Genomic DNA, 144,179 nt, shown 5'->3' with positions numbered 1-144,179 from the left:
ATAATCAATTCCTCCGCGGAGACATTGACCAGCAGCAATTGCCTCCACAAAGTACACAGGGAGCTGAGATGGTGGATTCCAGTGGGGACGAATTGATAATCTGTGAGGAGGGGGATGTACACGGTGATATATCGGAGGGTGAAGATGAGGTGGACATCTTGCCTCTGTAGAGCCAGTTTGTGCAAGGAGAGATTAATTGCTTCTTTTTTGGGGGGGGTCCAAACCAACCCGTCATATCAGTCACAGTCGTGTGGCAGACCCTGTCACTGAAATGATGGGTTGGTTAAAGTGTGCATGTCCTGTTTTGTTTATACAACATAAGGGTGGGTGGGAGGGCCCAAGGACAATTCCATCTTGCACCTCTTTTTTCTTTTCTTTTTCTTTGCATCATGTGCTGATTGGGGAGGGTTTTTTTGGAAGGGACATCCTGCGTGACACTGCAGTGCCACTCCTAGATGGGCCCGGTGTTTGTGTCGGCCACTAGGGTCGCTAATCTTACTCACACAGTCAGCTACCTCATTGCGCCTCTTTTTTTCTTTGCGTCATGTGCTGTTTGGGGAGGGTTTTTTGGAAGGGACATCCTGCGTGACACTGCAGTGCCACTCCTAGATGGGCCCGGTGTTTGTGTCGGCCACTAGGGTCGCTAATCTTACTCACACAGCTACCTCATTGCGCCTCTTTTTTTCTTTGCGTCATGTGCTGTTTGGGGAGGGTTTTTTGGAAGGGACATCCTGCGTGACACTGCAGTGCCACTCCTAGATGGGCCCGGTGTTTGTGTCGGCCACTAGGGTCGCTAATCTTACTCACACAGCTACCTCATTGCGCCTCTTTTTTTCTTTGCGTCATGTGCTGTTTGGGGAGGGTTTTTTGGAAGGGACATCCTGCGTGACACTGCAGTGCCACTCCTAGATGGGCCCGGTGTTTGTGTCGGCCACTAGGGTCGCTAATCTTACTCACACAGCTACCTCATTGCGCCTCTTTTTTTCTTTGCGTCATGTGCTGTTTGGGGAGGGTTTTTTGGAAGGGCCATCCTGCGTGACACTGCAGTGCCACTCCTAGATGGGCCCGGTGTTTGTGTCGGCCACTAGGGTCGCTAATCTTACTCACACAGCTACCTCATTGCGCCTCTTTTTTTCTTTGCGTCATGTGCTGTTTGGGGAGGGTTTTTTGGAAGGGCCATCCTGTGTGACACTGCAGTGCCACTCCTAGATGGGCCCGGTGTTTGTGTCGGCCACTAGGGTCGCTAATCTTACTCACACAGCTACCTCATTGCGCCTCTTTTTTTCTTTGCGTCATGTGCTGTTTGGGGAGGGTTTTTTGGAAGGGCCATCCTGCGTGACACTGCAGTGCCACTCCTAGATGGGCCCGGTGTTTGTGTCGGCCACTAGGGTCGCTAATCTTACTCACACAGCTACCTCATTGCGCCTCTTTTTTTCTTTGCGTCATGTGCTGTTTGGGGAGGGTTTTTTGGAAGGGACATCCTGCGTGACACTGCAGTGCCACTCCTAGATGGGCCCGGTGTTTGTGTCGGCCACTAGGGTCGCTTATCTTACTCACACAGCGACCTCGGTGCAAATTTTAGGACTAAAAATAATATTGTGAGGTGTGAGGTATTCAGAATAGACTGAAAATGAGTGTAAATTATGGTTTTTGAGGTTAATAATACTTTGGGATCAAAATGACCCCCAAATTCTATGATTTAAGCTGTTTTTTAGTGTTTTTTGAAAAAAACACCCGAATCCAAAACACACCCGAATCCGACAAAAAAAATTCGGTGAGGTTTTGCCAAAACGCGTTCGAACCCAAAACACGGCCGCGGAACCGAACCCAAAACCAAAACACAAAACCCGAAAAATTTCAGGCGCTCATCTCTATTATATACAGGGGTGTAGCTACCATAGGTGCAGGGAGTGCAGCTGCTATGGAGCCAGAGCTGAGAGGGGCCACCTTCCCTGTCACAGTTACATGTGTTATATACAGGGTGTAGCTACCACAGGTGCAGAGAGTGCAGCTGCTATGGGGACAGAGCTGAGAGGGGCCACCTTCCCTGTCACAGTTACATGTGTTATATACAGGGTGTAGCTACCATAGGTGCAGGGAGTGTAGCTGCTATGGGGCCCAGAGCTGAGAGGGACCACCTTCCCTGTCACAGTTACATGTGTTATATACAGGGTGTAGCTACCATAGGTGCAGGGAGTGTAGCTGCTATGGGGCCCAGAGCTGAGAGGGACCACCTTCCCTGTCACAGTTACATGTGTTATATACAGGGTGTAGCTACCATAGGTGCAGGGAGTGCAGCTGCTATGGGGACAGAGCTGAGAGGGGCCACCTTCCCTGTCACAGTTACATGTGTTATATACAGCATGTAGCTACCATAGGTGCAGGGAGTGCAGCTGCTATGGGGCCCAGAGCTGAGAGGTGACACCTTCCCTGTCACAGTTACATGTGTAATATACAGGGGTGTAGCTACCATAGGTGCAGGGAGTGCAGCTGCTATGGGGCCCAGAGCTGAGAGGTGACACCTTCCCTGTCACAGTTACATGTGTTATATACAGGGGTGTAGCTACCATAGGTGCAGGGAGTGTAGCTGCTATGGGGCCCAGAGCTGAGAGGGACCACCTTCCCTGTCACAGTTACATGTGTTATATACAGGGTGTAGCTACCATAGGTGCAGGGAGTGTAGCTGCTATGGGGCCCAGAGCTGAGAGGGACCACCTTCCCTGTCACAGTTACATGTGTTATATACAGGGTGTAGCTACCATAGGTGCAGGGAGTGTAGCTGCTATGGGGCCCAGAGCTGAGAGGGACCACCTTCCCTGTCACAGTTACATGTGTTATATACAGGGTGTAGCTACCATAGGTGCAGGGAGTGTAGCTGCTATGGGGCCCAGAGCTGAGAGAAACCACCTTCCCTGTCACAGTTACATGTGTTATATACAGGGGTGTAGCTACCATAGGTGCAGGGAGTGCAGCTGCTATGGGGCGCAGAGCTGAGAGGGGCCACCTTCCCTGTCACAGTTACATGTGTTATATACAGGGGTGTAGCTACCATAGGTGCAGGGAGTGCAGCTGCTATGGGGCCCAGAGCTGAGAGGAGCCACCTTCCCTGTCACAGTTACATGTGTTATATACAGGGTGTAGCTACCATAGGTGCAGGCAGTGCAGCTGCTATGGGGCCCAGAGCTGAGAGGGGCCCACCTTCCCTGTCACAGTTACATGTGTTATATAAAGGGTATAGCTACCATAGGTGCAGGGAGTGCAGCTGCTATGGGGCACAGAGCTGATAGGGCCCACCTTCCCTGTCACAGTTACATGTGTTATATACAGGGTGTAGCTACCATAGGTGCAGGGAGTGCAGCTGCTATGGGGCCCAGAGCTGAGAGGTGACACCTTCCCTGTCACAGTTACATGTGTTATATACAGGGGTGTAGCTACCATAGGTGCAGGGAGTGCAGCTGCTATGGGGCCCAGAGCTGAGAGGAGCCACCATCCCTGTCACCAGGGCCAGATTAACAATGGGGCAGATGGAGCTGCAGCTCCAAGCCCCCATTGAAAATAGACCCAGAGAGTTCCCTACAGTGCGGCCAATGCTGACAGGAAAAAATATATTTCCTGTCATCACACACAGCAGCGCACATACCTCCGGCTGCCCATTCACCCCCCCACGGCACTAAACCTGGCTTTCCTTGCAGTATTGATGTGAGGCTCCGCCCCCATTCAGCCCGAGGCTTCGCCCCCTGCCAATCCAAAATGCATGCTTATACTTACCCTCCCCGCTGCAGCTTCCCAACAGGAAAAAGCTTCATGAAAGAGGGTAAGAGTCTGGGGAGGGGCTGTTGTCTTTTGGGAGAGCTGTCTTTTAGGTGACTTGCAAGCCACACCAGGCCCTGAGGTCTCCTCCTCTGTAAGTGGTGTCAATATCAGTAAGTTTTGTGTGTTGTGTGTGTGCATGTGTATGTGTCAGTTTTGTGGTGTGTGTGTGTCAGTAAGTAGTGTCTGTCAGTTACTGGTGTCTGTCAGTAAGTTTTGTGTTGTGTGTGTCAGTAAGTAGTATGTTGTGTGTGTCAGTAAGTAGTGTATGTCAGTAAGTGGTGTCTGTCGGTAAGTTTTGTGTTGTGTGTGTCAGTAAGTAGTATATGTCAGTAAGTGGTGTCTGTGTCAGTAAGTTTTGTGTTGTGCCGTGTGTGTCAGTATGTAGTATCTGTCAATAAGTGGTGTCTGTATCAGTACGTTTTGTGTGGTATGTGTGTCAGTAAGTTTTGCATTGTGTGTCAGTAAGTAGTGTCTGTCTGTAAGTTGTGTCTGTGTCAGTAAGTATTGTGTTGTATCTGTGTGTGGTTGTGCGTGTGTGCCAGTAAGTAATGTCTATCAGTAAGTGGTGACTGCGTCAGTAAGCTTGTGTTGTGTGTGTCAGTTAGTAGTGTCTGTCAGTAAGTGGTGTGGTAAAGAATGAGCGTTTATGTTTTAATGTGGCACCTGTGAAAAAAAGTTAGTTATTAAAAACAAATGTTTACAGCCCTTTATATGAGCCCTTTGGCGGTGTAGTACACAGACTTGTCCGGAACTTATACCTAACTGTCCCTACCTTACTAATGGCCACGGGATGACTCAGCCTGGTGTAGAAGCAGCTGTCCGTGGCTTGCTGGTATAATCGTGTCTCTCACTACTGCTGCGTCCAGCGGGGGAGACGTGGTGGATAAGCGGTAACACAAAGGATCTATACAAACTAACGTCCAGCGGATCCAGCGATTGCCGAGTGACGTCATCTGCTCAACTTCCCTGCAGCACGTCTCCCCCGCTGGACGCAGCGGTAGTGAAACGCGATTATACCAGCAAGCCACGGACAGCCGCTTCTACACCAGGCTGAGGAATCCCGTGGTGTCACAACTGAGGGCCTGAGTTGACGGGAGGCAACCTCAGTTGTAGGGGCTGAGATGTAACGGAACCTGGGAGGTTGTATCAGACCCCTAGACATGTAAGTAACATGTAGAATAACTGCCCGAAGGCGTGACCACGACAACCAGGATAAAAGTCAATGATGTTTATTATGACAAACTCCGTAACACAGCAGAAAATAAGAAAACATAAAAGTCAGCAGGGCAATAATACAGTTCCTGGGTACTACAGGGTGGCAAGGGCCACAGGCACTGGTAGTGTGAGACAGTTCTAATAATCTTCTAGTTGGAAAGTCCTTACCAGGCCTGACTGTAGCAATGGAGAGAACCCAGGATCGTACCAGCTGGTGTTCCAGGAAAGGCTGGGCTGCTGAAGGTAAAACGGCTGCTGTGGATACTGGCTGGAACCAGACTGTTGTTGGTACGGAGTGGATACTGGCTGGAACCAGTTAAATAATAAACGAACTTGAGAGCGATGAAATAATAATACCGGTGGAGAGTGGTAAACTGCAGAAAGGACACCGGCCCTTTAAGGGAAGCTGTACACTGCTGGAAGCTGGGCTGGAAGCAGGTGATTGACTTGAGAGCGATGAAATAATAATACCGGTGGAGAGTGGTAAACTGCAGAAAGGACACCGGCCCTTTAAGAGAAGTTGTACACTGCTGGAAGCTCGGCTGGAAGCAGGTGATTGCTGTAGCTGGAAACAGGTGAGTCCAGAATGGATCGGAGAGTCAGGCTACACCGCAGATGGAATGCTGGTGCGGGTCTCTATAGCAGAAGTCTGGAGACAGGAGCTGGAACCTGGAAGACAACCACAGGAGAGAGACAAACTGGAACTAGGTTAGACAACCAAAGCACTGACGCCTTCCTTGTTCAGGCACAGCTTACTTATACCTGCAGCAAGGAAGGGGTTGGCTAGGCAATTATGCAAATCAACAATACAGACAGCAGATTGGTGGAAATGATCAGATGACAAAAACCAAGATGGCTGCGCCCATGCAGACACTTGGAGGGAAGTTTGGTTTGTAATCCATGTGAGAATTGAAACAGTAATGGCGACGCCGGCCACAGGAGACAGGAGACGCCAGACTGACAAGCGCACATTTAACCACGCGGGCACAGCGGAGGCCGCGGCTGATGAAATCACCACTCTGACATTCTGCATGTGGAAACTCAGAAACAGCGGGATCCGGTCCTGGAATGCTGAGCCAGCCTTAGGAGGCATCTGAAGGGTAAGTAATGGCGTCCAGATACCCGGATCGTGACAGCACCCCCCCCTTTAGGAGTGGCCCCAGGACACTTCTTAGGCTTTAAAGGAAACTTTGCGTGGAAATTTCGGACCAAGGCAGGAGCATGGACGTCTGAGGCATTGGTCCAAGAGCGTTCTTCAGGACCATAGCCCTTCCAGTCAATGAGGTATTGTAACTGACCGTAACGGAAACGTGAGTCCAAAATCTTGGCCACCTCGTACTCGACTCCCCGTTGAGTCTGAACTTTGGGAGCTGGAGGAAGTGCGGAATGAAACCGATTCAGGATCAGCGGTTTCAACAAAGAAACATGAAATGTCCTGGGTATTTTCAAGAAGGATGGTAACTGTAACCTGTAGGCAACAGGATTGATGACTTGTTCAATCTTGAAGGGTCCGATGTAGCGAGGTGCAAATTTCATGCTGGGAACTCTCAACCTCAAATTCTTCGTGGACAACCACACACGATCACCCACCTTGAGAGCAGGAACCGCTCTACGCTTCCTATCGGCAAACTTTTTATACCTGAATGAGGCTTTAAGCAGGGCTGCGCGGACGTTCTTCCAGTTATTTGAAAACTGACGCAAGGTGACATCCACTGCTGGAACAGAAGTTGCGGGAAGTGGTTGGAATTCTGGGACTTTAGGGTGGAATCCATAATTAATGAAGAATGGTGTAGAAGAAGATGAGGAATGGTATTGATTGTTGTGGCTGAACTCGGCCCAAGGAAGGAGTTGAACCCAGTCATCTTGAGAGGAAGACACATATATACGGAGGAAGGCCTCCAAGTCCTGATTCACCCTCTCGGTTTGACCATTGGTCTGAGGATGGTAAGCCGTGGAAAACTTTAACTTGACTTGGAGGGCTTGACACAAACTTCGCCAAAATTTGGCTACAAATTGTACTCCACGATCCGAGATGATCTCTTCAGGAAGACCGTGAAGTCGGAAGATCTCTTGTATAAACACTTGAGCCAACTTGGAAGCTGACGGAAGACCGGTGAGAGGGATGAAATGTGCCATCTTGGTGAACCGGTCAACTACCACCCAGATGGTATTAAACTTGTTGCAGATAGGTAGATCGGAAACAAAGTCCATCGACAAATGGGTCCATGGTCGACGGGGAACAGATAATGGAACCAGTTGCCCCGCAGGCGACTGGCGGGAGACTTTGTGTTGGGCACACTTTGGGCAGGAGGCAATAAATTCCATAACGTCCTTTTTCAGAGTTGGCCACCAGTAGGACCTAGAAATAAATTCAAGGGTTTTCTGAATGCCTGTATGTCCAGCAAAACGGGAAGCATGGGCCCAATGCATGAGCTTCTTCCTTAGAACTGGCTTAACAAAACTTTTCCCTGGTGGAGGCGTAGAGTCCATCCCTACCGTGGAGAATGCCAACGGATTAATAATAGGATGCTTGTCTGCAGACTCGGACTCATTTTCTTGCTCCCATGAGCGGGAAAGGGCATCGGCCTTACGATTCTGAGAACCCGGACAGAACTGGAGTTTAAAGTCAAATCTGGAAAAGAAAAGTGCCCATCTGGCCTGACGAGGGTTGAGACATTGTGCGCCTTTGAGATATAAAAGATTTTTGTGGTCGGTAAGTATGGTGATTGAGTGGGAAGCTCCCTCCAACAGGTATCTCCACTCCTCCAGAGCGAGCTTGATGGCTAGCAACTCCTGATCGCCAATGGCATAGTTGCGCTCAGCTGGGGAGAACTTCCGGGAGAAGAAACTGCAAGGATGTAGATGTCCATCTTTGGCCTTCTGGGATAACACTGCTCCTACTCCAACGGAGGAGGCATCTACCTCTAAGATAAAAGGAGAGTCGGTGTCGGGCTGTTTCAGAACTGGTGCAGAGATGAACCGTTGCTTCAGAAGGTGAAAGGCCTGTGTAGCTTCCTCGGACCACTTGGACGGATTAGCACCTTTCTTGGTTAATGCAGTGATAGGCGCCACAATGGTGGAAAAGTCTCGTATAAATTTTCTATAATAATTGGCGAACCCTAAGAACCTCTGGACCCCTTTGAGGCTTAAGGGTATAGGCCAATTCTGGATTGCTTGGAGTTTCTCAGGTTCCATCTCTAGTCCGGAACCGGACACAATGTAACCTAGAAACGGAATGGTTTTAACTTCAAACACACACTTCTCCAATTTACAATAGAGGTGATTGACACGGAGACGGGAAAGAACCTCTTTTACCCAGAAACGATGATCTTCGAGATTATTAGCAAAGATGAGGATGTCGTCTAGATAAACCACGACATGGCGGTACAAGATGTCCCTGAAGATCTCATTCACGAAGTGCTGGAAGACTGCTGGAGCGTTGCTCAATCCGAAGGGCATGACGAGGTACTCATAATGTCCGTCACGGGTGTTAAAGGCGGTCTTCCACTCGTCACCCTCACGGATTCGGATGAGATTGTAGGCACCCCTCAAGTCCAGCTTTGTGAAAATGGTTGCACCACTAACTCTATCAAAGAGCTCAGTAATCAGGGGTAAAGGGTATCGGTTCTTGACGGTAATGTCGTTCAGACCCCTGTAGTCGATGCACGGACGCAGACCACCGTCTTTCTTCTTAACGAAGAAGAAGCCTGCGCCGGCTGGAGAAGAAGATGGTCGGATGAAACCCTTCGCCAGGTTCTCTTTGATGTACTCTTCCATGGAGTGTGTCTCGGGCAGAGACAACGGATAAGTTCGGCCTCGCGGTGGAACCTTCCCTGGAATGAGGTCGATTGGGCAGTCCCATTCTCTATGAGGAGGAAGGATATCAGCAGAGGCTTTACTGAACACATCCGTGAAGTCTTGATATGGAGGAGGCGGAACATCAGTTGACCTGGGGAAGGAAGAACAAACAGGAAGAACTTTGGCTAAACAAGTCTCAGCACAGGAGGGACCCCATGCCAGTATTTGCGTAGTCGTCCAGTCAATTGATGGGTTGTGGAGACGGAGCCATGGAAGGCCTAAAACCACTGGATGTGTGGCTCTTGGAATCACTAAAAAAGAAATATACTCAGAATGAAGAACTCCCACTCTCAGACGAACTGGAAGAGTCCTTAAGGAAATGACTGCGTCAAAAATCTTGCTGCCATCCACGGCAGTCAAAGAGATGGACGAGGACAGTCTCTCGGTGGGTAGGGACCACCGTTTAACATAAGCTTCGGTTATGAAATTCCCAGCTGCTCCGGAATCAAGGAGGGCAATGACGTTCCTGTAACGTTGAGCAATTTGGAGCGACACTGGGAGGTTACAGTCATGAGGAGATGGAGAGGAGATCATCACTCCTAGCCGGCCCTCTCCTTGGCGAACTAGGATCTGGAGTCCCGGACGTTTGGGACAGGCATTGATAGTGTGCGACGGAGCTGCACAGTAGAGACAGAGAGACTCAGAGAGACGTTTTCGGCGCTCAGCAGGAGATAGACGGGAACGACTAATTTGCATAGGCTCATCCTTGGATGGAGATGGTTGACGAGAAGGAGGAGCAGAAGATTTAGGAGTAGATGATCTTCCTCGCTCGGTTGCTCTCTCTCTAAAACGTAGATCAACCTTCGTGCAAAGAGAAATTAGCTCATTCAACTTAGAGGGCAAGTCTCTGGTAGCTAACTCATCCTTGATGCGTTCTGATAAGCCATGCCAGAATGCAGCATACAGGGCCTCGTCGTTCCATGCCAGTTCGGATGCCAGGATTTTAAACTGTATAAGATACTGTCCCACGGTACGTGTTCCCTGGCGTAAACGAAGAATCTCAGATGAAGCAGATGTTATCCGGCCTGGCTCGTCGAAGATGCGCCTGAATGTAGCTACAAAGTCAGTATAGGAGGATAGCAGGGGATCAGACTTCTCCCATAAAGGTGATGCCCAGTCAAGGGCTGAGCCACTGAGAAGGGAGATGATATAGGCAATTTTGGTACGGTCACTGAAGAAATTGCCAGGTAGAAGCTCAAAGTGGATTTCACATTGATTGAGAAATCCCCTGCAGAACCTTGGAGATCCATCAAATTTTGCTGGCGTTGGAAGATGAAGATGTGGACTGGAAATGGGTAAGGTGGGTGGGGTTACAGCTGGTGTCACTGTAGTGGACGCACCGGACGTGCCAGGTCCACGGAGGGTCGTTTGAATCCCATCCAGCCGTGTGGAGAGATCCTGGAGACAGCGGATGATGTGGCCCTGTGCAGCCTCCTGATGTTCAAGTCGGGCTGCCAGTTCTTGCATCGGCCTGGCCGCTTGATCCTGGTCTCCGGCTGGATTCATTAGGTCAGTGCTTACTGTCACAACTGAGGGCCTGAGTTGACGGGAGGCAACCTCAGTTGTAGGGGCTGAGATGTAACGGAACCTGGGAGGTTGTATCAGACCCCTAGACATGTAAGTAACATGTAGAATAACTGCCCGAAGGCGTGACCACGACAACCAGGATAAAAGTCAATGATGTTTATTATGACAAACTCCGTAACACAGCAGAAAATAAGAAAACATAAAAGTCAGCAGGGCAATAATACAGTTCCTGGGTACTACAGGGTGGCAAGGGCCACAGGCACTGGTAGTGTGAGACAGTTCTAATAATCTTCTAGTTGGAAAGTCCTTACCAGGCCTGACTGTAGCAATGGAGAGAACCCAGGATCGTACCAGCTGGTGTTCCAGGAAAGGCTGGGCTGCTGAAGGTAAAACGGCTGCTGTGGATACTGGCTGGAACCAGACTGTTGTTGGTACGGAGTGGATACTGGCTGGAACCAGTTAAATAATAAACGAACTTGAGAGCGATGAAATAATAATACCGGTGGAGAGTGGTAAACTGCAGAAAGGACACCGGCCCTTTAAGGGAAGCTGTACACTGCTGGAAGCTGGGCTGGAAGCAGGTGATTGACTTGAGAGCGATGAAATAATAATACCGGTGGAGAGTGGTAAACTGCAGAAAGGACACCGGCCCTTTAAGAGAAGTTGTACACTGCTGGAAGCTCGGCTGGAAGCAGGTGATTGCTGTAGCTGGAAACAGGTGAGTCCAGAATGGATCGGAGAGTCAGGCTACACCGCAGATGGAATGCTGGTGCGGGTCTCTATAGCAGAAGTCTGGAGACAGGAGCTGGAACCTGGAAGACAACCACAGGAGAGAGACAAACTGGAACTAGGTTAGACAACCAAAGCACTGACGCCTTCCTTGTTCAGGCACAGCTTACTTATACCTGCAGCAAGGAAGGGGTTGGCTAGGCAATTATGCAAATCAACAATACAGACAGCAGATTGGTGGAAATGATCAGATGACAAAAACCAAGATGGCTGCGCCCATGCAGACACTTGGAGGGAAGTTTGGTTTGTAATCCATGTGAGAATTGAAACAGTAATGGCGACGCCGGCCACAGGAGACAGGAGACGCCAGACTGACAAGCGCACATTTAACCACGCGGGCACAGCGGAGGCCGCGGCTGATGAAATCACCACTCTGACATTCTGCATGTGGAAACTCAGAAACAGCGGGATCCGGTCCTGGAATGCTGAGCCAGCCTTAGGAGGCATCTGAAGGGTAAGTAATGGCGTCCAGATACCCGGATCGTGACACGTGGCCATCAGTAAGGTAGGGACAGTTAGGTCTAAGTTCCGGACAAGTCTGTGTACTACACCGCCAAAGGGCTTATATAAATGGCTGTAAACATTTGTTACTAATAAGTTAACTAACTTTTTTTCACAGGTGCCACATTAAAACATAAGCGCTCATTCTTTACCACACATTTATTATTATAATTTGAGCTGCTATATATCGTTAGCGCAGAAAACATTTATATATAAATTGTCAGTAAGTGATGTCTGAGGCATTTAGTTTATCTGTGTTAGTAAGCGGTATATGTATCAGTAAGTTGTATCTGTGTCAGTAAGGGTTGTGTGTTAGTAAGTATGTATGTACCAATAAGTGTTATCTGTTAGTAAGTAGTGTCTGTGTCAGTAAGGGGTGTCTCAGTAAGTGGTCTGTGTCAGTAAGTTGTATCTATGTCAGTAAGGCGTCTGCCAGTAAGTTTGTATGTTCCAATAAGTGGCATCTGTGTCAGTAAGTGGCGTCTTTGTCAGTAAGGGTTATCTGTGTTAGCAAGTGGTATCTGTCAGTAAATGTGTTTGTATCAGTAAGGAGTGTCTGTGTATGTAAGTGTGTGTGTCAGTAAGTTTATATCAGTGTGTTTGTGTCAGTAAGTGTGTCTGTCAGTAAGGGGTGTCTATGTCAGTAAGAGGTCTCTGTGTCCGTAAGGGCTATCTGTGTCCATTAGAGATGTCTGTATAGGTAAGTGGTATCTGTCAGTAAGGGGTGTCCGTGTCCAGAGCTGCGTCAGGGGTTGGGGGGAACTGCTGGACAGGAGTACCTGTCCTGGATAGAAAGTGGGGCTCCCTCTGGCTCTTACAGTAAGGGGCTGACACTGTACTTAAGCTCTGGCCCGGCCGCGCAAAGCTTATCTTCCAGCTTAGATATGGCCCGGTAACCAGCCAACCTGGCAGCCCACCATTTGTGGGCCAGGAGAGTGCTCGGCAGCCAGCATCTTTTCACTGGTGAGAACCTTTATATTAATGTTGCTGCCGAGAGGGGTATGTGTGTGTGTGTGTGTGTGTGTGTGTGTGTGTGTGTGTGTGTGTGTGTGTGTGTGTGTGTGTGTGTGTGTGAGAGGGGGGTGAAACAGAAGGAAATGTGAGTGTGAGTGTCGTGGTCACTGAGAGACAGAGGGGAATATTTTTTTTGGGGGGGTCACTGAGAGACAGGGGAATGTGGGGAGGGGATCCGGTCTTTAGGTCGACAGTAAGTAGGTCGACAATGTTTTGGTCGACCACTATTGGTCGACAATAAGTAGGTCAACAGGGTTTCTATGTCGACGGGGTCTTTAGGTCGACATGTTCTAGGTCGACGGGTCAAAAGGTCGACATGAGTTTTTTTTGTTTTTTGTTTTAAACTTTTTCATACTTTATGATCCATGTGGACTACAATTGGGAATAGTAACCTAGCCCAAAGCATGCGAGGGGACACGGTGAACTAATTGGGGTTCCCGGTCACTGTACGGAGAAAACGACACCAAAAAACCAACAAAAAATCATGTCGACCTTTTGACCTGTCGAGCTAAAGACCCTGTCGACCTAGCATCCCTGTCGACCAATAGTGGTCGACCTACTTACTGTCGACCTTACATACCGCACCCGTGGTGAGGTGGGTCACAGAGACAGGAAAATGTGTGGGTGTCACTGACACAGATAGGAATGTGGGGGCAGTATTTGAGAGACAGAGGGGAATGTGGCGAGGGGGTTCACTGAAAGACAGGTCAATGTGGCCATGTCACTGAGGCAGAGGGTAATGTGTGGAGGGGGTGTAACTGAGAGACAGAGGGGAATGTGGTGAGGGGTGTCACTGAGAGAAAGGTCAATGTGGCCATGTCACTGAGGCAGAGGGTAATGTGTGGAGGGGGTGTAACTGAGAGACAGAGGGGAATGTGGTGAGGATTGTCACTGAGAGACAGGTCAATGTGGCCATGTCACTGAGGCAGAGGGTAATGTGTGGAGGGGGTGTAACTGAGAGACAGAGGGGAATGTGGTGAGGGTTGTCACTGAGAGAAAGGTCAATGTGGCCATGTCACTGAGGCAGAGGGTAATGTGTGGAGGGGGTGTAACTGAGAGACAGAGGGGAATGTGGTGAGGGTTGTCACTGAGAGACAGGTCAATGTGGCCATGTCACTGAGGCAGAGGGTAATGTGTGGAGGGGGTGTAACTGAGAGACAGGGGGGGAATGTGGCGAGGGGGGTCACTGAGAGACAGGTCAATGTGGCCATGTCACTGAGGCAGAGGGTAATGTGTGGAGGGGGTGTAACTGAGAGACAGAGGGGAATGTGGCGAGGGGGGTCACTGAGAGACAGGTCAATGTGGCCATGTCACTGAGGCAGAGGGTAATGTGTGGAGGGGGTGTAACTGAGAGACAGAGGGGAATGTGGCGAGGGGGGTCACTGAGAGACAGGTCAATGTGGCCATGTCACTGAGGCAGAGGGTAATGTGTGGAGGGGGTGTAACTGAGAGACAGGGGGGGAATGTGGCGAGGGGGGTCACTGAGAGACAGGTCAATGTGGCCATGTCACTGAGGCAGAGGGTAATGTGTGGAGGGGGTGTAACTGAGAGACAGAGGGGAATGTGGCGAGGGGGGTCACTGAGAGACAGGTCAATGTGGCCATGTCACTGAGGCAGAGGGTAATGTGTGGAGGGGGTGTAACTGAGAGACAGAGGGGAATGTGGCGAGGGGGGTCACTGAGAGACAGGTCAATGTGGCCATGTCACTGAGGCAGAGGGTAATGTGTGGAGGGGGTGTAACTGAGAGACAGTGGGGAATGTGGCAAGGGGGTCACTGAGAGACAGGTCAATGTGGCCATGTCACTGAGGCAGGGGGTAATGTGTGGAGGGGGTGTAACTGAGAGACAGGGGGGAATGTGGCGAGGGGGTCACTGAGAGACAGGTCAATGTGGCCATGTCACTGAGGCAGAGGGCAATGTGTGGTGGGGGTGTAACTGAGAGACAGAGGGGAATGTGGCGAGGGGGGTCACTGAGGCAGTGGGTAATGTGTGGAGGGGGTGTAACTGAGAGACAGAGGGAAATATGGTTATGGGGGTAGCATATGCATGTGTGAGGCTATGTGGGTCGAGGGAGTCGGGGGGGGGGGGGGGGGGTTACCTATTTTTTTCAGTCCCAGGCCCCACAATTCCTGATGACAGCCCAGTCCCTGCCAGTAGGAGTGTTTGTGTCACTAAGTTGTATCTATTATTAAGTATGTATGTGCCAATAAGTGGTGTCTATGTCCGTAAGTGCCATATGTCAGTAAATGGTGTCTGTGTCAATAAATGTTTGTGTTAGTAAGGTATGTCAGTAAGAGGTGTCTGTGTCAGTAAGAGGTGTCTGTGTAGGTGTCAGTAAGTGGTAAGTATCAGTAAGTCTGTGTCAGTAGGTGGTGTGTGTGTCAGTTAGGTGTCTCAGTAAGTGTCTGTGTAAGTAAGTGAGTCTATATTTGTATTTGTGTCAGTAAGGGGTGTCTGTTGGTAAGCAGTGTCTGTCTGCAAGTGTGCCTGTGTCAGTAAGAGATGTCTGTCGGTAACTGGTGTCTCTGTCAATAGGTTTCTGTATCAGTAACTGTGTCCCATGAGCCCTCAGTTCACTGTTTGCTCTATTTTGCCCCTATCTCTGCTCCCTTTCCCTATCTCCTCTGTATTGCCCCCCTCTTTTCCAATCTTTCCACACCTGCTCTGTTTTGCCCCATCGTTTCTCCCCTTTCCACCTTCTTTGCATGTTGATACAGCTCTCTGTATCATATGGCGGTCACTGCGATGCTCCCTGTATTAAATGCTGGTCACGGAGATGCTCTCTGTATATATGGTGGTCACTGATGCTCTGTATTATATGGAGGTTACAAACTTTTTCTTGTTATAGCGCCACTATTAAGTGGTTGAAGGTAGGCATTAGCTTTGACCTCCATCGAGATAGCCACACCCATGGCACAGGCCACACCCCTATTGAGACCACACCCACACCACACTGGTCACACCCCCACATCACTAATCACACCACCGCAGCGCTTGTCACACCTCCTGCCGAGGCACATAATAGGCCCTTCCTATATTTCAGCTCCAGGTCCATGTGGACCTTAATCTGGCACTGCCTGTCACAGTTACATGTGTTATATACAGGGTGTAGCTACCATAGGTGCAGGGAGTGCAGCTGCTATGGGGCCCAGAGCTGACAGAGGCCACCTTCCCTGTCACAGTTACATGTGTTATATACAGGGTGTAGCTACCATAGGTGCAGGGAGTGCAGCTGCTATGGGGCCCAGAGCTGAGAGGGGCCCACCTTCCCTGTCACAGTTATATGTGTCATATACAAGGGCGTAGCTACCATAGGTGCAGGGAGTGCAGCTGCTATGGGGCCCAGAGCTGAGAGGGGCCACCATCCCTGTCACAGTTACATGTGTTATATACAGGGTGTAGCTCCCATAGGTGCAGGGAGTGCAGCTGCTATGGGGCCCAGAGCTGAGAGGGGCCACCTTCCCTGTCACAGTTACATGTGTTATATACAGGGTGTAGCTACCATAGGTGCAGGGAGTGCAGCTGCTATGGGGCCCAGAGCTGAGAGGGGCCACTTTCCCTGTCACAGTTACATGTGTTATATACAGGGGTGTAGCTACCATAGGTGCAGGGAGTGCAGCTGCTATGGGGACCAGAGCTAAGAGGGGCCACCTTCCCTGTCACAGTTACATGTGTTATATACAGGGTGTAGCTACCATAGGTGCAGGCAGGGCAGCTGCTATGGGGCCAGAGCTGAGAGGGGCCACCTTCCCTGACACAGTTACATGTGTTATATACAGGGTGTAGCTACCATAGGTGCAGGGAGTGCAGCTGCTATGGGGCCCAGAGCTGAGAGGTGCCACCTTCCCTGTCACAGTTACATGTGTTACATACAGGGTGTAGTTACCATAGCTGCAGAGAGTGCAGCTGCTATGGGGCCCAGAGCTGAGAGGGGCCACCATCCCTGTCACAGTTACATGTGTTATATACAGGGTGTAGCTACCATAGGTACAGGGAGTGCAGCTGCTATGGGGCCAGAGCTGAGAGGGGCCACCTTCCTGTCACAGTTACATGTGTTACATACAGGGTGTAGTTACCATAGCTGCAGAGAGTGCAGCTGCTATGGGGCCCAGAGCTGAGAGGGGCCACCATCCCTGTCACAGTTACATGTGTTATATACAGGGTGTAGCTACCATAGGTACAGGGAGTGCAGCTGCTATGGGGCCAGAGCTGAGAGGGGCCACCTTCCTGTCACAGTTACATGTGTTACATACAGGGTGTAGTTACCATAGCTGCAGAGAGTGCAGCTGCTATGGGGCCCAGAGCTGAGAGGGGCCACCATCCCTGTCACAGTTACATGTGTTATATACAGGGTGTAGCTACCATAGGTGCAGGGAGTGCAGCTGCTATGGGGCCAGAGCTGAGAGGGGCTACCTTCCCTGTCACAGTTACATGTGTTATATACAGGGTGTAGCTACCATAGGTGCAGGGAGAGCAGCTGCTATGGGGCCAGAGCTGAGAGGGGCCACCTTCCCTGTCAGTTACATGTGTTATATACAGGGTGTAGCTACCATAGGTGCAGGGAGAGAAGCTGCTATGGGGCCCAGAGCTGAGAGAGGCCACTTTCCCTGTCACAGGCCGTAGCTACCATAGGTGCAGAGAGTGCAGCTGCTATGGGGCCCAGAGCTGAGAGGAGCCACCTTCCCTGTCACAGTTACATGTGTTATATACAGGGTGTAGCTACCATAGGTGCAGGGAGTGCAGCTGCTATGGGGCCCAGAGCTGAGAGGGGCCACCTTTCCTGTCACAGTTACGTGTGTTACATACAGGGGTGTAGCTACCATAGGTGCTGGGAGTGCAGCTGCTATGGGGCCAGAGCTGAGAGGGGCCGCCTTCCTGTCACAGTTACATGTGTTATATACAGGGTGTAGTTACCATAGCTGCAAGGAGTGCAGCTGCTATGGGGCCCAGAGCTGAGAGGGGCCACCATCCCTGTCACAGTTGCATGTGTTATATACAGGGTGTAGCTACCATAGGTGCAGGGAGAGCAGCTGCTATGGGGCCAGAGCTGAGAGGGGCCACCTTCCCTGTCAGTTACATGTGTTATATACAGGGTGTAGCTACCATAGGTGCAGGGAGAGCAGCTGCTATGGGGCCCAGAGCTGAGAGGCCACTTTCCCTGTCACAGTTACATGTGTTATATACAGGCCGTAGCTACCATAGGTGCAGGGAGTGCAGCTGCTATGGGGCCCAGAGCTGAGAGGGGCACATCTTCTCTGTCAAAGTTACATGTGTTATATACATTTTTCGCCATCGGGTGGTACGTAGAGGACCTTTCAAACTTTTTCCTTGGGGCCTGCAATATATCTGGGTATGCCCCTGGACCTGCTCATTGTAGTGTGGTATAAAATGAACTGGAGGGCATTTTAATGTTATATAATATGAACCGGGGCACTGTAATGAGGCACAATATGAACGGGGAGCACTATATATCATAATGTGAGTTGGGGGTACTGTGCGGCATAATGTGTACTGGCAGCTCTGAAATGTGACATAGGGTGAACTTAAGCACTACTGCGATTCATAAAAGAAACTAGGGCACTATTATAGGGCATAATATTAACAACTGCTGCAGAGAAGTGTCTCTCTAGAAGCATTGGGACGGGGGCCAATGTTGCTATGGGGCCCACAAAGTTCTGGCTACTCCCCTGCGATGGAAGGGATGCCAGCGGTCAGAATACCAACAGCGGCATCCCGTTGTATTTAATGCCCTGATTGGTGGTACTGTGTAGGGAGTCAGTTTTATTGTTCTCCGTGTATTGTTATTTTTACCCCCCACCCGTCTATGGCACTACAGAACCCTTGTGGCGCCTCATAAGTAATGTTAGTAATAATTAGGGAGACCTTGCTGTGCTGCAAGTATACCGACGCGGTTACTAAACTTGCTACGTACTTTTATTGCATTTTTCATTATCCGCTGCAATAATAGGATTTTAATTATCTACCGGTAAATCCTTTTCTCGTAGTCCGTAGAGGATGCTGGGGTCCACATTAGTACCATGGGGTATAGACGGGTCCACTAGGAGCCATTGACACTTTAAGAGTATGAGAGTGTGGGCTGGCTCCTCCCTCTATGCCCCTCCTACCAGACCCAGTCTAGAAACTGTGCCCGAGGAGACGGACATCTTCGAGAGAAGGATTACACAGATAGTGGCGAGATTCACACCAGCTCACACAATAAGGCAAACCAAGCTAACTAGCTTGAACTCAGCAACGGCTGAACAAGATTACTTACCAAGTAACAAGACAGTACTTACCCAGAACTAAGCAGTACTGAACTAAATAACCACTGCAGGATAACGAAGCGCTGGGAGGGTGCCCAGCATCCCCTATGGACCACGAGAAAAGGATTTACCGGTAGGTAATTAAAAACGAGTTTTATGGTAAGAACTTACCTTTGTTAAAACTCTTTCTGCGAGGTACACTGGGCTCCATAAGGATTGGACAATGGGGTGTAGAATAGGATATTGATCCGAGGCACCAACAGGCTCAAAGCTTTGACTGTTCCCAGAATGCACAGCGCCGCCTCCTATATCACCCCGCCTCCCAGCACAGGAGCTCAGTTTTTAGTTAACCAGCCCAATGCAGTAGCAGGAAAAGAGACTACAAGAGTTAGTAGCCACATACATCACACTCTCACGACAAGAGAAGTGTCAGTGGCTAATGCCATACCAACCCAAAGAAGCTAAGTGCGTCAGGGTGGGCGCCTTTTGGAGCCCAGTGTACCTCGCAGAAAGAGTTTTAACAAAGGTAAGTTCTTACCATAAAACTCGTTTTCTGCTGCGGGGTACACTGGGCTCCACAAGGATTGGACAATGGGGATGTCCTAAAGCAGTTCCTTATGGAAGTGGACGCACTGTAGCGGGCACAAGAACCCGGCGTCCAAAGGAAGCATCCTGGGAAGCGGCAGTATCGAAGGCATAGAACCTTATGAACGTGTTCCCGGAAGACCACGTAGCCGCCTTGGACAATTGTTCAATGGTCGCACCACGTTGGGCCGCCCAAGAAGGTCCAACAGACCGAGTAGAATGGGCCTTAATGTGATCAGGAGCAGAGAGACCAGCCTTCACATAAGCATGTGCAATCACCATTCTAATCCATCTGGCCAGGGTCTGCTTGTGAGCAGGCCAGCCACGTTTGTGAAATCCAAACAAGACAAAGAGAGAATCAGATTTTCGGACAGAAGCAGTTCTCTTCACATAGATACGGAGAGCACGTACCACATCCAAAGACCGCTCTTTGGGAGACAAATCAGGAGAAACAAAGGCCGGAACCACAATCTCCTGATTAAGGTGAAACGAAGAAACCACCTTAGGTAAATATCCGGGACGAGTCCTAAGAACCGCCCGATCACGGTGAAAAATCAGATATGGGGGAACTACAAGACAAGGCACCCAGATTCGACACTCTTCTAGCAGAGGCAATAGCCAGCAAAAACACCACCTTAAGGGAAAGCCACTTAAGGTCAGCTGAACCAAGGGGTTCAAACGGAGGCTCCTGCAATGCCTCCAAAACCACGACAAGTCCCAAGGAGCCACAGGCGGGACATAGGGAGGTTGGATACGCAACACACCCTGAGTGAAAGTATGAACATCAGGCAAAGTCGCAATTTTTCTCTGAAACCACACCGACAAGGCAGAAATATGAACCTTTAGTGAGGCCAGACGCAGGCCCAACTCTAGGCCTTGCTGCAGAAAAGCCAAAAGCTTGGCTGTACTTAACTTGGAAGCGTCACGATTGTTAGATGCGCACCAAACAAAGTAGGAATGCCAGACCCTATGGTAAATCCGAGCAGAAGCCGGTTTCCGGGCCCGCAACATAGTTTTAATGACCTCTTCAGAAAAACCCTTAGCCCTTAAGACGGAAGCTTCAAGAGCCACGCCGTCAAAGACAGCCGGGTTAGGTCCTGGTAGACACAGGGGCCCTGAACGAGGAGGTCTGGGCGTTGTGGAAGTAGAATTGGACGCTCTGATGATAGGCCTTGCAGGTCTGAGAACCAGTGCCGTCTGGGCCACGCTGGAGCTATGAGAAGCAGATTTCCATTTTCTTGCTTGAACTTCCGAATTACCCTGGCAGGAGTGACACCGGGGGGAACACATACGGCAGCCGAAACCTCCACGGTACCGCCAGCGCATCCACGAATGCTGCTTGAGGATCCCTTGTCCTTGCTCCGAAGACCGGAACCTTGTGATTGTGTCGAGACGCCATCAGATCCACGTCTGGAAGGCCCCACTTTTCCACGAGGAGTTGAAACACTTCTGGATGGAGGCCCCACTCGCCGGCATGCACGTCCTGACGACTGAGAAAGTCCGCTTCCCAATTCAGGACTCCTGGAATGAATATTGCCGATATAGCCGGTAGATGGCGTTCCGCCCAACGTAGAATCCGTGAGACTTCCTTCATTGCCAAACGGCTTCGAGTGCCGCCTTGATGATTTATGTAAACCCCTGTGGTGGCGTTGTTCCGACTGTACTTGAACAGGACGGTTCTGAATTAATTGCTGGGCCAGGTTTAACGCATTGAAGACCGCCCGTAATTCCAGAATGTTGTTCGAGAGGAGAGATTCCTCCTTGGTCCAACGACCGTGAAGGGAGTGTTGCTCCAGCACCGCGCCCCAACCTCTTAGACTGGCATCTGTCGTCAACAGGACCCAGTTGGATATCCAGAAGGGACGACCCCTGCACAATTGTTGTTCCCGGAGCCACCAGTGTAGCGACAGACGGACCTCCGGAGTCAAAAAGATCATTTGAGATCTGATCCGGTGAGGCAGGCCGTCCCACTTGACTAGAATCAGCCTCTGGAGGGGGCGAGAATGGAATTGAGCATACTCCACCATGTCGAATGCTGATACCATTAGGCCCAGCACCTGCATCGCCGAATGTATCGACACTTGCGGACGAGAAAGGAAGCAACAAATCCTGTCCTGAATCTTCAGGACTTTCTCCTGAGACAAGAACAACCTCTGGTTGTGAGTGTCCAACAACGCTCCCAGGTGCACCATGCTCTGAGCAGGTACCAGGGAGGATTTCTTCCAGTTGATGAGCCACCCGTGGGCTTGTAGAAACCGGACCGTCATATCCAGATGACACAGGAGAAGATCTGGGGAATTTGCCAGGATTAACAAGTCGTCCAGATACGGCAGTATCCTGACCCCTTGACAGCGGAGTACCACCGTCTTCACCGCCATAACTTTGGTGAAGACTTGCGGAGCCATTGTTAAACCAAAAGGTAACGCCCGAAACTGGTAATGTAGGTTGCCAATAGCGAACCTCAGGTATTGTTGATGTGACACTGCTATAGGAATATGCAGGTAAGCATCCTGTATGTCCAGGGAGACCTTGTAGTCCCCAGGTTCCAAGGCCAGAACTATAGAGCGAAGGGTTTCCATACGGAACTTGGAGACCTTCACAAACCTGTTCAATGCCTTGAGGTTGAGAATGGGCTGAGAGGACCCATTCGGTTTCGGGACTAGAAACAGCGGAGAATAGTACCCCCGGCCCCTCTGAGCAAGAGGCACCTGTACGACGACTCCTGTATCCAGGAGGGTCTGTACCACCGAGTGTAGAGTTTTTGCCTTTGTCTGGTTCAAAGGGACGTCTGTCTGGCAAAATCAATGAGGGGGTTGGTTTTTGAAGGCTATGGCGTAACATCGAGTGACGACTTCCCGTACCCAGGCATCTGAAGTGGTCTTCAACCATTCCTGGGTATACCCTAGAAGCCGGCCCCCCCACCCTGTCATGCGGCAGGCTTATCGGTCTTGGCAGCTGGCTGACGGGCAGCCCAGGCTCTTTTGGGCTTCGGCTTACCAGGCTTGGAAGTGCGGACCTGCTTATGGTACGCCTGACCTTTTGCTTTACCTGAAGGACGAAAGGGGCGAAAGGATGTACCTTTAGCCTTCGACACAGAAGGAGCGGTATTAGGCAGACAGGCAGTTTTGGCAGTAGCCAAGTCAGCCACAATCTTATTTAAGTCCTCCCCAAACAGAATATCTCCCTTGAAAGGGAGTACTTCCAGGGTTTTTCTAGAGTCCAGATCCACAGACCAGGATCTCAGCCACAATATCCGGCGAGCCAGGACTGACGTAGTAGAGGCCTTGGCTGCTAGGATACCGGCATCAGAAGCCACCTCTTTAATATATCGAGAAGCTGTGACAATATATGACAAGCATTGTTTAGCATGGTCAGAAGAGATTTTAGCTTCTAACTCCAAGGCCCATGCTTCAATAGCCTCTGCAGCCCATGTAGCTGCAATAGTCGGCCTTTGTGCAGCACCCGTGAGGGTGTAAATCGCTTTCAGACAACCCTCCACACGTTTATCCGTAGGATCTTTTAGAGATGTGACGGATTTTGACACGTAGAGCTGAGGAAACCACCATCCTATCCACATGTGAGTCCACTGGAGGAGGAGTTTCCCAATTTTTAGACAGCTCTGGTGCGAGGGGATAGCGAGCCAGCATCTTCTTTTGAGGCACAAACTTCGTACCCGGGTTTTCCCAGGGTTCCTGACGTATATCCACTAGGTGGTCAGAGTGAGGTAAAACTTGCTTAACCACCTTCTGACGCCTGAACCTATCTGGTTTCTTAGGAGGGACGGATGGCTCGGGATCATCCGTAATCTGCAAAATTAACTTAATAGCCTCCACAAGATCAGGAACATCCACATGTGAACTACCCTCCCCATCAGCCGTATCTGAGTCAGAACCTGAGGGTACAGTATATGTGCCGTCTTCATCAGATGAGGTGTCAGTGACAGCAGTGGATTGTGAGGAGATAAGTGCTCGCTTTGAGGACCTCTTGGACTTAGGCGAGCGTTGGTCAGACTTTTTAGTAGTCAAGGACTGGTTCAACTTCTTTAATTGAGCAGATAAATCGTCCGCCCACGGCGGGTTAGCTGCAGGGGCCACATACGGTTGTACCGGCATTGGGGGTCCCATAGGGGGAGTTAGTTTATGAACTAGGGTATGCAGAAGCGTGGAAAAAGCGGCCCATGGTGGGTCAGTATGTGCCTCCGTTGCCACAGTCCCACTGGGGGGCAAGGAGCCCCCAGAACCAGAGCCCACAGCTGCTATATTCTCCTCATATGTCTCCGTGTCGTCAGCAACACCGGCAGTGTGTTCAACCCCAGAACCGTTACCCTCAGAAGCAGACATGATATAACTTGCAGTAGGAGGTTAACACAGTACAACTATCAGCAGCACTATACCTCTAAACCCAAACCCCTGTGCAGTGTAATCAGCACTAGCAGAGATAAAGGAGAGATATGGTGACTAAATCACAGAGAAAAATACGTAATACAGTATATCTTTGTGAAAATCCTATATTAGATAACACCTGACGCACCAATTCCCCTCAGGTTGTCACGATCCGGGTATCTGGACGCCATTTCTTACCCATCAGATGCCTCCTGATGTGTACATTCCTGTATCCTCTCCTGTCACTCTGGGACGCTGTCACAGTAAACGCCATATTACACCTGGCATGGCGTCTCCCGCGGCCTCCGCCGCCGTCCCTGAACTTCTGCATGCAGAGTGTCTGAGTGGCGATTACGTCAGCCGCGGCCTCCGCTGTGTCCGCGTGGTTGGATGTGCATCTGTCAGCCTGGCGCCTCCTGTCTCCGGTGGCCGGCGCCGCCATTACTGTTTTCATTACCACATGGATTACAAACCAAACTTCCCTCCAAGTGTCTGCATGGGCGCAGCCATCTTGGATTCTGTCAGCTGATCATTTCCACCAATCTGTTCTCAGTATTGATAATCTGCATAATTGCCTAGCCAATCCCTTCCTTGCTGCAGGTATAAATACACTGTGCCTGAGCAAGGAAGGCGTCAGTGCTTTGGTTGTCAAACCTAGTTCCTGTTTGTCTCTCTCCTGTGATTGTCTTCCAGGTTCCAGCTCCTGTCTCAAAACTTCCACCATAGAGACCCGCACCAGCATTCCACCTGCGGTGTAGCCTGACTCTCCAATCCATTGTGGATTCATCTGTTTCCAGCTACAACATTACCTGCTTCCAGCTCAGCTTCCAGCAGAGTACAGCTTCTCTTAAAGGGCCGGTGTCCTTTCTACACTTTACCACTCTCCACCGGTATTATTATTTCTCCGCTCTCAAGTTCTACATTTCAGTTCATATTTCATCGCTCCCAAGTTCATTTATTATTTAACTGGTTCCAGCCAGTATCCACTCCGTGCTAACAACAGTCTGGTTCCAGCCAGTATCCACAGCAGCCGTTTTATCTTCAGCAACCCAGCTTTTCCTGGAACACCAGCTGGCACAATCCTGGGTTATCTCCATTGCTACAGTCGGGCCTGGTAAGGACTTTCCATCTAGAAGATTATAAGAACTATCTCACACTACCAGTGCCCTGTGGCTTCTGCCATCCTGTAGTACCCAGGAACTGTATTTATTCTTTGCTGACTTTTACGTTTTCTTTTACTGCTGCTGTGTTGCGGAGTTGTCATAATAAACATCATTGACTTTTATCCAAGTTGTCGTGGTCACGCCTTCGGGCAGTTATTATTCATGTTACTTACATGTCCAGGGGTCTGATACAACCTCCCAGGTTCCGGTACATCTCAGCCCCTACAACTGAGGCTGCCTCCCGTCAGCTCAGGCCCTCAGTTGTGACACAGGTTATGGAATATAGGGATAGCGGGTTGAGTGAAAGACACGAAATGGACACCACTCAGCTATCAAATGCACACACAGAAAGTCACAGTTTGTACAACGCAGAGGTTATTACTGACAATAATACTGCACTGGACTAGCTTACACAGCTATATAACAATAGATATAACAGTACACAGTAAGAACTGGATGTATATCACAGGGTAATTGTACTATAAACCCCTGACTAAATGCACTCTTTCTTAACTATCACTGTCTAAAAAGGCAGGTAGAATACTTAAGTGTCATGTAAAGTCACAGTGCTGACAACCAGGCGGCTTTACATAGGAGGATTTGCCCAAGCAGTCCAAGGAACAGTGAGCTGAGGGATAATGGCGCCGCAGACACTGACAGGGAGTGAGGAAAAGACAGATATGCAGCTCCAGGGCGGGAACACTTGCTAGAAATGGCGCCCTGGGGCTGGGGGAGGGGCTTCAGGTCTAATCCTTATCCCCTCTGCTGGCAAAACCACTGGGTACTGTGGGCGGTACAAGAATTAGTTTAGAGAGAAAACCTGACCTGCGCCCATGTCCTGGTGATCTAGTGGGATTGCCTGTACTGCCACAGTGTCCACCGCCAGCGCGTGCGGCCCGCCTCCCACTAACCATGCTGGATCGCGATAAAGACCGGGTCCCGCAAGCGGGACCCACTTACCACGTCCCGAATCGCGGCCACGCGATCCTGGAGAGCCCCAGCCGTGTGTGTCTAAAGTGAAGAAAACCGGAGCCTCCGCTGTAGGTACCCGGCAACCAGGGCTCGGGAGTGTACAGCGCCGCTGGGGAGAGCTGGAGCTGCAGCAGTGAATGTTACAAGACATTTACCACCGCTGCTGCCCTTGAAGTTTTCACTTTTTACCTCATAAAAAGCTTTTCTCAGGGCTGCTTGGAGCAGCCCCTCTGTTAAGTGCCTGCTTACTGCAGCACCAACTTACAAAACTGAGCTCCTGTGCTGGGAGGCGGGGTGATATAGGAGGCGGCGCTGTTCATTCTGGGACCAGTCAAAGCTTTGAGCCTGTTGGTGCCTCGGATCAAGATCCTATTCTACACCCCATTGTCCAATCCTTGTGGAGCCCAGTGTACCCCGCAGCAGAAATCCTATTTTCTCTTACGTTCCAGAGGATGCTGGGGTCCACATTAGTACCATGGGGATGTACCAAAGCTCCCAGAACGGTAGGGAGAGCGCGGAGGCTCCTGCAGAACCAATTGACCAAACTTTAGGTCCTCAGAGGCCAAAGTATCGAACTTGTAGAACTTTGCAAACGTGTTCGACCCCGACCAGGTAGCTGCTCGGCAGAGTTGCAATGCCGAGACACCCCGGGCAGCCGCCCAGGAAGAACCCACCTTACAAGTAGAGTGGGCCTTAACAGACGTAGGACACGGCAAGCTTGCCGTAGAATACGCATGCTGGATAGTGAACCTGATCCAGCGAGAGATCGTCTGCTTAGAAGCAGGACACCCAATTTTCTTGGGATCATACAGGACAAACAGAGAGTCCGATTTTCTGTGACGAGCAGTCCTCCTCACATAGATTTTTAGAGCCCTTACAACACCTAAGGACTTTGCTGAAATTGAGGAGTCAGTCGCAACTGGCACCCCGATAGGTTGGTTGATATGAAATGCCGACACAACCTTCGGAAGAAACTGCTGATGTGTCCGAAGCTCAGCTCTATCTTCATGGAAGATCAAGTATGGGCTTTTACATGACAAAGCCCTCAACTCCGACACACGTCTAGCAGAAGCTAAGGCCAACAAAGTGACAGCCTTCCACCTGAGAAACTTGACCTAAACCTCCTGTAGAGGTTCAAACCAGTCCGACTGGAGGAACTGCAACACCACGTTAAGATCCCAGGGCGCCGCAGGCGGTACAAAGGGAGGTTGGATGTGCAAAACTCCCTTCAAAAAAGTCTGAACCTCAGGGAGGGCAGCCAACTGTTTCTGGCAGAAAATGGATAGAGCCGAAATCTGGACCTTTATGGATCCTAACCTCAGGCCCATATCCACACCTGCTTGCAGGAAGAGGAGAAAACATCCCAGTTGAAACTCCACCGTAGGAAACTTCTTGGACTCACACCAAGACACATATTTTTTCCAAATACGATGGTAATGTTTAGACGTTACTCCTTTTCTAGCCTGTATCAGGGTAGGAATGACCTTGTTCGGAATGCCCTTCCGAGCTAGTATCTGGCGTTCAACCTCCATGCCATCAAACATAGCCACGGTAAGTCTTGATAGGTGAATTGCCCCTGCTGCAGCAGGTCCTCCCGAAGAGGAAGAGGCCTCGGCTCTTCTAGCAGTAGATCCAGAAGATCCGCGTACCAAGCCCTTCTTGGCCAGTCCAGAGCAATGAGGACTGCCTGAACTCCTGTTCTCTTTATGAGTTTGAGAACCCTTGGAATGAGTGGAAGTGGAGAAAACACGTACACCAACTGGAACACCTACGGAGTCACTAGGGCACAGGTTCTCAAACTCGGTCCTCAGGACCCCACACAGTGCATGTTTTGCAGGTCTCCTCACAGAATCACAAGTGACATAATTAGCTCCACCTGTGGACCTTTTAAAATGTGTCAGTGAGTAATTAATACACCTGTGCACTTGCTGGGTTACCTGGAAAACATGCACTGTGTGGGGTCCTGAGGACCGAGTTTGAGAACCATTGCACTAGGGCGTCCACCACCACTGCTTGTGGGTCCCTCGACCTGGAACAATACCACCGAAGCTTCTTGTTGAGACGAGAGGCCATCATGTCGATTTGGAGTATGCCCCAAAGATCGGTTACCTCCTTGAACACCTCCGGATGGAGACCCCACTCCCCTGGATGGAGATCGTGTCTGCTGAGGAAGTCCACTTCCCAGTTGTCTACTCTCGGAATGAAGATTGCTGACAGCACCAACGCATGTTTTTCTGCCCAGAGGATGATTCTTGTTACCTTTGACATTGCTGCTCTGCTATTCGTTCCGCCTTGTCGGTTTATGTAAGCCGCTGTCGTTGCGTTGTCCGACTGTACTTGAACGGCCCATTTTCTCAGAAGATGGGCCGCTTGGAGAAGACCGTTGTATACGGCTCTAAGTTCCAGAATGTTTATCGGCAGGCCGGCTTCCAGACTTGACCACCTTCCTTGGAAGGTTTCCCCTTGAGTGACTGCTCCCCAGCCCCGGAGACTTGCATCCGTAGTTAGAAGGATCCAGTCCTGAATCCCGAACCTGCGGCCCTCCAGAAGGTGAGGTAATTGCAGCCACCAGAGGAGTGAAATCCTGGCCCTTGGCGACAGACGTATTCTCTGGTGCATGTGTAGATGGGATCCCGACCACTTGTCCAGGAGATCCAGTTGGAAGGACCGAGCGTGAAACCTCCCATACTGCGAGCCTCGTAAGAGGCCACCATCTACTCCAGAAGGCGAATGCACTGATGAACCGACACCCGGGCTGGCTTCAGGACATCCCCGACCATTGATTATATCACCAACACTTTTTCCTCTGGAAGAAACACCCTCTGCACCTCCGTGTCGAGGATCATTCCCAGAAAGGACAATCTCCTGGTTGGTTTCAAATGTGATTTTGGAATATTCAGGATCCAACCATGTTCCTTGAGAAGCTGGGTCGTGAGAGCTATTGAATGAAACAGGTTCTCCTTGGACGATGCCTTTATCAGCAGATCGTCCAGATACAGATTTATGTTCACCCCCTATCTGCGGAGGAGAACCATCATTTCCGCCATTACCTTGGTGAAAACCCTTGGTGCTGTGGAGAGGCCGAATGGTAGGGCCTGGAACTGAAAATGACAGGTACGCATCCTTGATATCCAGGGATACCAGGAATTCCCCCTCTTCCAGACCTGATATCACTGCCCTTAGAGACTCCATTTTGAACTTGAACTCCCTCAGAAAGGGGTTTAGTGATTTTAAGTTCAGAATGGGCCTGACCGAACCATACGGTTTCGGTACCACGAAAAGGTTTAAATAGTAACCTGTGTTTTGCATTTGAGGAGGGACTGGTACAATGACCTGTGCCTCCACCAACTTCTGGATGGCTTCCTGTAGGGTAGCTCTGTCTGCCAGCTAAGCTGGCAAGCCCGATGTGAAGAACCGATGAGGAGGGAGATCTTGAAATTCCAACCGGTACCCCTGGGACACAATATCTAGTACCCGGGGGTCCAGGCCGGACGACACCCAGACGTGACTGAAATGTCTGAGTCTCGCCCCCACCAGCCCTATCTCCAAGCTGCGCTGTCCACCGTAATGCGGGGGACTTTGGCGCACCTGAAGCAGGCTTCTGTTCTTGGGAACCTGCCGCAGCAGGTTTCTTGGATTTTGGTCGGCCCCCTCTAAAGAAGGTGTTGGCCGGTTTGGTCTTTCTTGGTTTAGAAACCCGAAAGGACTGAGATGCAGGTGAAGAAAAAGGTTTCTTCGTAGCCGGAGCTGCTGAGGGAAGAAAAGGGGACGCATCCAATGCTTCCCCAAAGAGAGCCTGACCTGTGTAGGGTAGGGTCTCCACACCTCACCTGGATTCCGCGTCGTCAGACCACTGGCGAGCCACAGTCCTCAACGAGCTGAGACGGACATGGAAGAAATTCCTGCAGCTATTGAACCCTGGTTCCTTCATGGATTCCACCATAAATCCTGCAGAATCCTGAATGTTACAGAGAAACAATTCAATGTCACTTTTATCTAACGTATCCAAATCCTCAAGTAACGTGCCTGACCACTTTACTATAGCTTTGGAAATCCATGCACAGGCAATAGTAGGACGTAGTATCGCCCCTGAAGCCGTGTATATGGATTTGAGCGTAGTATCAATCTTGCGATCAGCCGGCTCCTTTAAGGCAGTTGAACCAGGGACAGGTAAAACCACCTTTTTTGAGAGTCTGGTTACAGACGTATCCACTATGGGTGGGCTTTCCCATTTTTTTCTATCCTCCTCAGGGAAGGGAAAAGCAACCAGAACCCTCCTAGGGATCTGGAATGTTGTCTCTGGATTTTCCCATGCTTTTTCAAATATAGTATTTAATTCTTTGGACGCAGGGAAGGTTAGCGAGGCTTTCTTATGGTCAGTGAAGTAAGCCGCCTCAACCTGCTCAGGTGTTGTATCAGCAATATTCAACACATCTCTAATAGCCTCTATCATCAACTGCACCCCTTTAGCAAGAGATGCAGCCCCCCTGAGCACATCCCCATCACCGTCTGCAGTATCAGAATCGGTATCCGTGTTATCTTGCATAATCTGAACAAGAGCATGTTTGTGGGAACCTATAGAGGGGGGCCCTGAGGTAACAGAACCAGACCACACCGCCAGAGAGTTCTGTAAAACCTGAGTCGCAGATTCATTCTGAGCAACCCTAGCAGAAATCTGAGAAATCATAGTTTTGATAGAGGATAACCACTCCGGCTTCCTTGCTGGTATCTGCGCTACAACAGTGCAATCCTGATTACATGGAATGAAATCATCCTGAGCAGAGGCGTATCTAGCACGGGGCGAGCAGGGCACGTGCCCTGGGCGCCATGGCAGCCCCAACAGAGGGGGGCGCCACCGGCACGGCCCACTCGCCCCATGCGTCAGGGATTCCGCCGGCGCTACCCGCGGTGGTTTCCCTGTCTCCCCGGCTGCTGTGCCTGTCACAATAGACAGGCAGCGGCAGCGGCAGCCAGGAGCCTCCCCCTACTCCCCCCTGCAAAGTGTACGCGATCGCGACCGCGGAGGTGCGCGCATGCGCGTGCGCGACCTCGGGGGGCGCGCGGCCCCTGAACAGCAGTGAGTGCAGGTGAGCGCTCAGCGGGGTAATCTTCTTTATACTTCCCTGTCGGGACAGGGGGTGCGGGACATTTTGTGTGTGTGTGTTAAGTGTGTGTGTGGGACAGTGTTCTTGTGGGACAGTGTGTGTGTGTTAATTGTGTGTGTTAATTATGTGTGTGTGTGTGTGACAGTGTGAGTGTGTTAATTGTGTGTGTGGGACAGTTTGAGTGTGTGTAAATTGTGTGTGTGTGTGTGGGACAGTGTGAGTGTGTATTAATTGTGTGTGTGTGGGACAGTGTGCGTGTGTTAATTGTGTGTGTGTGGGACAGTGTGTGTGTGTGTGTTAATTGTGTGTGTGTGTGTGTGTGTGTGTGTGTGTGTGACAGTGTGAGTGTGTTAATTGTGTGTGTGGGACAGTTTTGAGTGCGTGTTAATTGTGCGTGTGTGTTAATTGTGTGTGTGTGTGGGACAGTGTGAGTGTGTTAATTGTGTGTGTGTGTGTGTGGGACAGTTTGAGTGTGTGTTAATTGTGTGTGTGTGGGACAGTTTGAGTGTGTGTTAATTGTGTGTGTGTGGGACAGTTTGAGTGTGTGTTAATTGTGTGTGTGTGGGACAGTGTGCGTGTGTATTAATTGTGTGTGTGTGGGACAGTGTGCGTGTGTGTTAATTGTGTGTGTGTGGGACAGTGTGCGTGTGTTAATTGTGTGTGTGTGTGTGTGTGTGTGTGTGTGTGTGGGACAGTGTGAGTGTGTTAATTGTGTGTGTGTGTGGGACAGTGCGTGTTTGTTAATTGTGTGTGTGGGACAGTGTGCGTGTGTGTTATTTGTGTGTGTGGGACAGTGTGCGTGCATGTGTGTTAATTGTGTGTGTGTGTGGGACAGTGTGCGTGTGTTAATTGTGTGTGTGTGTGTTAATTGTCCCGGCGGTTATTGGCGTCTGTAGTGTGCGCCCCGTCCTCCTCCGCTGCCGCTGACAGGAGCGGCGGTGTGCGGCTCTCCCCCTCCTCCGCCGGCTCCGTCCTCCCGTCGTGGCCCTGCAGTGTGTGCCGGTCTCCCCAGCAGCAGCAGCAGGTTAGTCTCTCTCTCCCCCCCCCCCCCCTCTCTCTCTCTCTCTCTCTCTCTCTCTCCTCCTGTGGATTGAAGTTTGTAAGTATCATTTTCATTTTTACAGGTACCCCTATTGAATTCTACTGGACAAGTGGACGTGACCGGCGTGGGATGTAGGTAAGTAATCTGTCTCTCATTTTTACAGGTACCCCTATTGGATTCTACTGGACAAGTGGACGTGACCGGCGTGGGATGTAGGTAAGTAATCTCTCTCTCATTTTTACAGGTACCCCTATTGGATTCTACTAGACAAGTGGACGTGACCGGCGTGGGATGTAGGTAAGTAATCTACAGGTACCCCTATTGGATTCTACTGGACAAGTGGACATGACCAGCGTGGGATGTAGGTAAGTAATCTGTCTCTCATTTTTACAGGTACCCCTATTGGATTCTACTGGACAAGTGGACGTGACCGGCGTGGGATATAGGTAAGTATGTGTGAGTGTGTCAGTGTGCTTTAATAAATTTTTACTGTCACGGTGTGTGAGTTGTGTTTTTATTTGGGTATTTTTTCTGTTGTAGAACTACAGGTACCGGCGGGTCCGTTATTTCCCTGCATGTTGGTACTTGAGGTTCTCCAAGTACCAGCAAGCGGGGGAGGCTTTCTGGGCCTTGTAGTTCCACAACAAAAAACAATATTCTTTTTTTACTTACATGGTTATCAGCCTCCCATCCACAGCCCACGGATGGGGGGGACAGCCTCGGGCTTCACCCCTGGCCCTTGGGTGCCTGGAGGGGGGGTGACCCCTTGATTTAAGGGGTCCCCACTCCTCCAGGGAACCCCGGCCAGTGGTGACTAGTTGGGGGGGTAATGCCACGGCCGCAGGGACCTACATAAATGTGTCCCCCGGCTGTGGCATTATGTCCCTGGCTAGTGGAGCCCGGTGCTGGTTTTAAAAATACGGGGGGACCCCTACATCTTTTGTCCCCCCGTATTTTTGGAACCAGGACCGGACTAAGAGCCCGATGCTGGTTGTCTAAATATGGGGAACCCCTGTCCAATTTTTTCCCAGTATTTAAACAACCAGGACCGGCTCAAAGAGCCCGAGGCTGGTTATACTTAGGAGGGGGACCTCACACAGTTTTTTTTTTACATTTTTAACCCATTCAGACCCTTCTCCATTAAGTTAATGGAAACCCTGGACAACAAAATTGCATTCATGTCCTCCTCCCACTCCCTTCCCAGTCCCAAACACTAATTATTAATTTTTTCTATAAAAATGTACAATATATCACAAGTATGATGAGCAGGCATGCAGCGGGCATTGGCGGCTTTGGACTGAGTTGCAAATTAGTGGCGGAGGGCTGGGTCAGTTGATGGTGGGCGAGTTTGTAAGCCATTGGTGGTGGCATCGGCTCAGAGGCAGTGGCGGGCATTGGCTCAGTGGCGGTAGGGGTCATCGGCAGGATTCGGCGGACATTATGGCTGTAGTGCCTCACCGCACGCCACTGACCTCACCGCATGCCACTGGTGTGTGGGACAGTGTGCATGTGTGTTAATTGTGTGTGTGGGACAGTGTGAGTGTGTGTTAATTGTGTGCGTGTGGAACAGTGTCAGTGTGTGTAAATTTTTGCAGTCCAGTGTGTGTGTGGGGGAGAGGAAAGTATGAGAATGTGTGTGTGTAGTCTGAGTGGGTGTGTGTAGGATTTGGGGGTGGCAAGTCTGTGTGTGTGTAATCAGTGTGTGTGGGATGTACTAATGGCCATTTACCGAAGACAGATATGTATTAAACCACGGGCACTGAGATGCCCTTCTCACTCACCATCCAGCTGGGTGGGCGAGCCGGGCGGGTGGAAAGCCAGCAGCAGGGGCAGCATGCCGGATATCAGCAGCCGAGGGTGGGGGCAGTAAGGCACGTGCGGAGCCCAAAGCCGGAGATCAGCAGCATGCTGACCGGCAATAAGCAGCTTCTGCTTCCGCGTTCAACATGCTGCTGATCTCCGGCTTTGGGCTACGCAGGGTTCGGGGGATGGGTGTCCTCTGCCGGTGTACTGCAGCTCCGGGGGTGCGGGCTCCGGAGGCTTTCAGCACTGTTGAATATCCAGCTGCCTCAAGTATGTACAGCCCGCACCCTCTGCTGCTGATATCCGGCATGCTGCTGCTGGCTGTCCCCCCGCCCGGCTCGGCCACACAGCTATATGGTGAGAAGGGCATCTCAGTTCCTGAGGTTTAACACATATGCCTCAGTAAATGGCATCTGCGGTAAACGATACTAATGCTTACCGTGGCAGTAACAGCGGGGAGGACGGCGCACATCGGGATCCTGCAGCATGAAACAAGAACCCCTTCGGAGCGCAGCAGACCACACTGAAAAGGGTGCATACCCGGTGCGGTGCTCTGCATCCCGGGTGGTGCCGAAGATGTGGAGTGTCGGAGGTGGCAGAAGCGCCGCAGCTTGGGGTGAGAAACCGCTGCAGCCCTTCCGCTGCTAAACTCTGCAATTAGTCTATTAAGGGGGTGGGCTCCCCTCATCATAGTGCCCCACAGGCCATGTTAATTCTGGGGGTAGGATCCCCTAACTCTATAATGGGAATTTTGGCTCATATCATGTGCTGTAACGTGAATTTTGGCTCATACCGTGTGCTATAATGTGAATTTCGGCTCATACTATGTGGGGTAATGTGAATTTTGACTCATTCCGTGTGCTGTAATGTGAATTTCGGCTCATACCGTGTGCTGTAATGTGAATTTCGGCTCATACCATGTGGGGTAATGTGAATTTTGGCTCATACCATGTGGAGTAATGTGAATTTTGGCTCATACCGTGTGCTCTAATGTGAATTTTGGCTCATACCGTGTGCTATAATGTGAATTTTGGCTCATACCATGTGGGGTAATGTGAATTTCGGCTCATACTGTGTGCTATAATGTGAATTTCGGCTCATGCCATGTGGGGCAATGTGAATTTCGGCTCATACTGTGGGGCAGATTTATTAAGCCTGGTGAAGTGATAAAGTGGAAGGTGATAACGCACCAACCAATCAGCTCCTAACTTCCATGTTACAGGCTGGGTTTGAAAAATGACAGTTAGGAGCTGACTGGCTGATGCGTTATCACCTTCCACTTTATCACTTCACCAGGCTTAATAAATCTGCCCCTGTGTGCTATAATGTGAATTTCGGCTCATACCGTGTGCTATAATGTCAAAGGGGCACCAGTACTAGATAGTATAAGGGGTCCTACTACACTGAAGGACACGCCCCTTTTGAGTGACCACGCCCCTTTTCCGGAGCGCGCGCGCCTTCGGCGTGCGCATAATTGCTATCTGCGCGCTTTCATTCCACCTTCAAAAATTAAACTTCGACCACTGCACCTACATACACATACATACACACCCTGACATCTTTATATGCAGTGACACCGGTGGCGTCTGCACATACTTTCCTTTTGTATTTTTTTTTTATTATCATTTTATTAATTTATTACTTTTATTAAAAAAAAATTCTTTTTATTTTTTTTGGGGGGGGGGGGGGGGGGGGCGCCATTATTGATCTTGCCCTGGGCTCCAAAAACCCTAGTTACGCCTCTGATCCTGAGAGGACATGTCCTCAGCTGCATATGACACAGAGTCCCTAGACATAGCTAACTGGAGACCCCAAACACTCCACACACACACACAGGGGAGGCTAGACAGAGTTCCCCCCTGAGAACGGCAAGAGAGACACAGAGATCAGAGCCAACCCACACACAGCGCTGTTATATATATAAGACACCCCTTATCAGCGCCTACTGTGTACTGTAATAGTTGCACAGATCTAATTCACCGCCTCTCCCCCTTCTACAACCCGCTGGTACTGCACAGGATAGCTGGAGTTGCTTGGAGGGACAGCTCTGTCAGGGTCGGTGTACAGGAACTGCAGGCAGGAAAATTGCGCTGAACGCTGCTGGGTCCGCTCTGAAGAGAAGCTCCGCCCCTAGAAAATGGCTCGTCTTCCCGCACAAATTCTTTATACTGGCCTGAGGACTCCGTCGCACGGCGGGGGATTCCGTCCCCTGTTGAGCGTCTGTGTATGGAGGATTGTGACGCTAGACTGGGGATCCAGTCTCCGGTTAGCGTCTGTGGCCAGTGTAGGGTATTAAGACGCTGGCTCAGGACGCGGCGATGCCTTTGCACTTCAAGAGTAGCTCCCGGCCAGCACAACTTTAGCGTGCTGGCCGGGAGCGACTCATCGCTCCCCGGCCTGCAGCGGCTGCGTGTGACATCCCGCAGCTGCTGCGGCCCGCCCCCCGTTCGGTCCGGCCACGCCTGCGTTGGCCGGACCAAACCCACGAAACGGCGGCCAAATGCCGCCGTTCCGCCCCCTCCCGCCCAGCGATCGACTCTGCCTGTCAATCAGGCAGAGGCGATCGTATCCCTGCTACGGCCTTCGGCCGTCTGGCATGCGCCGGCACACTATGGCGCCGGCGCAGTAGGGAACCGTTCGCTCTGCTGCGTTAGTGGCTCAGACCTCGCAGGGCGGACACTACTCCCCCCCCTTAGTCCCACGAAGCAGGGAGGCTGTTGCAGCAGCCTCCCTGTAAAATAATAGACTCTAAAATAAACTTTTACCAGAGAAGCTCTGTAGAGCTCCCCTAGCTGTGACCGGCTCCTCCGGCACATTTTCTAAACTGGGTCTGGTAGGAGGGGCATAGAGGGAGGAGCCAGCCCACACTATCAAACTCTTAAAGTGCCAATGGCTCCTGGTTGGCCCGTCTATACCCCCATGGTACTAATGTTGACCCCAGCATCCTCTAGGACGTAAGAAAAAAAATAAGAATTTACTTACCGATAATTCTATTTCTCGGAGTCCGTAGTGGATGCTGGGGTTCCTGAAAGGACCATGGGGAATAGCGGCTCCGCAGGAGACAGGGCACAAAAAGTAAAGCTTTAGGATCAGGTGGTGTGCACTGGCTCCTCCCCCTATGACCCTCCTCCAAGCCTCAGTTAGGATACTGTGCCCGGACGAGCGTACACAATAAGGAAGGATTTTGAATCCCGGGTAAGACTCATACCAGCCACACCAATCACACTGTACAACCTGTGATCTGAACCCAGTTAACAGTATGATAACAGCGGAGCCTCTGAAAAGATGGCTCACAACAATAATAACCCGATTTTTGTAACTATGTACAAGTATTGCAGATAATCCGCACTTGGGATGGGCGCCCAGCATCCACTACGGACTCCGAGAAATAGAATTATCGGTAAGTAAATTCTTATTTTCTCTATCGTCCTAGTGGATGCTGGGGTTCCTGAAAGGACCATGGGGATTATACCAAAGCTCCCAAACGGGCGGGAGAGTGCGGATGACTCTGCAGCACCGAATGAGAGAACTCCAGGTCCTCCTTAGCCAGGGTATCAAATTTGTAGGATTTTACAAACGTGTTTGCCCCTGACTAAGTAGCCGCTCGGCAAAGTTGTAAAGCCGAGACCCCTCGGGCAGCCGCCCAAGATGAGCCCACCTTCCTTGTGGAATGGGCATTTACATATTTTGGCTGTGGCAGGCCTGCCACAGAATGTGCAAGCTGAATTGTATTACACATCCAACTAGCAATAGTCTGCTTAGAAGCAAGAGCACCCAGTTTGTTGGGTGCATACAGGATAACAGCAAGTCAGTTTTCCTGACTCCAGCCGTCCTGGAACCTATATTTTCAGGGCCCTGACAACATCTAGCAACTTGGAGTCCTCCAAGTCCCTAGTAGGCGCAAGGCACCACAATAAGCTGGTTCAGGTGAAACACTGACACCACCTTAGGGAGAGAACTGGGGACGAGTCCGCAGCTCTGCCCTGTCCGAATGGACAAACAGATATGGGCTTTTTTGAGAAAAAAACCACCAATTTGACACTCGCCTGGCCCAGGCCAGGGCCAAGAGCATGGTCACTTTTCATGTGAGATGCTTCAAATCCACAGATTTGACTGGTTTTAAACCAATGTGATTTGAGGAATCCCAGAACTACGTTGAGATCCCACAGTGCCACTGGAGGCACAAAAAGGGGGTTGTATATGCAATACTCCCTTGACAAACTTCTGGACTTCAGGAACTGAAGCCAATTCTTTCTGGAAGAAAATCGACAGGGCCGAAATTTGAACCTTAATGGACCCCAATTTGAGGCCCATAGACACTCCTGTTTGCAGGAAATGCAGGAATCGACCGAGTTGAAATTTCTTCGTGGGGCCTTCCTGGCCTCACACCACGCAACATATTTTCGCCCCATGTGGTGATAATGTTGTGCGGTCACCTCCTTCCTGGCTTTGACCAGGGTAGGAATGACCTCTTCCGGAATGCCTTTTTCCCTTAGGATCCGGCGTTCCACCGCCATGCCGTCAAACGCAGCTGCGGTAAGTCTTGGAACAGACATGGTACTTGCTGAAGCAAGTCCCTTCTTAGCTGCAGAGGCCATAAGTCCTCTGTGAGCATCTCTTGAAGTTCCGGGTACCAAGTCCTTCTTGGCCAATCCGGAGCCATGAGTATAGTTCTTACTCCTCTACGTCTTATAATTCTCAGTACCTTAGGTATGAGAAGCAGAGGAGGGAACACATACACCGACTGGTACACCCACGGTGTTACCAGAACGTCCACAGCTATTGCCTGAGGGTCTCTTGACCTGGCGCAATACCTGTCCCGTTTTTTGTTCAGACGGGACGCCATCATGTCCACCTTTGGTATTTCCCAACGGTTCACAATCATGTGGAAAAACTTCCCGATGAAGTTTCCACTCTCCCGGGTGGAGGTCGTGCCTGCTGAGGAAGTCTGCTTCCCAGTTTCCATTCCCGGAATGAAACACTGCTGACAGTGCTATCACATGATTTTCCGCCCAGCGAAAAGTCCTTGCAGTTTTTGCCATTGCCCTCCTGCTTCTTGTGCCGCCCTGTCTGTTTACGTGGGCGACTGCCGTGATGTTTTTCCCACTGGATCAATACCGGCTGACCTTGAAGCAGAGGTCTTGCTAAGCTTAGAGCATTATAAAATTACCCTTAGCTCCAGTATATTTATGTGGAGAAAAGTCTCCAGACTTGATCACACTCCCTGGAAATTTTTTCCTTGTGTGACTGCTCCCCAGCCTCTCGGGCTGGCCTCCGTGGTCACCAGCATCCAATCCTGAATGCCGAATCTGCGGCCCTCTAGAAGATGAGCACTCTGTAACCACCACAGGAGAGACACCCTTGTCCTTGGATATAGGGTTATCCGCTGATGCATCTGAAGATGCGATCCGGACCATTTGTCCAGCAGATCCCACTGAAAAGTTCTTGCGTGAAATCTGCCGAATGGAATTGCTTCGTAGGAAGCCTCTTTTCCTGGTTTTAGGAGGTTCCTGACTAGCTCGGATAACTCCCTGGCTTTCTCTTCCGGGAGAAACACTTTTTTCTGGACTGTGTCCAGAATCATCCCTAGGCACAGCAGACGTGTCGTCGGGAACAGCTGCGATTTTGGAATATTTAGAATCCACCCGTGCTGTTGTAGCAGTATCCGAGATAGTGCTACTCCGACCTCCAACTGTTCCCTGGACTTTGCCCTTATCAGGAGATCGTCCAAGTAAGGGATAATTAAGACGCCTTTTCTTTGAAGAAGAATCATCATTTCGGCCATTACCTTGGTAAAGACCCGGGGTGCCGTGGACAATCCAAACGGCAGCGTCTGAAACTGATAGTGACAGTTCTGTACCACGAACCTGAAGTACCCTTAGTGAGAAGGGCAAATTTGGGACATGGAGGTAAGCATCCCTGATGTCCCGGGACACTATATAGTCCCCTTCTTCCTGGTTCGTTATCACTGCTCTGAGTGACTCCATCTTGATTTGAACCTTTGTAAGTGTTCAAATTTTTTTAGATTTAGAATAGGTCTCACCTAGCCTTCTGGCTTCAGTACCACAATATAGTGTGGAATAATACCCCTTTCCTTGTTGTAGGAGGGGTAATTTGATTATCACCTGCTGGGAATACAGCTTGTGAATTGTTTCCCATACTGCCTCCTTGTCGGAGGGAGACCTTGGTAAAGCAGACTTCAGGAGCCTGCGAGGGGGAAACGTCTCGACATTCCAATCTGTACCCCTGGGATACTACTTGTAGGATCCAGGGGTCCTGTACGGTCCCAGCGTCATGCTGAGAGCTTGGCAGAAGCGGTGGAAGGCTTCTGTTCCTGGGAATGGGCTGCCTGCTGCAGTCTTCTTCCCTTTCCTCTATCCCTGGGCAGATATGACTCTTATAGGGACGAAAGGACTGAGGCTGAAAAGACGGTGTCTTTTTCTGCAGAGATGTGACTTAGGGTAAAAACGGTGGATTTTCCAGCAGTTGCCGTGGCCACCAGGTCCGATGGACCGACCCCAAATAACTCCTCTTCCTTTATACGGCAATACACCTTTGTGCCGTTTGGAATCTGCATCACCTGACCACTGTCGTGTCCATAAACATCTTGTGGCAGATATGGACATCGCACTTACTCTTGATGCCAGAGTGCAAATATCCCTCTGTGCATCTCGTATATATAGAAATGCATCCTTTAAATGCTCTATAGTCAATAAAATACTGTCCCTGTCAAGGGTATCAATATTTTTAGTCAGGGAATCCGACCAAGCCACCCCAGCTCTGCACATCCAGGCTGAGGCGATCGCTGGTCGCAGTATAACACCAGTATGTGTGTATATACTTTTTATGATATTTTCCAGCCTCCTGTCAGCTGGCTCCTTGAGGACGGCCCTATCTATAGACGGTACCGCCACTTGTTTTGATAAGCGTGTGAGCGCCTTATCCACCCTAAGGGGTGTTTCCCAACGCGCCCTAACTTCTGTCGGGAAAGGGTATACCGCCAATAATTTTCTATCGGGGGGAACCCACGCATCATCACACACTTCCTTTAATTTATCTGATTCAGGAAAAACTACAGGTAGTTTTTTCACATCCCACATAATACCCTCTTTTGTGGTACTTGTAGTATCAGAAATATGTAACACCTCCTTCATTGCCCTTAACATGTAACGTGTGGCCCTAAAGGGAAATACGTTTGTTTCTTCACCGTCGACACTGAAATCAGTGTCCGTGTCTGTGTCTGTCGACCGACTGAGGTAAAAGGACGTTTTAACGCCCCTGACGGTGTTTGAGACGCCTGGACAGGTACTAATTTGTTTGCCAGCCGTCTCATGTCGCCAACCGACCTAGCAGCGTGTTGACATTATCACGTAATTCCATAAATAAGCCATCCATTCCGGTGTCGACTCCCTAGAGAGTGACATCACCATTACAGGCAATTTGCTCCGCCTCCTCACCAACATCGTCCTCATACATGTCGACACACACGTACCGACATATAGCACACACACACAGGGAATGCTCTGATAGAGGACAGGACCCCACTAGCCCCTTGGGGAGACAGAGGGAGAGTTTGCCAGCACACACCAAAGCGCTATATTTTACAGGGATAGCCTTATAATAAGTGCTCCCTTATAGCTGCTTTTATAAAATCACAATTTCGCCAAATTTTGCCCCCCCTCTCTTGATTTAACCCTGTTTCTGTAGTGCAGTGCAGGGGAGAGCCTGGGAGCCTTCCTGACCAGCGGAACTGTGTGAGGAAATGGCGCTGTGTGCTGAGGAGATAGGCCCCGCCCCCTTTTCGGCGGGCTCGTCTCCCGCTTAAAAATGGATTCTGGCAGGGGTTAAATATCTCCATATAGCCCCGGAGGCTATATGTGAGGTATTTTTTGCCAAAAAAAGGATTTTCATTGCTGCCCAGGGCGCCCCCCCCCCCCCCCCCAGCGCCCTGCACCCTCAGTGACTGCCGTGTGAAGTGTGCTGAGAGCAATGGCGCACAGCTGCAGTGCTGTGCGCTACCTTAAGAAGACTGAGGAGTCTTCTGCCGCCGATTCTGGACCTTCTTCTCTTTTCAGCATCTGCAAGGGGGCCGGCGGCGAGGCTCCGGTGACCATCCAGGCTGTACCTGTGATCGTCCCTCTGGAGCTAATGTCCAGTAGCCAAAGAAGCCAATCCATCCTGCACGCAGGTGAGTTCACTTCTTCTCCCCTAAGTCCCTCGATGCAGTGATCCTGTTGCCAGCAGGACTCACTGTAAAATAAAAAACCTAAGCTAAACTTTTCTAAGCAGCTCTTTAGGAGAGCCACCTAGATTGCACCCTTCTCGGCCGGGCACAAAAACCTAACTGGGGCTTGGAGGAGGGTCATAGGGGGAGGAGCCAGTGCACACCACCTGATCCTAAAGCTTTACTTTTTGTGCTCTGTCTCCTGCGGAGCCGCTATTCCCCATGGTCCTTTCAGGAACCCCAGCATCCACTAGGACGATAGAGAAAATATTAATTTTCAAAGAGCAAAGAATAGAGCTAGTGATAAAATTCAGGGGCGCTCAACATGTGGCCTTCCAGCTGTTTTGGAACTACATATCCCAGCATGCCCTGCCATAGTTTTGCTATTAGGGAATGCAAAAAACGGTGGCAGAGCATGCTGGGATGTGTAGTCCTAATAAGCTGAGGGGGCCACACGTTCAGCACCCCTGTAATGGGTATTATATAAGGCACTGCATTGTACAGTATAGTTGGTGGCTCCTGGAAACAGGGACAGAGCCTCACTGCCTCATAGTGACAGTGGAAATGAGGGACAGCTGGCAGGTATGGTGACATATTGGCGGTAGGTGAGAGGTAAGTAGTACTAGTTATGCCTGGTGGAGATCATATAACTAGTTGTGCCCTGACACGGGGCCTAGCTCAGCGCGTTCTACTGTTGCCATGGCGATGGGCGTGGTCACGTGATCACTCCCGGTGCTTATATGTGTATCTAGTCGCCATGGTGACGGTGTTTTCAGCGTCCAGGCTACGGAAGCCGCCTGAGGACAGACAGCAGCGGTCGCGAAGAGCGCTCCACAGCAAGCTGCAGCGGGCAGCCGGCGTCTCTCGCAGGTAGGGAGCAGCAGTCACGCCCGGGAGTCCCCGGCCGTGCCCTAGGTGTATTGGGCCGGAGTGGGCAGAGTATATAGGTTACAGTTGTGTGGTACTACAAATCACAGCATGCCCTCTAACAGTTCTTGCCTGGCGGGGTCATGCTGAGGCTTGTAGCTCCACAACAGGGCTAGAGCCAGAGGTTACCTGGGCTCAGTCATCTGGGAGCCTCATACATGGTGCAAGGGGGCTGACTGAATATGGTAGCGCTGTAGTGTTCCAGTGGTTATATTTTTTGGGATCCGGTCTCTAGGTCGACAGTAACTAGGTCAAGCACTATTGGTCGACAGTCTCTAGGTCGACAGGGTCTTTAGGTTGGCAGGTCAAAAGGTCGACGTGAGTTTAAATTTTTTTTTTGTTGAACTTTTTAATACTTAACTATTCACGTGGACTACGATTGGGAATAGTAACCTGCCCGAAGGACGAGCCATGCGAGGGGACACGGTGCACTAATTGGGGTTCCCGGTCACTGTATGAAGAAAACGTCACCAAAAAAACATTAAAAACTCATGTCGACCTTTTGACCTGTTGACCTAGACCATGTCGACCTACTTACTGTCGACCAATAGTGGTCGACCCAAACACGGTTGACCTAGACACTGTCAACCCTATGAACCACACCCAATCCATAGCACTGTGCCGCATTAACATCTTGCAGGGGTGGGCAATAAGAGGCCCTCTAGATGCTGTAGAACTACACATCCCAGCATGCCCTGCCACCAGTGGCGGAACTACCGCCAGTGCAAGCAGTGCCTTGCACTGGGGCCCGCCACTGTCCAGGGGCCCAAAGCCAGCGCGGCATATAATGAGTCAAACTGACTCATTACATGCCGCTGTCCGCCACCGGCCGAGGAGAGGAGCGCTGCGCCAGATCCAGACAGGGGCGGAAAGGGTGATTGCCCCCCCCAAACATGCCCCCGCATATTGGAGAAGCCGGCGCTGGGACCCGTTCCCATACAGTACTTCCGCCCTGCTCTCACAGTGGCCGCGATGATCATGATCTGCGGCAGCCAGCCGCAGGGAGCACTGACAGCCCGCTGCCACTGAAAGTCTGAAATTGGAAGGCGCAGCGCCGGGGGCAGAGTGTGTTAGCGTGGTGATCATGATCTGCGGCAGCTGCAGGCAGCCCGCTGACAGCCCGCCACCGCCGCTGAGAATCTGAACTTGAAAGACGCTGGGTCGGGGCCGGGCTGGGGCAGTGTGTCATCACTCACTGTCTTTTCCGTGACCGGCTCCCCTCCCCTGGCCCTTTCCGCGTGGAGACGTCACTGTGTGATGGGCACACCCTCATGGCGGCGCCACCGGTCATCATAATACAAGGTGCACGGGAAGGGGGGATAGAATAATTAATTGCTGGAGGCGGTATATCAGGATGTTACCCGGGTGGCATAAGGGACAGAGCTGTAGTGTGTATATGTATGTATATATATATATATATAATATTAATGTGTAAAAAGAGGGACGCTGTCTGCCGTAATGTGTAAAAAAGGGGACGCTGTCTGCCGTAATGTGTAATAAGGGGGACGCTGTCTGCCGTAATGTGTAATAAGGGGGACGCTGTCTGCCGTAATGTGTAAAAAGGGGACGTTGTCTGCCATAATGTGTAAAAAAGGGGGACTGGCTGCCGTAATGTTTAAAAAAGGGGGATGCTGTCTGCCGTAATGTGTAAAAAGGGGACGCTGTCTGCTGTAATGTGTAAAAGTGACTCTACCTGGTGTAGTGGTGCTACTGTGCGGCGTAATAATTTGAATTATGGAGACTACTGTGCACCGTTATTTGAATTGGTATTATTTTGTGGCCCCGCCCCTATATTTCTCTAACGTCCTAAGTGGATGCTGGGGACTCCGTAAGGACCATGGGGATTAGCGGCTCCGCAGGAGACTGGGCACAACTAAAGAAAGCTTTAGGACTACCTGGTGTGCACTGTCTCCTCCCACTAAGACCATCCTCCAGACCTCAGTTAGATTCTTGTGCCCGGCCGAGCTGGATGCACACTAGGGGCTCTCCTGAGCACCTAGAAAGAAAGTATATTTAGGTTTTTTATTTTCAGTGAAATCTGCTGGCAACAGACTCACTGCAGCGAGGGACTAAGGGGAGAAGAAGCGAACCTACCTAACAGGTGGTAGTTTGGGCTTCTTAGGCTACTGGACACCATTAGCTCCAGAGGGATCGACCGCAGGACCCGACCTTGGTGTTCGTTCCCGGAGCCGCGCCGCCGTTCCCCTTACAGAGCCAGAAGCACGAAGAAGGTCCGGAAAATCGGCGGCAGAAGACTTCGGTCTTCACCAAGGTAGCACACAGCACTGCAGCTGTGCGCCATTGCTCCTCATGTACACCTCACACTTCGGTCACTGATGGGTGCAGGGCGCTGGGGGGGGGGCGCCCTGAGGGCAATAAATAACACCTTGGCTGGCAAAATATACATCATATATAGTCCCAGAGGCTATATAGATGTAAAATTACCCCTGCCAGTATCACAGAAAAAGCGGGAGAAAGTCCGCCGAAAAGGGGGCGGGGCTTCTCCCTCAGCACACTGGCGCCATTTTCTCTTCACAGTGCAGCTGGAAGACAGCTCCCCAGGCTCTCCCCTGTAGTTTTCAGGCTCAAAGGGTTAAAAAGAGAGGGGGGGCACTAAATTTAGGCGCAATATATGTATACAAGCAGCTATTTGGGGAAAAATCACTCAGTTATAGTGTTAATCCCTGTATTATATAGCGCTCTGGTGTGTGCTGGCATACTCTCTCTCGGTCTCCCCAAAGGACTTTGTGGGGTCCTGTCCTCAGTCAGAGCATTCCCTGTGTGTGTGCGGTGTGTCGATACGGCTGTGTCGACATGTTGGATGAGGAAGGTTACGTGGAGGCGGAGCAGAGGCCGATAAATGGGATGTCGCCCCCTGTGGGGCCGACACCAGAGTGGATGGATAGGTGGAAGGTATTAACCGACAGTGTCAACTCCTTACATAAAAGGCTGGATGACGTAACAGCTGTGGGACAGCCGGCTTCTCAGCCCGCGTCTGCCCAGGCGTCTCAAAGGCCATCAGGGGCTCAAACAACGCCCGTTACCTCAGATGGCAGACACAGATGTCGACACGGAGTCTGACTCCAGTGTCAACGAGGTTGAGACATATACACAATCACTAGGAACATCCGTTACATGATCTCGGCAATGAAAAAATGTGTTACGCATTTTCTGACATGAACCCAAGTACCACATAAAAGGGGTTTTATTTTTGAGGAGAAAAAACAGCCAGTGTTTTGTTCCCCCATCAGATGAATGAATGAAGTGTGTAAAGAAGCGTGGTTTCCCCCGATAAGAAACTGGTTATTTCTAAAAAGTTACTGATGGCGTACCCTTTCCCGCCAGAGGATAGGTCACGTTGGGAGATATCCCTTAGGGTGGATAAGGCGCTCACACGTTTGTCAAAAGGTGGCACTGCCGTCTTAGGATACGGCCACCTTGAAGGAACCTGCTGATAAAAAGCAGGAGGCGATCCTGAAGTCTGTATTTACACACTCAGGTTATATACTGAAACCTGCAATTGCCTCAGCATAAATAGTGCTGCTGCAGCGTGGTCTGACACCCTGTCAGATAGTATTAATACGCTAAGACAGGGATAATATTTTGCTAACATTGAGCATATTTAAGACGTTGTCTTATATATAAAGGATGCACAGAGGGATATTTGCCGGCTGGCATCCAGAATTAATGCAATGTCCATTCTGCCAGGAGGGTAGTAGAAACCCGGCAGTGGACAGGTGATGCTGCATTTAAAAGGCACATGGAGATTCTGCCTTATAAGGGTGAGGAATTGTTTGGAGATGGTCTCTGGGACCTCGTATCCACAGCAACAGCTGGGAAGAAAAAATTTTACCTCAGGTTTCCTCACAAAAGCCTAAAGAAAGCACCGTATTTTCAGGTACAGTCCTTTCGGCTTCAGAAAAGCAAGCGGGTCAAAGGCGCTTCCTTTCTGCACAGAGACAAGGGAAGAAGGAAAAAGCTGCACCAGTCAGCCAGTTCCAGGAACAAATATCTTCCCTCGTTTCCTCTGAGTCCACTGCATGACGCTGGGGCTCCACAGGTGGAGACAGGTGCGGTGGGGGCGCGTCTCGAGAACTGCAGGGATCAGTGGGCTTGCCCACAGGTGGATCCTTAGGTTCTGCAAGTAGTATCACAGGGATACAGGCTGGAGTTCGAGACGACTCCCCCTCGCCGTTGCCTCACATCAGCCTTGCCTGCTGCCCTCGGAGAAAGGTAGTACTGGCGGCAATTCACAAGCTGTACTTCCAGCAGGTGAAATCAAGGTACCCCTCCTTCAACAAGGCCGGGGTTACTATTCCAAAATGTTGTGGTACCGAAACCAGACGGTTCGGTGAGACCCATTCTAAAATTGAAATCCTTGAACACTTATATACGAAGGTTCAAGTTCAAAATGGAATTGCTCAGGGCGATTATTGCAAGCCTGGAAAATTTCAGGGTATCACTGGACATCAAGGATACTTACCTGCATGTCCCTATTTACCCTCGTCACCAGGTGTACCTCAAATTTGTGGTACAGGATTGTCATTACCAATTCCAGACGTTGCCGTTGGTCTGTCCCCGGCACCGAGGGTATTTACCAAGGTAATGGCCGAAGTACTTATCCCGTACTTGGACGATCTCCTTATAAAGGCGAGGTCCAGGGAGCAGTTGTTCGTCGGAGTAGCACTATCTCGGGAAGTGCTACAACAGCACGGCTGGATTCTGAATATTCCAAAGTCACAGCTGGTTTCTACGACGCGTCTACTGTTCCTGGGTATGGTTCTGGACACAGAACAGGATAAAAAGGGTTTCTCCCGGAGGAGAAGTCCAAGGAGTTGGCGTCTCTAGACGGAGACCTCCTAATACAAATACAGATATCGGTGCATCTATGCACGCGAGCCTTGGGAAAGATGGTAGCTTCTTACGAAGAATTTCCATTCGCCAAGTTCCATGCAAGGATCTTCCAGTGGGATCTGTTGGACAAGTGGTCCGGGTCGCATTCTCAGATGCATCGGCAGATAACCCTGTCTCCAAGGGCCAGGGTGTCGCTGTGGTGGTGACTGCAGAGTGCTCATCTTCTAGGGGGCCGCAGATTCGGCATACAGGACTGGGTCCTGGTGACCACGGATGCCAGCCTTCAAGGCTGGGGGGCAGTCACACAGGGAAGAAACTTCCAAGGCCTATGGAAAAGTCAGGAGACTTCCCTACACATAAATGTCCTGGAACTATGGGCCATTTACAATGCCCTAAGTCAGGCTAGACCCCTGCTTCAACACCGGCCGGTGCTGATCCAGTCAGACAACATCACGGCGGTCGCTCATGTAAACCGACAGGGCGGCACAAGAAGCAGGATGGCGATGGCAGAAGCCACAAAGATTCTCCGATGGGCGGAAAATCATGTGTTAGCACTGTCAGCAGTGTTCATTCCCGGAGTGGACAACTGAGAAGCAGATTTTCTCAGCAGACACGACCTCCACCCGAGAGAGTGGGGACTTCATCCAGAAGTCTTCCAAATGATTGTACACCGTGGGGAAAGGCCACAGGTGGACAGGATGGCGTCCCGCCTCAACAAAAAGCTACAAAGATATTGCGCCAGGTCAAGGGACCCTCAGGCGATAGCTGTGGACGCTCTGGTAACACCGTGGGTGTACCAGTCGGTGTATGTGTTCCCTTCTCTGCCTCTCATAGCCAGGGTAATGAGAATAATAAGAAGGAGAGGAGTAAGAACTATACTCATTGTTCCGGGTGGCCAAGAAGAGCTTGGTACCCAGAACTCCAAGAAATGATCTCGGAGGACCCATGGCCTCTGCCGCTCAGACAGGACCTGCTGCAGCAGGGGGCCTGTCTGTTCCAAGACGTACCGCGGCTGCGTTTGACGGCATGGCGGTTGAACGCCGGATCCTGAAGGAAAAGGGCATTCCGGAGGAAGTTATCCCTACGCTATTTAAAGCTAGGAAAGAAGTGAACGCAAACCATTATTACCGCATATGGCGGAAATATGTTGCGTGCTGTGAGGCCAGTAAGGCCCCAAAGGAGGAATTTCAGCTAGGTCGCTTTCTGCACTTCCTACAAGTCAGAGGTGACTATGGGCCTAAAATTGGGTTCCATTAAGGTCCAGATTTCGGCTCTATCGATTTTCTTCCAAAATAGAACTGGCTTCACTGCCTGAAGTTCAGACTTTTGTTAAGGGAGTGCTGCATAGTCAGCCCCCGTTTGTGCCTCCAGTGGCACCGTGGGATCTCAACGTAGTGTTGGATTTCCTGAAGTCGCATTGAGTTGAGCCACTTAAATCCGTGGAGCTACAATACCTCACGTGGAAAGTGGTCATGCTGTGGGCCGTGGCGTCGGCCAGGCGTGTATCAGAATTGGAGGCTTTGTCATACAAATGCCCTTATCTGTATTTTATATGGATAAGGCGGAATTGAGGACTCGTTCCCAATTCCTTCCTAAGGTGGTATCAGTTTTTCATGTGAACCAACCTATTGTGGTGCCTGCGGCTACTTGGGACTTGGAGGATTCCAAGTTTCTGGACGTAGTCAGGGCCCTGAAAAGTATATGTTTCCAGGACGGCTGGAGTCAGGAAAACTGACTCGCTATTTATCCTGTATGCACCCAACAAGCTGGGTGCTCCTGCTTCTAAGCAGACTATTGCTCGCTGGATCTGTAGCACGATTCAACTTGCACATTCTGCGGCTGGAATGCCGCACCCTAAATCTGTGAAAGCCCATTCCACGAGGAAAGTGGGCTCTTCTTGGGCGGCTGCCCGAGGGGTCTCGGCTTTACAAATTTGCCGAGCTGTTACTTGGTCGGGTTAAAACACTCTTGCAAGAGTCTACAAGTTTGATACCCTGGCTGAGGAGGACCTAGAGTTTGCTCATTCGGTGCTGCAGAGTCATCCGCACTCTCCCGCCCGTTTGGGAGCTTTGGTATAATCCCCATGGTCCTTACGGAGTCCCCAGCATCCACTTAGGACGTTAGAGAAAATAAGATTTTACTCACCGGTAATTCTATTTCTCGTAGTCCGTAGTGGATGCTGGGCGCCCATCCCAAGTGCGGATTGTCTGCAATACTTGTATATAGTTATTGCCTAACTAAAGGGTTATTGTTGAGCCATCTGTTGAGAGGCTTAGTTATATTTCATACTGTTAACTGGGTATAATATCTAGAGATGAGCGCCGGAAATTTTTCGGGTTTTGTGTTTTGGTTTTGGGTTCGGTTCCGCGGCCGTGTTTTGGGTTCGACCGCGTTTTGGCAAAACCTCACCGAATTTTTTTTGTCTGATTCGGGTGTGTTTTGGATTCGGGTGTTTTTTTTAAAAAACACTAAAAAACAGCTTAAATCATAGAATTTGGGGGTCATTTTGATCCCAAAGTATTATTAACCTCAAAAACCATAATTTACACTCATTTTCAGTCTATTCTGAATACCTCACACCTCACAATATTATTTTTAGTCCTAAAATTTGCACCTAGGTCGCTGGATGACTAAGCTAAGCGACCCTAGTGGCCGACACAAACACCGGGCCCATCTAGGAGTGGCACTGCAGTGTCACGCAGGATGTCCCTTCCAAAAAACCCTCCCCAAACAGCACATGACGCAAAGAAAAAAAGAGGCGCAATGAGGTAGCTGTGTGAGTAAGATAAGCGACCCTAGTGGCCGACACAAACACCGGGCCCATCTAGGAGTGGCACTGCAGTGTCACGCAGGATGTCCCTTCCAAAAAACCCTCCCCAAACAGCACATGACGCAAAGAAAAAAAGAGGCGCAATGAGGTAGCTGTGTGAGTAAGATAAGCGACCCTAGTGGCCGACACAAACACCGGGCCCATCTAGGAGTGGCACTGCAGTGTCACGCAGGATGGCCCTTCCAAAAAACATTCCACAAACAGCACATGACGCAAAGAAAAATTAAAGAAAAAAGAGGTACAAGATGGAATTGTCCTTGGGCCCTCCCACCCACCCTTATGTTGTATAAACAGGACATGCACACTTTAACCAACCCATCATTTCAGTGACAGGGTCTGCCACACGACTGTGACTGAAATGACGGGTTGGTTTGGACCCCCACCAAAAAAGAAGCAATTAATCTCTCCTTGCACAAACTGGCTCTACAGAGGCAAGATGTCCACCTCATCATCATCCTCCGATATATCACCGTGTACATCCCCCTCCTCACAGATTATCAATTCGTCCCCACTGGAATCCACCATCTCAGCTCCCTGTGTACTTTGTGGAGGCAATTGCTGCTGGTCAATGTCTCCACGGAGGAATTGATTATAATTCATTTTAATGAACATCATCTTCTCCACATTTTCTGGATGTAACCTCGTACGCCGATTGCTGACAAGGTGAGCGGCGGCACTAAACACTCTTTCGAGGTACACACTTGTGGGAGGACAACTTAGGTAGAATAAAGCCAGTTTGTGCAAGGGCTTCCAAATTGCCTCTTTTTCCTGCCAGTATAAGTACGGACTGTGTGACGTGCCTACTTGGATGCGGTCACTCATATAATCCTCCACCATTCTTTCAATGTTGAGAGAATCATATGCAGTGACAGTAGACGACATGTCCGTAATCGTTGTCAGGTCCTTCAGTCCGGACCAGATGTCAGCATCAGCAGTCGCTCCAGACTGCCCTGCATCACCGCCAGCGGGTGGGCTCGGAATTCTGAGCCTTTTCCTCGCACCCCCAGTTGCGGGAGAATGTGAAGGAGGAGATGTTGACAGGTCGCGTTCCGCTTGACTTGACAATTTTCTCACCAGCAGGTCTTTCAACCCCAGCAGACTTGTGTCTGCCGGAAAGAGAGATCCAAGGTAGGCTTTAAATCTAGGATCGAGCACGGTGGCCAAAATGTAGTGCTCTGATTTCAACAGATTGACCACCCGTGAATCCTTGTTAAGCGAATTAAGGGCTCCATCCACAAGTCCCACATGCCTAGCGGAATCGCTCCGTGTTAGCTCCTCCTTCAATGTCTCCAGCTTCTTCTGCAAAAGCCTGATGAGGGGAATGACCTGACTCAGGCTGGCAGTGTCTGAACTGACTTCACGTGTGGCAAGTTCAAAGGGCATCAGAACCTTGCACAACGTTGAAATCATTCTCCACTGCGCTTGAGACAGGTGCATTCCACCTCCTATATCGTGCTCAATTGTATAGGCTTGAATGGCCTTTTGCTGCTCCTCCAACCTCTGAAGCATATAGAGGGTTGAATTCCACCTCGTTACCACTTCTTGCTTCAGATGATGGCAGGGCAGGTTCAGTAGTTTTTGGTGGTGCTCCAGTCTTCTGTACGTGGTGCCTGTACGCCGAAAGTGTCCCGCAATTCTTCTGGCCACCGACAGCATCTCTTGCACGCCCCTGTCGTTTTTTAAATAATTCTGCACCACCAAATTCAAGGTATGTGCAAAACATGGGACGTGCTGGAATTTGCCCATATTTAATGCACACACAATATTGCTGGCGTTGTCCGATGCCACAAATCCACAGGAGAGTCCAATTGGGGTAAGCCATTCCGCGATGATCTTCCTCAGTTGCCGTAAGATGTTTTCAGCTGTGTGCGTATTCTGGAAACCGGTGATACAAAGCGTAGCCTGCCTAGGAAAGAGTTGGCGTTTGCGAGATGCTGCTACTGGTGCCGCCGCTGCTGTTCTTGCGGCGGGAGTCCATACATCTACCCAGTGGGCTGTCACAGTCATATAGTCCTGACCCTGCCCTGCTCCACTTGTCCACATGTCCGTGGTTAAGTGGACATTGGGTACAGCTGCATTTTTTAGGAGACTGGTGACTCTTTTTCTGAGGTCTGTGTACATTTTCGGTATCGCCTGCCTAGAGAAATGGAACCTAGATGGTATTTGGTACCGGGGACACAGTACCTCCAACAAGTCTCTAGTTGGCTCTGCAGTAATGATGGATACCGGAACCACGTTTCTCACCACCCAGGATGCCAAGGCCTCAGTTATCCGCTTTGCAGTAGGATGACTGCTGTGATATTTCATCTTCCTCGCAAAGGACTGTTGGACAGTCAATTGCTTGGTGGAAGTAGTAAAAGTGGTCTTACGACTTCCCCTCTGGGATGACCATCGACTCCCAGCAGCAACAACAGCAGCGCCAGCAGCAGTAGGCGTTACACGCAAGGATGCATCGGAGGAATCCCAGGCAGGAGAGGAATCGTCAGAATTGCCAGTGACATGGCCTGCAGGACTATTGGCATTCCTGGGGAAGGAGGAAATTGACACTGAGGGAGTTGGTGGGGTGGTTTGCGTGAGCTTGGTTACAAGAGGAAGGGATTTACTGGTCAGTGGACTGCTTCCGCTGTCACCCAAAGTTTTTGAACTTGTCACTGACTTATTATGAATGCGCTGCAGGTGACGTATAAGGGAGGATGTTCCGAGGTGGTTAACGTCCTTACCCCTACTTATTACGGCTTGACACCTGTTGTCCGCATTTCTGTTGAAATACTTCCACACCGAAGAGCTGATTTTTTTGGTATTTTCACCAGGCATGTCAGTGGCCATATTCCTCCCACGGACAACAGGTGTCTCCCCGGGTGCCTGACTTAAACAAACCACCTCACCATCAGAATCCTCCTGGTCAATTTCCTCCCCAGCGCCAGCAACACCCATATCCTCCTCATCCTGGTGTACTTCAACACTGACATCTTCAATCTGACTATCAGGAACTGGACTGCGGGTGCTCCTTCCAGCACTTGCAGGGGGCGTGCAAATGGTGGAAGGCGCATGCTCTTCACGTCCAGTGTTGGGAAGGTCAGGCATCGCAACCGACACAATTGGAGTCGGACTCTCCTTGTGGATTTGGGATTTCGAAGAACGCACAGTTCTTTGCGGTGCTACTGCTTTTGCCAGCTTGAGTCTTTTCATTTTTCTAGCGAGAGGCTGAGTGCTTCCATCCTCATGTGAAGCTGAACCACTAGCCATGAACATAGGCCAGGGCCTCAGCCGTTCCTTGCCACTCCGTGTGGTAAATGGCATATTGGCAAGTTTACGCTTCTCCTCCGACAATTTTATTTTAGGTTTTGGAGTCCTTTTTTTACTGATATTTGGTGTTTTGGATTTGACATGCTCTGTACTATGATATTGGGCATCGGCCTTGGCAGACGACGTTGCTGGCATTTCATCGTCTCGGCCATGACTAGTGGCAGCAGCTTCAGCACGAGGTGGAAGTGGATCTTGATCTTTCCCTAATTTTGGAACCTCAACATTTTTGTTCTCCATATTTTAATAGGCACAACTAAAAGGCACCTCAGGTAAACAATGGAGATGGATGGATACTAGTATACTTATGGATGGACTGCCGAGTGCCGACACAGAGGTAGCTACAGCCGTGGACTAACGTACTGTGTCTGCTGCTAATATAGACTGGATGATAATGATATGAAATCAATATATATATGTATGTATATATAATATCACTAGTACTGCAGCCGGACAGGTAGATAATATATTTATTAGGTAATGATGACTGATGACGGACCTGCTGGACACTGTCAGCTCAGCAGCACCGCAGACTGCTACAGTAAGCTACTAATACTATAGTAGTATGTACAAAGAAGAAAGAGAAAAAAAAAACCACGGGTAGGTGGTATACAATTATGGATGGACTGCCGAGTGCCGACACAGAGGTAGCTACAGCCGTGGACTACCGTACTGTGTCTGCTGCTAATATAGACTGGATGATAATGATATGAAATCAATATATATATGTATGTATATATAATATCACTAGTACTGCAGCCGGACAGGTAAATAATATATTTATTAGGTAATGATGACTGATGACGGACCTGCTGGACACTGTCAGCTCAGCAGCACCGCAGACTGCTACAGTAAGCTACTATACTATAGTAGTATGTACAAAGAAGAAAGAAAAAAAAAAACCACGGGTAGGTGGTATACAATTATGGATGGACTGCCGAGTGCCGACACAGAGGTAGCTACAGCCGTGGACTAACGTACTGTGTCTGCTGCTAATATAGACTGGATGATTGATAATGAGATGAAATCAATATATATATATGTATGTATATATAATATCACTAGTACTGCAGCCGGACAGGTAGATAATATATTTATTAGGTAATGATGACTGATGACGGACCTGCTGGACACTGTCAGCTCAGCAGCACCGCAGACTGCTACAGTAAGCTACTATACTCTATAGTAGTATGTACAAAGAAGAAAGAAAAGAAAAAAAACACGGGTAGGTGGTATACAATTATGGATGGACTGCCGAGTGCCGACACAGAGGTAGCTACAGCCGTGGACTAACGTACTGTGTCTGCTGCTAATATAGAGTCTAGACTGGATGATAAATTATTGATAATGAGATGAAATCAATATAATATCACTAGTACTGCAGCCGGACAGGTACTATATATATATTTATTATGTAATGACTGATGACGGACCTGCTGGACACTGTCAGGTCAGTACAGCACCGCAGACTGCTACAGTAAGCTACTATAGTAGTATGTATAAAGAAGAATGAAAAAAAAAAAAACCACGGGTAGGTGGTATACAATATTATATATATATATATATATATATATATATATATATATATATATATATATATATATATATATATTAAACTGGTGGTGATTGATTATTAAACTGGTGGTCACTTCAGGTCACGTTGCAACTTGCAACTAGTACTCCGAGGCCTAAGCAGACAATCACAAAATATATTATTATACTGGTGGTCAGTGTGGTCACAACAATGGCAGTGTGGCACTGACTCTGGCAGCAAAAGTGTGCACTGTACGTTATATGTACTCCTGAGTCCTGCTCTCAGACTCTAACTGCTCCCCACTGTCAGTGTCTCCCCCACAAGTCAGATAATACACTTACAGTCACACTATCCATTATCTAATCTAGTATAAATATCACTTCAGCAAGTAGTATAGTAGTATACAGTATAGTAGTACCCCTCCTAATAATGCTCCCCAAAATACTGTGTCTCTCTCTTCTCTAAACGGAGAGGACGCCAGCCACGTCCTCTCCCTATGACTCTCAATGCACGTGTGAAAATGGCGGCGACGCGCGGCTCCTTATATAGAATCCGAGTCTCGCGATAGAATCCGAGCCTCGCGAGAATCCGACAGCGTGATGATGACGTTCGGGCGCGCTCGGGTTAGCCGAGCAAGGCGGGAAGATCCGAGCCTGCTCGGACCCGTGTAAAAAACCCGAAGTTCGGGCGGGTTCGGATTCAGAGGAACCGAACCCGCTCATCTCTAATAATATCACGAGTTATACGGTGTGATTGGTGTGGCTGGTATGAGTCTTACCCGGGATTCAAAATCCTTCCTTATTGTGTCAGCTCTTCCGGGCACAGTATCCTAACTGAGGTCTGGAGGAGGGTCATAGTGGGAGGAGCCAGTGCACACCAGGTAGTCCTAAAGCTTTCTTTAGTTGTGCCCAGTCTCCTGCGGAGCCGCTAATCCCCATGGTCCTTACGGAGTCCCCAGCATCCACTACGGACTACGAGAAATAGATTTACCGGTGAGTAAAATCTTATTTTTTTGCGCACGCCTAAGGCGCGCAGTGCCCCTGTTTTGCATATGGGGGGGGCTCCAATGCCGTCTCTTGCACACAGTGCTAAAATGTCTAGTTACGGCACTGTTGCTATAGGTATCCATTTCTCTGGCCCTGAGCAGGTCCCCCTCACCAGATTCTCTCCAGGGGTGAGGGGGTGGACTTGGGTGGTGGTGGGGGGCAAAGCATTTTGTCGCACCTTTGCCCACCGCTCCCTAGTTCCGCCACTGCCTGCCACAGTTTTGCTCTTTGGGCATGTTCCAACTGTGGCAGGGCATGCTGGGGTGTGTAGTCCAAAAGCTGCTGGAGGGCCACTTATTGGCCACCCATGAGGGATCATTCCAGTTGGGCAAGGTGGGGACGACGAATTGCGTCGACCACTGTCTCTGATCATACGCCAGTACTATCAGCTGCGCTGAACAATACGGCTTTTCCATGAAGCCATTAAAATGCAAAACTGTTTAAATAATAGAATTTATTAAAATAAGGTGAAACTATATAGGTTAAACAAGCAGCGTTAAAAAAAAAAAAAAAATTTCTCTCACGCCGCTCCTCACCTCCATGGGGGGAATTCAAGTGTTGTGCACGCTGGCGGCCACTAGATGGTGCTTGATGGAGCAATTCTATTGTTGCTCTGTTCGGGGGTGCGATCGCCTGCGCTGACATTACTGTTACTCTGTTCTGTCATTTTGAAGGTAACTAGTATGATATAAATGATATATTCTATATAATGATGTTTATAGATGTGTTGTAATAGTTTATTGAATTATGTATTTTTTTGGTATTTAATGAAATCTGGGCATGCTAGAGGTGGCTCACTGTGCGCACAATAATAGAAAATGGCCACGTTGAAGCGTTAAATCAGCTATTGTCACACTTAACCCCAATCCTCCATCATTAACCCCGGTATCACTCAAGATTAACCCTTCTGTTAACCATTATTGTGACCCCTCCCTCAGTAACCTGCTATTGTGTCACTGACATCAATAAGTAGGGTTGGCCATCGATGGCTAGCAAGCATTGATGGTTTGCTGCTGATGGTCGTTGGTTTTACCGGCATAGATGGTTTAGGTCCGATGTTCCTACGCCAGCTGTGGAGGAGGTCCGATGGTGACTTTGTTGATGTTTTGCTTTTCTTTACACCAAGTCACATGACCATGATGTCGGCCGGCTAGGAGAAGTGGCTTTAGTGTTCACTTTTCCAAGTCGTGGATTTTTTGTACGCAGGCCATTTTTGTTGCAAATCAAGTCGGGGCTACAGTGATTGCAGCATATGTGTGCACTTATTTGCAGGGAGAGCCGGATTGCGGGGCACTTAAGACAGGGGGAGCTAACATGACCCATTCCAGGAGGGACAAAATGCTCTCTACCTGGACTACCCTCTTAATATATGATTGGCGTCACCTGTGTTGAACTATTTACTTGATAAGAAAAGTATTTCAACACAGGCGATTGCAATCATAACTTAAGAGGGAAGTCCAGGTAAAGAGCATTATGTCCCTCCTGGAATGGGTCATGTTTGGAGGCACAGATTGTGTATACATACCTCCCAACTTGACCGTCTCCAGGAGAGACCGAATGCTCTGCTCCTGGACTTCCCTCCTAATTTACGATTGCTATCACCTGTGCTGAAACACCTTTCTTATCCATTAACCTGTTCAAAACAGGTGCCGGCAATCCTAAATTAAGAGAAAAGTCCAGAAGCAGAGCATTGTGTCCCTCCTGGAGAGGGTCATGTTGGGAGGTATGTGTATATTAATATAAACCAGTGGTGTATATTAGAGTTAAACTAATAGTTCAATACTGCCTGGGTACTGTTTATAGCTCTACCTAATTGAGAGGCAACTATATTTATAAAGTTTTCTTGTAGTGGAACAAAGACAACTTAACCTTAAAATACTCATAGAAAAATAAAATCTATAATTTTTCTTGTCACAGGCAAGAATAGCAGCATCCTCTGTACTACTTACACACTGGGACAGGACTCAGGAGGACTATGTGTGTATGTGTCTCCCTAGACCCGAATGCTCTCATTAGATAACAGGTTACACGGGACCCAGACTTCCTGGCGGAGAGGAGGAGAAGCTGGGATCCCTGTGTCACTTACAGTTCTCTCCCCCATTCTATTTCTCCTCTGGTCGGAAAGCTACATCGGTAGCTCATGAAAAGCAGTTCTACTGCTGCACAAGAGGGAGTCCTAATGATGTCAGTGTCCTCCAGTCAGGGGACCCTGACAGAGGGGGGCCTGGGGTACTGGATACCATGTGCGCCCCCCCCCCCCCCCCCCCCACACACACACACACACTTACTTTTAATCTGGCTATGCCATACACCTCTGTGCCCCATATGCAAAGCCTCATATTGCAATATACAGACCAATAGTTATGTACATAACTGGATAAAATAAGCAAATTAGTAGGAAATGAAAGGTGTCCTCAACAAGGTGTTATATACTGAGCAATATACACACATGGCTTGATTCATGTTTGTAGCTGGGCAAATCCATGCTGCACTGCAGGAGGGGGCGAAAAGTAACATGTGCAGTGAGAGGTTTGGGTGGGGCGTGTTCAAACTGAAATCTAAATTGCAGTGTAAACAATAAAGCTGTCTAACATTTGTGGGCTACATGCAAAGCAGACGGTATTTTCCCTGCACAGAAAAAATATAAATGTACAGTACTGTGTAACAGTTTTAGGCAGGTGTGGAAAAATGCTGCAACGTTAGAATGCTTTCAAAAACAGAAGTGTTAATAGTTTATTTTTGTTATTTAACAAAATGCAAAGTAAATAAACAGAAGTGAAATCTAAATCAAATCAATATTTGATGTGACCACCCTTTGCCTCCAAAACAGCATCAATTCTCCTAGGTACACTTGCACACGGTTTTTGAAGGAACTCGTGCAATACCATCAGGGAGGCATATGATTGGCTCCAAATATGTTCTGCAGCATGACAACGACCCCAAACATACAGCCAATGTCATTAAGAACTATCTTCAGCGTAAAGAAGAACAAGGAGTCCTGGAAGTGATGATATGGCCCCCACAGAGACCTGATATCATCATCGAGTCTGTCTGGGATTACATGAAGAGACAGAAGGATCTGAGCAAGCCTACATCCACAGAAGATCTGTGGTTAGTTCTCCAAGATGTTTGGAACAACCTCCCTGCCGAGTTCCTTCAAAAACTGTGTGCAAGTGTACCTAGAAGTACTGGTGCTGTTTTGAAGGCAAAAGGGTCGTCACACCAACTATTGATTTGGTTTAAATTACTGTTCGTTCACTTTGCATTTTAATTATTTAAAATAAACTATTAACCCTTCTATTTTTTTGAATGCATTCTTACTTTGCAGCATTTTTTCCTCACCTGCCTAACACTTTTGCACAGTAATGTATTTCCTCCACTTGCATGGCTACATGGTTTGTTCCAGGTACATACACACGTGCTTTTTCTGCCTTGCTTCCAAATCCGAATCAGGCCCTAAGTGCAGACGCTGAAACACTTCCATGTCCATTTTTCCAGGGGCGCTACGTTGTAGGGGGTATGGGATCTAGGAGGAGAGTCGCGAATTCAGTTATTGGGGAGATTAGTTATATTGTTAGCAAGCAGAGGCACTTTAAGAGAGGAGGGGGCCCGTCTGCAGGATCCAGTCTGGCCCAGAGTTTACTGCGCATGTGCAGGTCTCCTAGAACATGGCACCCGTGCCGCGCTCCCGAGGGACATCTCTATTGTGCATGCACGAATCATTGCAAATTGGCCATGGCGGCCATTTTACCAGTGATCTTTTCATCTCTGCAGTCAGCGCCAGGCCGACGGAGCAGTAAGTATAACTAAATGGGTACAGGGTGTGCTGTTTGTGGGCCCCCCTGCACCCGGAGGTCCGTGTGCATCTCACACCTTGCTCCCATTATAGATATGCCAGTGACTGTAAGCTCTCACGAGCAGGGCCCTCATATGTTTTTCCTTTCCTCACTAATGCCATCAGGTCACTGCCATCTCCAGCGACACCTAACCCTTGGGTTCCACCGCCCTGCTGCTTATTTGAGTACTATGGACCTCATTCAGTAAAGATTGCAAATTCTGCTTTTTAGCAGCATTTGCAATACTGGCATGGCCGCCCAGCATGCTAACCGTCGCCCCCCCCCCACCCACCCCCCTCTGCAACCACGCTGAAATTGCGGTCGCACCACAATTTCAGCGTGATCGCACAAATTGTTGATGCCCCCTGCCAGCAGTCTGGCTGAGACGGCAGGAGGGCCGCCGCCATCTTTGTGATCGGAGCAGCTGCGTGCAATTTCCCGCAGCCGCCCCAATCACTAGTGTTCACACTAGGCTGTTTTAGCAGGGCGCCGCGCCCTGCCGATGTTTGTTTGTTTGTTTTTTTTAAAGGCAAAATCCGCCCTGCCCCTTTTGCGGCGCCCTGCTAGTACAGCCGCCTGCTTCCTGCCCTCCCAGCGTGTAAAGATGCCGTGCGCATGGCATCCATACACGCTATGGGAGAGAGCTGGGGGAAGCCCAGCACCTCCGTCGGTGCTGGGCACGCCCCCAACAGTGACGTTGCCGGCCACAGATGCCCCTTATAGCAATGTCTGTGGGCCGCACCGCCTACTAAAATGACGTTTCCATGGCCACGCCCCCGTTTCGGGGGCACGCAAATATGCCCCGAAGTCCAGCTCCTAGAAGGAACACTAAATCACGCCCCTGTTGCCCCGCCACACCTCTGTTTCCCTGGCGCCGCCCCCGCAATGCTCTATCTCCGCCTAGATAACTGAGCGTTGCTGCCCCCTCCCTCCACACGAATGCCTCTGTCTGATTGACAAGCAGAGGCGTACACATTTACCGTGGGGCACCTACATCATCATTGTATTTTTTGCGGTTGGATCGTGAGTTGCGATCCAACCTGAATAAGCTCCTATGACCGCTGATACGGCACCGTTTATAAACCGTATCCATGTCCTGCAATGTTCTGCACTGTAAGTCACTTTCTCTTGTTTTGTTCATACTGTGTTAGTTTACTGTATGTACTTTTACTAGGGGTCTCGGGCCACTTGCCGGGGTGACCTGCGCTGGGGCTCCAGGACCAATACAGATTATTTATGGCAGGGACGGATTGTTAACTGAAAGTGGCCCTGGAAAAATTTGTAGAAGTGGCCTGACATGGGCAGAAGCGAATCCTGTCCCTCACCACACTGCTGACCCCATTGATGAGATAGAAACACCATTTACTGTATTTATTTTTTTCTTTTTTTCTTAATTCTTAAGAAACTTTTGGCCCTAGGGGTGCTGCTTGAAAACTTTTGATACTGTAGGGAGCCGCGATTCAAAAAGATTTGTGAACCACTGCTTCGGACTCATTGTATGTGTGTGTGTATATGTATATATGTGTGTGTGTATATGTATATATGTGTGTGTGTGTGTGTGTGTGTGTGTGTGTGTGTGTGTGTGTGTGTGTGTGTATATATATATATATATATATATATATATATATATATATATATATATATATCAAAAAATCAACCCTAATATCTTGCGCTATACCTCTAGTCTCAAACCAACAAGAAATACCCTCTGTCAGATAAGGTATTAAAAGTAGATTACAAATAGAAATGGATTCTCGTGGGAGCCAATATGCCTTTTGTATGACAATAATTAAAAGTTTTTATTGTACAGAAACAAACGATATTTATCCTAAGCGTTCGTTATTGACACAACCTTCTAAAAATTCATATAAAACAATATTACAATCTTATACATAAATTACAGTTGGATGTGAGGATTTTACAGCCAGGTGATCACAGTCAGAACTCGAAATGGATGTATCTCCAACCAGATGTCTGTGATAAGGACTTTGTTAACCAGACGTTGCAAAACCCAACGCGTTTCGTCCGTTAGGACTTCATCAGGGGTTTGGAATCTGGATAGTTACAAATGGAAATATATAAATCATATAGTCTTCATTAATAAGACATATTATTATCCAGAAAAAGAACAAACGGCTGCGCTGAATATCAGGAACGAAACATAATGTACAGAGAGCCAACGTAAAAAATAACAATGTTTATTAATAAAACATATAAAAAGATTAATTATCAAATAACCGGTGAATAATATATATAAATATATATAAGAACAATCACTAGATGTGAACTAGTGGTATATTGTAATAACTCAGCTTATTGGGGTGAAAAGTTCCGTGATTCACTTGTTAGATAGTTGATAAATACCAGGTGTGTTGGTAGGATCCTAATGAATTAAAAGTCCCTCAGTTGAAATTGATATTCAATACCTTTCCAAAATGGGCTGGTAAGAGCCGAGCGTCCTCGGCTTCAATGTCCTGCAATGCCCATATACGCTGTGCAGCGGAAAGGAATGGACCGTCTCTCTCACAACCCGGTCGTGGCGGCGTGTGCGCTGAAGCCGCTGATGTCGGATGCTGTAGACGGAGGGTGCAGCGGGGACCAAGGAACACCTGGAAGATTTCACCTGAGCTGAGTGTGGATAGTGGCGGGTCCTGACGCGTTTGAGAAAGTCACGTGAACGTGACGAAACGCGTCAGGACCCGCCACTATCCACACTCAGCTCAGGTGAAATCTTCCAGGTGTTCCTTGGTCCCCGCTGCACCCTCCGTCTACAGCATCCGACATCAGCGGCTTCAGCGCACACGCCGCCACGACCGGGTTGTGAGAGAGACGGTCCATTCCTTTCCGCTGCACAGCGTATATGGGCATTGCAGGACATTGAAGCCGAGGACGCTCGGCTCTTACCAGCCCATTTTGGAAAGGTATTGAATATCAATTTCAACTGAGGGACTTTTAATTCATTAGGATCCTACCAACACACCTGGTATTTATCAACTATCTAACAAGTGAATCACGGAACTTTTCACCCCAATAAGCTGAGTTATTACAATATACCACTAGTTCACATCTAGTGATTGTTCTTATATATATTTATATATATTATTCACCGGTTATTTGATAATTAATCTTTTTATATGTTTTATTAATAAACATTGTTATTTTTTACGTTGGCTCTCTGTACATTATGTTTCGTTCCTGATATTCAGCGCAGCCGTTTGTTCTTTTTCTATGCTATCACCACAATACTACACATAGTATTCCGGCAAGCGCAGACTATCGGGAACATAAAATTGTGATTATTTAATTCTATGAAACACGTATTGGTTTTCACTTTTTATTTTGATGATTAGGCGCTCGTTTGTTGCAGTTTTTTGTTTTGATATTATTATCCAGGTAAGTATTCCATTGAAATCTATTGTGGATTAACATACATACCAGTTCTTATAGTAGGAGTGATTACCATTGATTAGAAAGGTTTAGAATATCCAATGATTACATCCAATCACATATTCAATTCGATAAATATAATATCTGAAACATTATCGTTATAATAATCAATAAACATTATCCTTATACAAATGATAAAAGGAAGAGGGAGGGAGAGTCAAAAGAAGAGAAAAGGGAGGGAAAGTCGAAAGAATATTATGAATGTCAATATAAATCAAATAGCTCCGTATTTATCCACATAATCAACATCAATTCAACTGATGGAAATGATACAAAGGGCAGGGTCTACAAGTATCAGAAACCACCAATAGTTATAGAACACTCCAATTAAAGTCCACATAAAACTTCAAATTCACAATATACACACAATTATATCCACATTACAACTCATTGTACAATACATACCTAGATAGACTTCAAAAAAATATATATAAATTTGGTTGAAATTAGATGATGTTACGTTCCCTAAAAGGGATAAAGATAAAATAGTTTTTTGTCACTCAAATGATTGTTAATAGGAAATGTTCCTGTAACATCCTGTTTACCATTAAAATAACATAGATGCTACCAACAAATCAGAGAAGATATAACAACTTCCTCAATTGATTATAAGAAACCATGCTGATGTCAGTATTTAATGTAAGGTATTTAAGGTGATTCAAATAGAGGAACTTTTTTATCCAAAACTAATTAATAAATGATGTCTTTAATCTAACATGCAATGGGGAGTGGTATATTCAATCAATCATTAGAGAGCCAATTAAGTTCACAGCTGTAATTTATAACCAGCAAGAAGAACTTTTTAACATCTGAAATACTAATCTTAACATCATATGGTATTTAATATTTGCACTAAATTAGTCTGGTTCTTACCTATTTTCAATCAAGAATGGTGGAACCTTATAGTCTACCTCTGTTTATACATGTCACCAAACAGAGAACTTAGGAAAATTTCAAATCCTGAACGAAACTATTCCCTGTGGACAAGTAAATCTAAATCAGTATATTACAATCATACTAAAATTAAGTAGTTACTCTTAAATTAAGGAATCCATTCATCTAATAAATTTTCAAAAAGACCATCCAATAACTAAGTTCCAAATATACAATTATAATACTCAAACTTACTTTTTACAGGAACAAGTGCAACCTCACTGAATCCCAACTACAGAATGAGAGGCAATATAAGGACATCCCTTTATAGCTCCCTTGATATTACATCACTTCCTGCTGGCTGATTAATTGATTTATTATTAGTTAGTGATGTGTTAGGACCTCATAGTACTATGTGGAATGCCATTCTTACTGGTTACCTAACAGATCCCCTAAATGATGTCTTTAATCTAACATGCAATGGGGAGTGGTATATTCAATCAATCATTAGAGAGCCAATTAAGTTCACAGCTGTAATTAATAACCAGCAAGAAGAACTTTTTAACATCTGAAATACTTAACCTCATATGGTATTCAATGATTGCACTAAATTAGTCTGGTTTTTACCTATTTTCAATCAAGAATGGTGGAACCTTATAGTCTACCTCTGTTTATACATGTCACCAAAAAGAGGACTTAGGAAAAATTTCAAATCCTGAATGATACTATTCCCTGTGGACAAGTAAAACTAAATTAGTATATTACAATCATATTAAAATTAAGTAGTTACTCTTCAATTAAGGAATCCATTCATCTAATACATTTTCAAAAAGACCATCCAATAACTAAGTTCCAAAAATACCAATATAGTACTCAAACTTACTTTTTACAGGAACAAGTGCAACCTCATTGAATACCAACTACAGAATGAGAGGCAATATAGGGGCATCCCTTTATAGCTCCCTTGATATTACATCACTTCCTGCTGGCTGATTAATTAATTTATTATTAGTTAGTAATGTGTTAAGACCTCATGGTACTATGTGGAATGCCATTCTTACTGGTTAACTAACATCAATTCTGCTTCCTGACATTATAAAAAATAAGGGGGGACAAAATCTGAACGCTACATGCGTTCCACTCTCACGTGCGTGTCAACGCACCGCACTTACGGTTCCGGCGGAAGTACGCACCGCGTGCGTGTCACAGTCACGCACTTCCGGCGGATGTACATCACATGCGAGTCACGATCGCTGTTTGCGTACCATGGTCCCGTAGTTCGATGGAGATGTGTCAGCGGATGTTAAATTTTGTGGTTAGCTTTAGGGATTCTTTCTGTGATGAATAAAGATTAAACAAAAATTCTTTATAAGGTCTACTATTAAAGAGTTCTTTGGTCATTAAAGTCAAACTCTTTTTTCACAGTTAGAATTGTAACATTAATATTGAATTCTAAATAGTAATAAAGTGCTGTTATCTCATCAATTAAATAAAGGTATTAATAGTGCTATTTATTAAATAAGTGTTAATCAATATAAGTGACCAATTTGTGATAAATAATATTAATTATAAACTATTTGATAAAAAATATACTTAAAGTGACTTATTGCAATAATAACTAATAGTATTGATACGACATGTTTCAAATTTAAAGTTTAGTGTTTAATTGTCTGGTTCAAATTACACCGACAATATTAATATAACCAACATCAACATGATTTCCCATTTACAGAAAGATTCACCACATATTACATTTCATAAGAGTTATATATTGATAGACCATGAACATACTATATATACTTAAATCATCCCTAAGTTGTATATTCCTTTTATCAAACTTAAACTAAAAAAAACTATAAACATAGGGGGAGGGGGGGGGGGACTGTAAGATGGCCGGACTAATAGGAATGGTTAAATACTATTCACTTCTCTTTTATTATGAAGACTATTATAGGAAAGACACAATATCAATATCTTCGTTTAAGCCACCAGGAGTGAGAGTGTTCAAAGAGTAGATCCAAAATGTCTCCTGTTTGGATAAAGTTAGATCTCTACTTTTTCCTCTAGGATCTGATGGAATGTATTCAAGAATGGTAAAGGAGAAATTCTCCTTAGTCACAACTGAATTGTGTTTATCCATAAAGTGTCTGGGGAGACTATGGGACGTCAGTTTGTTTTTCACGTTCCTCATATGTTCTTGTACTCTGATTTTAATCATTCTCTTAGTTTTGCCTATATACGATAGGCCACAGCTGCAAGTGATCCGATAGATAACATATTCAGTGTTACAGTTCACAAGGTATCCTAATTTGTACCATTTCCCTGTTTCCATTTTAATATTAATGGATTTACGTTCCATAAATTTACAACAGATACACTTTGAACATGGATAACAACCCTTTGTAGGTATAATGGAGTCTGGACAGCTTCTGTGTTGTACTAAGTCAGATAGTCTACTTGGTGCTATTATACTTTTCAGATTGGTGGATTTCTGGAAGACCAGATTAGGTTTATTTGGAAGCGTAGGGCCCAAAATTGGGTCCTTCAAAAGTAAACCCCAATGGCGTTCCAGAATTTTTCTAATTGAATGATTTTCACGGTTAAATTGTGTAATAAAAGGTCTTAACTGTTGTCTTGCTGGTTCAATCTTATCCTTAGGAAGTAACATCTTATCTCTTTCTTGTAGAGATGCTTTTATTTTGGCCTTAGAGACCATATCAACAGTATAGCCCCTTTCTTCAAATCTCTTTTGTATGACTGCTGCCTGATCCCAGTAGTCTTCAATGCTGGTACAATTACGTCTTAAACGGAGAAATTGAGCGTATGGCACATTGTTTTTCCATGCTGGAAAATGACAACTAGTTTGCGGGATGTAACTATTGGTGTCCACTTCCTTAAAAAACGTTTTTGTACTAATCTTTTCACCTACTGTTCCCATTAAGGTGAGATCAAGATAGTCTATCTTCTGCGAATCAGTTTGATAGGTGAATTTTAAATTCAGATCGTTGATCTGAATGGAAGCCATAAAGTCATCAATACTAGCTCTATCTCCTTTCCATATGAAAAGAAGATCGTCTATGTATCTGCGATAGAAAACAATGTTTTCACAATATTCAGAACCATAAACAAATGTATCTTCCCATTCCTTCATAAAAAGGTTAGCGTACGATGGGGCAAACTTAGTCCCCATCGCTCTACCTTGTTTTTGTAAATAGAATTTGTTGTTAAATTCAAAAAAGTTGTGGTTTAGAATAAATGTTATGCCTTCCAGCAGAAATGACACATCCTTTTTGGATAATTCGGGATCATTAGATAGAACTGCTCTAATTGACTCTATACCCTTAGAATGCGGGATAGAAGAATATAGCGCTTGGACGTCCAGAGTGAGCCAATAATAATCCTTTATCCAAATAAAGGAATTTAGTTCCTGGAGGACACTTGTAGAATCTTTAAGGTATGAGTCCATTTTAGTTACATAAGGTTGAAGTCGAATATCAATATAGTGCGACAAATTAGAAGTTAGAGAATTCACTCCTGCCACTATAGGTCTTCCTGGTGGATTTGTATTACTTTTATGTATCTTTGGTATGTGATAAAAGTTCGGCACTATTGGATGTTTCACGTCCAAATAATCGAACTCATCCTTGCAGATCAAATTGTCCCTCAACGCTCTCATTAACAGACAGGTCAATTCCTCTTGGTAAGTTTTAGTAGGATTGCCAGGTAATTCAATATATGTATGCCCATCTAGTAGTATACTAGAAGCCTCATTCAAATAGGCTTCTCTTGTCTGAAGGACCAAAGCTCCTCCTTTATCGGCCCCTTTAATCACTATGCTCTTATCTTTTTTAAGGGACTTCAAGGCTCCTTTCTCTTGAGGGTTCAGATTATTTCCATATTTAGAACTTTTTGATTTCATTTTTCTAAAGTCCTCCTTTACAGACTCATAAAATATGTCCAAATTACTACTTTTAGATTCTACAGGGTAAAACTTAGAAGGTAATTTTACCAATGGAGGTTTCTCTTTATTGGAACTTTCAATTGGGGGATTTTTAAGAAAATGTCTATGGATGGTCAATTTCCGAATATACTTATTAAGGTCTATAAATAAATTAAATTTATTTACATGTGAATCCGGCGCAAATTTTAAACCCTTCTCTAATAAGGAGCTTTCCGCTGTTGATAACTGTCTCTTTGCGATATTGACAACCCCAGATGGGACTTCTCTTGATGGAACAGTGCTCTTCGTTTTTTTGGGCTTCTCTCTGCCCCCTCTACGTCCTCGTTTCCTCCATTGTGTCCTCTCTTCACACCCTGTGGAGAATCTAATCTTGTGTGAAGTTCCTCTTTTTGTTGTTGTATGCGGGGAAATCTGTGTCCTCGTCGTTCTTCTAAAAAATGGCCTCTCTGTTGCCTAACTGGAGTAGGGGATCTGTCAGTATTATATCTACCCCTATACGAATAGTTCCCTTGATCAGATCTATCACGAAAAGAAACCAATCGATTCCTTTGTCCACCCTGTTGTGAGGGGTATCTATTCCTATAGCCCCTCCATTCTTCTCTCCGATTGTGATGGGGGGATTGATAGTTCCTTCTGGATCTATTATAAGATTGTTGGCCTCCATAGTTCCCACGATACTGTCTATAGTCACCCTGGTATCTCTTATCATACCGTGAGTGATTCATCAATGGTGCCTGAGTTCTCTCTTCCATCCTCCCTTCATTAATGGGTAAATGATGTATCTGGCCAGATATGTAATCATTTCTATCTCGCAAAAATTTCTTCTGTTTACGTGATATAATTTCTTCTTCAGTACTATCTAGTTTGTGGTGCAGATCCACCACATCCCGTTTGAACTCCTCACTATCATCAAATTTATTGGCTTCTAATTCAATTTTCTTGATTTCTTCCTCAATACGACCTAATTCCCTCTTCCTTTCAGAAATAATCAAACCAATGAGTTTATTGGAACAATCATCTAAGATCGAATTCCAATTGGTGATAAAGCTTTCATTTCCTCCTCCTATCGTAGGGGTCTTATGTAGCCTTAGGCCTCTTGGGATCCTTCCTACTTCAAGATATTTCTCCAATGTAACTATATCATACCAATTATTAAGTTCTTTTACTGCTAACTTTTCTACCAGATTAAGGTAGCCATAATAATCATCCTCATCTGCTTGAAACACCTGTTCTTCCTCATCAAAAATATTTTTAGCTTTTAACTGTCTTTTTGATCTATCGCTAAAAATCGGCATTTTTGGTAAAAGCTGCAATCTTAGGGTTAACTGACAGAGACAATACTACAAAACAAAAAATCAACCCTAATATCTTGCGCTATACCTCTAGTCTCAAACCAACAAGAAATACCCTCTGTCAGATAAGGTATTAAAAGTAGATTACAAATAGAAATGGATTCTCGTGGGAGCCAATATGCCTTTTGTATGACAATAATTAAAAGTTTTTATTGTACAGAAACAAACGATATTTATCCTAAGCGTTCGTTATTGACACAACCTTCTAAAAATTCATATAAAACAATATTACAATCTTATACATAAATTACAGTTGGATGTGAGGATTTTACAGCCAGGTGATCACAGTCAGAACTCGAAATGGATGTATCTCCAACCAGATGTCTGTGATAAGGACTTTGTTAACCAGACGTTGCAAAACCCAACACGTTTCGTCCGTTAGGACTTCATCAGGGGTTTGGAATCTGGATAGTTACAAATGGAAATATATAAATCATATAGTCTTCATTAATAAGACATATTATTATCCAGGTAAGTATTCCATTGAAATCTATTGTGGATTAACATACATACCAGTTCTTATAGTAGGAGTGATTACCATTGATTAGAAAGGTTTAGAATATCCAATGATTACATCCAATCACATATTCAATTCGATAAATATAATATCTGAAACATTATCGTTATAATAATCAATAAACATTATCCTTATACAAATGATAAAAGGAAGAGGGAGGGAGAGTCAAAAGAAGAGAAAAGGGAGGGAAAGTCGAAAGAATATTATGAATGTCAATATAAATCAAATAGCTCCGTATTTATCCACATAATCAACATCAATTCAACTGATGGAAATGATACAAAGGGCAGGGTCTACAAGTATCAGAAACCACCAATAGTTATAGAACACTCCAATTAAAGTCCACATAAAACTTCAAATTCACAATATACACACAATTATATCCACATTACAACTCATTGTACAATACATACCTAGATAGACTTCAAAAAAATATATATAAATTTGGTTGAAATTAGATGATGTTACGTTCCCTAAAAGGGATAAAGATAAAATAGTTTTTTGTCACTCAAATGATTGTTAATAGGAAATGTTCCTGTAACATCCTGTTTACCATTAAAATAACATAGATGCTACCAACAAATCAGAGAAGATATAACAACTTCCTCAATTGATTATAAGAAACCATGCTGATGTCAGTATTTAAGGTGATTCAAATAGAAGAACTTTTTTATCCAAAACTAATTAATAAATGATGTCTTTAATCTAACATGCAATGGGGAGTGGTATATTCAATCAATCATTAGAGAGCCAATTAAGTTCACAGCTGTAATTTATAACCAGCAAGAAGAACTTTTTAACATCTGAAATACTAATCTTAACATCATATGGTATTTAATATTTGCACTAAATTAGTCTGGTTCTTACCTATTTTCAATCAAGAATGGTGGAACCTTATAGTCTACCTCTGTTTATACATGTCACCAAACAGAGAACTTAGGAAAATTTCAAATCCTGAACGAAACTATTCCCTGTGGACAAGTAAATCTAAATCAGTATATTACAATCATACTAAAATTAAGTAGTTACTCTTAAATTAAGGAATCCATTCATCTAATAAATTTTCAAAAAGACCATCCAATAACTAAGTTCCAAATATACAATTATAATACTCAAACTTACTTTTTACAGGAACAAGTGCAACCTCACTGAATCCCAACTACAGAATGAGAGGCAATATAAGGACATCCCTTTATAGCTCCCTTGATATTACATCACTTCCTGCTGGCTGATTAATTGATTTATTATTAGTTAGTGATGTGTTAGGACCTCATAGTACTATGTGGAATGCCATTCTTACTGGTTACCTAACAGATCCCCTAAATGATGTCTTTAATCTAACATGCAATGGGGAGTGGTATATTCAATCAATCATTAGAGAGCCAATTAAGTTCACAGCTGTAATTAATAACCAGCAAGAAGAACTTTTTAACATCTGAAATACTTAACCTCATATGGTATTCAATGATTGCACTAAATTAGTCTGGTTTTTACCTATTTTCAATCAAGAATGGTGGAACCTTATAGTCTACCTCTGTTTATACATGTCACCAAAAAGAGGACTTAGGAAAAATTTCAAATCCTGAATGATACTATTCCCTGTGGACAAGTAAAACTAAATTAGTATATTACAATCATATTAAAATTAAGTAGTTACTCTTCAATTAAGGAATCCATTCATCTAATACATTTTCAAAAAGACCATCCAATAACTAAGTTCCAAAAATACCAATATAGTACTCAAACTTACTTTTTACAGGAACAAGTGCAACCTCATTGAATACCAACTACAGAATGAGAGGCAATATAGGGGCATCCCTTTATAGCTCCCTTGATATTACATCACTTCCTGCTGGCTGATTAATTAATTTATTATTAGTTAGTAATGTGTTAAGACCTCATGGTACTATGTGGAATGCCATTCTTACTGGTTAACTAACATCAATTCTGCTTCCTGACATTATAAAAAATAAGGGGGGACAAAATCTGAACGCTACATGCGTTCCACTCTCACGTGCGTGTCAACGCACCGCACTTACGGTTCCGGCGGAAGTACGCACCGCGTGCGTGTCACAGTCACGCACTTCCGGCGGATGTACATCACATGCGAGTCACGATCGCTGTTTGCGTACCATGGTCCCGTAGTTCGATGGAGATGTGTCAGCGGATGTTAAATTTTGTGGTTAGCTTTAGGGATTCTTTCTGTGATGAATAAAGATTAAACAAAAATTCTTTATAAGGTCTACTATTAAAGAGTTCTTTGGTCATTAAAGTCAAACTCTTTTTTCACAGTTAGAATTGTAACATTAATATTGAATTCTAAATAGTAATAAAGTGCTGTTATCTCATCAATTAAATAAAGGTATTAATAGTGCTATTTATTAAATAAGTGTTAATCAATATAAGTGACCAATTTGTGATAAATAATATTAATTATAAACTATTTGATAAAAAATATACTTAAAGTGACTTATTGCAATAATAACTAATAGTATTGATACGACATGTTTCAAATTTAAAGTTTAGTGTTTAATTGTCTGGTTCAAATTACACCGACAATATTAATATAACCAACATCAACATGATTTCCCATTTACAGAAAGATTCACCACATATTACATTTCATAAGAGTTATATATTGATAGACCATGAACATACTATATATACTTAAATCATCCCTAAGTTGTATATTCCTTTTATCAAACTTAAACTAAAAAAAACTATAAACATAGGGGGAGGGGGGGGGGGACTGTAAGATGGCCGGACTAATAGGAATGGTTAAATACTATTCACTTCTCTTTTATTATGAAGACTATTATAGGAAAGACACAATATCAATATCTTCGTTTAAGCCACCAGGAGTGAGAGTGTTCAAAGAGTAGATCCAAAATGTCTCCTGTTTGGATAAAGTTAGATCTCTACTTTTTCCTCTAGGATCTGATGGAATGTATTCAAGAATGGTAAAGGAGAAATTCTCCTTAGTCACAACTGAATTGTGTTTATCCATAAAGTGTCTGGGGAGACTATGGGACGTCAGTTTTTCACGTTCCTCATATGTTCTTGTACTCTGATTTTAATCATTCTCTTAGTTTTGCCTATATACGATAGGCCACAGCTGCAAGTGATCCGATAGATAACATATTCAGTGTTACAGTTCACAAGGTATCCTAATTTGTACCATTTCCCTGTTTCCATTTTAATATTAATGGATTTACGTTCCATAAATTTACAACAGATACACTTTGAACATGGATAACAACCCTTTGTAGGTATAATGGAGTCTGGACAGCTTCTGTGTTGTACTAAGTCAGATAGTCTACTTGGTGCTATTATACTTTTCAGATTGGTGGATTTCTGGAAGACCAGATTAGGTTTATTTGGAAGCGTAGGGCCCAAAATTGGGTCCTTCAAAAGTAAACCCCAATGGCGTTCCAGAATTTTTCTAATTGAATGATTTTCACGGTTAAATTGTGTAATAAAAGGTCTTAACTGTTGTCTTGCTGGTTCAATCTTATCCTTAGGAAGTAACATCTTATCTCTTTCTTGTAGAGATGCTTTTATTTTGGCCTTAGAGACCATATCAACAGTATAGCCCCTTTCTTCAAATCTCTTTTGTATGACTGCTGCCTGATCCCAGTAGTCTTCAATGCTGGTACAATTACGTCTTAAACGGAGAAATTGAGCGTATGGCACATTGTTTTTCCATGCTGGAAAATGACAACTAGTTTGCGGGATGTAACTATTGGTGTCCACTTCCTTAAAAAACGTTTTTGTACTAATCTTTTCACCTACTGTTCCCATTAAGGTGAGATCAAGATAGTCTATCTTCTGCGAATCAGTTTGATAGGTGAATTTTAAATTCAGATCGTTGATCTGAATGGAAGCCATAAAGTCATCAATACTAGCTCTATCTCCTTTCCATATGAAAAGAAGATCGTCTATGTATCTGCGATAGAAAACAATGTTTTCACAATATTCAGAACCATAAACAAATGTATCTTCCCATTCCTTCATAAAAAGGTTAGCGTACGATGGGGCAAACTTAGTCCCCATCGCTGTACCTTGTTTTTGTAAATAGAATTTGTTGTTAAATTCAAAAAAGTTGTGGTTTAGAATAAATGTTATGCCTTCCAGCAGAAATGACACATCCTTTTTGGATAATTCGGGATCATTAGATAGAACTGCTCTAATTGACTCTATACCCTTAGAATGCGGGATAGAAGAATATAGCGCTTGGACGTCCAGAGTGAGCCAATAATAATCCTTTATCCAAATAAAGGAATTTAGTTCCTGGAGGACACTTGTAGAATCTTTAAGGTATGAGTCCATTTTAGTTACATAAGGTTGAAGTCGAATATCAATATAGTGCGACAAATTAGAAGTTAGAGAATTCACTCCTGCCACTATAGGTCTTCCTGGTGGATTTGTATTACTTTTATGTATCTTTGGTATGTGATAAAAGTTCGGCACTATTGGATGTTTCACGTCCAAATAATCGAACTCATCCTTGCAGATCAAATTGTCCCTCAACGCTCTCATTAACAGACAGGTCAATTCCTCTTGGTAAGTTTTAGTAGGATTGCCAGGTAATTCAATATATGTATGCCCATCTAGTAGTATACTAGAAGCCTCATTCAAATAGGCTTCTCTTGTCTGAAGGACCAAAGCTCCTCCTTTATCGGCCCCTTTAATCACTATGCTCTTATCTTTTTTAAGGGACGAGGACACAGATTTCCTCGCATACAACAACAAAAAGAGGAACTTCACACAAGATTAGATTCTCCACAGGGTGTGAAGAGAGGACACAATGGAGGAAACGAGGACGTAGAGGGGGCAGAGAGAAGCCCAAAAAAACGAAGAGCACTGTTCCATCAAGAGAAGTCCCATCTGGGGTTGTCAATATCGCAAAGAGACAGTTATCAACAGCGGAAAGCTCCTTATTAGAGAAGGGTTTAAAATTTGCGCCGGATTCACATGTAAATAAATTTAATTTATTTATAGACCTTAATAAGTATATTCGGAAATTGACCATCCATAGACATTTTCTTAAAAATCCCCCAATTGAAAGTTCCAATAAAGAGAAACCTCCATTGGTAAAATTACCTTCTAAGTTTTACCCTGTAGAATCTAAAAGTAGTAATTTGGACATATTTTATGAGTCTGTAAAGGAGGACTTTAGAAAAATGAAATCAAAAAGTTCTAAATATGGAAATAATCTGAACCCTCAAGAGAAAGGAGCCTTGAAGTCCCTTAAAAAAGATAAGAGCATAGTGATTAAAGGGGCCGATAAAGGAGGAGCTTTGGTCCTTCAGACAAGAGAAGCCTATTTGAATGAGGCTTCTAGTATACTACTAGATGGGCATACATATATTGAATTACCTGGCAATCCTACTAAAACTTACCAAGAGGAATTGACCTGTCTGTTAATGAGAGCGTTGAGGGACAATTTGATCTGCAAGGATGAGTTCGATTATTTGGACGTGAAACATCCAATAGTGCCGAACTTTTATCACATACCAAAGATACATAAAAGTAATACAAATCCACCAGGAAGACCTATAGTGGCAGGAGTGAATTCTCTAACTTCTAATTTGTCGCACTATATTGATATTCGACTTCAACCTTATGTAACTAAAATGGACTCATACCTTAAAGATTCTACAAGTGTCCTCCAGGAACTAAATTCCTTTATTTGGATAAAGGATTATTATTGGCTCACTCTGGACGTCCAAGCGCTATATTCTTCTATCCCGCATTCTAAGGGTATAGAGTCAATTAGAGCAGTTCTATCTAATGATCCCGAATTATCCAAAAAGGATGTGTCATTTCTGCTGGAAGGCATAACATTTATTCTAAACCACAACTTTTTTGAATTTAACAACAAATTCTATTTACAAAAACAAGGTAGAGCGATGGGGACTAAGTTTGCCCCATCGTACGCTAACCTTTTTATGAAGGAATGGGAAGATACATTTGTTTATGGTTCTGAATATTGTGAAAACATTGTTTTCTATCGCAGATACATAGACGATCTTCTTTTCATATGGAAAGGAGATAGAGCTAGTATTGATGACTTTATGGCTTCCATTCAGATCAACGATCTGAATTTAAAATTCACCTATCAAACTGATTCGCAGAAGATAGACTATCTTGATCTCACCTTAATGGGAACAGTAGGTGAAAAGATTAGTACAAAAACGTTTTTTAAGGAAGTGGACACCAATAGTTACATCCCGCAAACTAGTTGTCATTTTCCAGCATGGAAAAACAATGTGCCATACGCTCAATTTCTCCGTTTAAGACGTAATTGTACCAGCATTGAAGACTACTGGGATCAGGCAGCAGTCATACAAAAGAGATTTGAAGAAAGGGGCTATACTGTTGATATGGTCTCTAAGGCCAAAATAAAAGCATCTCTACAAGAAAGAGATAAGATGTTACTTCCTAAGGATAAGATTGAACCAGCAAGACAACAGTTAAGACCTTTTATTACACAATTTAACCGTGAAAATCATTCAATTAGAAAAATTCTGGAACGCCATTGGGGTTTACTTTTGAAGGACCCAATTTTGGGCCCTACGCTTCCAAATAAACCTAATCTGGTCTTCCAGAAATCCACCAATCTGAAAAGTATAATAGCACCAAGTAGACTATCTGACTTAGTACAACACAGAAGCTGTCCAGACTCCATTATACCTACAAAGGGTTGTTATCCATGTTCAAAGTGTATCTGTTGTAAATTTATGGAACGTAAATCCATTAATATTAAAATGGAAACAGGGAAATGGTACAAATTAGGATACCTTGTGAACTGTAACACTGAATATGTTATCTATCGGATCACTTGCAGCTGTGGCCTATCGTATATAGGCAAAACTAAGAGAATGATTAAAATCAGAGTACAAGAACATATGAGGAACGTGAAAAACAAACTGACGTCCCATAGTCTCCCCAGACACTTTATGGATAAACACAATTCAGTTGTGACTAAGGAGAATTTCTCCTTTACCATTCTTGAATACATTCCATCAGATCCTAGAGGAAAAAGTAGAGATCTAACTTTATCCAAACAGGAGACATTTTGGATCTACTCTTTGAACACTCTCACTCCTGGTGGCTTAAACGAAGATATTGATATTGTGTCTTTCCTATAATAGTCTTCATAATAAAAGAGAAGTGAATAGTATTTAACCATTCCTATTAGTCCGGCCATCTTACAGTCCCCCCCCCCCTCCCCCTATGTTTATAGTTTTTTTTAGTTTAAGTTTGATAAAAGGAATATACAACTTAGGGATGATTTAAGTATATATAGTATGTTCATGGTCTATCAATATATAACTCTTATGAAATGTAATATGTGGTGAATCTTTCTGTAAATGGGAAATCATGTTGATGTTGGTTATATTAATATTGTCGGTGTAATTTGAACCAGACAATTAAACACTAAACTTTAAATTTGAAACATGTCGTATCAATACTATTAGTTATTATTGCAATAAGTCACTTTAAGTATATTTTTTATCAAATAGTTTATAATTAATATTATTTATCACAAATTGGTCACTTATATTGATTAACACTTATTTAATAAATAGCACTATTAATACCTTTATTTAATTGATGAGATAACAGCACTTTATTACTATTTAGAATTCAATATTAATGTTACAATTCTAACTGTGAAAAAAGAGTTTGACTTTAATGACCAAAGAACTCTTTAATAGTAGACCTTATAAAGAATTTTTGTTTAATCTTTATTCATCACAGAAAGAATCCCTAAAGCTAACCACAAAATTTAACATCCGCTGACACATCTCCATCGAACTACGGGACCATGGTACGCAAACAGCGATCGTGACTCGCATGTGATGTACATCCGCCAGAAGTGCGTGACTGTGACACGCACGCGGTGCGTACTTCCGCCGGAACCGTAAGTGCGGTGCGTTGACACGCACGTGAGAGTGGAACGCATGTAGCGTTCAGATTTTGTCCCCCCTTATTTTTTATAATGTCAGGAAGCAGAATTGATGTTAGTTAACCAGTAAGAATGGCATTCCACATAGTACCATGAGGTCTTAACACATTACTAACTAATAATAAATTAATTAATCAGCCAGCAGGAAGTGATGTAATATCAAGGGAGCTATAAAGGGATGCCCCTATATTGCCTCTCATTCTGTAGTTGGTATTCAATGAGGTTGCACTTGTTCCTGTAAAAAGTAAGTTTGAGTACTATATTGGTATTTTTGGAACTTAGTTATTGGATGGTCTTTTTGAAAATGTATTAGATGAATGGATTCCTTAATTGAAGAGTAACTACTTAATTTTAATATGATTGTAATATACTAATTTAGTTTTACTTGTCCACAGGGAATAGTATCATTCAGGATTTGAAATTTTTCCTAAGTCCTCTTTTTGGTGACATGTATAAACAGAGGTAGACTATAAGGTTCCACCATTCTTGATTGAAAATAGGTAAAAACCAGACTAATTTAGTGCAATCATTGAATACCATATGAGGTTAAGTATTTCAGATGTTAAAAAGTTCTTCTTGCTGGTTATTAATTACAGCTGTGAACTTAATTGGCTCTCTAATGATTGATTGAATATACCACTCCCCATTGCATGTTAGATTAAAGACATCATTTAGGGGATCTGTTAGGTAACCAGTAAGAATGGCATTTCACATAGTACTATGAGGTCCTAACACATCACTAACTAATAATAAATCAATTAATCAGCCAGCAGGAAGTGATGTAATATCAAGGGAGCTATAAAGGGATGTCCTTATATTGCCTCTCATTCTGTAGTTGGGATTCAGTGAGGTTGCACTTGTTCCTGTAAAAAGTAAGTTTGAGTATTATAATTGTATATTTGGAACTTAGTTATTGGATGGTCTTTTTGAAAATTTATTAGATGAATGGATTCCTTAATTTAAGAGTAACTACTTAATTTTAGTATGATTGTAATATACTGATTTAGATTTACTTGTCCACAGGGAATAGTTTCGTTCAGGATTTGAAATTTTCCTAAGTTCTCTGTTTGGTGACATGTATAAACAGAGGTAGACTATAAGGTTCCACCATTCTTGATTGAAAATAGGTAAGAACCAGACTAATTTAGTGCAAATATTAAATACCATATGATGTTAAGATTAGTATTTCAGATGTTAAAAAGTTCTTCTTGCTGGTTATAAATTACAGCTGTGAACTTAATTGGCTCTCTAATGATTGATTGAATATACCACTCCCCATTGCATGTTAGATTAAAGACATCATTTATTAATTAGTTTTGGATAAAAAAGTTCTTCTATTTGAATCACCTTAAATACCTTACATTAAATACTGACATCAGCATGGTTTCTTATAATCAATTGAGGAAGTTGTTATATCTTCTCTGATTTGTTGGTAGCATCTATGTTATTTTAATGGTAAACAGGATGTTACAGGAACATTTCCTATTAACAATCATTTGAGTGACAAAAAACTATTTTATCTTTATCCCTTTTAGGGAACGTAACATCATCTAATTTCAACCAAATTTATATATATTTTTTTGAAGTCTATCTAGGTATGTATTGTACAATGAGTTGTAATGTGGATATAATTGTGTGTATATTGTGAATTTGAAGTTTTATGTGGACTTTAATTGGAGTGTTCTATAACTATTGGTGGTTTCTGATACTTGTAGACCCTGCCCTTTGTATCATTTCCATCAGTTGAATTGATGTTTATTATGTGGATAAATACGGAGCTATTTGATTTATATTGACATTCATAATATTCTTTCGACTTTCCCTCCCTTTTCTCTTCTTTTGACTCTCCCTCCCTCTTCCTTTTATCATTTGTATAAGGATAATGTTTATTGATTATTATAACGATAATGTTTCAGATATTATATTTATCGAATTGAATATGTGATTGGATGTAATCATTGGATATTCTAAACCTTTCTAATCAATGGTAATCACTCCTACTATAAGAACTGGTACGTATGTTAATCCACAATAGATTTCAATGGAATACTTACCTGGATAATAATATGTCTTATTAATGAAGACTATATGATTTATATATTTCCATTTGTAACTATCCAGATTCCAAACCCCTGATGAAGTCCTAACGGACGAAACGCGTTGGGTTTTGCAACGTCTGGTTAACAAAGTCCTTATCACAGACATCTGGTTGGAGATACATCCATTTCGAGTTCTGACTGTGATCACCTGGCTGTAAAATCCTCACATCCAACTGTAATTTATGTATAAGATTGTAATATTGTTTTATATGAATTTTTAGAAGGTTGTGTCAATAACGAACGCTTAGGATAAATATCGTTTGTTTCTGTACAATAAAAACTTTTAATTATTGTCATACAAAAGGCATATTGGCTCCCACGAGAATCCATTTCTATTTGTGATATATATATATATATATATATATATATATATATATATATATATACATACATACATATACACACATACAATGAGTCCGAAGCAGTGGTTCACAAATCTTTTTGAATCGCGGCTCCCTACAGTATCAAAAGTTTTTAATATATATATATATATATATATGTGTGTGTGTATATATATATATATATATATATATATATATATATTAATGCGAAGGATGATACAGCGCCACTTGTGGATTAAGATCTCAGTGGTAAAATTGTATATAAAAAAATTGTTAAGAAGAAATTTAAAACACAACCGCCTTGTTATAGGTGTCTGCCACCCCTTAAGGTTGCAACACTAGTACAATGCTGCCTAAAAAGATATATATATATATATGTATATGTCTTCTCAATGCAGTGCTATAAGATTAACTATAAATCAGCGCTGTTAATGTACGGATTGATTGTAATATGTATTATGTTGTATTGATGAGCTAATGTGCACTGTTGGCTATTGCCAGAGTCCCAGCCTCTAATGTGGATTATTGGCCTCTGTATAAGTCTGCTGATTTGTATGCTTATTCATTGATTCATTCTGATTTATTCCTTCATTTCTGATATTTCTGCTGAGTTTTTCTATTGGATATCAGTGAGTTCTCTGTGAATAGGCGGATTGTAATGTGCACTATGGATTTTTGATGCTCTTCCAGAAAGGGGAGGGGGGGGGGGGGGAGCCTTCATTCTGTGCAGCCTAGAGAGCCCATAAGGTAATACCTCCTATGTCTCATTTATATGAACATGTTGTTATGCTTCTGCGTTATCATTGTTCTGTCCATGGCAAGATGTGTATTGTTAAAGGACGGTTAGTTTGTAGACTAGAAATCTTTTATATACAAAACAATAGGAAGAAAAGTAAACAAATACTGATACTTTGTATCTGCTGTACAGCATCCTCCTCCAGGTTGACACCCATTGGTCGACAGTAGGTTGACACAGGAAATAGGTCGACACGGCCATTAGGTCGACATGGAAAAAGGACGACATGAGTTTTTCACTTTTTTTTATTTTTACTTTATCATACTTTACGATCCACGTGGACTACAATTGGGAGCGGTAACCTGTGCTGAGCGTAGCGAGGCACCTTGCCCAAAGCATGGCGAGCGGACACGGTGCACTAATTGGGGTTCCCGGTCACTTTACGAACAAAACAACACCAAAAAATATAAACTCATGTTGACCTTTTTCAATGTCGACCTAATTCCTGTTTCGATCTACTCACTGTCTACCTAATGGGTGTCGTCCTAGAAGGTTCCGGTATGAATGGTCGACCATGTTATGGTCGACAGTCATTAGGTCGACCACTATTGGTCGACATTGACATGGTCGACATGGGCACATGGTCGACACATGAAAAGGTCGACATGAGTTTTTTAACTTTTTTTGGGTGTCGTTTTTTGCGTAAAGTGACTGGGAACCCCAATTAGTGCACCGCGTCCCCTCGCATGGCTCGCTTCGCTCGCCATGCTTCGGGCATGGTGCCTTCGCTCCGCTACCGCTTCGCTCGGCACAGATTACCGTTCCAATCGTACTCCACTTGGATCGTAAAGTATGGAAAAGTTCCCCAAAAGAAAAAAAAGTAAAAAAACTCATGTCAACCTTTTCATGCGTCGACCATTTTCATGTGTCGACCATGTGTCCTTGTCGACCATGTCAATGTCGACCAATAGTGGTCGACCTAATGACTGTCGACCATAACATGGTCGACCATGTGAACGGATACCGTCCTAGAAACTGTCGACCCTGAGTCCCAGACCCGGAGATTAGGGGGCCTAGCCCAAACCCTAAAAAACTTCTCCATACCATTAACCCTCCTCCACTAAACTTCACAGCTCCATACCTCCCAACATGACCTCTCCAGGAGGACACAATGCTCTGCTCCTGCACTTCCCTCTTACTGTATGATTACCATCACCTGTGCTGTACCCTAATACTGACCCAGTGCTCATACCTATGTCATACCTCCCAACATGACCTCTCCAGGAGGACACAATGCTCTCCTCCTGCTCTTCCCTCTTACTGTATGATTACCATCACCTGTGCTGTACCCTAATACTGACCCAGTGCTCATACCTATGTCATACCTCCCAACATGACCTCTCCAGGAGGACACAATGCTCTGCTCCTGCTCTTCCCTCTTACTGTATGATTACCATCACCTGTGCTGTACCCTAATACTGACCCAGTGCTCATACCTATGTCATACCTCCCAACATGACCTCTCCAGGAGGACACAATGCTCTCCTCCTGCTCTTCCCTCTTACTGTATGATTACCATCACCTGTGCTGTACCCTAATACTGACCCAGTGCTCGTACCTATGTCATACCTCCCAACATGACCTCTCCAGGAGGACACAATGCTCTCCTCCTGCTCTTCCCTCTTACTGTATGGTTACCATCACCTGTGCTGTACCCTAATACTGACCCAGTGCTCATACCTATGTCATACCTCCCAACATGACCTCTCCAGGAGGACACAATGCTCTGCTCCTGCACTTCCCTCTTACTGTATGATTACCATCACCTGTGCTGTACCCTAATACTGACCCAGTGCTCATACCTATGTCATACCTCCCAACATGACCTCTCCAGGAGGACACAATGCTCTCCTCCTGCTCTTCCCTCTTACTGTATGATTACCATCACCTGTGCTGTACCCTAATACTGACCCAGTGCTCATACCTATGTCATACCTCCCAACATGACCTCTCCAGGAGGACACAATGCTCTGCTCCTGCTCTTCCCTCTTACTGTATGATTACCATCACCTGTGCTGTACCCTAATACTGACCCAGTGCTCATACCTATGTCATACCTCCCAACATGACCTCTCCAGGAGGACACAATGCTCTCCTCCTGCTCTTCCCTCTTACTGTATGATTACCATCACCTGTGCTGTACCCTAATACTGACCCAGTGCTCGTACCTATGTCATACCTCCCAACATGACCTCTCCAGGAGGACACAATGCTCTCCTCCTGCTCTTCCCTCTTACTGTATGGTTACCATCACCTGTGCTGTATCCTAATACTGACCCAGTGCTCGTACCTATGTCATACCTCCCAACATGACCTCTCCAGGAGGACACAATGCTCTGCTCCTGCAGTTCCCTCTTACTGTATGATTACCATCACCTGTGCTGTACCCCAATACTGACCCAGTGCTCATACCTATGTCATACCTCCCAACATGACCTCTCCAGGAGGACCCAATGCTCTGCTCCTGCACTTCCCTCTTACTGTATGATTACCATCACCTGTGCTGTACCCTAATACTGACCCAGTGCTCATACCTATGTCATACCTCCCAACATGACCTCTCCAGGAGGACACGATGCTCTGCTCCTGCTCTTCCCTCTTACTGTATGATTACCATCACCTGTGCTGTACCCTAATACTGACCCAGTGCTCATACCTATGTCATACCTCCCAACATGACCTCTCCAGGATGACACGATGCTCTGCTCCTGCTCTTCCCTCTTACTGTATGATTACCATCACCTGTGCTGTACCCCAATACTGACCCAGTGCTCATACCTATGTCATACCTCCCAACATGACCTCTCCAGGAGGACACAATGCTCTGCTCCTGCTCTTCCCTCTTACTGTATGATTACCATCACCTGTGCTGTACCTCAATACTGACCCAGTGCTCATACCTATGTCATACCTCCCAACATGACCTCTCCAGGAGGGACACAATGCTCTGCTACTCCCTCTTACTGTATGATTACCATCACCTGTGCTGTACCCCAATACTGACCCAGTGCTCATACCTATGTCATACCTCCCAACATGACCCTCTCCAGGAGGACACAATGCTCTGCTCCTGCTCTTCCCTCTTACTGTATGATTACCATCACCTGTGCTGTACCCCAATACTGACCCAGTGCTCATACCTATGTCATACCTCCCAACATCACCTCTCCAGGAGGACACAATGCTCTCCTCCTGCTCTTCCCTCTTACTGTATGATTACCATCACCTGTGCTGTACCTCAATACTGACCCAGTGCTCATACCTATGTCATACCTCCCAACATGACCTCTCCAGGAGGGACACAATGCTCTGCTCCTGCTATTCCCTCTTACTGTATGATTACCATCACCTGTGCTGTACCCCAATACTGACCCAGTGCTCATACCTATGTCATACCTCCCAACATGACCCTCTCCAGGAAGACACAATGCTCTGCTCCTGCTCTTCCCTCTTACTGTATGATTACCATCACCTGTGCTGTACCCCAATACTGACCCAGTGCTCATACCTATGTCATACCTCCCAACATCACCTCTCCAGGAGGACACAATGCTCTCCTCCTGCTCTTCCCTCTTACTGTATGATTACCATCACCTGTGCTGTACCTCAATACTGACCCAGTGCTCATACCTATGTCATACCTCCCAACATGACCTCTCCAGGAGGGACACAATGCTCTGCTCCTGCTCTTCCCTCTTACTGTATGATTACCATCACCTGTGCTGTACCCCAATACTGACCCAGTGCTCATACCTATGTCATACCTCCCAACATGACCTCTCCAGGAGGGACACAATGCTCTGCTCCTGCTATTCCCTCTTACTGTATGATTACCATCACCTGTGCTGTACCCCAATACTGACCCAGTGCTCATACCTATGTCCAACATGACCCTCTCCAGGAGGACACAATGCTCTGCTCCTGCTCTTCCCTCTCACTGTATGATTACCATCACCTGTGCTGTACCCCAATACTGACCCAGTGCTCATACCTATGTGATACCTCCCAACATGACCTCTCCAGGAGGACACAATGCTCTGCTCCTGCTCTTCCCTCTTACTGTATGATTACCATCACCTGTGCTGTACCCCAATACTGACCCAGTGCTCATACCTATGTCATACCTGCCAACATGACCTCTCCAGGAGGACACAATGCTCTGCTCCTGCTCTTCCCTCTTACTGTATGATTACCATCACCTGTGCTGTACCCTAATACTGACCCAGTGCTCATACCTATGTCATACCTCCCAACATGATCTCTCCAGGAGGACACAATGCTCTGCTCCTGCTCTTCCCTCTTACTGTATGATTACCATCACCTGTGCTGTACCCCAATACTGACCCAGTGCTCATACCTATGTCATACCTCCCAACATGACCTCTCCAGGAGGAGGACACAATGCTCTGCTCCTGCTCTTCCCTCTTACTGTATGATTACCATCACCTGTGCTGTACCCTAATACTGACCCAGTGCTCATACCTATGTCATACCTATGTCATACCTCCCAACATGACCTCTCCAGGAGGACACAGTGCTCTGCTCCTGCTCTTCCCTCTTACTGTATGATTACCATCACCTGTGCTGTACCCTAATACTGACCCAGTGCTCATACCTATGTCATACCTCCCAACATCACCTCTCCAGGAGGACACAATGCTCTGCTCCTGCCTCTTACTGTATGATTACCATCACCTGTGCTGTACCCCAATACTGACCCAGTGCTCATACCTATGTCATACCTCCCAACATCACCTCTCCAGGAGGACACAATGCTCTGCTCCTGCCTCTTACTGTATGATTACCATCACCTGTGCTGTACCCTAATACTGACCCAGTGCTCATACCTATGTCATACCTCCCAACATGACCTCTCCAGGAGGACACAGTGCTCTGCTCCTGCTCTTCCCTCTTACTGTATGATTACCATCACCTGTGCTGTACCCTAATACTGACCCAGTGCTCATACCTATGTCATACCTCCCAACATCACCTCTCCAGGAGGACACAATGCTCTGCTCCTGCCTCTTACTGTATGATTACCATCACCTGTGCTGTACCCCAATACTGACCCAGTGCTCATACCTATGTCATACCTCCCAACATCACCTCTCCAGGAGGACACAATGCTCTGCTCCTGCCTCTTACTGTATGATTACCATCACCTGTGCTGTACCCTAATACTGACCCAGTGCTCATACCTATGTCATACCTCCCAACATGACCCTCTCCAGGAGGACACAATGCTCTGCTCCTGGACTTTTCTCTTTATTTGTGATTGCCAGCACCTGTTTTGAACATAAGGATTTTTCATAACATTTCTTATTGCAGCAAATGTCTGAATAGAAATCCGCAGGGGGCGGCTGAGTGATGTCGCCGGTCTTTGCAGGCGCGAGCGGGCGTACAAACCATAGAACATTCAAAGGATTAACACTGCATATGTAGAGGGTCCAATTGTCAACTCCGGAATGTTAACGTGTTCTAAATGTCTACATACACATTATGTCAATTCTTCTGTATGTTCACACGTTACATGTTGACATTCTGCCTGTCGATATTCATGTAGATATATGGGGCCATGGTCGCGGCACAAGAAGACGCCAGGATAGCGTCATCAAAATGTAGAATTTCCCATCAAACATAACAATCTCCAGTAATAATGTAAAATGTGGTAACTGTCTAATTTCTTGTCCCCTTACAGATATGGATGTTCCCGAGGGTCCCCTCCCTGACCACTTCCATGCGGAAAACGTGAGTGTGGTTACTGGGCGGAAATAATCTTTACCGTAACCGTTCTCTTTCCTTTTTATTTGTTTCATTGTTCTAGCACAGATGTTTAGTAGGATATTAGGGGAACACTCAGCTCAGCACAGACAGGGACACGTAAATACAGATGGAGCCCTGCTCATCTATCCCTTTAATAAGATTACCTGAGCCAGGGCAGTCGGATTTATTCCCCTGCTGTAATGACTTAATCCCCTGCTGTATTGTTCTCTCTGTATTGTATTGCAGCTGAGAACAATATATGAAACGCTTATGCTAATAAACCATGGTGCACGGACGGAGCAGCCTGTTTCCCCATTATTGGGGCTCATTGGTGTGGGATAAGGGTTGTGGCAGAACTGTGAAATGTTACATTATATAATGCCTTTGCCCAGCGTGGATATCAGAACAGATATCTTTACTCAAGGTCCCTAGTGTATAGTAATTTCCTTGTCAAGGCTGCGGTATGTATATACTACTGTTCTACGTCACTGACTAAATATACGGCTCTGTTAGCAATGGCCTATTCTACAGCAGATAACTGTCTCCACAGCGCAGAGCTGGAAAAAGAAAGAACGGAATGACCCCTTTACTTTCTTCGAAGACATGAGATTAATTGAGCTCCATTCAGTTATAGAAATCCTATCCACATAGAGTGTAGCTATTTACTATGCATTGCTAACTAGTGTTTATCTTTTTATTTTAGACACATTACTGTTGGAAATGATGTGCGTGTCCGTGTTGACATTGCAGAGTTATATAGATACTCTATATAGATAGCAGCTACAGCTGTACTCACTGTTAAATGTACACAGCCGTACTCACTGTTACATGTGCACTGGTGATGGAGTGGAGCTTGAGTGTAGTGGGGTTTCATACAACTCACCTGCCAGTGAGCAAACAGGTAGCGGTGCAGGAATGCTGGAACAGCTCCATATGCAGGTCTCTCATAAGAGCTAAGCAGGAGACTCCTGTTACTCACCATGTCATTCTACACAGTAAAGCCAAGATGGCCCCTGCACATGCTCCGTAGTGATCTCAACAGCCATCTTGGGGTAGGGCATGAAGCGTCTCTGGAGTCTTCATAATAGCACATTCCTCTTTCAACAATTACCACACACACACACACACACACACACACACACACACACACACACACACACACACACACACACACACACACACACACACACACACACACACACGGTGTGGAACATCCCCAGGTACACTGCAGTGATTATGGGTGTGCAGGAAGGTGCCGTATTTAGCACATAAGACAATGAGTAATATACTAAGGCAGCGTATAGTGTTCCCCCTTGGAATTTTTGAGGGCAGGGCGCCGGTCTGTGAGGGCATTTGTGTGCGCGTCTGAAAACTGAGCGTGGCTATGGAAATTGGGGGCATGGCTCTAAGACGTCTTTAGAGCGGGCAGTGCGGCCCCAACAGACGTCACTAAAGGGGGCATGCTCGGACGGCGGCGTCATTAAAGAGGGCGTGCCTAGCACCTACGGAGGTGCTGGGCTTTCCCCAAGCACTCTCCCGTAATGTGAATGGATGCTATGCGCATGTGCACGGCATCTATACACACTGGGAGAGCAGGAAGCGGGCAGGCTGTTTAGCAGGGCGCCGCAGAAAGGGCAGGGCGGATTTTGCCTTTAAAAAATCGGGCAGGGCGCGGCACCCTGCTGAAACAGCCTAGCGTGAACACTAGTATAGTCCAACAGGCAACATGGAAATTGCTTTTTTGTTAATTTTAATATTTTTTGTGCTATGTCTTTGCAAAAACAAACACCCCAGAAGGTAATTATGGAGGGAGCATATAAGTACTACCTTTTACAGTCCCTTTTGCTTATATGGTTACGGTAGGGTGATCTCTAACTGCGCCCGCTGGTTTTTCCTCAGTGTAATGTCACCCCAGCGCAGGCCGATAACAAGGCCGTCTGAGGCAGCGCGGCGCGAAGTCTACTCCGAACTGCTAGAGTGGGTCGTATAGTGATTACACAGTTAACCTAAATCTGCAGCCGCAGCACTTGGAAACCTGCCGCACAGATAATAGAAAATAGCCAGACCGAATCATAAATCTATATGGCAGAAGTCAAATAGATTTAGGATTATAACGACCTTCTGCTAAGTTATGAATCTCGCTGTACACACAAGCGTTAACCCCATCTGCTCCGCTTCACGCTTAACAAAGCGGAAAAAGGATTATTTATTATCCTTATATAATGCTTCAGCTAATATACGGACACGCTCCTCCCTATACCTTGCAGCAGTTAGTCATTTACTATTTTTTTATGCCCAAAGACATTGCCGCGGAAGGATTAATGATTTAAATGAGACTTATTTTTTTTACAGTAGGGATTCTTTATAATGTATTATTTTATTCTTTAAGATGGCCAGAACTTATTTATACCATAGGTACTAAACTTAATGCAATTTACTGCAGAGGAACATTATACTGCGAAGTGGTCCTGTCATCTGTGCATACCTGAGGCAGCCATTTTGTCAGCTGGTGCAATACTTTGCCCGCCAATTCACCACCCTATCCATTCACCAGGACCTAGCATAACATGAGGTATTTTGTGCTTTTACTGTGTATATTAGTTCAGAACACAGACAGGCTGCCTCCACTGGGTCTAAGTTATATCACTGGATAGTCTGCATTTCAATGAATATTGGTTCATCTGACAAAATGGCCGCCTCCAGTGTGACTGGAGCATTGTCATAGATGCCAACATTTGGCACCTCCCCCTCCTAAAGATTCCAACAGGGAGGTCCAATAGACCAGTGCAGGGATGTCAAATGCGGCTCTGTACTGGGGGGGTGCGTTTCCAATGCAGTGGGCGTGGCTCTGTACCGCCATGGCGTATGTACCCCGCAGACGGTTGTGTGGTTTCACTCCCCCATGTACTCTGGGCTCGGATACTTTGTATTCGCGCTCCTCACCACTCTGCGTCACTGCAGGGAGCTTAGTGATGCAATTCACTGCATTTTGCCCCAAGAGTGATTTGGAGGAACTCCCCAGAATTCAGACGTCTCCTGGACATTCTGATAGCGTAGGCACAAGTACAACTCGTACTCTGGTACATTATAGACAGGAAGCCTGCCTTTGCCGCTGTACACAAACACTTGTGGGCGACTGTTCCAAGTGTCTTGTAACACATTATGTTGTACCTGCAATTTAATAAACATTTTTAGCACATTCTAACAACCTGTTCGGGTTGTGTCATCTCTTTTAGTCATTGCATTTCTGACACTTGCTAATCAATTTGCATAGTAGGAAATTAAGGCGGCATCTCGGCATGCAGCAATGATTCCTGGACGGGCTCCATATCTATATTTGTATAATGAGTTTGTCCCCTATCACATACATTGATTGAAAAACAATGCCTGCACGCTCAAGCGCGGAGAAAATATTATTATTATTTTTTTATTATTATTATTTAATGTATTTTATGTACTGTCAGAGAAGAATTTGCCCGTCTCTGATGCAGAGCTGCTGCCAATATCCCACTTCTGTTTGCCTGTTTAAAATAGCTGAAACAAGGGTGATTCTGCTGCATTTTCCTAAAATAGAAACAGGCTATTTAAAAATGCGCTGCATAGCAGCAGATGTCGAACCACTCTTGGCTGGATATTGTCATGTTGTTAAAAGAGACTGTTCTGATTACGGCTGCATTTTTCCAGCAGTGCGCAGCATTGATTGAGCCAAGAATCTGGGGGGACCGGGGCACTTCAGCCCCTGCGTCACTCCAGCACGGGAGAACATAGCGCTTTTCTTCCTTGTCAATCGCAAAAAGAGATCAGATCAGTTATCACTTCTCAAAACTACTATTTACGAATGTACCACTGATTTAATTTTGGGGGTTACAAATGAGGCAGAGGGACAGCGCAAGTGGCTTTGTGGCACCAAACTAGCTGCGCTAGTCTATGGCGTGTCTCTATTTCTGTGGCTATCCCTGATTCTCCATCAATCAGGGATAACCACACATCACATTTAGCTAACTCTGGTCACGATATGGGGCAAACCTATTCTCTTATCAAAATCATTTTAACACATCAAAACATGTCCATACATTTATAAGTAGCATTAACTGTTTTCTAGTGTTCATTCTATCACCCTGCACCTGTCCCAAACCTGTGCAGTTCCTCTTTCCTGCCTGTGTGTGTCGCTCTCTGCTCTGGTGCTTCTAGCACACTCAGTGCCGAGATACAGACCAGAGTGTGCTAGAAGCACCAGAGCAGAGAGCGACACCCCAGGCAGGAAAGAGGAACTGCACAGGTTTGGGACAGGTGCAGAGTGATAGAATGAACACTAGAAAACAATCACTCTGCACCTGTCCCAAACCTGTGCAGTTCCTCTTTCCTGCCTGGGGTGTCGCTCTCTGCTCTGGTGCTTCTAGCACACTCAGTGCTGAGATACAGACCAGAGTGTGCTAGAAGCACCAGAGCAGATAGCGACATCCCAGGCAGGAAAGAGGAACTGCACGGGTTGGGACAGGTGCAGGGTGCTAGAATGAACACTAGTTTTCTTTGGGTTATGAGCCTCATAGTCTAATATTTCATAAAATGAATATAAAAGGAAATGTAATCTGCACAGTAACGGCCTTAGTAGCATACAATGCCGGTGTTCATAGAGCGAATGTTTGCTAATGCGTGCACGTGAAAATCCCTTAAACAGTCCATATGACATGCGTCCTGCCCAAAGGTGCAGTTGTGATTGGTCTCAGAGTTTTGATTGAGAATGTGTTGTACATTCCTGGGCAGTGTTTATTCAGACACAGGGAAACGGACTGTCCTGTGGGGCGTGTTATGGCAGTGTTCTGGGTGTGTCACTGACAATGGGTTACGTACACAGACGCCTAATCATTCACATTGGAGGCCATTCTCAGATGGAAAATTTGCAAGTTTCCATTGTGCGACTGACGGTGGCGTCTAAAGATGCACCAAGTGGTATTACAGCATCTACAGACATTGAACGTGGAGGTCTTTGTCCATACAAAGTCAGGGGAAGGGGTGATACTAGCTTTATAATAAAGTAACAGACCCGGCAACAGCAGGAGACACTAAGTTGGTCGCAGCGGCAAGTACCTCAGAACCAGCCGCTAAGCGTTAGTCTTTGGAAGTCAGGACAAAGTGTAGCCCCAGATGTCTTTGTGTTATATCTGAGACTCATTGTCTAGACCCTGATAGTTCCACTCTCTCTTCTTCTCTGTTATCAGGCAGATGTGATTACGGAGAGGGCAGAAGGTGAAACACCTCTTACTTCATCCAGTGAAACTGCGGAACCAATACTGGAGAACTTAGCCAATCTTCTGCCTACAGAAGAAGACGTGCGACCTCCATTAGAAGAGACTACTGCAACCTCTCTCCCATCAAATAAAGTCCTGGAAGATTCCTCCTCTTCTCCGGAGGATGATCCGGTATCACAGCCTCACCCACCGGAAGCTGGCGCAGTTGTCTTCCCTAAAGAAGACTCTTTAGTCTCTGAGAAAGAGGATGTAGCTTCTCCTGTGATAAAGGCAGGAGAGATACTTCCAGAAGAAACATCACCGCCACCATCAGAGATCGCTCCCAGCACGAAGTCGTATGAAGAAGACACCACAAAGCTAGTGCCCCAGCAAGATGCCGCCTCTCCTACCTTCCCTCAGGAGGATACAAAGACAGAACCTGGGCAGAGAGGACACAACCATGAGCTGGACCCAGCAGCGGTTGGTCTGGTACATGGACATGATGAAGCTTGTCTTTCTGCTGAACCAGATGCATCCACTGAGCTAACCCGTGATGGAGAAAGCAGTAATGCACAACTTACAGAGGTTCTGTCGGTAGAGGACACCACACCGCCGAGCGTTACTGAGTCTGCTGCTCAAGACGGAACCGAGCTGGCCATGGGGTCTCCTAAGGAAGACAGAGGTGGAAACATCACTGAGTCTTTGAAAGCCACTACCACACCACCACCCACAGCGGCAGCAGCTTCTCAAGGGGCCTCAAGCCCTCTGGAGCCCCCTGCGCAGGGGGTAAGTGATCTGCTTTCAAACTGTTACATTAACTATAAGTTACATTAATCATATATAGTAATTCATTGCACAATAGGCCTAATTCAGAGATGTATGCAAACCCGCAAATTTATTTACACAAGACGCCCCCTGCGACATTAGCATATTATCGCACAGCAGCTCCGTATAAACTGCACCCATCTCTAAATCAGGCGCACTGTTATTACAGAAATGCCCAGGCATGTTAAAAGCGTTGAAATCTATATTTTTTACTGGGACTTGTAAAACTGAAACTATAGAAAATGTTATGTACGGTAGTGTAGTTGATAAAGCAAATCCAGAATATAACCAGTGTTGTATTTTTAGCTGTATGATGCTCTCGCTGTTATGTGTGTTCCGCCGCGTCCCTCTTGGGTGGTGCACTTTTACTTGGTGCACGTGGGCAGATCACAGTAGCTCAATAGATCATTTATTTTACCATCCAAGGTGCATGTAAGGGAGGCGTTAATTTAGACTAGAAAAAAAATTAACATATTCCCCACGCACACTGCAATGGACCAGCAAAAGAGACGTACATCCTACATGATAATAGTAATGCAGAGATCACAGTTACATACATTTGCAGACATATGGTAAGCCACCAACCACGGCAAGGCGTCTCTGCTCTGATGGTCCTATGTTACATGATAATAGCACCTACTGTCTGCATACTTACCTACTCTCCCAAAACATGTTGGAGACCCACGATTTTTTGGGTAGCTTTCCCAGGCACCAGGAACAGACGGTACCCACCCACTTACTTCCTAGTGAAGTGGGCAGGAAAGGAGAATAACACCTGGAAAAAAAACGTGGTTCCTCTAATATGGCACTACAAGGATCAGCATACCCTCTAACTACTGATCCCATCCATGCCTCTCAGATCAGTGATACACAGATTGGTAGTTGCTGAAACCTGGTTTACTTGCGTTTACCTGTACTAGTAACAGCAATAGAAGTATGATATTGTAATGGGTAGGGAGCACTAGAACCAAATTCTTCTTTCATATTGTTCTTGATGGGCGAGGTGCACTTTATCTCATGCAAGCGTTTGTCCTGCGCGTACATTTATAGCAAATAGCTCGACCTGTGTATAGCTGTAAGCCTGTTTGCTAGTACATTTTTGTTATTTATGTAAATGTGTTTTACATTAATTAAGCTCACAAGCTAAAGTGCTTCTATGTTCTTTCTCATTGTGTAATGTACCTATCCGCTGCAGCACATGTGAGGCGGTATTAGCGAGTGCGCAACCTATCCGTTCTCTTGGGACCTGTGACATCACCAAGGCACAGGGTGAACCGTGAGCTAAAAGGGTGCAGTGTTATTTGTGACTCGGTGATGTCACTTGTGTCCAGTGACAGGAGAAGCTGCCTTCTCCTGAGTGATGGTTCCACAAGATGAGTTTCTCCACGGTGAGCAGGTGAAAGTGACCCTTTGTAAGACTTGTAAACTTTAAACCATACAGTCGGTATCTAAACACAGATTAGGGGTGTTTTACCTGAATGAGGCCCAGGTAATAGCAGAGACGAGGCCACAAAAAAAAAAAAAAATACTATCACCAGATGTGATGCATTCCAAGATGGCCGGAGATGCGAGATGCCGGCCATCTTGGATATTTTTTAAAAGGGGCAAACACATGCCTTGTAAGTGATTGCCACTTTAAAACAACTTTGCAGTTGCATTTATTTGCGCCCACATGCCACCTGTTTGCAGGAGCGTACGCACCTATGCAATCCTATGGGTTGTGAGTGCGTGCACGGTGCGATGAGTTAGGTCTCCTCTATACATGCAGTGCCAGCGTCCTTAATTAGGGTGCCCCTGCATTGTACTTTTTATTGTACTGGTGATGCCAGTGCGGGTTGCTTGGCGCAGGGAATTCGCAAAGTCTGGGGAAATTTGGAGCAGTCTGAGGATTGGTGTATGTGGACACGTCTGGAAAGTGCTCTTTATGACGAAGCTGCACACTTGTGCACCAGAAAGTATGGACTTTGGTAATTTAGAAATACTGGGACAAATGCAGATTCTACTGCTGAGATTTTAGAAATCAAATCCTTCAGTAAAGCTCATAACCGGCTCTCGTATAGCTAGTATATTGGGCCTGATTCATGTGTGTAATAGGCCCTACACACTGGGTGATAATACTGACAGATATGAACGATCTCATTCATTAATGAACGAGATACCGTTCATATCGTGCAGTGTGGAGGCACCAGTGATGAATGATGTGCGGCCCCCGCTCGTTCATCGCTGGTGCCCCGTCGCTTGTGCATGCAGGCCAATATGGACGATCTCGTCCATATTTGCCTGCACTGTTATGGAGCCGGGTGACGGGGGGAGTGAAGAAACACCCGCACAGGACCTCACCTTCGGGGAATTGCAGTAAAGATCACATTGGCGATCCTTACTGATTAACCTCTAGATTGTAATGAGATGTCTAGGATTGAGGCTGCAACAAGGACACAATGGAGGCTGTAGTATGGAAATGGTGGTAGCTTCAATAAGGACACAGCGCAAACTATAATAAGGGCGCGGAAGAGGCTGCCCTAAGAGCACGTGGAGACTGCAATAAGGGCACGGTAGAGGCTGCAATAAAGTACAGTGGAGGCTGCAATATAAGCACATTGTGGAGGTTGCATTAAGGACACTATGGAGGCTGCAATATAAGGGCATGGTGGAGGCTGCAATGTATGGGAACGGTGGAGGCAGCAATAATTACACAATGCAGACCACTCTTTGTCAGACGCCATTTTGCCCTTTCTCCTCCGCTGTATTTGCTTGTTTTCCAGTAGTAAAGCAATGAGAATAATCCATAACTTGGATCTTCCCCAGGAAAATACAGTTTTTGCTCAGGGTTTTATAGAAGACCAGTTTGCTTTATATGCAAATATTTGATTTCAGATTAATACATTATAAAGAGACAAACCTGGATAATACCCTGTAACATTGAACCAGATGACCGAAAAATTACGCGGAAACAAGTTTTGAAATGAAATTTGAACATGTTAGTGACTGGTGTATGGGGAATACCGCCTTAGAACTAGAGGCCGGAGGTCTATAATCGGATCAGAGATGTATAAGTAATTGTATTCAGCTGCGCTCTCCAGGCAAACTCTGACTCAGTAGCTGAATTAAAAGATGATGGGATGAGCGTAATCTCTTTAGCGCAGTGCAGCCCAGAAGCATTTGTACTCCCAGCCCAGCCGCACAAACGTGGTTATGTGATAATAAGTGACGGCGAGGCGCAGGACACAGGCCGATAGATCAGGCAGGAGGAACACGTTCCGATGAGCTGGGGATTCACTATCACTGGAAGTCTGACATTGAGGAGAGTTACAGTCGCTCGTTCCGCTGTTTATCCACTGCTTTTGGGAGACAGTTATTTTGTGCTCTGCACCAACATTCATCCGATCAATTCACTGGGACCCGGAGACGCCGCTACGGCGTGAGTTAAGAGGGTCCTGGAGAATTTATAGGCTGCATTCTTAAGGGGGCATTCAGACCTGATTGAACGCTAGGTTTTTTCGCAGCGCTGTGATCAGGTCAGAACTGCGCATGCACCGCAATGCACAGGCGTGTCGTACAGGTACAAAGCGGATCGTTGCTGTGCGATGGATTTAACAAAGAATCCATTTGCACAGCCGATCGCAAGGAGATTGACAGGAAGAAGGCTTTTGTCGGTGGCAACTGACCGTTTTCTGGGAGTGTTTGGGGAAAACGCAGGCGTGTCCAAGCGTTTGCAGGGCGGGTGTCTGACGTCAATTCCGGGACCGGGCAGGCTGAAGTGATCGCAGCGGCTGAGTAAGTCCTGGGCTACTCAGAAACTGCACAAAACTTTTTTGTACCGCTTGGCTGCACATGCGATCGCACACTTGCAAATCTAAAAGACACTCCCTGTTGGGCAGCGACTATCTGATCGCAGCGCTGCAAAAAAAATAGCTAGAGAGCGATCAGTTCTAAATTAGGCTCTCCGTACGATGGGCTCAGCCCAAAGATTCCCACTTTCCGTTGTGTGTTGTTAAAATGGTTACGATGTTGACATGTTCATAATGTTGACATTTAACCTAATCCTAAAAATAACACAAAAATGTAGACATTCTGGTCATTATGATAATTTCGATATTGTAATATGTACGTAGACCTTTTTTGTTGTTGTTGACCACCTATCCATGGTGGTCATTCCGAGTTGTTCGCTCAGTAATTTTCTTCGCATCGCAGCGATTTTCCGCTAATTGCGCATGCGCAATGTTCGCACTGCGACTGCGCCAAGTAAATTTGCTAAGAAGTTTGGTATTTTACTCACAGCATTACGAGGTTTTTTTCTTCGTTCTGGTGATCGTAATGTGATTGACAGGAAGTGGGTGTTTCTGGGTGGAAACTGGCCGTTTTATGGGTGTGTGTGAAAAAACGCTGCCGTTTCTGGGAAAAACGCGGGAGTGGCTGGAGAAACGGAGGAGTGTCTGGGCGAACGCTGGGAGTGTTTGTGACGTCAAACCAGGAACGAAACTGACTGAACTGATCGCAGTTGCCGAGTAAGTGTGGAGCTACTCAGAAACTGCTAAGAAGTGTCTATTCGCAATTCTGCTAATCTTTCGTTCGCAATTTTACTATGCTAAGATTCACTCCCAGTAGGCGGCGGCTTAGCGTGTGCAATGCTGCTAAAAGCAGCTTGCGAGCGAACAACTCGGAATGAGGGCCCATGTCGACATTCTGACCGGACAGGCCGGAATATTGGTATTATCGGAAAATGTTGAAAATACCCTACAAAGTCGCCGTGTGAGCGCCGACACAGTCGGACCTGTTTTCCCTGCTGGAATTTGGCCATGTTTGAATCATTTTAAAGTTCAGCAAATTACGGAGTATTGTCTCGCTTTAGAAGCGGTTGGGTGGACGGGTTACAGAACCACTTTTAAAGCAATTTCGAGCATGTCTAGAATATCTACATCTGCGTTTTGCAAATATCACTGGATAATGTCTTATATTAGGTCAATCTTTACTTCTCTATACTGGAGCTTAGCGGAGGATGCAACAAGGGGTTAAATAAAGTCCAAGAGGTTAGCGTGGATTATTGCGCTCGCCCAATCAGGGGTGTAAGCTGTGTAGCGCTAGCTGTGGCCAAGAGTTACACCTGTGCCTGACACTCCGATCCAACAGGAGGTGGGGGAGGGGGAGGGGGAGGGGAGGGGGAGGAGGGGGGGGGGGTGGAGACAGCTAGTGACTGTCCTGTTGCTCTAGAAATACATGTAGTATGGTGGGACTTGTAGTTCAACAGCAGCCGGAGATCCACAGGTTTGCTGTAGAAAAACTCTTGCTCCGCAAATGGAGTGGTGGGGAGCTTATGAACAACATTCCCGCCTGAGGATGTACTAGGTATGGGACAACATATGGAAGCACCTGGGCAAAAGAGAGACACGGAAAGCACAGAAAGCAAAGAGCTGGTTTCTGTATTAGTTATGCACAGAACGTCCCAGCTTGGTCGGGGTCTGTTATTAAATGCAGGACAGCCCTGGTTGGTGACCTCAGTGATCAAGACCACGCAACGTTCCAATGTTTTACCAGCAGCGGTGCCTGCGGTGATGTAGCTTTGGGCAGAGGCACTTATGCCAGGATATGATCTACATGCATTATGTAAAAGTACCCGGCAGGTAGAATGCCACAAGTCCCAACCTGTGATACCACATTCCTATTCAGCAAAAACGCTCCAACGAGAGCTCTGCAGAGTCTGATAAGAGCGACGGATTTGATGGTACACCGTTCACGCCCCGAAACGCCCTATTTCACGGGAAGACAGATCCGACCAAGCTGTATGCAGATACTCGCCATTTGCATCCGTGACGAGATCCGTGCGAATCAGAATCAACCCTATAGGAACTAAACACGAAGTATTTGTTAATGCAAAAGCTTTGATGTTAGTGCTGTAGGTGTCAGTGGTGTGTGATGGCGGCCAGTGCACACGGTATATAGCTCAACCAGGGATTGGTTTATTGACCAGGTAAAACACAGGCTGCATGTCAACACAGGGTTAATGCTGCAGGTATGCAATGCAGAAACATACAGTGATCTGGGTCCAGCCAGGAGTGGGTAATGCAGGTGGTGCGTGGTAGCTGGAGCACTCAGACGATGGTGGCAGTGGAATGTATGTAACACCTAGCGGTGGGGACACAGTGGCACCGTGGCATGTCTAGGCACATCTTACTTGCACATTCTAGTCCTATGAGGCAGAGACGTGGTCCTCATACACCAACCCTCAATGCGCCATGCAGCGCGAGACGCCGGTGTGAGTAGCCGCGCCGAGTAGTGTAGCCTGGCAGCTTTTTCTATAAATTTTGCAGCAAAAATGCCAACGCCACTCAATCTGTCCCAGAGACTCTGAGCTGTGACTTTAACCACCCAGGAATTACTTTTAAATATATAGAAAGTGGCAGATGAAGCACAGCAGGACTTAGCATGAGAGAAAGCTGCGGCTGCTGCATTGCAGCACTTCATATACAGATTCAGACTCTACCCACACCGATGTACAGGTGTCACACATATCGTAGCGCTGATGCGTTTCCCCGCGCTGGACGCACAATGTTTATGGTTAATGTCCCTTTATCTATGTCATTTCCATAGTTAGCAGCTGATAATGTGCCGTCTACCTGGATTATAATCCTTCAGGAGCGCAGTGATGATTTCCATTTGTCTATCTCTCTCTCTACCTACGGCATAATCTCACTCTGGGGAATGTGTGCAAATACGGCCCCAGCTGGTATCACAGCGCAGCATCGTCTGCCAACCGCTGGTTACTGAAAATATGACCCCTCAGTTCCAGCACTCCAACACGCACCAGTCTAAGACAACGTAGAACTGACTTATTTAGAGAACTCTTGCTGAAAAGTTCATTTATGTGGATTGTTTACATAGGATTGCACGCTGGCACTAACGGCTGATGTCACAGATGATTAAAACGCAGGCTTTTAAGCGCGTTCCTTAATTGCTAAAGCGCTGACAGATAGTAATGAATGGAGGCTTGGAGCTAGTGATTGCGTATCTGAGTTTCTGTTCGTTCAGGTCATTAGCGATTAAGTGCCATGTGTAAAAGCTGGCATCTTTATAGCTGGTGTGACATCAGCCGGGGGATGAAAAAGGCTGATATTGGGTTTCTGCAGGTGGTGAGGAGAAAGGGGAAAAAGGATCAATCAGTGTTTTAATGTGCAAATTACAGAAAGGCGTTGGTAGCTGTAGCACGGGAAGTGACATTGGGGGTCATTCCGAGTTGATCGCTCGCTAGCAGTTTTTAGCAGCCGTGCAAACGCTATGCCGCCGCCCACTGGGGAGTGTATTTTAGCTTAGCAGAAGTGCGAACGCATGTGCAGCCGAGCTCTGCAAAACCAGTTTGTGCAGTTTCACAGTAGCTCTTAACCTACTCAGCTCTTACGATCACTTCAGCCTATTCGTGCCGGATTTGACGTCATACACCCGCTCAGCCACGCCTGCGTTTTTTCAGACACACCTGCGTTTTTACAAACACTCCCTGAAAACGGTCCGTTGACACCCAGAAACGCCCCCTTCCTGTCAATCTTCTTGCGGCCGTCAGTGCGAAGGAAAACTTTGCTAGAGCCTGAGCACAACCACAAAGAGCTTTGTAACCGTCTGTCGCGCGTGCGTATTGCGGCCCATACGCATGCGCAGAAATGCCGTTTTCTCTATCGTCCTAGTGGATGCTGGGGTTCCTGAAAGGACCATGGGGAATAGCGGCTCCGCAGGAGACAGGGCACAAAAAGTAAAGCTTTAGGATCAGGTGGTGTGCACTGGCTCCTCCCCCTATGACCCTCCTCCAAGCCAGTTAGATTTTTGTGCCCGGCCGAGAAGGGTGCAATCTAGGTGGCTCTCCTAAAGAGCTGCTTAGAAAAGTTTAGCTTAGGTTTTTTATTTTACAGTGAGTCCTGCTGGCAACAGGATCACTGCAACGAGGGACTTAGGGGAGAAGAAGTGAACTCACCTGCGTGCAGGATGGATTGGCTTCTTGGCTACTGGACATCAGCTCCAGAGGGACGATCACAGGTACAGCCTGGATGGTCACCGGAGCCTTGCCGCCGGCCCCCTTGCAGATGCTGAAGTAAGAAGAGGTCCAGAATCGGCGGCAGAAGACTCCTCAGTCTTCTAAAGGTAGCGCACAGCACTGCAGCTGTGCGCCATTTTCCTCTCAGCACACTTCACACGGCAGTCACTGAGGGTGCAGGGCGCTGGGAGGGGGGCGCCCTGGGAGGCAAATGAAAACCTATTTTGGCTAAAAATACCTCACATATAGCCTCCGGAGGCTATATGGAGATATTTAACCCCTGCCAGAATCCGTTAAAAGCGGGAGACGAGGCCGCCGAAAAAGGGGCGGGGCCTATCTCCTCAGCACACAGCGCCATTTTCCCTCACAGAAAGGCTGGAGGGAAGGCTCCCAGGCTCTCCCCTGCACTGCACTACAGAAACAGGGTTAAAACAGAGAGGGGGGGCACTAATTTGGCGTTAGAAATATATAAAACAGATGCTATAAGGGAAAACACTTATATAAGGTTGTCCCTATATAATTATAGCGTTTTTGGTGTGTGCTGGCAAACTCTCCCTCTGTCTCTCCAAAGGGCTAGTGGGTCCTGTCCTCTATCAGAGCATTCCCTGTGTGTGTGCTGTGTGTCGGTACGTGTGTGTCGACATGTATGAGGACGATGTTGGTGAGGAGGCGGAGCAATTGCCTGTAATGGTGATGTCACTCTCTAGGGAGTCGACACCGGAATGGATGGCTTATTTAGGGAATTACGTGATAATGTCAACACGCTGCAAGGTCGGTTGACGACATGAGACGGCCGACAAACAATTAGTACCGGTCCAGACGTCTCAAACACCGTCAGGGGTTTTAAAACGCCCGTTTACTTTAGCCGGTCGACACAGACACAGACAGGGACACTGAATCCAGTGTCGACGGTGAATAAACAAACGTATTCCTTATTAGGGCCACACGTTAAAGGCAATGAAGGAGGTGTTACATATTTCTGATACTACAAGTACCACAAAAGAGGGTATTATGTGGGATGTGAAAAAACTACAGTAGTTTTTCCTGAATCAGATAAATTAAATAAAGTGTGTGATGATGCGTGGGTTCCCCCCGATAGAAAATTATGGGCGGTTTACCCTTTCCCGCCAGAAGTTAGGGCGCGTTGGGAAACACCCCTTAGGGTGGATAAGGCGCTCACACGCTTATCAAAACAAGTGGCGGTACCGTCTATAGATAGGGCCGTCCTCAAGGACCAGCTGACAGGAGGCTGGAAAATATCATAAAAAGTATATACACACATACTGGTGTTATACTGCGACCAGCGATCGCCTCAGCCTGGATGTGCAGAGCTGGGGTGGCTTGGTCGGATTCCCTGACTAAAAATATTGATACCCTTGACAGGGACAGTATTTTATTGACTATAGAGCATTTAAAGGATGCATTTCTATATATGCGAGATGCACAGAGGGATATTTGCACTCTGGCATCAAGAGTAAATGCGATGTCCATATCTGCCAGAAGATGTTATGGACACGACAGTGGTCAGGTGATGCAGATTCCAAACGGCAAAAAGGTGTATTGCCGTATAAAGGAAGAGGAGTTTTTTGGGGTCGGTCCATCGGACCTGGTGGCCACGGCAACTGCTGGAAAATCCACCGTTTTTACCCTAAGTCACATCTCTGCAGAAAAAGACACCGTCTTTTCAACCTCAGTCTTTTCGTCCCTATAAGATCATATCTGCCCAGGGATAGAGGAAAGGGAAGAAGACTGCAGCAGGCAGCCCATTCCCAGGAACAGAAGCGCTCCACCGCTTCTGACAAGTTCTCAGCATGGCGCTGAGACCGTACAGGACCCCTGGATCCTACAAGTAGTATCCCAGGGGTACAGATTGGAATGTAAAGACGTTTCCTCTTCGCAGGCTCCTGAAGTCTGCTTTACCAAGGTCTCCCTCCGACAAGGAGGCAGTATGGGAAAAAATTCACAAGCTGTATTCCCAGCAGGTGATAATTAAATTACCCCTCCTACTACAAGGAAAAGGGGTATTATTCCACACTATATTGTGGTACTGAAGCCAGAAGGCTAGGTGAGACTTATTCTAAAAAAAAAAAAAAAAAAAATTTTTTGAACACTTACAAAGGTTCAAATCAAGATGGAGTCACTCAGAGCAGTGATAACGAACCAGGAAGAAGGGGACTATATAGTGTCCGGGGACATCAGGGATGCTTACCTCTATGTCCCAAATTTGCCCTTCTCACTAAGGGTACCTCAGGTTCGTGGTGCAGAACTGTCACTATCAGTTTTAGACGCTGCCGTTTGGATTGTCCACGGCACCCCGGGTCTTTACCAAGGTAATGGCCGAAATGATGATTCTTCTTCGAAGAAAAGGCGTCTTAATTATCCCTTACTTGGACGATCTCCTGATAAGGGCATAGTCCAGGGAACAGTTGGAGGTCGGAGTAGCACTATCTCGGATACTGCTACAACAGCACGGGTGGATTCTAAATATTCCAAAATCGCAGCTGATCCCGACGACACGTCTGCTGTGCCTAGGGATGATTCTGGACACAGTCCAGAAAAAGGTGTTTCTCCCGGAAGAGAAAGCCAGGGAGTTATCCGAGCTAGTCAGGAACCTCCTAAAAACAGTGCATCATTGCACAAGGGTCCTGGTAAAAATGGTGGCTTCCTACGAAGCAATTCCATTCGGCAGATTTCACGCAAGAACTTTTCAGTGGGATCTGCTGGACAAATGGTCCGGATCGCATCTTCAGATGCATCAGCGGATAACCCTATATCCAAGGACAAGGGTGTCTCTCCTGTGGTGGTTATAGAGTGCCCATCTTCTAGAGGGCCGCAGATTTGGCATTCAGGATTGGATGCTGGTGACCACGGAGCCCAGCCCGAGAGGCTGGGGAGCAGTCGCACAAGGAAAAAATTTCCAGGGAGTGTGATCAAGTCTGGAGACTTTTCTCCACATAAATATACTGGAGCTAAGGGTAAATTTATAATACTCTAAGCTTAGCAAGACCTCTGCTTCAAGGTCAGCCGGTATTGATCCAGTGGGAAAAACATCACGGCAGTCGCCCACGTAAACAGACAGGGCGACACAAGAAGCAGGAGGGCAATGGCAAAAACTGCAAGGACTTTTCGCTGGGCGGAAAATCATGTGATAGCACTGTCAGCAGTGTTTCATCCCGGGAATGGAAACTGGGAAGCAGACTTCCTCAGCAGGCACGACCTCCACCCGGGAGAGTGGAAACTTCATCGGGAAGTTTTTTCCACATGATTGTAAACCGTTGGGAAATACCAAAGGTGGACATGATGGCGTCCCGTCTGAACAAAAAACGGGACAGGTATTGCGCCAGGTCAAGAGACCCTCAGGCAATAGCTGTGGACGTTCTGGTAACACCGTGGGTGTACCAGTCGGTGTATGTGTTCCCTCCTCTGCTTCTCATACCTAAGGTGCTGAGAATTATAAGACGTAGAGGAGTAAGAACTATACTCATGGCTCCGGATTGGCCAAGAAGGACTTGGTACCCGGAACTTCAAGAGATGCTTACAGAGGTTTTATGGCCTCTGCCGCTAAGAAGGGACTTGCTTCAGCAAGTACCATGTCTGTTCCAAGACTTACCGCAGCTGCGTTTGTCGGCATGGCGGTGGAACGCCGGATCCTAAGGGAAAAAGGCATTCCGGAAGAGGTCATTCCTACCCTGGTCAAAGCCAGAAAGGAGGTGACCGCACAACATTATCACCACATGTGGCGAAAATATGTTGCGTGGTGTGAGGCCAGGAAGGCCCCACAAAGAAATTTCAACTCGGTCGTTTCCTGCATTTCCTGAAAACAGGAGTGTCTATGGGCCTCAAATTGGGGTCCATTAAGGTTCAAATTTCGGCCCTGTCGATTTTCTTCCAGAAAGAATTGGCTTCAGTTCCTGAAGTCCAGAATTTTGTCAAGGGAGTATTGCATATACAACCCCCTTTTGTGCCTCCAGTGGCACTGTGGGATCTCAACGTAGTTCTGGGATTCCTCAAATCACATTGGTTTAAAACCAGTCAAATCTGTGGATTTGAAGCATCTCACATGAAAAGTGACCATGATCTTGGCCCTGGCCTGGACCAGGCGAGTGTCAAATTGGTGGGTTTTTCTCAAAAAAGCCCATATCTGTTTGTCCATTCGGACAGGGCAGAGCTGCGGACTCGTCCCCAGTTCTCTCCCTAAGGTGGTGTCAGTGTTTCACCTGAACCAGCTTATTGTGGTGCCTTGCACCTACTAGGGACTTGGAGGACTCCAAGTTGCTAGATGTTGTCAGGGCCCTGAAAATATGTTCCAGGACGGCTGGAGTCAGGAAAACTGACTTGCTGTTATCCTGTATGCACCCAACAAACTGGGTGCTTTTGCTTCTAAGCAGACTATTGCTAGTTGGATGTGTAATACAATTCAGCTTGCACATTCTGTGGCAGGCCTGCCACAGCCAAAATATGTAAATGCCCATTCCACAAGGAAGGTGGGCTCATCTTGGGCGGCTGCCCGAGGGGTCTCGGCTTTTACAACTTTGCCGAGCGGTTATTTAGTCAGGGGCAAACACGTTTGTAAAATCCTACAAATTTGATACCCTGGCTAAGGAGGACCTGGAGTTCTCTCATTCGGTGCTGCAGAGTCATCCGCACTCTCCCGCCCGTTTGGGAGCTTTGGTATTATCCCCATGGTCCTTTCAGGAACCCCAGCATCCACTAGGACGATAGAGAAAATAAGAATTTACTTACCGATAATTCTATTTCTCGGAGTCCGTAGTGGATGCTGGGCGCCCATCCCAAGTGCGGATTATCTGCAATACTTGTACATAGTTACAAAAATCGGGTTATTATTGTTGTGAGCCATCTTTTCAGAGGCTCCGCTGTTATCATACTGTTAACTGGGTTCAGATCACAGGTTGTACAGTGTGATTGGTGTGGCTGGTATGAGTCTTACCCGGGATTCAAAATCCTTCCTTATTATGTACGCTCGTCCGGGCACAGTATCTAACTGGCTTGGAGGAGGGTCATAGGGGGAGGAGCCAGTGCACACCACCTGATCCTAAAGCTTTACTTTTTGTGCCCTGTCTCCTGCGGAGCCGCTATTCCCCATGGTCCTTTCAGGAACCCCAGCATCCACTACGGACACCGAGAAATAGAATTATCGGTAAGTAAATTCTTATTTTTTTTCACCTGATCGCTGCTCTGCAAAAATCGCCAGCGAGCGATCAACTCGGAATGACCCCCCCATTGTCTGAACAGATTCAGAAAAATAAGTAATATTATAATAAGCAGATATCTCCTGGTTACCTTTTAATCCCGATCTGGCCATCTGGCCCCATACACTAGTATGAGAACCTATATTCATCAAGCTCTGAAATACTACATTTCAGATGACACTGATTCCCGGACCCCACTCTCTCCTATGGGAAAGAGGTCCTGCATTGCAGAGAGGGATCCGATCAGATCCCTCTGCCCCTGTATGGCTCCCTCCACTGGAAGATCAATAGGGTTCTTGTGTGCATTCTTGAAGCCCAGGTCACACCATAGCAATGATGGGAATCGCGGGAACAGCTGATCTTCGGATCAGCTGTCTCCGCACCGCAGCAATATTGAATTGCTCCGGTGATGTTTATATCCATGGCAGCTACTCACAGTGAGTTGGAAATTTCATTATTTTGGAGGGCACCCAGCCTTAAATAATTAACATAGTGAATAGGCCCCAAGTGAGTTATTTCCTCTGTATACCAATAAAAAGCAAATCAGATGGTTTCACTGTGGTCTGAAATTAGGCATTATGCCCCTCTGCACCAGTTACCGTGATGTACTTTGCCGTGGACCCCTTGTGGCACCATATAAATAAAGGATTATAATAATGTTCACCTTCGTATCACCAAGGTTTATGGAATCCTTGCATGGAAATGAGATCATATAGCAAAATGCATATCACCCTAAATTTGTCCAAATAAGGCTCATCCATAATTTGCGCAAATCTCGCCCTTAATTCACACAACCCCACTCCAGTTACGGCAACTTTCTGTCTAACCATACCCGCCTATTAACTGATTAAGGCTCGCCCACTTCCTCCCCTACTGTCTGGCGCTACAGAACCCTTGTGATGCTGTATAAATAAACAATAATTATAATAATAATTAAAATTTCTCATACGTCCTAGAGGATGCTGGGGTCCACTTCATGACCATGGGGTATAGACTGTTTCGCAGGAGCCATAGGCACTCTTAAGACTTTTCAATGGGTGTGAACTGGCTCCTCCATCTATGCCCCTCCTCCAGACCTCAGTTTTAGAAATGTGCTCAGGCAGACTGGATGCACTCCAGGGGAGCTCTACTGAGTTTTTCTGAAAAGACTTATGTTAGGTTTATTTTCAGGGAGATCTGCTGGCATCAGACTCCCTGCTTCGTGGGACTGAGGGGGCAGAAGTAGGAACCAACTTCCTGAAGAGTTTCATGGCTCTGCTTCTGGCTGACAGGACACCATTAGCTCCTGAAGGGAACTGAACGCTAGCCGTGTCTAGATGCTCACTCCCACAGCACGCCGTCACCCCCCTCACAGAGCCAGAAGTCAGAAGACAGGTGAGTGTATGAAGACAGATCTTCAATCAAGCAAAGTGACGGCTGAGGTACCGCGCGGCTGGCGGGAGCGCAGCGCGCCATTGCTGCCCACACATACACAGGCACTGTAGGGTGCAGGGCGCTGGGGGCGCCCTGGGCAGCAATTAACCTCGTAAACTGGATAAAAAGGGGGCATAAGATGCCATGGCACAGCCCTACCCCCGCCAGTGTAAATATTATGTGAAAAATTTCTGAGGAGAAACGCGCCATTGCGGAGGTGGAGCTTCCTCCTCAGGCAGCCAGCACACTGTTCAGCGCCATTTTCTCTCATTCAGACTGCAGAGAAGAAGCTGGTCCTCCTCCACTTCTGAACAAGTATCAGGGTGATAAAAGGGGGGGCCTGGGTGCTAATACATATTGTGCACAATATAATAGCGCTTAAAGGTTTCTGTGTACGGAGTACGCGACACGGGGATTTTGTCTCTGTGTACAAAGTACGCGGCACAGGGATTTTTTCTTTGGCGCTGGGTTGTGAACTGGTTGCTCCTAAACTGTGTCTCTCTGACAGATTTTACTGTGTGTCTGTCCCCTATAAGTCCCAGTGTGTCTGAGTGTGTGTTGTACACGTGTGTAAGACATGTCTGAGGCAGGGAGTTTCTTCCTCGGAGGAAGGCATTTTAGGGACACAGAGTTGTAATGTGGTGGCGCTGCCGGTACACCAAGAGCCTGCATGGGTGAAAGAAATACGTGACAGTATGCATCATATCAATAGGATATGATCTGTGGAGTATGTGATTTTTCAGGGCTCTGTTCTTTCATCCGCAGGCGACCCCTCTGGGTCACATAAGAGACCATTTGTGAATATTGTGAATGCTGATACCGACACGGACACTGATTCTTGTGTCGACGATAGTGACTCCAGAGAAATAGATCATAAATTGGCAAAAAAATATACAATATATGATTGTAGCTATAAGGGAAGTTCTAGAAGTCACGGAAGCCGCTCCTGTACCTCAGGAGAAGGCTTATTTCTATAAAGAAAAGAAATCCAAGGTCACTTTCCCTCCTTCCCACGAGCTTAATACTCTCTTTGAAGGGATGTGGGTGAATCCCGAAAATAAATGTCGTATTCCCAAGAGAATTCAGATAGCTTATCCTTTCCCGGTGGAGGACAGGAAAAAATGGGAGTCACTCTCTGTGTTAGACAGTGCACTGTCCAGGTTGACAAAGAAGGTAATTCTCCCTGCTCCTGGCACGGCTTCACTAAAAGAGCCGGCAGACCGAAAGATGGAAACTACATTAAAATCCATTTATGTTGCTAATGGTATGCTGCTCAGGCCCACAATTGCTTGCACGTGGGTGAGTCGCGCTATTGAAAAATGGTCAGAAAGCGTGTCATCAGAAATTGACACGATTGATAAAGATGAGATACTCCTTAAGTTAGGGAATATCAAAGATGCTGCCGCATACATGCTAAAAGCGATGAAAGATATTGGACTCTTGAGTTCACAAGCCGCTACCATGGCAGTATCGGCTCGGCGGGCGTTGTGTATTCGACAGTGGAACGCGGATGCAGATTCCAAAAGAAATATGGAGGCTCTCCCATATAAAGGTGAGACCTTATTTGGCAATGGACTGGATGCGTTAGTCTCGGCGGCTACCGCAGGTAAGTCGACATTTTTGCCCTCTGCGATTGCACCGGCAAAAAAGACATATCACCCGCACATGCAGTCCTTTCGGCCCAATAAATACAAAAAAGCGAGAGGTTCCCCCTTCTTTGCAGGTAGGGGAAGGGGAAAGAAGTCCACAGCGGCTTCAGGTTCCCAGGAGCAGAAGTCTACCCATACTTCTGCCAAATCTTCAGCATGACGCTGGGGCTCCTTTGCGGGAGGCCGCTCGGGTGGGGGCACGTCTCAAACTGTTCAGCCAAGGTTGGATTCAGTCTGGCCTGGACCCCTGGGTTTTGCAGATAGTATCTGTGACGACATGTGATGACACAGCTGGCGCGTCGTGTCGCTCAGTGGTAAAAGACACGTGGTTACTTTCCTAGCCCTGGTCCTACACATGGACTTCATCAATTGCCAATATGTTATTAGTTATATGTTAGGCAATATTGTATTATATTGTATGATGTTATTGTTACAAGGGTACAGAGAGAGGCAGGAGACTGACTAAGAAGTAATGTTCTGTCAGGAGCTCCAGGAGGGAATTGTCGTGTAGAATTGGATCACAGAAGTGTGCTGAACTGTGTTATAACCTATTCTGTTAATAAACCACTGTTGGTTTTTCATCTACCACCGTGACTGAGTGATTTTGAACCCAATATCCTCACATTTGGCGGCAGCAGTGGGATCACTCAAGACACCAGCAGAAAGGAATAAACCACAGCAGGCAATGGATTCTGCCCCGCTATGCTACCGATACAGCAAGAAGGATCAACTACAGGACCTCTGTCGAGCAAGACGGATTGAGTTTAATACAGTGGATACCAAGGAATCCCTAATTGGAAAACTGGCTCAATGGGACTTTGAGCACCCTTGTGATCAGGAGGAAGAGGAGGATATGGTCGAGGCCTCAGCGGAGGAGACCAGTAATGGAACCAGGGCAGTGGAGCTTGTGGTTGGAAGTTCGTCAGCATATCGGCAGGCTGAGAAGCCGGATATGTTATTTATATTTACCAAGATGCAGTACATTTGGGAGTACTGGAATGAAGCTCAGTGGGAAATCAGCAGGTGGAGAGTATCCAGCATACAGGACAAGTTGTGTCATCTTGGGAATGCGTTCATGCACTGCAGAAGTGAAGCAGCCACATGGAATCTGCTGGGGGAGCCAGAGTTTGAGGAATTCAGGGAGGAAGTGATCGCCACAGTGGCCCAAATGACACAAAGGATACAATATACAGAGACGGAAGGGAAAGTGCAGAGTAAATTGTCTTCCCGGACAGATCCAGAGGAAGTGGCATTGGATCGGGGGCCCCTGGATACCCCAGCATGGCGAGGCCAGTGTTACAGGGTGGATGTGGAAAGGCACCACCTGCAACAGCTTCTCCCATACCCAAGGGAAGAAGTTGCCCAGTGGTCTATACGGAAGGAAGCACACGAAGTGAAGAAAGCAGTGAGCACAATCCAGGCACCCCAGGAGGAACTGCACTACAACTTCCCTGGTGCTGAGACGGAAGATGAGGACTTAGTGAGAGAGCGTCAAGAACTGTCTGCCCAGTATGTTACACTGGAAAAGGATGAGCTTGTCCAGGTGGATGCAAGGAAGCACTGTCTGCAACCCGTTCTCTTGTCCCTGGGGGAATGTCGCAGTAAAACACTTGGTGACCAGTCTGAGCTGTGTTACAAGTGGCCATTTGCGGGCTTGGAGGATATAGAAACCATCGCAGAGTGCCAGCGAGACATTGAGGAAGAAGTCGCTACTATCACCCGACCACCACTCGAGCAACAGAGCCTCCAAGGGAATCCTTCAGGTGAGCACCAACCAGTCCTGGCTACTGAGCCATTTACAGTGTTGTGTTTGGGGGAGGCTACTGAAAATGAGAAGGAAGTGGGGTCTGTCATCCAAACACCCCAGGAGAAGATGCACTATACCTTCCTATTGGCAGAGGTGGAAGAGGAGATCTCTGCGAGGGCAGCAGTAGGTGGTAATGTCCCAACTATAAGCATGGCTAGTGCAGACAGTGTCTCACTGCAGGCTGATCAGCATATGCGGCTGAGGGAGGCCTATTGTGAAGCTATGTTCATGGCTGCCCCAGTTATTTTATCAGAAAAGGATGTTCAGGAAGGGCCCAGTGTATCCCCAGCTATTGTATCTCTCCCAGAAGATTCTGGAGGTCTGTTCCCATTCAGTGAACTTGATGGTAAGGAGCTGCAGTCTGAATGCCAGAATCTTCCCTGTGACTCAGAGAAAATCCAGGTATCAGACCTGGTGAAAATAGCATCAGCTCAGGAACTGAAAGGGAACATGTTGCTCTACTCTAGGGCACCTGAGTGTGTTTGGGACTGGCATTGTGTGCAAGGTGAAATGACTGACTCTAACCAGGACAATGGTGTTCAGCCAGGACATGTAGCAGTGACTGGAGAAGGTAATGCCACTGTCCCTGTGAACCTACATCCATGTTCCAGTACAACAATGGTCGAGTTGGTGGTTACACACAAGGAAGCTGAGCAGATTGTACTCCAGGCCAAAGCATACAAGACTCAGAGTAGGATCCCACAAGTTACCCAGCCAGCCAGGCTGGAGGAAGCATTTACCCAGGATAGCACAGAAGAAACTTCTGGCATGAAGGAATCCCCATTGTGCCCTGACAATTACCATACCCGTGGTTCATGTTTGGGGGAGGGAAGCCACTGTCCTGATGCACCAGAGGTGATGGAAGTGGGGTTCCCAGGGAATACATGGTTGGGGAGGGAGAGTGAGGGCCCCAGAGATCAGATTTTGTTTATGGAGGAAAATTGTGACTATCTGAAATGTGAGGTTACCCAGTTGGGTGTAGGGGAATTATTAGGTCCCCAGGTGCAGTTATTGGACTTATTGAATTACACTGTTGCACATGCTGTTACCCCAACCCGGCGGCTGTCTACAAAGGGGACTTTGATTAATGTGTTTGGATTGGACAACGGGGGGAAATACAAGAACTATGGACTGCTGATCACGTTTCCACCGGACCCTGGTAAGACTGTATTGAGTTATGCACTGTGGGCCACACACCCACCAGACCGGGGAAAGAAATTCCCACACAAGCCTCATGACAATTACCACAGACTTTGGACCTGGGACGCAGGTGGTCTCCGTACAAACTGTACAATGCTATTCACAAAAACCACCAGACCCACAAGAGAAACCTGCCAGTCATTATTATGACGGGGCACAGACTGTCTGATGTAGGAGAGCATCACTGCGCTCAGCAAGCTTCAGCTACTTAGGACACAGGGCAAGAAAGTAGGGGAAGGTAATGTGACGACATGTGATGACACAGCTGGCGCGTCGTGTCGCTCAGTGGTAAAAGACACGTGGTTACTTTCCTAGCCCTGGTCCTACACATGGACTTCATCAATTGCCAATATGTTATTAGTTATATGTTAGGCAATATTGTATTATATTGTATGATGTTATTGTTACAAGGGTACAGAGAGAGGCAGGAGACTGACTAAGAAGTAATGTTCTGTCAGGAGCTCCAGGAGGGAATTGTCGTGTAGAATTGGATCACAGAAGTGTGCTGAACTGTGTTATAACCTATTCTGTTAATAAACCACTGTTGGTTTTTCATCTACCACCGTGACTGAGTGATTTTGAACCCAATATCCTCACAGTATCCCAGGGGTACAAGCTGGAGTTTCAAGACGTACCCCCCATGCCGATTTTTCAAATCGACTTTGCCAGCTTCTCTTCCGGAAAGGGAAGCAGTAACAGCGGCAATCCAAAAATTATGTCAGGATCAGGTCATAGTCCTGGTACCTTTGTCACAACAAGGGGAGGGGTTTTATTCAAGCCTTTTTGTGGTTCCGAAGCCGGACGGCTCGGTCGGACCGATCCTAAACCTAAAATATCTGAATCTCTACTTGAAACTATTCAAGTTCAAAATGGAATCACTGAGGGCAGTGATTTCCAGTCTGGAGGAGGGGGACTACATGGTGTCTGTAGACATAAAGGATGCTTACCTGCATGTTCCCATTTATTCTTCTCACCAGGTTTATTTGAGATTTGCGGTTCAGGATTGCCATTACCAATTCCAGACGTTTCCTTTCGGTCTCTCCACGGCGCCGAGGGTATTCACCAAGGTGATGGCGGAGATGATGGTTCTCCTGCGTCAAAAAGGAGTCAGTATAATTCCTTATCTAGACGATCTCCTGATAAAGGCGAGATCCAGGGAGCAGTTGTTACAAAACATCACACTCTCCCTGTCAATACTCCAACAACACGGTTGGATCATAAATTATCCAAAGTCACAGTTGGAACCGACGACAAGATTGTCTTTTCTCGCGATGATTCTGGACACAGAAGGTCAGAGAGTATTTCTTCTGGTGGAAAAGGCTCTGGAAATCCAGAAAATGGAAAAACAGATATTGAAACCATCAAGTGTGTCGATCCATCAGTGCATTCGATTGTTGGGGAAGATGGTGGCGTCCTACGAGGCCATACAGTTTGGCAGGTTCCATGCCAGAGTTTTCCAGTGGGACCTGTTGGACAAGTGGTCGGGATCCCACCTACACATGCACCGGAAGATAATCCTGTCGTCAAAAGCCAGGATTTCGCTCCTATGGTGGCTACACAGTTCTCACCCACTAGAGCAGGGGTGGGGAACCTCCGGCCCGCAGGCCGTATAAGGCCCGCGAAGCTGTTTGCTCCGGCCCACCCGCTTCTCTCAGTGAGACACGCCGCCGCTCAGTCCGGCGGCAGCGTGTCTCAGCTGTCAGGACAGGGAGGAGAGCGCGGCTATGTCGGGTGGCGGCGGCGTGTAGGACTTGAAACCAGCCGCCGGTTCGTGAGCCAATCAAAGCTTGCGGACTGGCAGCCAATCAGGAGCTGTGTCTGCTGGTCCGCGAGCTCTGATTGGCTCTCGAACCGGCGGCTGGTTTCAAGTCCTACACGCCGCCGCCCAACATAGCCGCGCTCTTCTCCGTGTCCCGCCGAAAGGAGCAGTAAGCAGCACGGGGGGGGGGGGGGGGGGTCATCTGTATACCTGGCACTGTGGGGCATCTGTATACCTGGCACTGTGGGGGCATCTGTATACCTGGCACTGTGAGGGGCATTTGTATACCTGGCACTGTGAGGGGCATTTGTATACCTGGCACTGTGAGGGGCATTTGTATACCTGGCACTGTGAGGGGCATTTGTATACCTGGCACTGTGAGGGGCATTTGTATACCTGGCACTGTGGGGGCATCTGTATACCTGGCACTGTGAGGGGCATTTGTATACCAGGCACTGTGGGGGCATCTGTATACCTGGCACTGTGAGGGGCATCTGTATACCTGGCACTGTGGGGGCATCTGTATACCTGGCACTGTGGGGGCATCTGTATACCTGGCACTGTGGGGGCATTTGTATACCTGGCGCTGTGGGGGCAATTGTGGATCTGGCACTGCACTATTGGGGGCATATGTGTATCACGTCCCATTTTAACTGGCCACACCCATTTTTCTGGCGCGCACACACAGTACCTCTAAGGGGCAGACCTACTGGGGGGCAGGGTAATTTTTTAAGTTGAGAATTTTTGTATGGCCCCCGAAGGATTTTATAAATATCCATATGGCCCTCAGTAGAAAAAAGGTTCCCCACCCCTGTACTAGAGGGACGCAGGTTCGGGATTCAGGACTGGATCCTGGTAACCACGGATGCAAGTCTCCGAGACTGGGGAGCTGTCACTCAGGGGGAAAGCTTCCAAGGAAAATGGTCAAGTCAGGAAGCCTGCCTTCATATAAACGTGCTGAAATTGAGAGCCATTTACAACGGCCTTCAACAAGCGGTGCATCTTCTTCAAGATCATCCCGTGCAGATCCAGTCGGACAATGTAACAGCAGTCGCGTACATAAACAGACAGGGCAGAATGAAAAGCAGAGCGGCAATGGCAGAGGTGACGAAGATCCTCCTCTGAGCAGAAAGACATGTAAAGGCGCTGTCGGCAATTTTCATTCCGGGAGTAGACTTCCTCGGCAGACACGATCTCCATCCAGGAGAGTGGGGCCTCCACCAAGAAGTCTTTGCCGAAGTGACAAGTCTTTGGGGAGTTCCTCAAGTAGACATGATGGCATCTCGTCTCAACAAGAAGCTTCAGAAATATTGTTCAAGGTCGAGAGACCCTCAAGCAATAGCAGTGGATGCGCTAATGGCCCAGTGTGTGTTCCGGTCGGTGTATGTCTTCCCTCCACTTCTGCTGATCCCAAAGGTGCTCAGGATCATAAGGAGAATAAGAGTTCGAGCAATCTTCATTGCCCCAGACTGGCCAAGGAGGGCTTGGTACCCAGATCTTCAGGAGTTGCTCATAGAAGATCCTTGGCCTCTTCCTCTTCGCGAGGACCTGCTGCAGCAGGGGCTGTGCGTGTATCAAGACTTACCGCGGCTACATTTGACGGCATTGCTGTTGAGCGCTGGATCCTAGCCCGAAAGGGTATTCCCAGGGAAGTCATCCCCACCCTTATTCAGGCCAGGAAAGGAGTAACGTTGAAACATTACCACCGTATTTGGAGAAAATATGTGTCTTGGTGTGAATCCAAGAAGGCTCCTACGGAAGAGTTTCAGTTGGGAGGTTTTCTCCATTTTCTGCAGGCTGGTGTGGAGGCGGGCCTCCGATTGGGGTCAATCAAGGTCCAGATTTCGGCCTTGTCAGTGTTCTTCCAAAAACAATTGGCCTCTCTTCCAGAGTTTCAGACCTTCGTGAAAGGGGTTCTGCACATCCAGCCTCAATTTGTGCCTCCAGTGACACCATGGGACCTTAACGTGGTGTTGCAGTTCCTTCAATCGGATTGGTTTGAGCCTCTACAAGAGAGAGAGAGTTGAAGTTTCTCACTTGGAAAGTGGTGATGCTTTTGGCGTTGGCATCCGCACGGCGGGTGTCTGAATTAGGGGCCTTGTCTCACAAGAGCCCTTACCTGATCTTCCATGAAGATAGGGCAGAGTTGAGAACTCGTCAACATTTTCTTCCAAAGGTGGTTTCATCTTTCCACATAAACCAACCTATTGTGGTGCCAGTGGCTACTGACACGTTCACTGAGTCAAAGTCTCTAGATGTGGTTAGAGCTTTGAAGATTTATGTCGCTAGAACAGCTCAGATACGGAAAACAGAGTCTTTGTTTGTCCTGTATGCTCCCAATAGGATTGGGTGTCCTGTTTCCAAGCAGACTATTGCGCGTTGGATCAGAGGTACGATTCAGTACGCTCATACTACGGCTGGATTGCCGTTACCAACGTCGGTGAAGGCCCATTCCACTAGGAAGTTGGGCTCATCCTGGGCGGCTGCCCGGGGGGTCTCGGCATTACAACTTTGCCAAGCAGCTACTTGGTCGGGGTCAAACACATTTGCAAAATTTTACAAGTTTGACACCTTGGCCAATGAAGACCTCCAGTTCAGTCAATCGGTGCTGCAGGGTCATCCGCACTCTCCCGCCCGTACTGGAGCTTTGGTATAAACACCATGGTCATGAAGTGGACCCCAGCATCCTCTAGGACGTATGAGAAAACAGGATTTTGATACCTACCGGTAAACCCTCTTCTCCTAGTCCGTAGAGGATGCTGGGCGCCCGTCCCAGTGCGTACTTTACCTGCAGTTTTGTTATTACAGTTACACTGTTACACAAGTTGTGTTATATTAGTTTCAGCATGTTGCTGCAAATGGTTCATGCCTGTTGGCGTGTGTTATGTTGAATGCCATGTTGTGCGGCATGGTTGAGGTGTGAGCTGGTATGTATCCCACCACTAGTATTAAAGTAAATCCTTTCCTCGAAATGTCCGTCTCCCTGGGCACAGTTCCTATAACTGAGGTCTGGAGGGGGGGTATAGAGGGAGGAGCCAGTTCACACCCATTGAAAAGTCTTAAGAGTGCCCATGGCTCCTGCGGAACCGTCTATACCCCATGGTCATGAAGTGGACCCCAGCATCCTTTACGGACTAGGAGAAAAGGATTTACCGGTAGGTATCAAAATCCTGTTAAATAGCCTTATTAATAATGTAGAGGAAACTGTTAGTACAGAAAATGCTTTGGAACTGCATAGAACACACTTCAGAAAATAACTTGTTAAAAAACTGTTTCAAAACCGCCTGCAGTACTGCAGCTGACCAGCATGTGGCACTAGCAACTTTTTGGCTTCTGTGCAATAATATGTGCTTGTAGATTATTCCAGGGGAGTCATATTGGGGCATACTTGCCTACCGGACCCTCTCCATGAGGGAGAAAATGCTCTGTTCCTGGACTTTCCAGGTAATGTATGATTGCCATCACCTGTGGTGAAACACCTTTCTTATCAATTACCTAGCTCACCACAGGTGATGGCAATCATACATTACCAGGAAAGTCCAGGAACAGAGCATTTTCTCCCTCATGGAGAGGGTCAGGTAGGCAAGTATGTATTGGGGCTTATTTTGATTTGTATGCGGGCAGTTTTCCGCTGCAGCACGCTTGCTACAATATGCTAATGCCAGCATCCACCCTTCTATGCCTATTATCCAGTGCGCCTGCATGCAGCCACCATCGCTAGTATATGGACCTTCACCCACACCATGCAAGGTGTAACAGATCCATCTGAATCTGGCTTTCCACCGCCATCTGCGTGCCCCAAATGAGCATGGAAGTTGACTTACGTAGCCACAGCGTTCCCATGACACAAGATGAATCCATTCTGTGCGATTGCAAGGTCACCGCCCAGAAACGCCCATTTTACGGAATGAGTGCTCCATCAATTGACGGGTCAATCCGTTTGCAATCTCCGTCCTGTGCGAATGCATGGTCCGACGCATGCGCAGTCTGTTATCGCTTTCCATGATGCATGCGCAGTTTGCAGATTTTGGGGTGAGATCACCTGCACCACTCTCTAGTGCAGTGTTTCCCAACCACGGTCCTCATGGCACACTAACAGTCCTGGTTTTAGTGATATCCAGGCTTGAACACAGGTGACTTAATTAGTACCTCAGTTATTTTGGTTTAACCATCTGTGCTGAAGCCTGGATATCACTAAAACCTGCACTGTTGGTGTTCCTTGAGGATTGCGGTTGGGAATGCCTGCTCTAGTACACAGGTCTGCAAACTCGGTCCCCATTACCCCACACAGTGCATGTTTTGCAGGTCTCCTCACAGAATCACAAGTGAAATAATTAACTCCACCTGCAGACCTTTTAAAATGTGTCTGTGAGTAATTAATACACCTGTGCACCTGCTGGGTAACCTGCAAAACATGTACTGTGTGGGGTAATGAGGACCGAGTTTGCAGACCTATGCTCTAGTACACAGGTTCTCAAACTCGGTCCTCAGGACCCCACACAGTGCATGTTTTGTAGGTAACCCAGCAGGTGCACAGGTGTATTAATTACTCACTGACACATTGTAAAAGGTCCACAGGTGGAACTAATTATTTCACTTATGATTCTGTGAGGAGACCTACAAAACATGCACTGTGTGGGGTCCTGAGGACCGAGTTTGAGAACCTATGCTCTAGTACACAGGTTCTCAAACTCGGTCCTCAGGACCCCACACAGTGCATGTTTTGCAGGTCTCCTCACAGAATCACAAGTGAAATAATTAGCTGCACCTGTGGACCTTTTAAAATGTGTCAGTGAGTAATTAATACACCTGTGCAGTTGCTGGGTTACCTGCAAAACATGCACTGTGTGGGGTCCTGAGGACCGAGTTTGAGAACCACTGCTCTAGTACAGTGGTTCTCAAACTCGGTCCTCAGGACCCCACACAGTGCATGTTTTCCAGGTCTCCTCACAGAATCACAAGTGAAATAATTAGCTCCACCTGTGGGCCTTTTCAAAATTTGTCAGTGAGTAATGAATACACCTGTGCACCTGCTGGGTTACCTGCAAGACATGCGCTGTGTGGGGTCCTGAGGACCGAGTTTGAGAACCTGTGCTCTAGTAAATAATTTACTGTACTACAAATACTTTCCAAAACATTTTTGGAAACAGGTGCACAGGAAAAAGGAGCTGTAACGCGTAACAACCATACCGATGGTTATCTTCCTCTTCTGAAGCCGGCACCAGTTTTTTTCCTAAGGTCCACGATTGCGTCTGTCTAACATGTAACACATTCATGAATTCATATCCAGTTTGTTGTGATGCCTCATTCTCTTTCCTGTTGTGTGCAGATGGGCAGCGATAAAGTGCTAATCACCGAGCTGATTCACCAGGCTGGCGCCACACCACCTGCCACGCCCGTGTATGAGGACCCGTACGAGCGCTCGCTGAAGTACATGGAAAAGCACAACATCCTGGAGATATTCCAGGTGGGAGACATGCGACTTACATAGCAAAGGCGTGTTCCTAACACCAGGACTGTGACACTGACCGGCCATAACGCAGAACGTGCTGTATGTAAGATGTACACTTTACCTTGGAGTGTTTCCTTCCATCACTACACACAGCAGTGGTCTGTGGAGCAATGCTGCCCCTTAGTGTTCTTATTGTGTATTACAGCAATGTGGTGTTCCTGTATGTTATGTTCTGTACTTCCAGCCAGGTAAATTACTTCATCCGCTTCTCCTTTCTTATATTTTGAATTCAGTATTATTTACTTTTCAGGAGATTACAGCAAAGCTGGTGTACGAGAAGCCAGCGGAACCCCTTGAATTTATGCTGGAGAAGGTGAGTGCTACAGCTACACTATACAGCACTCGCACTGCACTTACATAGCACCTGCACTGCACTTACTACATATCACCTGCGCTGCACTTACTACATAGCTCTCACACTGCACTTACTACATAGCACTCGCACTGCACTTACATAGCACTCACACTGCACCTACATAGCACTCACACTGCACTTACATAGCACTCACACTCCACTTACATAGCACCCAACCCACACTACACTTACATAGCACTCACTCTGCACTTATATAGCACTCATTCTGTACTTGCATAGTACCCGCACTATACTTACATAGCACTTACATAGCATTCATTTTACACTCACATTGCACCCACACTGCACTTACATAGCACCCACACTGCACTTACATAGCACCCGCTCTGCACTTACATAGCACCCGCTCTGCACTTACATAGCACCCGCTCTGCACTTACATAGCACCCGCTCTGCACTTACATAGCACTCGCTCTGCCCTTACATAGCACTCGCTCTGCCCTTACATAGCACTCGCTCTGCCCTTACATAGCACTCGCTCTGCCCTTACATAGCACCCGCTCTGCCCTTACATAGCACCCGCTCTGCCCTTACATAGCACCCGCTCTGCCCTTACATAGCACCCGCTCTGCCCTTACATAGCACCCGCTCTGCCCTTACATAGCACCCGCTCTGCCCTTACATAGCACCCGCTCTGCCCTTACATAGCACTCGCTCTGCCCTTACATAGCACCCGCTCTGCCCTTACATGGCACCCGCTCTGCACTTACATAGCACTCACTCTGCCCTTACATAGCACCCGCTCTGCCCTTACATAGCACCACTCTGCCCTTACATAGCACTCACTCTGCCCTTACATAGCACCCGCTCTGCACTTACATAGCACTCACTCTGCCCTTACATAGCACTCACTCTGCCCTTACATAGCACCACTCTGCACTTACATAGCACTCACTCTGCCCTTACATAGCACTCGCTCTGCACTTACATAGCACTCGCTCTGCCCTTACATGGCACCCGCTCTGCCCTTACATGGCACCCGCTCTGCACTTACATAGCACTCACTCTGCCCTTACATAGCACCCGCTCTGCCCTTACATAGCACCACTCTGCCCTTACATAGCACTCACTCTGCCCTTACATAGCACCCGCTCTGCCCTTACATAGCACCACTCTGCCCTTACATAGCACTCACTCTGCCCTTACATAGCACCCGCTCTGCACTTACATAGCACTCACTCTGCCCTTACATAGCACCCGCTCTGCACTTACATAGCACTCACTCTGCCCTTACATAGCACCCGCTCTGCACTTATACAGCACTCATTCTGCCCTTACATAGCACCCGCTCTGCACTTACATAGCACTCGCTCTGCCCTTACATAGCACCCGCTCTGCACTTATACAGCACTCATTCTGTACTTGCATAGCACCTGCACTGCACGTGCATAGCACCTGCACTGCACGTGCATAGCACCCGCACTGCACGTGCATAGCACCCGCACTGCACGTGCATAGCACCCGCACTGCACGTGCATAGCACCCGCACTGCACGTGCATAGCACCCGCACTGCACGTGCATAGCACCCGCACTGCACCCGCACTGCACGTGCATAGCACCCGCACTGCACGTGCATAGCACCCGCACTGCACGTGCATAGCACCCGCACTGCACTTACTACATATCACCTGCGCTGCACTTACTACATAGCTCTCACACTGCACTTACTACATAGCACTCGCACTGCACTTACATAGCACTCACACTGCACCTACATAGCACTCACACTGCACTTACATAGCACTCACACTCCACTTACATAGCACCCAACCCACACTACACTTACATAGCACTCACTCTGCACTTATATAGCACTCATTCTGTACTTGCATAGTACCCGCACTATACTTACATAGCACTTACATAGCATTCATTTTACACTCACATTGCACCCACACTGCACTTACATAGCACCCACACTGCACTTACATAGCACCCACACTGCACTTACATAGCACCCGCTCTGCACTTACATAGCACCCGCTCTGCACTTACATAGCACCCGCTCTGCACTTACATAGCACCCGCTCTGCACTTACATAGCACTCGCTCTGCCCTTACATAGCACTCGCTCTGCCCTTACATAGCACCCGCTCTGCCCTTACATAGCACCCGCTCTGCCCTTACATAGCACCCGCTCTGCCCTTACATAGCACCCGCTCTGCCCTTACATAGCACCCGCTCTGCCCTTACATAGCACCCGCTCTGCCCTTACATAGCACCCGCTCTGCCCTTACATAGCACCCGCTCTGCACTTACATAGCACTCGCTCTGCCCTTACATAGCACCCGCTCTGCCCTTACATGGCACCCGCTCTGCACTTACATAGCACCCGCTCTGCCCTTACATAGCACCACTCTGCCCTTACATAGCACTCACTCTGCCCTTACATAGCACCCGCTCTGCACTTACATAGCACTCACTCTGCCCTTACATAGCACTCACTCTGCCCTTACATAGCACCACTCTGCACTTACATAGCACTCACTCTGCCCTTACATAGCACTCGCTCTGCACTTACATAGCACTCGCTCTGCCCTTACATGGCACCCGCTCTGCCCTTACATGGCACCCGCTCTGCCCTTACATGGCACCCGCTCTGCACTTACATAGCACTCACTCTGCCCTTACATAGCACCACTCTGCCCTTACATAGCACTCACTCTGCCCTTACATAGCACCGCTCTGCCCTTACATAGCACCACTCTGCCCTTACATAGCACTCACTCTGCCCTTACATAGCACCCGCTCTGCCCTTACATAGCACCCGCTCTGCCCTTACATAGCACCCGCTCTGCCCTTACATAGCACCCGCTCTGCCCTTACATAGCACCCGCTCTGCCCTTACATAGCACTCGCTCTGCCCTTACATAGCACCCGCTCTGCCCTTACATAGCACCCGCTCTGCCCTTACATGGCACCCGCTCTGCACTTACATGGCACCCGCTCTGCCCTTACATAGCACTCGCTCTGCCCTTACATAGCACCCGCTCTGCCCTTACATGGCACCCGCTCTGCACTTACATAGCACTCACTCTGCCCTTACATAGCACCCGCTCTGCCCTTACATAGCACCACTCTGCCCTTACATAGCACTCACTCTGCCCTTACATAGCACCCGCTCTGCACTTACATAGCACTCACTCTGCCCTTACATAGCACTCACTCTGCCCTTACATAGCACCACTCTGCACTTACATAGCACTCACTCTGCCCTTACATAGCACTCGCTCTGCACTTACATAGCACTCGCTCTGCCCTTACATAGCACCCGCTCTGCCCTTACATGGCACCCGCTCTGCACTTACATAGCACTCACTCTGCCCTTACATAGCACCCGCTCTGCCCTTACATGGCACCCGCTCTGCCCTTACATAGCACTCACTCTGCCCTTACATAGCACCGCTCTGCCCTTACATAGCACCACTCTGCCCTTACATAGCACTCACTCTGCCCTTACATAGCACCCGCTCTGCCCTTACATAGCACCCGCTCTGCCCTTACATAGCACCCGCTCTGCCCTTACATAGCACCCGCTCTGCCCTTACATAGCACCCGCTCTGCCCTTACATAGCACTCGCTCTGCCCTTACATAGCACCCGCTCTGCCCTTACATAGCACCCGCTCTGCCCTTACATGGCACCCGCTCTGCACTTACATAGCACTCACTCTGCCCTTACATAGCACCCGCTCTGCCCTTACATAGCACCACTCTGCCCTTACATAGCACTCACTCTGCCCTTACATAGCACCCGCTCTGCACTTACATAGCACTCACTCTGCCCTTACATAGCACTCACTCTGCCCTTACATAGCACCACTCTGCACTTACATAGCACTCACTCTGCCCTTACATAGCACTCGCTCTGCACTTACATAGCACTCGCTCTGCCCTTACATAGCACCCGCTCTGCCCTTACATGGCACCCGCTCTGCACTTACATAGCACTCACTCTGCCCTTACATAGCACCCGCTCTGCCCTTACATAGCACCACTCTGCCCTTACATAGCACTCACTCTGCCCTTACATAGCACCCGCTCTGCCCTTACATAGCACCACTCTGCCCTTACATAGCACTCACTCTGCCCTTACATAGCACCCGCTCTGCACTTACATAGCACTCACTCTGCCCTTACATAGCACCCGCTCTGCACTTACATAGCACTCACTCTGCCCTTACATAGCACCCGCTCTGCACTTATACAGCACTCATTCTGTACTTGCATAGCACTCATTCTGTACTTGCATAGCACCCGCTCTGCACTTACATAGCACCCGCTCTGCACTTACATAGCACCCGCTCTGCACTTACATAGCACCCGCTCTGCACGTGCATAGCACCCGCACTGCACGTGCATAGCACCCGCACTGCACGTGCATAGCACCCGCACTGCACGTGCATAGCACCCGCACTGCACGTGCATAGCACCCGCACTGCACGTGCATAGCACCCGCACTGCACGTGCATAGCACCCGCACTGCACGTGCATAGCACCCGCACTGCACGTGCATAGCACCCGCACTGCACGTGCATAGCACCCCCTCTGCACCTGCATAGCACCCCCTCTGCACTTACATAGCACTCACTCTGCACTTACATAGCACTTACATAGCATCCACACTACACTTACATAGCACCCGCTCTGCACTTACATAGCACTCATTCTGTACTTATACAGCACTCATTCTGTACTTATACAGCACTCATTCTGTACTTATACAGCACTCATTCTGTACTTATACAGCACTCATTCTGTACTTATACAGCACTCATTCTGTACTTGCATAGCACCCGCACTGCACGTACATAGCACCCGCACTGCACGTACATAGCACCCGCACTGCACGTACATAGCACCCGCACTGCAAGTACATAGCACCCGCACTGCACGTACATAGCACCCGCACTGCACGTACATAGCACCCGCACTGCACGTACATAGCACCCGCACTGCACTTACATAGCACCCGCACTGCACTTACATAGCACCCGCACTGCAATTACATAACACTCATTCTGCACGTGCGTAGCCCCCGCACTGCACGTGCGTAGCCCCCGCACTGCACGTGCGTAGCCCCCGCACTGCACGTGCGTAGCACCCCCTCTGCACTTGCGTAGCACCCCCTCTGCACTTGCGTAGCACCCCCTCTGCACGTGCGTAGCACCCCCTCTGCACGTGCGTAGCACCCCCTCTGCACTTGCGTAGCACCCCCTCTGCACTTGCGTAGCACCCCCTCTGCACTTGCGTAGCACCCCCTCTGCACTTGCGTAGCACCCCCTCTGCACTTGCGTAGCACCCCCTCTGCACTTGCGTAGCACCCCCCTCTGCACTTGCGTAGCACCCCCTCCGCACTCCGCACTTGCGTAGCACCCCCTCCGCACTCCGCACTTGCGTAGCACCCCCTCCGCACTCCGCACTTGCGTAGCACCCGCTCTGCACTCCGCACTTGCGTAGCACCCGCTCTGCACTTGCATAGCACCCGCTCTGCACTTGCATAGCACCCGCTCTGCACTTGCATAGCACCCGCTCTGCACTTGCATAGCACCCGCTCTGCACTTGCATAGCACCCGCTCTGCACTTGCATAGCACCCGCTCTGCACTTGCATAGCACCCGCTCTGCACTTGCATAGCACCCGCTCTGCACTTGCATAGCACCCGCTCTGCACTTGCATAGCACCCGCTCTGCACTTGCATAGCACCCGCTCTGCACTTGCATAGCACCCGCTCTGCACTTGCATAGCACCCGCTCTGCACTTGCATAGCACCCGCTCTGCACTTGCATAGCACCCGCTCTGCACTTGCATAGCACCCGCTCTGCACTTGCATAGCACCCGCTCTGCACTTGCATAGCACCCGCTCTGCACTTGCATAGCACCCGCTCTGCACTTGCATAGCACCCGCTCTGCACTTGCATAGCACTCACTCTGCACTTGCATAGCACTCACTCTGCACTTACATAGCACTCACTCTGCACTCTGCACTTGCATAGCACCCGCTCTGCACTTGCATAGCACCCGCTCTGCACTTGCATAGCACCCGCTCTGCACTTGCATAGCACCCGCTCTGCACTTGCATAGCACCCGCTCTGCACTTGCATAGCACTCACTCTGCACTTGCATAGCACTCACTCTGCACTTGCATAGCACTCACTCTGCACTTGCATAGCACTCACTCTGCACTTGCATAGCACCCACTCTGCACTCTGCACTTGCATAGCACCCACTCTGCACTCTGCACTTGCATAGCACCCACTCTGCACTCTGCACTTGCATAGCACCCACTCTGCACTCTGCACTTGCATAGCACCCACTCTGCACTCTGCACTTGCATAGCACCCACTCTGCACTCTGCACTTGCATAGCACCCACTCTGCACTTGCATAGCACCCACTCTGCACTTGCATAGCACCCACTCTGCACTTGCATAGCACCCACTCTGCACTTGCATAGCACCCACTCTGCACTCTGCACTTGCATAGCACCCACTCTGCACTCTGCACTTGCATAGCACCCACTCTGCACTCTGCACTTGCATAGCACCCACTCTGCACTCTGCACTTGCATAGCACCCACTCTGCACTTGCATAGCACCCACTCTGCACTCCGCACTTGCATAGCACCCACTCTGCACTTGCATAGCACCCACTCTGCACTCCGCACTTGCATAGCACCCACTCTGCACCTACATAGTACTTATATAGCTCTACAACTACAGCTTTGAACCCACCATGTCCCTCTATTTGCACAGGTGTAAGCTGGCCATGTTTACAAGGGAGCAGTTACTACAGGCTGAGGGGTGGAACTGGGCAGAGTGAGGATGTTCCTAGCAAAGTACTGATCCCCCTCTCACAGAACAGAGGACAAACAAGATCTTATTAGGAGGCGTTAAAGTGTGTAGTGTGTACACACGGTGAGATTTTTGCTTGCGATTTTTGACTATATAGTCAAAATCGCAAGGAAAGTTAGTGCAGATCGCAAGGTGAAAGTCACCTTGCGATCCCGATGCGATACGGATGCGCGGTCCTGCGAGGTCGGTATCTCAAGCCTAGATAGCCTGTGCAGGCAAGTCAGTTTTGACTATCTAGTATAAAAGTATAGTTAAAATTGACACTTAGCCAAAATCGCACATAGCCACTATCGCGAGCACTGTCATCTATGCTTGCGATACCGACCTAGTCCCTATCGCATAGTCAGAATCGGGCATAGCTGAAATCTCACCGTGTGTACGCACCTTTAGATTACTGTAGATAGATAAAGCGGCGGGGATGCAGTGAGGCTGCATCTCCCTGTGTAATGTATGTGAGGATCTTCCGTCCTGGCCAAAGTGCCAGCTCCCTGCACTAACAGCAAGTCTGGCAGCACTGCGATCACGGACAGTGTGGGCTTCCTAGTCACCTGGTTACTGTTGTCACCTCTCGGTGCGATTGTGAGCCTCTAAAACAACAATTACTTATACTGGACGAGATTGCGTATCCTCCTGAAGTAACGTGTAGTAATATCTGCTCTCCATTATTATATGCCTGTGAGCTGTCAGTCTTGCTCTGGCCGGCCGGCTCATGTTTGGCAAACCTGCGCAACGGAGTTCCCTGCTTATATTATTACTAGGTGTTGTGCCCAGCATCACCATGGTTTTGTTTCCCTCTCCCCCCACTTACCGTCTTCCTCCCCATCCCGGTCTCTCTACCCCTCTCTCATCCCTGTCTCTCTGCTCCTCTCTCATCCCTGTCTCTCTGCTCCTCTCTCATCCCTGTCTCTCTGCTCCTCTCTCATCCCTGTCTCTCTGCTCCTCTCTCATCCCTGTCTCTCTGCTCCTCTCTCATCCCTGTCTCTCTGCTCCTCTCTCATCCCTGTCTCTCTGCTCCTCTCTCATCCCTGTCTCTCTGCTCCTCTCTCATCCCTGTCTCTCTGCCCCTCTCTCATCCTGGTCTCTCTGCCCCTCTCTCATCCCTGTCTCTCTCATCCCTGTCTCTCTGCCCCTCTCTCATCCCTGTCTCTCTGCCCCTCTCTCATCCCTGTCTCTCTCATCCCTGTCTCTCTGCCCCTCTCTCATCCCTGTCTCTCTGCCCCTCTCTCATCCCTGTCTCTCTGCCCCTCTCTCATCCCTGTCTCTCTGCCCCTCTCTCATCCCTGTCTCTCTGCCCCTCTCTCATCCCTGTCTCTCTGCCCCTCTCTCATCCCGGTCTCTCTGCCCCTCTCTCATCCCGGTCTCTCTGCCCCTCTCTCATCCCGGTCTCTCTGCCCCTCTCTCATCCCGGTCTCTCTGCCCCTCTCTCATCCCGGTCTCTCTGCCCCTCTCTCATCCCGGTCTCTCTGCCCTTCTCCTCTCTCATCCCGGTCTCTCTGCTCTTCTCCTCTCTCATCCCGGTCTCTCTGCTCTGCCCCTCTCTCATCCCGGTCTCTCTGCTCTGCCCCTCTCTCATCCCGGTCTCTCTGCTCTGCCCCTCTCTCATCCCGGTCTCTCTGCCCCTCTCTCATCCCGGTCTCTCTGCCCTTCTCCTCTCTCATCCCGGTCTCTCTGCCCTTCTCCTCTCTCATCCCGGTCTCTCTGCCCTTCTCCTCTCTCATCCCGGTCTCTCTGCCCTTCTCCTCTCTCATCCCGGTCTCTCTGCCCTTCTCCTCTCTCATCCCGGTCTCTCTGCCCTTCTCCTCTCTCATCCCGGTCTCTCTGCCCTTCTCCTCTCTCATCCCGGTCTCTCTGCCCTTCTCCTCTCTCATCCCGGTCTCTCTGCCCTTCTCCTCTCTCATCCCGGTCTCTCGTCCCTGTCTTTCTCCCCCTTCCACCCCATGTTTCAGATGTGGATGGTGGTGCTGTTCCTTCCTTGGAAGCAGCAGTGATAGCGCTGTATGGTAATGCAACCGGGGGCGTCTATTACACGCAGACAGAGATCCCTGGTCTCTTCCCTTCCTTTCCCCTAAATGCAGACGACTCACCTCCATTTTCATAAACTGAGGTCGTCTCCACCTTTTTTCTGCCCCCAAATAGCAGCAGATTTGTGAGCAGACTGTGAGTCACTCAGTCTGATGCTGGACTGCGTTCTGTGTTCGCACATGCGCAGAGCGGATCCTGCGCCGAGTACCAATAATCGGTACTTTGCACATCAGGAAGCAACTGCAACCACATGTGACTAACCCCCATTCATGTAACATGTTGGCTGTTTAGATCTTTGGCGTTTGTGGTGGAGGTTCTAGATTTACCATTGCAGCTGTGTAATATTCTGTACAGCGGCCGTGACTCATTCCTTCTACCGGCCACTTCCATTTCTTGGCCTTTTCCTTTCCACCATGGTTATGGGTGTTACGGTTCCTTCGCCACGGAAACCGCCCCCTCCCCATTTATCCGGGCTTGGGACCGGCTATGAGAGTCACATAGGCTAGGTTAGGCAGACGTCAGACAGGTGTCACAGACAGGTTCTTGCACAGTCAGTGGCAGGCAGCAGGCAATGTTCCTAGTCACAGGGTCAGTAACCGGCAGCCACGCAGGTAACAATAGAGGATCCTATACGTGGCACTGATAGCTGGGGAGAAGCAGGGGTATGAAGCCACAGCACAGGTGTAAGTGGGTAGAGGATGAGGTTACCACAGTCAGCACCACCTCTGGTAAGAGTGAGGTACTGCACCAATTAGAAGCCTGGCACAGCTGCTCTTCTCCACGTCAGCTTGTCGACTGCCCACTTGCTAATATTCCCTCTTCTACCTCATTCTCTTAGGTATGCCTGCCCCTCTCACACCTCTGCGGGCTGTTACTGCCCCCGGGCACCGCCACTTCTTGTGCTTATGTTGCTAGTCTTGCAGCTTCTCGTGTATCTGGATCATAGGAGACCATTGCCCTCTGTAGATGTTTCCATAAGTCCCGGAAGTCAGTTGGAGTGAGCACGTCTTGGGATATGAAGTCTTAGAGCGTCTGTATGCCTCATAACTGCCCCAGTATCCGCAGGGCTGGTCAGATCTGCTGCTGCTGCTTTGCATAGCATTGACTTTAAAAGGTGTTTTTCAGTCAGGGGCAAATAAGTGCATCTTGTGCCCTCTTGCAGCCCAGGTGGGGAAAGCACTGGATGAGGCAGACCACTGCAGCTGATGCCATTCCCCAGTTATAACCCTGTCGCTTTAGCATTAGTGAGTAGCAATGTTCTCTCACTAGCCTGGTGATGGGACGGTGTGGAAATACTGGGCCTAATTCAGACCTGATCGTAGCCATGCAAAATTTTGCATGGCTACAATCAGACACCCTGACATGCGGGGGAGCGCCGAGCAAATGGCTAGTACGCACAGCACCGATCAGGTCTGATTTAGCCCCCACTGTGCATTGCTGAACCAACTCCCCAAACAGCCTAGGTGCCTGTAACTGGATGTACAAGTGACCAGGTGCTGCAGGTGACCAGGTGATCTAGGTGAAAGATATCACAGGTGGCCTAAGTTACTGTTCTTGTTCTGTACTTCCTGGGTCACCGACAGAAGAACACTGGTTGTGTAGGAAGAGTATCGGTAGCAGGAAGAGTTTGGTCTCAGTATAGGTCTCTGGTGAGACGTCACCTCAAGCTCTGAGAGGCCCAGTCTCCAAAAACACGTAAAAAAAGAGGAGACATTTTGAGAAACGCTAGTAGGATGGTGGATAGACTATGCAACATTACTTATCAAGAAAGACTTGAGGTGGGTACACACCTATACAATCGTCGGTGCCAGTCTCCTCATATTGGGAGAACAAGCGTTGATTGTACAGTATATGTGTGTACTCATTGCCAATAAACGCCTTGGCAACTTTCGGGGGAGGGAGGTTGTCTCTTATGTGTTGCACAGCCGACCTCCCGAAACCAATAGAGGAGCCACTACCCCACCGCTGCCCCCGCCTCACAGGGGGTCACAGCTGGAAACGCACACTGCCCGGCTGATCAGGAGCGTTTACCCAATCAGCTGGGGATCGAACATGTGCGTACCAGGATTAAAGGAGCGGAACATCTGCAAGTGAAGGATGGAACTGTCATCTATAGTCTTTCCTGGCCACCAAAGTCTGCGAATAAATTCCAGGCAGAACATTCTACAGCCAAAATTCTACACTCCACACACTGTAAACATTTCCAATAATTTTCCATTAAAGCGCACGCGTGTACTTACAGATGTGTCCTCATACGTCCAGCCTCAATATACCATGCAGCGGGAGATGCAAGTGAGCCGCCAAGTCCCGTGTAACTCTGCTAGCGTTGGGCATCTTTTTTTGCTGTAAATGCGTTTTCGTCGGAACGCGATACGACTAGGACACACCAGGAGACTGTGCTTATTTGATATGTGACACTTGTATATTGTGTGTGTCTGAGTCTGTCTACAGAGCACAACAGAACTTGCATTGTAAAATAGCTGCAGGCGTTACATTGTAGCACTTCGGATACAGATTCAGAGACTCGGTCGCACACAGATATAGAAGTGTCATATCAAATGAATCAGCGCAGTCTCCTCGTGCGTCCTACAGTAGCTACTGTACATCGCTTTGCAACTAAGACGCATTTTCAGCAAAAAAGGGCGCCTGATGGTAGGAGAGTCTCACAGAACCTGGTGTGCCGAGACGGCAGTGACGTATGAGCACACATCTGTACAAGCAGTGCCTGTAGGGGCTACACGCACAGCAGATACGCATTTGATAAAGACAGCCCACACATCCCTTTATTTGTATGATTCATGTACGCCAGGAATTAGCATAGACAGTCAAAGGTTTCATTTAATGAAAGAGGCTAAGAGGCAGTAGGTTATACATTGGTGAGGTGTGTACACTTTTACACAGCGCGCCTCTTCGGATGTTACTGTAGGTGTGCATGGAAATGGACATCGGCCCAAAACCAAGGGGATGCGTTATGTTAAGTGGACATGCATCCAGTCAACATGCATTAAGCCGACATGTCAACAGTCTGTGACATGTGCAGCACTTCTGGAGCACCCGCGCCCACCGTCGGTTCTAGTAAGTATTTCTCTCCTAATTGCTAACCCTCTCCCTAGCGCCCAACTCTAATCATCCTCTGCAGCTTATCGCTTACCTTCCCGGAGGTGGCTAACCCGAACTGTCGGCATTCTGAGAACGTCTACGTGGTGCCTATTGCCATGTTGAATCATGTCAACATTCTAGTGTCGGCCATCTATCCTGATACCAACCAAGGCATTTTGCGCTTCCCACTTAATTCACAATGGTTCTTAATTCTTTTTGTCATTTTGTTTTATAGTTGCCAAACTTCCAGCCGTGCCCTTACTTTAAAACTGCCTTCCCCCTTACTCCTGAAATGCTCCTTCCTCACCCACAGGGGCTGCTCCATGCATCCGTTGCTCCCAGGTTTTCATGGTTCATCCCACAGCGGCCACAGGCAAAAACCAGTTTTCCACATACAAGTTCCCGCACACATTTTAGCGCCTTCGGATCTATAGTGAGTGCATGCACACTCCTGGTATATGGCAGAGATATCTCGCTGCCTTCCCTGCGCCATCTTATATGAGCAATAATTAGCAGTTTAATGCTAATTACATCCTGGGAACCTGACCATAAGGTTATTGCTTTCTAGTTTTCCTTTAAACTCCAGTATTCCGCTAAACTCCTGTTTATCTTTCTGATTAAAGGACTTATTTTCATTTCAAAGCCTCTTTCCTGCTCGCTGTGTCGGAATCCTTGGGTCTCAGCCATATGCCAGAAATTGCAGGAATAAATCCCCAGCCGCAGCGCTGAGCAGCCATTTGTGCCCCAGTAGCGTAAAGCGTGTATTACCAGCCGTATTCCTTAATGTAGATGTGTTTTCTGCAGATCCCTCGTAATGTCCTTGTGGCAAAATATTGAGGTTGTTTAATGCAGTAAAAACAATGTAGAGCTTATTAAATGTGTTCGACTTTATTTATAGTCCCAGTAGCTGCTGTGATATTTGCATTAGGGGTACACGGAATAAGACTGAGATAGCAATAACCGTACTTTCATTAGGGCCGACACAAAGGCGCCCAGGCAGTTCCAGCAGTCTAAATATTAACTGAAAAATCTACATAATTTTGTTGCTCCAGAAGCCACCCACGGAGACACATTGTACAGATCTTATATTGTGAGTGTGCGTCGCTGTTTATTTTATCATAGCGCTGGGCGCCCATACTGATGCCTTATTGTTTCATGATCTGGTTGGCAATAATAGACTTGCTGCAAGAGGCCTAATTACAGCAGAGCAATGCAGCCATTTAGGTGGGAGTATGTGGGGGGGGTTACTAATGCCTGGCTTTCTGGGGATTGAGGCGATAACGGTCTGGGATCTCGGAAGTACAGAAGGGATATTGTGCCGCATTACGAGATCATTTTAACTAACATTGGAAGGGTACAATATGTCGGTAATGTTTCAGAGTTGAAATCTCATTAAGGCGCCGGTGTGCTGTGTAACGCCAAATTATGGAGTGGGCTTCCTAGGGAAATAACAGAGGGGAGGCTGGTACAGACTGGTTACTGTTTAGCGTGTGCAGGATAGGAATGATGCCAGCTCCCTCTATTTTGTAGCATCCCTTTCTCATTTTATTGGCATCTAGATGACTAAATCGTTTAGGTTGCACATAACAGACATTTGCATTGGGCCACTAGCTGTTGAGGGGCTACATACATCTGCATTTTCTCTTGCACCCGCATAAGGCCCAAATTGCTATTGTAACAGGGTCGCAGAAATTAGGACACACGATAGGCAGGTTCACGGTGAAGCAGTGTCTTTTAATTGCAGCAGACACTGCACTATAACATACACACACAGAAATCCTGGACAAACAGGCATAGTAATTAGACATACACGTGTGAATAAATGTCTCGGCACTATAGGTGCTAGTATACAGTCTGCTGGCAGAATGCAGCCACAATCTGTTGTGCTTCCTGGCACAGCTAGTTCAGAAAGTCCCTGGCACTATTGAGACTCCAACCTACTTGCTGGCTGCTATTCGGCGTCAGTGCTCAGAGTACTAGGCAGGTGAGGATTTTAAACCCTTCCTGTCCTTCAGTGATGATTTCTAGCTGCAACCCTGAAATCCCGGAATTCCATACCTCTGCTGCTGAAAACGTCACAGGACTTGCTTAAGTCTCCCTTGGAGTGAGCTGATCCCACGGGAATGTGGAAAATTCAGGTGAGAGGCGACCCCTCTCACCACATTATGTATTGGGATTATTTCAGTTTGTAGCTTTATCGCCAGCATCCTACCACATAGTGTAGCCGCTAGTATATAGTAGTTCTGCAAATTGCCTCATTGAGCTCGGTTTCCATATTGTGGCCAAGCACCTACTGGGAATCACAGTCAAAATAAAGATAGAAATGCAGTTCCCAGGACTATCTGTACAGGTCCCGGGACTGACTATACAGCTCCCAGGACCACTTATTAGGTTCCCAGGACCTAAATATAGTTCCCAGGACCATCTCTGCATTTCCTGGGACCAGCTATACCAGTGATGTGCAACAGTTGGGCCTCAGGCCACCAGCGGGCAATTCACCTGTCCCCAGCTTCTTCTGGCTGTAAAATTTCTCTGCTTTATGTCTCCCCAAATTTCTCAATATTATTAAATAAGAGTTGGGTCTGAGATGGGAGTGACCATGGGGGGGGGGGGCAGTAATGGACATGTGGGATCTGGGGGCATTATGGGTGTGGGGTCAGCATTTTGTGACCAGTGACATGTACTGTAGGGGCATGTGAAGGCATTTTGTGCCAAGTGGATGTCTATGGGCATGGGAAAGGTCAGAGGACACATGATGAGTGAGTGGCTGTTGTGGATATCATTGTACTTCTCAGTGTAGAAGATATCTCATAGGGAGAGAGAGACCAGCACCTCTGCGCCTGTACTGTTGCTCTGATGTGAAACGCGTCATGCACTCATGTCAAACGCGTCAGCAGCAGTTCTGTGGCGTCCGGCTTCAGTTTATCTGTCAGCAGCTGATCCTCCATCTCTTCTGCATGTCTTGCTGAGTATTGTTACATCCATATCGCTAGTACTATATGTATGTTTGCACCTTTCATCGCTAGTTCGGTTTATCAGCTGCTTTTCCTAGGTTTGGTTTAACCTTTTTAACATGTATTACAGTATGTGTTTGGTGAGCAGCGGTGGGCGATAGCCTGGTGACCCTTTCTGTTTGTCCATTCTTCTGCAATGAGCAGTTATGTATAATGAGGCGTGAAATGCCTCTTTCCAGCTTTGTTTGCGATGTGCTGCGCACTTTGATAATATCTTTGCAGTTATATGTTGAGTCTGTAGGCCACTGGGTGGTAAACTTGCAGACTCCAATACCTACTGTCACAATCTAACCGATGGTCTTATCCGCTCCCAGGTCCAGTCCATGATCAACGGCAAGAAGGAGGAGTGATGTTGCCGCGGAGTCTCGCTGTCTCCAAGGGTCGATCGTGTAACAATTCATCTGTTATTGGATAGCGCTGCTGCTGATTCCACACTGGTGTTTATTGATGGGTGTCGCAAGTGTGATGCTATAATACAAGAATTCATTTCAGTATCTTAAAACTTAATGCAAGGTTTACTGACCCTACAACAAAACCCGCTTCACTGAGACAAAATGCTCCTCATCCAGCCTTAACCATCATCGTGTTGCAATAACCTGGAATAAATGACTTCATTAAAGTGGATCTGGCACCTACACAGAGTGGAAGCAGGAATATTCAGGGCCAGATTAGTATATCGTAGAATGTTGCGTATGATGTCACTAGGAAACAATACTCCAGACTCATGAGTTTAAATCAGGCCTCATGAATATAAAACAGGCCTCATGAATAATAGTCATACCTCATGAATATAAGTCAGGCCTCATGAATAATAGTCATACCTCATGAATAATAGTCAGGCCTCATGAATAATAGTCAGGCCTCATGAATAATAGTCAGGCCTCATGAATAATAGTCATGCCTCATGAATATAAGTCAGGCCTCATGAATAATAGTCAGGCCTCATGAATAATAGTCATGCCTCATGAATATAAGTCAGGCCTCATGAATAATAGTCATACCTCAAGAATATAAGTCAGGCCTCATGAATAATAGTCATACCTCATGAATAATAGTCCGGCCTCATGAATATAAGTCAGGCGCCATGAATTAGCCTGGGGTGAATGTAAATCAGTGCCTCAGTGAGATCAGTTTCTTGCAGATGGATATATTGCATGCTCACAGTCCTAGTAAAATGGCTGCCCCCGTTGTGTGTATTTGATGGTTCCACTTTAATAGCCAGTGCGCATTACACTATTGCAGCCCGTCCGGTAACAGCTGTAATCCGTCTACTGCATATTATACTATGAATAATCTAATATTCGCAGCTGTACCAAACTCTGGTCCCTCTTGATGTTTTGGAAACTTTTGGTCACATGATACCAGCATTACCTGATAAAATCAGGATGTTTTAGGCCTCTCTGAACATGACCTCTGACCTCAGGCCATGCTTCCGTTACACTGGGAAAAAAACTGGGCTTCCTGCAGTAATCCCAATTTTTGCCCAGGTATTTTGACTCCAATAAGATCGGAACAGAACATTGGCGGGGCTTAATTGTCCCCATTTAAGTTTTTTAAATGCTGAGCGATATGGGACATGACGGAAAGCAGGCTTTAACAACCTGCAACTCTCCTCCTGCTGTGGGACTAGAAGTGTCAGCATTACCCGCCATCCGGAGGAGTGCATGTTACTGGATTGCGTGTTTCGGCTGTAGTTTCCCCTGCATGGGCCTGGAAGAGAGAGGCTGTCTCCATGCAGCACCTGCAGAGCTTCTGCTACCTCTGTAATCATGTATAATGTATACTGATTTCTCCTCACACCATGTACCCTCGTACAGCGTGTTTAATCATGTAATCATGTGTTGCGCTAATTGTCTTCTGGATCAGCTTGCTATGCAAACGAGGCTTCTGATTGTGCGGGGTCTGGATTGGCAGCTTATTAGCACACAGATATAGGTAGTAGGACGCGGCAAGGAGAGCGATCGCAGAGGTATAACTGCGCAGCTCATTACTGTGCCGGGATGTCATCATCTCAGTGCACAAGATACAGACACATACAACTATTATTTACCTTCAATAAACCTGTTATTTACAATGCTGATAAACAATAAAGTCTAATTTAATTAAAGTGAGATTTCATATTTGTGAAGGTTTTTTTTTTTTTTTTTAAAGCCCGAGTTAATTTTTATTTGTCTATACGAGAGTAACACAGCCCCTCAGTCATGCCCCTTTATATGCCACACAGCCCACTCAATATGCCCGTTTATAGGCCACACAGCCTCCTCTGTCATGTCCTTTATATGCCACACAGCCTCCTCTGTCATGTCCTTCATAGGTCACACAGCCTCCTCTGTCATGTCCTTTATAGGCCACACAGCCTTCTCTGTCATGTCCTTTATAGGCCACACAGCCCCTCAGTCATGTCCTTTATATGCCACACAGCCTCCTCTGTCATGTACTTTATATGCCACACAGCCTCCTCTGTCATGTCCTTTATATGCCACACAGCCTCCTCTGTCATGTCCTTTATAGGCCACACAGCCTCCTCTGTCATGTCATTTATAGGCCACACAGCCTCCTCTGTCATGTCCTTTATAGGCCACACAGCCTCCTCTGTCATGTCCTTTATAGGCCACACAGCCTTCTCTGTCATGTCCTTTATAGGCAACACAGCCTCCTCTGTCATGTCCTTTATAGGCCACACAGCCTCCTCTGTCATGTCCTTTATATACCACACAGCCTCCTCTGTCATGTCCTTTCTAGGCCACACAGCCTCCTCTGTCATGTCCTTTCTAGGCCACACAGCCTCCTCTGTCATGTCCTTTCTAGGCCACACAGCCTCCTCTATCATGTCCTTTCTAGGCCACACAGCCTCCTCTGTCATGTCCTTTATAGGCCACCCAGCCTCCTCTGTCATGTCCTTTATATACCACACAGCCTCCTCTGTCATGTCCTTTATATACCACACAGCCTCCTCTGTCATGTCCTTTATAGGTCACACAGCCTCCTCTGTGATGTCCTTTATAGGCCACCCAGCCTCCTCTGTCATGTCCTTTATAGGCCACCCAGCCTCCTCTGTCATGTCCTTTATATGCCACACAGCCTCCTCTGTCATGTCCTTTATAGGCCACACAGCCACCTCTGTCATGTCCTTTATAGGCCACACAGCCCCTCAGTCATGTCCTTTATAGGCCACACAGCCTTCTCTGTCATGTCCTTTATAGGCCACACAGCCCCTCAGTCATGTCCTTTATATGCCACACAGCCTCCTCTGTCATGTACTTTATATGCCACACAGCCTCCTCTGTCATGTCCTTTATATGCCACACAGCCTCCTCTGTCATGTCCTTTATAGGCCACACAGCCTCCTCTGTCATGTCATTTATAGGCCACACAGCCTCCTCTGTCATGTCCTTTATAGGCCACACAGCCTCCTCTGTCATGTCCTTTATAGGCCACACAGCCTTCTCTGTCATGTCCTTTATAGGCAACACAGCCTCCTCTGTCATGTCCTTTATAGGCCACACAGCCTCCTCTGTCATGTCCTTTATATACCACACAGCCTCCTCTGTCATGTCCTTTCTAGGCCACACAGCCTCCTCTGTCATGTCCTTTCTAGGCCACACAGCCTCCTCTGTCATGTCCTTTCTAGGCCACACAGCCTCCTCTATCATGTCCTTTCTAGGCCACACAGCCTCCTCTGTCATGTCCTTTATAGGCCACCCAGCCTCCTCTGTCATGTCCTTTATATACCACACAGCCTCCTCTGTCATGTCCTTTATATACCACACAGCCTCCTCTGTCATGTCCTTTATAGGTCACACAGCCTCCTCTGTCATGTCCTTTATAGGCCACCCAGCCTCCTCTGTCATGTCCTTTATAGGCCACCCAGCCTCCTCTGTCATGTCCTTTATATGCCACACAGCCTCCTCTGTCATGTCCTTTATAGGCCACACAGCCACCTCTGTCATGTCCTTTATAGGCCACACAGCCCCTCAGTCATGTCCTTTATATGCCACACAGCCTCCTCTGTCATGTTCTTTATAGGCCACACAGCCTCCTCTGTCATGTCCTTTATATACCACACAGCCTCCTCTGTCATGTCCTTTATATGCCACACAGCCTCCTCTGTCATGTCCTTTATAGGTCACACAGCCTCCTCTGTCATGTCCTTTATATGCCACACAGCCTCCTCTGTCATGTCCTTTATAGGCAACACAGCCTCCTCTGTCATGTCCTTTATAGGTCACACAGCCTCCTCTGTCATGTCCTTTATATGCCACACAGCCTCCTCTGTCATGTCCTTTATAGGCAACACAGCCTCCTCTGTCATGTCCTTTATATGCCACACAGCCTCCTCTGTCATGTCCTTTATAGGCCACACAGCCTCCTCTGTCATGTCGTTTATATACCACACAGCCTCCTCTGTCATGTCCTTTATATGCCACACAGCCTCCTCTGTCATGTCCTTTATAGGTCACACAGCCTCTTCTGTCATGTCCTTTATAGGCCACACAGCCTCCTCTGTCATGTCCTTCATAGGTCACACAGCCCCTCAGTCATGTCCTTTATATGCCACACAGCCTCCTCTGTCATGTCCTTTATAGGCCACACAGCCTCCTCTGTCATGTCCTTTATAGGCCACACAGCCTCCTCTGTCATGTCCTTTATAGGCCACACAGCCCCTCAGTCATGTCCTTTATATACCAGCATCAGAGCCCCCTCTAAATGCTCAGAGCCCCCTCATGCCCTTATATGCCAACCCAGGACCCTCCTCATGACATTGCTTTATCTTCCCCACCAAAGTACTCTAACAAATATTCATCTATTCAGCCATGGCTGTCTCTTTCTGCCTTGCTCCTTTGAGTCTATCCATGGCCGCCCCATGCCACTGACTCCAGTCACATCCGCTGAGTACTGAGAGGAGGCTGCTGTGAGGTGCAACATAGAGGCCTGGTCCTGCAGGGATGTGGCTGCTGCAAGTGGCATAGACCTGACCACCTCTGGATTCTGGACAGAGCTGTTCGGAGGATGAAGTGCCAGGAGTCGGGCCACATATTGCCCACAGGCCACAGTTTGGCTGACTTGTGTTATAGGCAGATAACTTAAATTTACTTGCCATAATATCCCTTTAATTTAGTACACCTGTGCTTTACACAGGTTCTGTGGCTGATGAAAACCAGGTGTAATGTAGGCTTAAATTTAGCCAGCCACCGAACCTGTGTAGTTCATAGGAGTCCCAGATTAAAGGGATATGATGATAAGCCTACTATACTGTAACTGAAACAATCTGCCATTTTGGATCAATGTGTTCAAAGGTCAAGTTGGAAAACTCAATATTAATGCATGCGGCAGTACTTCCTATTGCCAGCAGGTGGACAGCATCACCGGTATATCCTGACTCTATACTGGACAGTGGGGCTTGTAGGTAATCTGGGGAAGGACTGCTATGTGTGTTATTCAGTTACTTTATATATTTGCATGAGATCCGGTCAGGATCTCGGCATTCGAAATACCGGTGCCGGCATCCAGACTAGGATCACACTCCCGGCTCCGGAATTCCGACCGCCGAATCCTGAACGAGTGTTCACCGGGATGCCGGAGAGGTAAGGGGGGGAGGTTAGGTTTAGGCTGCAGCGGGGAGGGTTAGGGTTAGGCTGCGGGGAGGGAGGTTAGGTTTAGGCTGCGGTGGGGTGGGAGGGTTAAGTTAAGGCTGCGGGGGAGGGGGGTGTTAGGTGCTTAGGGTTAGGGGGGCATTTGGGGAAAGGTAACTATTCTTACATTGCCCCAGGCGGGATTCTCACCATCGGGATGCCGTGGGTGGTATTCTGACTGCCGGCATATCAAAACCACCCCATTTGCCATATTGTATCTTTGCATGAATCTTATGTTTGTGAATAGAGGGTCTAATTCAGACCTGATCGGTACTGTGCATTTTCGCAGCCGATCAGGTCTGAAGTGCGCCGGCGCCACAGTGCGCCGGCGCATGCCAGACAGCCGATGGTCGTCTCAGCCCAGCGATCGCCTCTGCCTGATTGACAGGCAGAGGCAAGAGGGGGCGGGCCGGCGGCGTTGTGCCTCCACTTTGGGGACGCAATCCGGGCAACGCAGGCGTGCCCGGACCGTGCGGGGGGCGGGCTGTGGCGGCGGCTGCTGTGTAACGTCACACGCAGCCGATGCAACCCGGACAGCGACGAGTAGCTCCCTGGTAGGGAGCTACTCGTCAAGTACAAAAGCATCGCCGCTGTGCGATGCTTTTGTGCTTGTGTGTGTGTGTGTGTGGGGGGGGGGGGGGGGGGTAGGGCCTGACATTCGGGGCAGACTAGCCCTGTGCTGGGCATCCGCCCGCATGTCTGTGTAAATGATCATAAATGTGCAAAATCATCTAGCTCACAAATACTGATTGCTCGGTTTAATATGTATATAATTGCCTTTCCATTGCAATTCCCGGCACTGCCAGGGCTATTCGGGAGCTTTTCCGTGCAGTGTGATTCCTACACTTAGGTGTTAATGTACAGTATACAGAGAATATGAATATTTTGGTGAAAGGTGAAGGCAAAGTAGATTTATGCTAAGCCTATATATCCCGTATGTGCTGGAGCATTAATAACACTGATTACAGATCTAATTGAGAGCTATTTAGGGAAAATGAACATTTCTTAGTGTACCACTAAGCCTAATATGTTTGTTAGTATGCTGTAATGACTTCAGGAGGAGCTGAGCCTGTTATTCACTGGTCTCCGCAGTGTAATAAGCCTAATGAACCAGCCGTTATTCTGTACAGGATTAATTGGTTTCTGTGTTACCTCAATCTCAGCAGCTGCTTCTCTATTGAGATATTGAGAAAGAAGAGAATTTGTTTTTAAAGTTAAAGTGGATCGGTCACCTATACACCGTACAGAATGTGGGTGTGAATGTCGACAGATAAAACTGCTGAAGGAGTAGTGCGCTAATGCACCGACTCCAGTCTTCCTGTCCTCTAGGGAAGCCTCATGCCCTATCCCAAGATGGCTGCTAAGATCACTACTGAGCATGTGCAGGAGTCATCTTGTCTTTACTGTGAAGAGTGACATGGCGGGAGACAGAAGTCTCTTAGTTAGCTCCAGATAGACCTGCTGTTGCTGGGTCCCAGTCCGGGGGCCAGCTTCCCTGCTCCCCCACGTGCTGGGTCTCCCTCTCCCCCTGCCAGGGAAATAGAATGCCTTCCTTTGCAGCATCATACCTGAGAATGGTGTGAGAAAGTGTAGAAAGGAGACTCTGCCCAGGGATCTTATCTTCCCATCTCTGGAGCTACAAAGTCAGCTAGGGTAGGTGATAAGATCCCCCAAGCAGTTTTGCAGAAGTACATTTTTGTAGAAAACTGATTGGCTAAAAGCACAGGACGGACTTACCCACTGTGGTATTGTGTAATGGAACAAGATAGCGAGCCCTGAGTTATATTTATCTTCTGTGACATCAAGAACTGTACTGCTGTGGATTGTCTATATGCTTGATACCCCCAAGCAACATCTGCAAAGGTAAGAGTCTTTTTCAAGACTTTTTGAGCAATAAACATCTAGCCTTTAAGATTACTGAAAAGCGCTACTCCGATCTCTGGCTGTTCTGGATTGAGCCCAGTGTCTCCAAACTGAAGTCCTCTGCCAGCAGAGACTTGTCCATTGTGAGGGACCAGTGGGAATCAGCAGACACCAACTAGGAGCTAAGGCAGCAGCGTGTCCACGCATACCCAGAAGTAGCCAGTTTCAGGTGCTGATAGTAGGAGCCTGAGTGGAAGTAAGTAATTCTAAGTGCCAGTTGTAGGATCTTGGTGGTGGCAGCATTACCCGCCCACTGGTCAGTATGTGGAGTCAGTAACAGGCGGTTGCTGATGGTAAGAGGGAATCCCTAATACCCCAAATGCAGTTGGATCAAACAAATCCGTCATTGATTGCCACAGCGAAGTGCATCCTGCATCCACCGGCTGGGGAGCTGTATGACACCCACTCCCCTCCATCACCAGTGTGCATGTAACAGTGAGTACGGCTGTACCATTATCCGCTGGTGTGTGCCTATATAACTCCACAATGTCAACACCTGCATTCCCAACAAAGATGTTGACAAGCGATTTTGGATTAGGGTTTGGTTAGCGCTACTTGCAAAATTATCAGCTTTTTGTACCACGCCTCACGGAACAGTATGCAATCCTCTAATTCACTGGGAAGCAGTTACTGAGGCGCCGGCTGACTGCTGTCTATGGGTACCTGTAACCACAGAGATTATATTCTTCATTCTTATACATGTTTTTTCTCTGCTGTGTAAAAGTGACAAGTCCACTGTAAGGAATCACTTTATACAAAAGAACCAAAATGTAAATATTCAAATGTTTTGTAGTATTTAATTGATTTGTGGAAAGTCTATTTCCTGTATATATAAGAAAGCTTCTGTCCGTGCATCAACTGGAGGGATCTGCAGAGAGCACAACGAAGAGATATAGATGCCTGGCTAGACTCATGTAACAAATGATACATAC

The 144,179-nt window shown here is 47.3% G+C and overlaps 1 protein-coding gene and 2 long non-coding RNA genes across 4 annotated transcripts; 2 read left to right on the top strand and 1 right to left on the bottom strand.

Moving 5' to 3' along the window:
* Positions 1-43,034: 43,034 nt before the first annotated feature.
* On the top strand, positions 43,035-137,798 carry TEX55 (testis expressed 55). The gene is made up of 6 exons (XM_063956772.1): positions 43,035-43,125; positions 87,648-87,697; positions 92,932-93,726; positions 120,147-120,284; positions 120,580-120,642; positions 136,006-137,798. Exons 2-6 carry the CDS (start codon positions 87,650-87,652, stop codon positions 136,039-136,041), a joined length of 1,080 nt encoding a protein of 359 aa, XP_063812842.1. The 5' UTR covers positions 43,035-43,125; positions 87,648-87,649; the 3' UTR covers positions 136,042-137,798.
* On the bottom strand, positions 65,088-72,984 carry LOC134988329 (uncharacterized). 2 transcript variants are annotated; one of them, XR_010193820.1, is made up of 5 exons: positions 72,486-72,984; positions 71,603-71,706; positions 71,149-71,208; positions 70,732-70,827; positions 70,322-70,622 (listed from the first exon to the last, which is right to left on the bottom strand). It is a non-coding gene; the product is annotated as an uncharacterized LOC134988329 (long non-coding RNA). The 2 variants fall into 2 exon arrangements; XR_010193824.1 differs by lacking the exons at positions 70,322-70,622; positions 70,732-70,827; positions 71,149-71,208 and adding an exon at positions 65,088-65,637 and having other exon boundaries at positions 72,486-72,955.
* Positions 78,461-81,809, top strand: LOC135050334 (uncharacterized). The gene is made up of 5 exons (XR_010241600.1): positions 78,461-78,954; positions 79,734-79,837; positions 80,246-80,305; positions 80,627-80,722; positions 80,832-81,809. It is a non-coding gene; the product is annotated as an uncharacterized LOC135050334 (long non-coding RNA).
* Positions 137,799-144,179: the final 6,381 nt, after the last annotated feature.

Source organism: Pseudophryne corroboree, chromosome 2, assembly GCF_028390025.1.
Source record: "Pseudophryne corroboree isolate aPseCor3 chromosome 2, aPseCor3.hap2, whole genome shotgun sequence".
NCBI lineage: Eukaryota > Metazoa > Chordata > Amphibia > Anura > Myobatrachidae > Pseudophryne > Pseudophryne corroboree.
This window is presented reverse-complemented; position numbering and strand designations above follow the sequence as displayed.

What these genes read in the sequence shown, in the direction of transcription:
- TEX55 (XM_063956772.1), top strand. Translation starts at nt 87,650, where the DNA reads ATGGATGTTCCCGAGGGTCCCCTCCCTGACCACTTCCATGCGGAAAAC. An exon ending in TGGAGCCCCCTGCGCAGGGG is followed by an intron (nt 93,727 to 120,146) that starts GTAAGTGATCTG and finishes TGTTGTGTGCAG; the next exon opens with ATGGGCAGCGATAAAGTGCT. An exon ending in TTGAATTTATGCTGGAGAAG is followed by an intron (nt 120,643 to 136,005) that starts GTGAGTGCTACA and finishes ATCCGCTCCCAG; the next exon opens with GTCCAGTCCATGATCAACGG.